This window comes from Oncorhynchus clarkii, chromosome 12 (assembly GCF_045791955.1).
Source record: "Oncorhynchus clarkii lewisi isolate Uvic-CL-2024 chromosome 12, UVic_Ocla_1.0, whole genome shotgun sequence".
Classification (NCBI taxonomy): Eukaryota; Metazoa; Chordata; class Actinopteri; order Salmoniformes; family Salmonidae; genus Oncorhynchus; species Oncorhynchus clarkii.
In genome coordinates, this window is record NC_092158.1 from 56,703,701 (window position 1) to 56,821,031 (window position 117,331).

Sequence of the window (117,331 nt, forward strand, 5' to 3'; positions counted from 1 at the left end):
TGTCCACTGTGTTACGCATTCCTTTGGTTCCCCTACAGTCACCCATTCCGATTCAAGCCCTAGATAATCGTCACATTCTTTTGGAGAGATTGGAAACCCAAATTGGTCTACACGGAAAAGTTCTGGCCTGGTTTAGATCTTATCTGTCGGAAAGATATCAGTTTGTGAATGGTTTGTCCTCTGACAAATCAACTGTAAATTTCGGTGTTCCTCAAGGTTCTGTTTTAGGACCACTATTGTTTTCACTATATATTTTACCACTTGGGGATGTCATTCGAAAACATAATGTTAACTTTCACTGCTATGCAGATGACACAAAGCTGTACATTTCAATGAAACATGGTGAAGCCCCAAAATTGCCCTCGCTAGAAGCCTGTGTTTCAGACATAAGGAAGTGGATAGCTGCAAACTTTCTACTTTGAAACTCGGACAAAACAGAGATGCTTTTTCTAGGTCCCAAGAAACAAAGAGATCTTCTGTTGAATCTGATAATTAATCTTAATGGTTGTACAGTCGTCTCAAATAAAACTGTGAAGGACCTCGGCGTTACTCTGGACCCTGATCTCTCTTTTGACAAACATATCAAGACTGTATCAAGGACAGCTTTTTTCCATCTACGTAACATAGCAAAAATCAGAAACTTTCTGTCCAAAAATGATGCAGAAAAATGAATCCATGCTTTTATTACTTCTAGGTTAGACTACTGCAATGCTCTACTTTCCGGCTACCCGGATAAAGCACTAAATATACTTCAGTTAGTGCTAAATACGGCTGCTAGAATCCTGACTAGAACCAAAAAATTTGATCATATTACTCCAGTGCTAGCCTCCCTACACTGGCTTCCTGTTAAGGCAAGGGCTGATTTCAAGGTTTTACTGCTAAGCTACAAAGCATTACAATGGCTTGCTCCTACCTATCACCCTGATTTGATCCTGCCGTACATACCTACACGTACGCTACGGTCACAAGACGCAGGCCTTCTAATTGTCCCTTGAATTTCTAAGCCAACAGCTGGGGGCAGGGCTTTCTCCAATAGAGCTCCATTTTTTATGGAATGGTCTACCTACCTATGTGAGAGACGCAGACTCGGTCTCAACCTTTAAGTCTTTACAGAAGACTCATCTCTTCAGTGGATCATATGATTGAGTGTAGTCTGGCCCAGGAGTGTGAAGGTGAACGGAAAGGCTCTGGAGCAACAAACCGCCCTTGCTGTCTCTGCCTGGCCGGTTCCTCTCTCTCCACTGGGATTCTCTGCCTCTAACCCTATTACAGGGGCTGAGTCACTGGCTTACTGGTGCCCTTTCATGCCGTCCCTAGGATGGGTGCATCACTTGAGTGGGTTGAGTCACTGATGTGATCTTCCTGTCTGTGTTGCCCCTCCCCCTTGGGTTGTGCCGTGGCGGAGATCTTTGTGGGCTATGCTCGGCCTTGTCTCAGGATGGTAAGTTGGTGGTTGAAGATATCCCTCTAGTGGTGTGGTGGCTGTGCTTTGGCAAAGTGGGTGGGGTTATATCCTTCCTTTTTGGCCCTGTCCAGGGGTATCATCGGATGGGGCCACAGTGTCTCCTGACCCCTCCTGTCTCAGCCTCCAGTATTTATGCTGAAGTAGTTTGTGTGTCGGGGGGCTAGGGTCAGTTTGTTATATCTGGAGTACTTCTCCTGTCTTATCCGGTGTCCTGTGTGAATTTAAGTATGCTCTCTCTAATTCTCTCTTTCTTTCTCTCTCTCTAAGGACCTGAGCCCTAGGACCATGCCTCAGGACTACCTGGCATGAGGACTCCATGCTGTCCCCAGTCCACCTGGCTGTGCTGCTACTCCAGTTTCAACTGTTCTGCATGCGGCTATGGAATCCTGACCTGTTCACCGGACGTGCTACCTGTCCCAGACATGCTCTTTTCAACTCTCTAGAGACAGCAGGAGTGGTAGAGATACTCTTAATGATCGGCTATGAAAAGCCAACTGACATTTACTCCTGAGGTGCTGACTTGCTGCACCCTCGACAACTACTGTGACTATTATTATATCTGACCATGCTGGTCATTTATGAACATTTGAACATCTTGGCCATGTTCTGTTATAATCTCCACCCGGCACAGCCAGAAGAGGACTGGCCACCCCTCATAGCCTGGTTCCTCTCTAGGTTTCTTCCTAGGTTTTGGCCTTTCTAGGGAGTTTTTCCTAGCCACCGTGCTTCTACACCTGCATTGCTTGCTGTTAGGGGTTTTAGGCTGGGTTTCTGTAAAGCAATTTGAGATATCAGCTGATACAACTAAACACGAAACTTGTATTATGCTTTTACCCCATGACATTCTAAAGCACAATATCATAATCACAACCATTTGTGAGAGGTGAGTACTGAACTGCAAAATAGACTGGAATTATATCAAGTATTTTCTAAATTAAAACGAAGGGCTATATAAATACATTTGATTTGATTTGAAATAAGGACAGGGCTAGTACATCACATCACCGTTCCCGTTTCTCTGCTGACCCATGACACTCATTTAGAACAGATCACCTTTTTGGTTATAGGCACCCAGTTGTTTTAGGTCTCGCCTGATTCAGTTGGCATAACCCTGTTATTTCCTGGTCTGAGGAGACTGCTGGGTTGGTCGCAGGAGTGTCAGGGGAGGTGGACCACGCCCCAAAGTGGAGTTACCAGGATCTGCACCGGGTTTTCTAAGACGCAGGCTACACGTCTGCCTGCCTCATCGCCCCTGGGACTGTGCCATTGACCTGTTGTCTGACGCAGCCCTTCTGAGAGGATATGTCTATCCCCTCTCCTATGCGGAGACTGAGGCCATGGAGATGTACATACAGGAGAGCCTCCAGCAGGGTTTAATCACCAGCCTCCTCAAGTTTCTTTTTTGTTAAAAATAAAGATGGGGTCTGCGCCCCTGCATTGATTATCGAACTCTGAATAAAGCCACCGTTAACGTATTCCTCCTACCTCCCTGCTGAGAGGAGGTCCCTAGAGGCTTCGTTGGATGGCGGGGGCGAAGAGAGCGTTCGAGACACTGAAGGCACACTTCACCACTGCTCCCGTGCTAGCACATCCCGACCCCTTACTTCCCGTCATTGTCGAGGTGGATGCCTCCGAAGTAGGAGTTGGGGCAGTGATGTCCACCATGGCTAACTCCATCTGTACCTCCTCCCGCAGTCCGCTGCAGAACATGGTGACCACCAGAACCCCTCCAAAGCTACGGCACTGCGCCTTTTACTCCAAGCAGCTGAGCCCCGCCCAGAGGAACTACGACTTAGGGGACCGAGAACTCTTGGCGGTCAAGAAGGCTGAAGGCACTGGCTGGAGGGGTCCAAACACCCTTTCCTGGTGTGGACAGACAACCGCAACATGGAGTACATCATGGCAGTGAAGAGGCTAAACCCAAGACAGGCCAGGTAGGCTCTATTCTTCTCCAGGTTCCAATTCACGCTTTCTTATAGGCCAGGCTCGAAGAATGTGAAGGTGGACACCCTGTCTCGCCTCTAGGACGCAGAGGAGACAATATCATCCCGCCATCCCGTTCATCGCCCCAGTGGTGTGGGACATGGACTCCGACATTCATCAGGCCCTGTGCATAGAACCTGCACCAGTGCCCAGAGAACCCAGAGAACCTTGTCCACGAGTGGCTATGGTTACATAAGCCAAAAGGTTACGGTTGGCTTATAACACGAACATCTAGCAACCCAAAGGTTGTGAGTTCAAATCTCATCATGGACAACTTTAGCATTTTAGCTAATTATCCAGTTTTCAAATACTTACTACTTTTTAGCTACTTTGCAACTACTTAGCATGGTAGCTAACCCTTCCCATAACCCCAACCGTAACTATTTTAGCTAACCCTGACCTCAACCCTTTAACCTAACTCCTAAACCAAACCCCTAGCCTAGTTAACGATAGTCAGCTAGCTAACATTAGCCATCTAGCTAGAATTAGTAACATATCATGTCACGTCTGCTCCCCCTATTCAGCCCCTGGCACTCGAAGGCACCAGGCTGCCCTGTATCACGCACCCCTGCCATCAATTATGCATACCAGCCTTCCCTCGTCACTCCCATCAGCGATATTGGACTCACCTGGACTCACTCAATCACATGTTTATTACCTCCCCTACATTTGTCAGTTCCCCAGCTCTGTTCCCCGCTGCTGCATTGATTGTTATTTGTCTGTATTACTTGTCTTTGTCTGTATTACACTGTTCCTGTCTCATTCCATGTCCGTTCCATATTAAATGTTTGACTCTTCGTATCTGCTTCGCCTCTCCAGCATCATCCCCTGTGACATATCATACGTTTAGAAAATTCGTAACATATTGCACGTTTTGCAAATTCTTAATATATAATACAAATGGTCATTTGTAACATATCTTACGAAATGGGTGATGGATATCCACAAATTAATACATACCGTACAAAACGTAACATATACTAAGTGGAATGTCTAGGATTTGCCTAGAGAATAATTTGAAATGCTCTGAGACCAGGTTTTCCATAGCAGTCTGGGCTGTAGTTAAACATTGTGCCCCCCTCTCCCTCTCATACTAATTACGAGAATGAGAGAGAGAAAGAATGAATCTGGGGAATAACTTAGCCTCACAGAGTATCTGATTATCACAATACTGTAATTTATGCATGGCGTCATGACATATTCTAATGATGAGATATAGGTAAGTTAACAGTTGTGTGTCTGTCTATGTGTTATATCTTTATAGTGGCAGATACCTGAGCTGATTCCAGACCAGCTGGACAGGACATACTCCTATCAGACTTCCAGGGGAACCCTTTAGCTTTTGTCAGTTTACACACACAAGGTTACAACATGTCTCTGCATCATAAATTACAGTGTCTTCCCCAGCCCGGGTCTAGTGACCCCCATCCTCTGGACTCATCCTTCCTATAAAGACAGGTATTGTGACCAATAAACTTTGCGCATGTGACCAATAAACTTTGATGTGATAGGATCACATCTGATATTCAGTACAAATCCTGATTTCCATCTTTCCAGACACAATACTAATTGTATTGTGTCTGTATCTATGTTGTGTAGCACCAGATTAGTATCCAGTGATCTAATGTGAGATTGACAACATAAGAAGAGGTGTGCTTAAGGAGGATGGAAACCTAGAGTTCAACATGAGGGCCATTTTCCACAGGAGATACCCAGACACACACATCTATATTGAGGTTAGAAAGTTACACACACTTGATGACACTTGATGAGCTGCGGGTCGTATTACCTGGAGGGTAACTATTAATGATGTGTTATTGTTATGTACTTTAAGATATATATATATATATATATATATATATATATATATATATATATATATATATATATGTATACACAGTAACCATGTGCAAAGGGTTCTACCTAGAACCATCTATGACGGGTTCTACCATGAACCATTTTATAATCTTATTCTACCGATAACCATTTTATTTTTGGAGGGTTCTTCCTAGAACTGACTGAACAAATCCACCAGCCTTATTAGCCTTTAAATGTATTTATGACAATAATTAAATATCATAAGGCCTTTCTTTGAGGGCTTAGTTATACCCAAACAAAGGGGTGTTAGTTAACTCCTGGTTTACAGGCCACATCAGGCCTGCAAGTCACATTATTGTGGCTTGCAAAGTGATGTGTAATTCCTATTGGAATCAAGCCAGAGTTAAGATATCCAACAAGTAGTGCTAAGAGATTAGTGCTTTTTGAGGTCGGTTCGGTTTTGGTGAAAATAATCGCTTCTTCGATTTCGGTTGAATACTGTAACACAGAATAAAAAAATTAATGAAAGTCCCATGATGGTAGTGACTGCTCATTACTGCCCATTACTGCTCATCACTTATTAAACATGTATTCACATTACTTTACTTTAATAAAATATTTCAGTTGTTGTGTATATTACATTTGTTTATTTGATGACTATTATTTAATTCCAAGTCAACATCTCACCTCTATAGAGCTGATGCCTATGTTTTGACAAAATCACTATTTTGTAGTTCTTCAAGGTAAATAAGGCATACTTTTTTGACTGCTGATTTCCAACTATCAATCAGTTAGATCATGTATTTTCAGGTAGAGAGAGATACCTTGGGAAGCAAGCTCTTCATATCCCCTCACAATCATGCATTCTTCTGCCTCTGTAGAAACACAGAAGAAACACAGACTGGGCAAGTAGATGCGCAATGGATTATGGTCATTGTAGTTAATTACCTCATTTTAAGTGATAAACAAGGTTGAATATTTTGGTTAAAAGCTCAGCGCGAACAAGTGGAATATTTAATCACCCGCAAACTGCATTCAGAATGGCAGCCAGGGTTGAGAAAACTATCTACTGAGATGACCTGAATCATCTAAACTGGAACAATCATCCCAGTAACGGGTACAATAAATTAAATTATTACCAGATTGGATGAGTTTAGAAAAATGTGTTATTAATCTTTGTGTAGCATAACATTTATTAACCAATCAATACAGATATTAAAACAAACATTTCTGAAAACCATCCTGCAATAGAGCATGCTGGGATATGATATGGCTCAATGTAGAACTTTTTTCGCCTTCCAAAGAATCATTCTTGGCTTCTAAAAAAAAAAAAAGAACCCCTTCTTCCAAAAACGGTTCTTAGGTTGTTAAAAGTTATAGGTAGAACCCTTTCACTTACAAAGAACGCTTTTGGAACCCTTTTTTCAGAGAGTGCATAGACTCAACAATTGGCTAGCCTGATCCCAGATCTGTTTATGCTGTTTTGCAAAGTCCTACTGTCTGATTGTTACTGTAGGAGTTTTTTACCTAGGTAAATGTTTTGGGAAAGCCTGGCTTCTCTTGGCATCCATGAATACACACCACTGGTAGGCAGAGATGAATAGAGAGAGGTGGGAATAGTATGTGCTTCAGTAAAGTGGGTTTCTTAGCATCCAAAGCCACGGTTGTCAACTGTACTGAAGAAATGGAACGAAAGTCACAGAAAATAGAGGTTCTGGTTGCAGCTGCAGAGAAGTTCTAGGGATTGCGAGGTTTTACTGCAGAGGAGTTGCAGGGGGTGTTGAGTGGTAGTGTTCTGTTCTCCAACACCGAATCCTACTCCAAGCCTGGAGTAGGATTAGACAGGGTTAAATCATTTAATGGGTGGTGTTTTTTTGTGTGAGGGCTAATAGTTGGCAAGGTCATTTTCTTTGTTCACAATTTTGTGTTACCAGAATGTAATGTAAGGTCAGTGGAGGCCAGTGGAGGCTGATAGGGGAGGATGGCTCATAATAATGGCTGAAACAGGGCAAATGGAATGGCATCAGACACATGGAAATCATGTATTTGATACCATTCCACTTATTCTGCTCCATTCTGTAGGTAGGCCATGACTAGCCTCACACTCCAGTACAGTAGATAGTGTATGCAACAAAAAGTTGGATGTAATTCGCCAACCAAATCCCAAAGAAGATGAAAGACGGCGAGGGCAGGTGTGTGCCGGAGTGTGCTCGTACTGCTTTCTAGTTAGCACACCGTGTCGCCCCAGCCTCTCGCCTGTTGTGCTAGCAGGAGGCTGGGACTACCCGTTGACAGTGTCCTTCGCCCCCACCTGTCAAGCATGATTTTCTTCAGTACACAGCAGGCGACAAGCTCGTTAGCACACGGTGTCACCCCAGTCTTCCGCCTGCTGTGCTAGTTCATGAGGGAACCAATGGGATGCTCGAGTGGGGGCATTCCTGCAGATGCAAGAATGCTCACATGCAGGAATGCCCCGAATTGCAGGCTGCAGTTCCACGCTATTGGATTGTCACGCCACTCTGCTCCTGTGTCCCTTTGCCCAAGGCTTTTGTACCTTGCCTGTCTAGGTTTTGCGTTTATAACTAGCAAAATAATTTAGCAAATATATCTTTATAATGGCAACACCTCCTGTGAGAATATGTTCATGACAAGTTTTGAAAAAATAACTAAGAAAATATCCAGAGAAAACATCAGTGAGTTTACACAGGCAGAGCTGGCTACACAATTACATTTTTATCTGAGGAGAGTTAGTTAGCTATCGATCTATTTATAAAATTAGATAGGTAGCTAGCTATCTGAGTGTTCAGCTTTTAACGTTACCTGTGTTTGGTCTGATTTTACTCAACCCATCCCACCGAATCATCAGCAGTACATCAGGGGTGTATCGATTATGCCGATTCTGTTGCAAAACATTTTGTCTGTTGCAGAAACCGTTTACTCCAAAAGGTAAACGTAAACGAGAGTTTCTATTAGACAAATTCAGGTAGGTCCCTCCCTGTTTTGTTCTGTTTGCTACTGTTTCAGTTAATGTAGCAGGCTTAAAAGAAAAGCCTGAAACTAGATCCCGTTAACCAGCATTTCCCAAACTCTGTGCATGTTTTGGTTTTTGCCCTTACACTACATAGCTGATTCAAATGATCAAAGCTTGATGATTAGTTTTTAGCAAAAAACAAAACGTGCAGCCTCGGGGTCCCAATGACCGTCTTTGGAAACCCTGCTCTACATATTGGTCTTGATGAGAAGAAAAAAAGCTATCCGTGGAGGTTCTCTTCTGCACTGTTCAACCAATCCAATGATGTATAAACTTTGGAATGCTGATGCTATGTTTTGGCCATGGAGAGGATTTGAAGCCACTGGTTGGCGATATTGGCACTCTTCAGAAAAGCGTTTCTTCAGTTTTTCATTCAATGTTTCAAGGAAAAAGTATTTTTCTGTTTGTCACGTCATGTATGTAGGTGGCAGGGAAGTCAAGCGCAGGAGAATTAAACTTGGTATAATTGGAGTATTTTAATAACTTAAAACAAACTCCAAAACCAAAGTCCATAATAAAATAAATGTGGGTACAATAACCCATCGCACACCAATCCATAAAGCATGCACATAACAATAAACAATCTCTGACAAGGACATGAGGGGAAACAGAAGAAGACCAGACAAAACCAGTGGAAAATAAAACATAGATCAATGATGGCTGGAAGACCGGTGACGTCGACCGCCAGAGGCATCGACTTCAAGGAATATGTTTTTTTTTAGAATTCTAGATTTTGTATTTTTTATGCTTAGCTCACATAATATAATATAAAAGTATGCATTAAGGCACATATGTCAGAGTCAAGGCCCGCGGGCCACATCCGGCCCGCAAGAAGGTTTTTTACGGCCCCTGGGATGATCTTGATTTATTATTAGAACCGGCCCGCAGCAAGCCGGCAGCCCGCAGATCTTTTACACGCACCAATACTACATTTCCCACAATGCAAAGGTGACGCACCGAGCAGTAGGCTGCTTCATTTCAATATTTATTGGCACAGCAGTCGTCAGCATCACAGTAAAATTAACTTTCAGATACCCATCAAAAATGGCAAAACGGAAGGTGGATACTGAGAACCGGGGGTTTCAAACAAGGTGGGAGTCGGAGTATATGTTCACGAAGGTAGCTGGAAAACCTGTGTGTCTTCTGTGTGGAGAAAGTGTGGCGGTACTGAAAGAGTATAATCTGAGACGACATTATGAAACGAAACACGCGGACACACACGCGGACGCAACTGTCAAGGCCAGTTTTATTTTGGCAGAAGAGATCGCTAAATCTGCATGATTAAAGTTTGTGACGAAGTTTGCCCAGAAAAAAGGCAACTCTTTTTAAATGTGAGTCTGAGCAGAAACACCATTGCCGAGAGAGTAGACCAGTTGTCCATCAATCTAAAAGAGCAGCTTGTGAAAAAGGGAAAAGATTTTATTGCATATGCCTTGGCTGTGGATGAGAGCACCGACATTTCTGACATTGCCCAGTTGTCAATTTTCATCCGCGGAGTGGACTCCAACCTAAGCGTGACAGAGGAGTTTTTGGCTTTACGTCCTATGCATGGCACAACTACGGGGCATGATTTGTATGAAGAGGTGTCAAGATGTGTAAATGAGATGGAGCTGCCTTGGGAAAAACTTGTGGGTTTGACAACCGACGGAGCACCTGCGATGTGTGGACACAGGAGCGGACTGGTGGCGAAGATACGGGAAAAGATGCAAGAGGAAAACGCGACAGGTGAGCTGACAGCTTATCATTGTATCATACACCAGGAAGCGTTGTGCGGTAAAGCCTTGAAAATGGAGCATGTAATGAGCATCATCACGCGCACAGTTAACTTTATCAGAGCCAAAGGTTTGAATCACCGCCAGTTCAAGGCATTTCTGACGGAGTTAGAAACGGAGCATGGTGATTTGCCTTATCACACAGAGGTGCGATGGCTAAGCCAGGGAAAGGTGCTTCAAAGATGTTTCGAGCTTCGTGAGGAGATTTGTCTGTTCTTGGACAGCAAAGGGAAAGACACAACACAACTCCGAGACGAAATGTTTCTGTGTGAAATGGCTTTTCTGTGTGACATTACGAGTCATCTGAATGCAATAAACTTGCAGCTGCAGGGTCGGGATCGTGTCATCTCTGATATGTACAGTACAGTGAAGGCATTTAAAACCAAACTGACTCTGTGGGAGACGCAGATGCGGAAAGAAAATTTGAGCCACTTTCCCAGCTGCCAGACCATGAAAGAGAAGCTCTCTACCAGTGCGTTCCCGAGCACACAGTTGGCTGATAAAATAGGTATGCTTGCCGCTGACTTTCGACGCCGATTTGCTGACTTTGAAGCACAAAAAAGCAGGTTGGAACTGCTCGGTAACCCATTTGCTGTTGACGTGGAAAGCTCACCACCAAACCTCCAAATGGAGTTGATTGACCTCCAATGCAATGATGCACTGAGGGCAAAATATGCGGCAGTGGGTGCTGCGGAGTTCGCCCGTTTCCTCCCCGGCACAATGCCCCAGCTGCGCATCCAGGCTGCTCAAACGTTGTCTATGTTTGGCAGCACATACCTGTGTGAACAACTGTTTTCTTTGATGAACCTGAACAAAACATCACACAGAAGTCGACTTACTGCTGAACACCTCCACTCAATTCTGAGGATTTCTTCAGCTCAGAGCCTTACCCCGAACATTGATGAACTTGTGGAAAAGATGGGACACCACCAAGTATCACCCTCAACCTCAAACAAGTGAACATTACTGTGCAATCACATATTTAGAGTTTTTACTCAGTTCAAGTTTAAAAGTTAAAATGTAATATTTGTTTTCACTGCATGTTACTTCTCCTTAAACAAAGTGTTGTTTTTGATTAATAGATTTTTGCACTTTATTTTTTTGTATTTCAATCCAATTATATTTTAAAAATATTTCAGTTGAGTGGATGATAGAAAATTGCTATTATTGTTTTTTCTTTGAAGTAAATTTAGCCCACTTTTGCTAAAATAGAAAATATAGTCTACTGATGGTGCCTTGAATACCGGTTTCTTTCATTTAATGTTCATGTTATGGGGATATTTATATAAAGGAAATTTGTCTTTTGTGTCTGTTGAAAATTAAAGATTACTGACAGAGCCATAAGAAAATATTGCTTTATTTATCTGATCATATTGTAATATATTTGTTAGGTTTTCAGTAGGTTCAATTAGGTTCACTAGACTATATGCGTCATTTAAAAATTTTTCAATGAACATTCGAACAGTCCGGCCCTCGTCTTGTAGCTGATTTTTTTATTTGGCCCTCCGTCCATTTGACTTTGACACCCCTGCATTAAGGTGTCTATATTAGAATAAATGTGGCAAAAAAAAATGTAGACATTAATAAATGCATTTCTATAGCTTCTAAAATATTTTTTTACAATGGTGGGGGAGTGCCAAGATGGAGGAGTGGTGGCTTCTAAACAGCGCCTAAATTCATCTAGTGTATATAAACCATTAAACCAATCCAATAAATGTGGAGGAGTTACGCATTGAATACACCGACAGTCATTGTGTTTTGGTACACCGACAGTCATTGTGTTTTGGTACACCGACAGAGTCATTGCGTTTTGGTACACCGGAAGTACATTAATTTCCAATGGAACGCTGCAAGGCATCATCGTTATAGAGGTAGTTGCAGTGCGTTCTGTGTTGCACATACGGTGTATTTATCGAACATATGAATGAAATTGGATGTGTATGTAGACGGCTTAAAAAAATAAAACAGAAATGTAGATTTTTTAAATTGGCTTGTTTAATTAAGATGCAGTCCACCTTTTTGGTATTTTGCACCAGTTTCTGTCTCTGTACAAAGGCATGGTCTTCAAGCTTTGGAAGATGTCAAAACATGTAATAATAACTGATTGGACTTACATGGATTCCCCTTTTCTAGAAAGACAAATCTCTTTTCAGTGTAACGGGAAACTCACCACCCTAACCCCACTTACACTTACACTTATTTGTATTTATTTTATTGGCCCATCAACCTCACTCTTCGGAGGACAAAAGTAACATAGTTTAACATTTTTTTTGTTAAATTTTTTACATTTTTTTTGTTACTTATAATTATTCGTACACTTTACATACATGGTACTTTTATACACAGTATTACATGATAGGAATACAGTTTGAAATACTGTACACTGAGAGTACAAAACATGCTCTTTCCATGAGACTGACCAGGTGAATCCAGGTGAAAGCTATGATCCCTTGATGTCACTTGTTATAAAACATATCTAGACATTATCTCACTTTTTTTAGGCTAACATTTTGTTTTCAACAGTGGAGATTTATATAAACCTGGATTTCTGTCTCTCTGACATTTGCAACATTGTTTCAATATTCAAATTCGATCTCCAGCTGTCCCATTGTAATGAATGTGTCGGGAGTCGGGATGAGACAGTCAGACAGACATGCAGTTTTTCTCAGCCTCTCTAAATCATGAATCAGCTGGCATCATTTTAATGGATATATACAAGGAATGTACATTTAAAAAAGGTCAAACGAAACAAAGTGCAGCTAGTTTGCAGTCTTTCCAGCTTTAGTTTGAAGTGATTGTGTTAACTGTGTTGTTGGCTAGCTCCTCTCAACAGTGTCCTGATAAGTGAGCACATTTTCTGTGCCAGGCGAAATGGTGCCTCATAGGCTCATGGTTATGGATATATCCATGTAAATGTCAATGGAAAACAGCAAAAACAAATGCAAATGCAGCTACTTTGCTGTTATTCTGGCTTTTTAAGTAACTGTAAGTTAGTCGTAGTTGACTAGCTAGCAAGCGAGGTATAAGAACGTTGCCAGCAATGGAACATTTAGAATGAACGACTGGGTCGCATCCATAGATGCAGAACAAAAAAGACTGAACGACTGGGTCACATCTCTAGCAACCGAACCGATAGAACGAACAACCAGCCGGCTTGGGTAGCAACCCTAGATTTGTGTCTGGACTATATCTTGTGGAAGGATGAAATAGTATGAATAAATTCCTCAATATCAGTGGTGTAAAGTACTTAAAAATACTTTTGGGTGGATTCCGCAAGTGTTAGCTGGCTGTACTACAGACACCTGTCGTCGTCGTGGGAAAGACTCATTGTTATATTTTCGTAAAACAACTGGTTGCAGTAAAGAGCCAACCTGGATACTAAGGAGATCCTGAGGGAAATCGACGAGTACCAACAGCTTTACGCTATGGAGGAACAACATAGTCCATCATGGAAAGATCCGACTACCTCACAAAATAACTTTAACCAAAAAAAATAAAAAATAGATTAATCTACTGACACAGACGATTTACTTACCGTTGAAGTAAAGGCTTGTGCTCTGGCTGTAATCCATACAACAATGTAAAAGTTGTGTGAGGAGGTAGCAGGGCTGAGGGGGATTTTGGAGTTTAGCCAGAGTGAAATTCTCACACGCCAAGGAGAGAACAAGGCACTCACAGCCAAGGTAATAATCCACAATTCCAACATGGATTGTCTACTCAGGGAAAACAAGACGAGGAAGGAGTCGCTACAAGACATACAAAGTTGTAGCATGCGTGAAAATATATATTTTGGGGGGATTCCTGAGGATGAATAATCCAGAGGGTTATCAGAGAATCAGAGAATCAGAGAATTAAATAAAATCAGAGAATTCATGCAATCCGCCTTGAAACTTCCTATAGAGACCGTAAACAAGGTGGCTTTCCACCGAGTACATGGACTTGGAGCTCGGAGCGACAAGACCAAGGGTCTCCGTCTGATCATGGCAAAATGTGAACACTACCAACAAAAGGAGCTGATAAAAAGCATGGGAAGGGAGCAAAGGGACCAAATTCGGTCTCAATGACCAATTTCCAAGGGAGATAAATAAATGGCATAAGTGACTGTATCCGGTACAGAGGCAACAGAGGGAGAAGGGTAAGCGTGCCTTTCTCATTGTGGACAAACTCTTTATAGATGGACAGCTATTCAGAGACAGCTCCATAACACCATGGCTGTAGTAAATTCTACAGGGACTTCAGGTATCTGAAAATATCTGAACACTATGAAGTGGATATGAACACACACATACTCAATTACATGCTCGCTGGCAAACATATGGACTCATATATACACATACACACCTGATCACACTCTTTTCTCTCACTCTCTCTTTCTCTCTTCTCTTCTCGCTCACCTCTATTGTCGAGAACTGTTTTATAATTTAATGTTTCTTGTTTGTCTATCTTTTTTATGTATTTGTCTATATGTTTATATATGTTTACAACAAGCAAGGGGAATATATCAGAATAGAGGCATTGGGGAATAATAACATATTGTACGAATACATTTGTACTGTAAATAAGTGCAATAAGTATCGACAGTTATAATTGTCAAGGTTTATCCGATTATAAAAAACAAGATCAGTCTTTATGTGGCTAAAAGAAAAGGAATATAACATATACTGTTTACAGGAAACTCACTCTACATCCTTAGATGAAGTTGTGTGAAAAAAGGAATGGTGAAATAATTTTTTACATTTTCATGGACAAAGGAACTCAAAAGGTGTGATGATATTAATATAAATGTTGATCTGAATGTGCAAATAGTCAGGAATGATTCGCAAGGAAGGTGGATCTTTTTGAATATGAAAATGGATGAAAAAGAGATTTGGCTCATTAATCTATAGGGTCCAAATCAGGGTGATCCATACTTCTTAAAAATATCTATACCAATTTATTGAACTTACAGGCAACAAATGATCTAATCATTATGGTAGGAGACTATAAAATAGTGTACCTCAGTGGACTGTAAAGGTAATCACTCTACAAACTATCATCACCGTGCCCTTAAGGAAATCACTAATATTATGGACACATTAGAAATAGTGGATATTAGGAGACTAAAAAACCTCGACCTAGTGAGATATGCATGGAGGAGACTTAATCAAGCAAGTCATCTTGACGACTTTCTAAGTTTTAATAGGAGACCGAATGCGATCGGATCATCATTTAATTGGCCTTCACATCACTCTTATAGAATTTCCACGTGGATGGGGATATTGGAAATTTAATCGAAGTTTACTGGAGGACAACTTAAATTTGAACTTAGACAAAATAATTTATAACTGAATTTTTCCAGTATAATATAGGTTCAGCAAATCCCCTTATTGTTTGGGATACCTTTAAATGTACCTTCAGCGGTCATTAAATTCAATATTTATCAATAATAAAAAAGCGGCCCTCCCGGGTGGCGCAGTGGTTGAGGGCGCTGTACTGCAGCGCCAGCTGTGCCACCAGAGACTCTGGGTTCGCGCCCAGGCACTGTCGTAACCGGCCGCGACCGGGAGGTCCGTGGGGCAACGCACAATTGGCCTAGAAACCCGTCGTCCGGGTTAGGGAGGGGTTGGCCGGTAGGGATATCCTTGTCTCATCGCACACCAGAGACCAAGGTTGCCAGGTGCACAGTGTTTCCTCCAACACATTGGTGCGGCTGGCTTCCGGGTTGGATGCGTGCTGTGTTAAGAAGCAGTGGTTGGGTGGTGTATCGGGGGACACATGACTTTCAACCTTTGTCTCTCCCGAGCCCGTATGGGAGTTGTATTGAAGAGACAAGATAGTAGCTACTAAAAAAACAATTGGATACCACGAAATTGAGGATAAAATGGGGTAAAACTCATAAATAAATAATAAAAAAGCAGTTGCTGGCTAAAGACACAAGACTAAAAAGGGAAATAAATGAACTAATAGTACAGGTAATACAAAAAGAACTTGAGGAACTTATTCTAGAATGATCTAATGTAATCTATTACATAAATAAAGCAAACTGGATGGTATATGGAGAAAAATGCAAAAAATTATTCCTGAATCTCCAATACAGGTACACTAACAAAAAGATTTAGCAGAAACTCGTTACTGAAGACGGAGTCATCTATGATTCTCCAAATTATATTTTAAAAGAAAGTACAGAAAGATTGGTGCGAAGGCCAAATTACAGAGGAAGAACATTTTGAAGCTATTAAATCATTTCAGTCTGGAAAACCCCCAGGGCTTGATGGCATACCGGTAGAGGTATATCAAACCTTTTTTGATATACTAAAAGCTCCATTGTTAGATTGTTTTAACTACTCCTGTAGAAATGGTAGTCTGTCAGGTCCTCAGCAGGAAGGTCTGATTTCTCTATTATTAAAACAAGACCCAGATGGCAAATATAAACTTACACTTCAATGTTGAGATACAAAAATACTAGCGAAATGCATAGCACTCAGAATTAAAAGGGTTTTACCAGGTATCAGACAGGTTTTTTACATGGACGATGCATTGGAGATAATATATGACAACTACTAGAAATAATAGAACATCATGAAACATCTAAGAAGCCAGGCCTGGTATTTATAGCGGATTTTGAAAAGGCATTTGATAAAGACTGGATTTTATTTATAAATGCTTGAATGTTTTAAATTTCGGTGATTCTCATAAAAATTATGTAAAGCAACCCCAGTTGTAAAATAGTAATTAAAGGCTACTTCTTAGAGAGTTTTGAATTGTCAAAAGGAGTTAAACAAGGGTGTCCGCTTTCACCATATCTATTCATTATGGCCATTGAAACGCTAGCTATTAAAATAAGATCCAATAACAACATTTGAGGATTAGAAATCCAAGGCTTAAAACAATGGTGTCCATGTATGCCGATGACTCAAATTTTATATTAAGTCCGCAAGCTAGATCCCTGCAATGTCTCATTGAAGATCTAGATAGCTTTTCTGTACTCTCTGGACTTAAACCTAATTAAGTGTACAATATTATGTATTGGATCTTAAAAATGTACAATACCCTGCAGTTTACTTGTAAAATGGGCTGATGGTGAAGTAGACATACTTGGTATTCATATCATAAAATATTTAAATAAGCTCTCCACAATGAATTTCAATAGAAAACTTGTAAAAAATAGACAAGATCCTGCAACCATGGAGAGGTAAATACCTGTCTATTTATGGAGAAATTTTCCCTGATTAACTCCTTAGTCATATCTCAGTTTACTCACTTAGTTATGGCACTGCCTACTCCTGATGATTCGTTGTTCAAATCAAAACCAAAACCAATTCTTTCTTTGGCCGCCTCTCCTTCCAGTTCTCTGCTGCCAATGACTGGAACAAACTACAAAAATCTCTGAAACTGGAAACACTTATTTCCCTCACTAGCTTTAAGCACCAGCTGTCAGAGCAGCTCACAGATTACCGCACCTGAACATAGCCCATCTATAATTTTGCCCAAACAACTACCTCTTTCCCTACTGTATTTATTTTATTTATTTTGCTCCTTTGGACCCCATTATTTTTATTTATACTTTGCACATTCTTCCACTGCAAATCTACCATTCCAGTGTTTTACTTGCTATATTGTATTTACTTTGCCACCATGGCCTTTTTTTGCCTTTACCTCCCTTATCTCACCTCATTTGCTCACATCATATATCGACTTGTTTCTACTGTATTATTGACTGTATGTTTGTTTTACTCTATGTGTAACTCTGTGTTGTTGTATGTGTCGAACTGCTTTGCTTTATCTTGGCCAGGTCGCAATTGTAAATGAGAACTTGTTCTCAATTTGCCTACCTGGTTAAATAAAGGTTAAATAAATAAATAAATATGAGCAAAAAATATTGTACTTTATCTGGGATGCTAAACCAGACAAAATCAACCATTCCCATCTATATAATGAATATGAATTGGGTGGGTTGAGATTATTAAATATAAAAGCACTAAACCTTTCTCTAAAAGCTTCACTTATTCAAAAGTTTTACTTGAACCCTAAATGGTTCTCAAGTAGATTACTAAGAAAACCCCACCCATTGTTTAAAAATTGTATTTTTGCTTTTGTGCAGATTGCCATGTCTCATTTTTGATTAATTGCAAATTAAACCTTTTTCAATGTAGCTCTCTTTTTCAAACTAGCATTGCAGTGCTGGCTACAATTTAAATTTCATCCCCCTGAAAAGAGATTCAAGACTTCATGCTTTTCAGCTAAAATTATTATATAGAATTCTTGCCACCAACAAAATGTTGAATATTTGGGGCATAACATTCTCAAAACTCTGCAGATTTTGTTGTGAGGATACAGAATCAATAGACAATTTATTTTGGTATTGCCTTCAGGGTGCCTGTTTCTGGTCTCATGTTTAGGAATGGCTGAAAATGCATAGCATTGATCTAAAACTGACCCTAGAAACAGTAATGTTAGGAAATATGGAGAGACCGGGTCAGTCGATCACTAATATACTAATACTCTTAGTAAAAGTTTTTATCTTCAACTCGCAATCTGTGGATTCTATTTGATTAGATGGATTGAAATTGTACGTTAAACATCACAGCATAGTTGAAAGATATACACTACTTTCAAAAGTTTGAGGTCACTTAGAAATGTCCTTGTTTTTGAAAGAAAAGCTAATTTTTGGTCTATTAAAATAACATCAAATTGATCAGAAATACAGTGTAGACATTGTTAATGTTGTAAATTACTATTGTAGCTGGAAACGGCTAATTGATCATTAAAAAACCCTTTTGCAATTAGCACAGCTGAAACTGTTGTTCTGATTAAAGAAGCAATAAAACTGGCCTTCTTTAGACTAGTTGAGTATCTTGGCTAAACAACAGTTTCAGCTGTGCTAATTGCAAAAGGGGTTTCTAATGATCAATTAGCCTTTTAAAATGATAAACTTGGATTAGCTAACACAACCTGCCATTGGAACACAGGAGTGATGATTGCTGATAATGGGCCTCTGTATGCCTATACAGATATTCCATTAAAATCAGCCATTTCCACAGCCACAATAGTCATTTACAATATTAACAATGTCTACACTGTATTTCTGATCAATTTGATGTTATTTTAATGGACAAAACATGTGCTTTTCTTTCAAAAACAAGGACATTTCTAAGTGACCCCAAACTTTTGAACGGTAGTGTATGTTGTGTAGAAATCCGAAAAGGGTGGCCAGCAGAGATAGGTGGGATGGGCTGACGGAAGCTGTGGATTGAGATGTGGAATTCGAGACAAGTTGGAGTGGAGTTGCTGTGCGGGAGATAGAATGATAGTCAAAGAAAAAAAGTTTAAAATGAAGTAAAAATAAAACATAATCAAAACTAAGTTTGAATGACATTGAGGGGCATTATCTTTTAAAAAAAAATGTTTTACAGCTAATGCCGGTTTGCCTGAGGCTGATGCCATGCAGGTGTTTGTACACATACATATGCACACACTCTCATTCAAATACACGCATACACGGACACACACATATGTAATAGTGCCAGACATGCACTCAAACATATACAGTTGCCATTGCTGTTATGATTGTAGGTGTCCTTGATGTCCTTTTCTTTTGGCATTGTTGTTTGCTGTTTTTTTCTGTCTTTTTTTTCTTTCTCAATAGTTAATATTCTTGGTTGTTGGTGCATTGGGGGGGTTCTTGGGGGTGGGGTATGGAAATAATTGTATTATTATTTGTATTATTTTTCTTGGGGGGGGGGGGGGGGGGGGGCTGTGGGAGGCGTCTCGGATGGTTGAGGGACATCTATTGGGGAACTGTGGGGGGATCGTGGAGGGTTCGGGTTCACGTTTTTTGGCCTGGTGGGAGATCTGTCAACTTGCCCTTGAGCAGGGCATTGACCCTGGATGCTTCTGTTTGTCTCTCTGATTGGGAGTCTGTTGGATGACTGGTGTGGTGTAGTTCACTGCAAGTATATTGTATGTTTTGGATATTCAATAAAAAAAATATATATATACTTTCAAGTACTTAAGTAGTTTTTTTGGGTATCTGTACTTTACTTTACTATTTATATTTTTGACAACATTTACTTCACTACATTCCTAAAGAAAATAATGTACATTTTACTCCATACATTTTTCCTAACACCCAAAAGTACTTGTTTATTTTGACAGGAAAATTGTCAAATTTACGCACTTATCAAGAGAACATCGCTGGTCATCCCTACTGCCTCTGATATGGCAGACTACCTAAACACAAATGCTTAATTTGTAAATTAATGTCTGAGTGGTTATCCTTAAATAAAAAAAACATATAAAAATTGTACCATCTGGTTTCCATAATATTAGGAATGTGAAATTAATAATACTTTTACTTTTGATATTTAAGTATATTTTAGGAATGTAATTTATTTTTGATACTGACAGCTGAAGTCGGAGGTCTACGTACACCTTAGCCAAATACATTTAAACTCAGTTTTTCACAATTCCTAACATTTAATCAAATAAAAAAATTCCCTGTCTTAGGTCAGTTAGGATCACCACTTCATTTTAAGAATGTGAAATGTCAGAATAATAGTAGAGAGAATGATTTATTTCAGCTTTTATTGATTTCATCAACCTTAAAAATCTAAATGACAATGAATCATATTTAAAAGATAAAATTTAACCAGCGTGCCCTTAGATCATGTGAAAAGGTTGCACAATGACCGTTGCTCTTGAATCATTCCCACTGTGAATGGTAAGGCTCGCTATGCTATAAAACCACACACTATAGCAGACCTTGATATTACCGGCCGCAATTAATATGGTGAAAACAATGTGTGGGAAGGCAGAGGCTCAGAAACTCACGTCAACACATTTGTCAGATAACAATATTAAACAAAGAATGTATGCTATTGCTAGCAATCAAGAGGAAACTCTGACTGAAGGACTCAAACTCCCCAGCTAATGCTCTCCAAATGGACATTCGCTGTGAGGGGCGAGATGCCCATACATTGACTTTTGTTTTCTATACATATCGGGGGATGCTATTCACACGGACATATTGTTCTGTGTCACAATTCCCGCGCATGAAACGGAAAACAGATTCCATGGAATCGAATGGTGGGCTTTGGCACAGATGGGGCTCCATCTATGGTGGAATGGTTGGCAGGCCTCTGCGCTAGTTATGAATGTGTCTCCCTATGCCATATGGACACATTGTATGATACACTGAGAGCAACTGGTGGCAAAAGAGTTGAGCACAGAACTCTGAGATATACCGCTGCAGGTAACTTTGATTGTAAACTACATAAAACCACATCCACTGCGCGCAAGTGGCTTGGTGGTTATCGAGGGGGAGTGTTGGAAAGATTTTTTGCTTCCAGAGAGGAACTGTTGACATTCACAATGAATTAATTAATTTTTTTGTTGACTTTTGGTGTAATAAAAAATGTGTCTCCTTGCCTATGTAACAGACATACAGTTTTTGGGAAACTGAACGATCTGAATGCAAGCATGCAGTGGAAATACAAAAACATTCTACAGATGATTGACCGAATCAGTGGATTCAGACTAAATAATTCTTATTGTAAAGAATTTTTTGAAGCTTCCCTTGGCTGTGTATATTTCTAACAGAAAACCGCATCACTAAGTGTCCCACATGAGTGATGACTGCTCATGTGCATCACTTGGAAGAGCACTTTGGGACCTATTTCTCAATCTGTTTGACTGTGATCCTGGCACAGTTGGCATGCGGGTAAGTGAAACAGAAGAGCTGATCAAGCTGTCATGTGACCGAATGTATTCACGGGTCACTACGGAGGAGTTTTGGTTCCTGACTCAAAGGGAATACCCTTCCATCTCCCTCTGAGCATTCATGTCGCGTTCATAACAACTGGGAACTCGGAACTGGGAACTCGGAAGTCTCCAACGTCAATTAGTTCAAGATAACTGGGAAGTGTGGAGAAACTAGCTTTGACTTGGAAGAATAGTTTAGAACGGTCATCCAACTCGGAATTCCAACTCCGGTACTCAGGCCTCATTCCAGAGCCACGACTTTCCGACCTAAAGATCACTGACGTCATGATTTGACCTCATATTCCTCTGAGTTTCCCAGTTGTCTTTAAAGCACCAGAAAACTAATTTTACCCATCGCCAAATCATATTTCTGTGAAGCTGGACTCAGTGCTCTTGTCTGCATTAAAACCAAATATCGATCCAGGTTGGACGTGACATCAGCGATGAAGTGCGCTCTCGACCACGACTCCTGACTTTGAAAAGCTCTGATGGGACAACAAGGGCAGAGCACGCCCCTATTCACATCAACGGGGCTGTAGTGAAGTGGGTCCACATCACTAAGGATCTATCATGGTCCACACACACCGTTACTGGTACCTCATGTAAATAGCCAAGTTATCATTCATTACTCATTGTGTATTTATTTTTACTTTTATTATTACGTGTTATTACTTTTCTATTTTTTCTCGATATTCTTGCTCTCTGCCTTGTTTGGAAGGGCCCGTAAGTAAACATTTTACCGTTAGTCTACAATTGTTGCTAACGAAGCATGTGACACATACCAGGGGTTGGATCACTAATTTGTTTTGCTTCATTCCACTGTTCCGACCAGTAAAATAAAGTTATGAACCGGTTCTAACCAAAATGAAGTACAGGTTATATTGTTGCTTTCTGTTCCTTTTTTAACCCGTGAAATCAACAGTTGTTTACATTTAGCTCTTTAATTATTTTACCAATCAGTGCAGATAGAGCAAGCAAGCTTGTTGTTTACATGCGTGATATACAGACAAGTGTGACTGACAATTTTTACATATATTTCCCCCCCTTTTTTCTCCCCAATTTTGTGGTATCCAATTGTTAGTTACAGTCTTGTCTCATCGCTGCAACTCCGGTATGGATTCGGGAGAGGCGAAGGTCAAGAGCCGTGCATCTCCTGAAACACAACCCAACCAAGCCGCACTGCTTATTGACACAATGCCCACTTAACTCGGAAGCAGCTGCACCAATGTGTTGGATGAAACATTGTATACCTGGCGACCGTGTCAGCGTGCACTGCGCTCGGCCCGCCACAGGAGTCGCTAGTGTGCGATGGGACAAGGACATCCCTGCCGGCCAAACCCTTCCCTAACCCGGACGACGCTGGGCCAATTGTGCGCCGCCCCATGGGTCTCCCGGTCACGGCCGGCCTTGACAGAGCCTGGACTCGACCCCAGAAACTCCAGTGGCACAGCTAGCACTGCGATTCAGTGCCTTAGACCACTGCACCATTCGGGAGGCATGACTGACATTTTGCGGTTGGGGAGAGAAAGGCTTTAGGAGGAGTCTTAAAGCACTGAGCATCTTGTTACGACATGTATTATCTGAATTAGGCCCACAGAATTAAACCTAGGAGGAGCGGCTCCTATGGATCTTCTTTGAATGTCCTTTGAGCTAGCTAGCTAACAAGCATCTGTGCAGAGCTTCACCAGAAATAAAAACACGTCTTATTTTTTTGTAGTTGATGAATCCAACTTGATAACTAGGCCTATAGAATCCTTATCTAGCATTGAAAAAGTGTATCCATTCTTTTCTAGTTTATAAAAAATGACAGTGAGCATTTCGCATTTTGTCGTGGGACTAGAAAAAAATGCCTGGAACAAAAAATAACGTTATTAACCGGTTCCCATGCTGTTAAAAGAATGTTACTGTTCCAGAACAGTAGGGATCACTTTCATTCCAGGTTCAGTTTCTGTTCCTTGAAAAATTGTATTTTCAGTTTTCGGTTATGTTTCCTGAACCAGTTCCAACCCCTGATTTGAACTATGGTGTATGCGAGCACGGTCCTGCGCTTACACCAAGCCAAGTTATGCTAGGAAAAAACAGAGCCTAGTCTGCAGTCGCTTTGAACGTGTACAGAAGTTAATAATCCTGGCTGGCAATACGTTTTTGGAAGCATTTGGAACTTAAAGGAATAATCCACTCAAACTATCTTTTGGTATTTTTTAAAAATTAGTCCACTGTTGATACAGTCCAAAAAATGTTTTTCATGCCATCAATCAAGTTTTCAAAACAATAAAATTGTATTCAGAGCTTGAAAATGTAATTTTCAGGCATTTATTGTGCCGCTTAATTGGTCTGTATATTTCTGCCTGACAAAGTAACTGACAGAAAACATTTCATGTCTGTTACAGAGATGTATGCAGAGGCTGCACCTCAACAGGACAAGAGGAACAGGAAATTCCGTTTGACTATCTGGAGCAACTGCAGTACAAGCATTATGTCCTGGCTGTACCACCTCAGTACTCAGTAAGTCTTCACCCATATGCAAGAATAGGTTTAGAACCTGAAACTTAACCATGTCTGAAGAACCACAGAATACCTCAGTGAGGCTATATATCAATCATTGTATCTGTCTGTTTATTGATACTGGCATTACTGCACAAGAAAATGTTCCAGGAGTGTAGCATATTGTTTTCTACACTGTGTTATAGACTTGATTTTGAGTACCTGAAAGATATCCCCATCTTGTCCTGGATATTAATGATGACTTCAAGAATGGTCGAATTGAACAAGAAGTTGGGGTGGACAAGGGAAATGTTGGTTTGTACTTGCTTCAAGATATTGCCAATGTCAGACAAATTAAAGTTTGTCTGACATACCCCAAAAGAGTGTTCAGTTCAGGCTTATAACATATTGGACAACTACGCCATCAGGATGTAATGAAAACGCATTACAAAATGTCAGGGGTGCTGTCCTAAAGTCTGAAATGTTTCAACATGCTATAAGTTCTTACCATGTGATACAAAACATGATCCATGTCTCCACATGGTGGATCAGAGAATTCCTCAGCACATTGTGACCTGGAAATGATACCTATGCTACAGACTGCACCAGTTCACTGGCCTTCCATGCCTTAAAGCTTATACCAACTCCGATGCTGTCAAAATTACACCAGCTCACTGGTCCCTACAGCCGTAGACAACACTGGTCCGTTATGCCTTCTTGCTAGGATATACAGTGCCTTGCGAAAGTATTCGGCCCCCTTGAACTTTGCGAACTTTTGCCACATTTCAGGCTTCAAACATAAAGATATAAAACTGTATTTTTTTGTGAAGAATCAACAACAAGTGGGACACAATCATGAAGTGGAACGACATTTATTGGATATTTCAAACTTTTTTAACAAATCAAAAACTGAAAAATTGGGCGTGCAAAATTATTCAGCCCCCTTAAGTTAATACTTTGTAACGCCACCTTTTGCTGCGATTACAGCTGTAAGTCGCTTGGGGTATGTCTCTATCAGTTTTGCACATTGAGAGACTGACATTTTTTCCCATTCCTCCTTGCAAAACAGCTCGAGCTCAGTGAGGTTGGATGGAGAGCATTTGTGAACAGCAGTTTTCAGTTCTTTCCACAGATTCTCGATTGGATTCAGGTCTGGACTTTGACTTGGCCATTCTAACACCTGGATATGTTTATTTTTGAACCATTCCATTGTAGATCTTGCTTTATGTTTTGGATCATTGTCTTGTTGGAAGACAAATCTCCGTCCCAGTCTCAGGTCTTTTGCAGACTCCATCAGGTTTTCTTCCAGAATGGTCCTGTATTTGGCTCCATCCATCTTCCCATCAATTTGAACCATCTTCCCTGTCCCTGCTGAAGAAAAGCAGGCCCAAACCATGATGCTGCCACCACCATGTTTGACAGTGGGGATGGTGTGTTCAGGGTGATGAGCTGTGTTGCTTTTACGCCAAACATAACGTTTTGCATTGTTGCCAAAAAGTTCAATTTTGGTTTCATCTGACCAGAGCACCTTCTTCCACATGTTTGGTGTGTCTCCCAGGTGGCTTGTGGCAAACTTTAAACGACACTTTTTATGGATATCTTTAAGAAATGGCTTTCTTTTTGCCACTCTTCCATAAAGGCCAGATTTGTGCAATATACGACTAATTGTTGTCCTATGGACAGAGTCTCCCACCTCAGCTGTAGATCTCTGCAGTTCATCCAGAGTGATCATGGGCCTCTTGGCTGCATCTCTGATCAGTCTTCTCCTTGTATGAGCTGAAGGTTTAGAGGGACGGCCAGGTCTTGGTAGATTTGCAGTGGTCTGATACTCCTTCCATTTCAATATTATCGCTTGCACAGTGCTCATTGGGATGTTTAAAGCTTGGGAAATCTTTTTGTATCCAAATCTGGCTTTAAACTTCTTCACAACAGTATCTCGGACCTGCCTGGTGTGTTCCTTGTTCTTCATGATGCTCTCTGCGCTTTTAACGGACCTCTGAGACTATCACAGTGCAGGTGCATTTATACGGAGACTTGATTACACACAGGTGGATTGTATTTATCATCATTAGTCATTTAGGTCAACATTGGATCATTCAGAGTTCCTCACTGAACTTCTGGAGAGAGTTTGCTGCCGGTAAAGTAAAGGGGCTGAATAATTTTGCACGCCCAATTTTTCAGTTTTTGATTTGTTAAAAAAGTTTGAAATATCCAATAAATGTCGTTCCACTTCATGATTGTGTCCCACTTGTTGTTGATTCTTCACAAAAAAATACAGTTTTATATCTTTATGTTTGAAGCCTGAAATGTGGCAAAAGGTCGCCAAGTTCAAGGGGGCCGAATACTTTCGCAAGGCACTGTATCTAACTCCTGAATCCTGGAGAGTTATACTGGGTTTGCAGGTTTTTATTCCAGCTCAGCACATTTTTTTTTTTTTTAACCAGGCAAGTCAGTTAAGAACAAATTCTTATTTACAATGATGGCCTACCCCGGCATAACCCTAATCTGGATGACGTTGGGCCAATTGTGCACCGCCCTATTGGAATTCCAGTCACGGCCAGTTGTGATACAGCCTGGAATCGAACCAGGGTATGTAGTGACGCCTCCAGCACTGAAATGCAGTGCCTTAGACCGCTGCACCACTCGGGACCCCTGATTCCAATATTGAGGTTCTAGAAACCGAAGACAATCAGTTCTGGGGTGGAACAAAAGCCTGCATTCCACGGTAGCTCTTCAGGACTGAAGTTGGAGACCTCAGCATTAGTCTACACCAGCTCACTTGTCCTCTTGTGTCATTCAGACTATTGGCACCATAACGTGCATGTCCAGAGATTAACAGGGATTGTAAATGTATTTACCTGCTAATGACAGTCAGTATACTTAAAAAATATATATTTTAGGGTTGCCAGATTTAGGTGGAGGGGGGTAGATCTTCTGAATTCCTAGTGAAATTTGAATATGTGTATATTATGCTCTGTGTTTGTTTTTAATGTAATCAGTTTACAGACTTGTACGTATTTATATTTTGGCACTTACATATTTTTTACACATGCTTATCTTGTGTAAGCACGTGGTTTGCAGGACAGATTAAGGCTAGTCCTTAAATGTTATTTCAAAGGAGATTCTCAATTAAACCATGAGTTACATTCAAAGTTGTTAGATCAAATCTGTTTTCTTTGCATTACGTTTTGTTTGTGTAATGTAGAGAAAAAACATTGCTGTGATGAAATATACCACTTACTTACAATTAATATAAGTTGTTTAATGGCAGTTACATATTTGTTCCTGAAATAAATGGTCAAACATGATTGTGAATGCTATTCATATGGCCCTCTTTGAAAAAAATATCAGCCTCAAGTATGGTTGAAAAGGGGCTTGTGGTAGATGAAAGCCTGAAACCATGGCACTGACTGGTGTTTTTGGGGGGAGTGGCTTGACTGAGAATACTCAATAGTCCCCATCCATTTTTTTAATGTCTTTAAAAAAAAATGTATTGCAGAAACACCAGTATACATACAATAAGTATTATAACAGAGAATGATAACATATGCTAGGGGTACAACAAATTACAGATTATACAAAGACCATAAAAGATACACATGTATTGATTGTTTTAACAGCTTTTTCATGGAAAGAATGTAGAATGGTCTTAATGTACTGCTCAAATTCCTTATAGAAAAATGGAAGAGTGTTTTTTTATTAGTGAATTTTCATTTATGAATATGACATTTTTCCATTAGCACAATTTGATTGATGAGGTGAACATTTTTTCTTGATCATTATTATAGTTAAGGAAACCGAGCAGCACGTTCTCCTTATAATAAACAAAAGTCATCAAGAATATTAACAATTATAAAACTATAAATATCTTGCCATAATTTCTTTACATGTAGACAATGCCAAAATAAATGCAAAACTGTTTCTGGATGCTCAACACAAAAAGTACAGTTAGTGTTAATGTCTTTTTTGAGTTTCTTCAGGTAATGATTGACAGGGTAATACTTATGGCTCATTCTGAAAGAGACCTCTTTGACCTTGTTAAAGCAGGTATTTGTGAAATAGTGCCCATCCAGCACAGATGATAATGCATACCCGTGACACATATTCTGCATATGCTTACAGTCACCAACATTTGTTCCATGAAAGAATGTTGTATGGAATATCCCGTTTGGTCTTTTCCTGCCTCACAAGCCTCAGCCGCGACCCATATGCCAACCTCACCAGAGGCTTTGGAAAAGGGCTTGTTTTTATAGTCTATTAAAAGGGTCATGCTTCAGAGAGTTTGAATTAACAGTGGACAGACAAATGCATTAATTGGTAGCAGTGACTGACATGAAAATGGAACAAAGTAACCACTTATTATTATTGATAGGTGCAATGATTGGCGTATCACGAAATGTGGACTTTTTAATACAGTGCTAGGGTCCAATCATCTCCCAAATATTCAGTTTTAAGGCGTTAAATAGAAAAGCCTTTTCGTAAACCTACCTTGACGTCGCGTGCGTTACTCTGACAAACCGTATCCAACCATATTCTATCCAACCATATGTCGGTAGTATATTTTCCTGACCAATAATATGCATGATTCTGAATAGAGGCGGGGTAAGAAACAACTTGAGCAAAGTAGTTAGGTTGTTAGAAAGTTAATGGCTACTAGGGGGAAAGAGATTCTCTTCTCGATTCAGGAGTTGCTGGATTTTTCTGAAGTATAAACATAATTACTAAAATAGCAACAACCCCAAAGAAAGTTTAAGACAATATTGAGTTAATTAGAATACAAAATACTAAGGGAAGTATGCAGGATGCAGTAGCCGGGGCGGCAATGCTGACGGACGGCTTCGAGGACGAGATTGACTCGGTGACTCCGCGATCCCCTGGAATGGGGCTTGGAACCACACCAGGAGCCAGACTCGGGGGCCTAGGGATTGGTGTTGGTGGAAAGAAAGTCCGCTTATTTGGAGAGGCTGGTGGGCCTGCAGCTGACCGGCTTGATTTCAAACTCGCTGCGGCCGCCGTGCTTTCCTCCGGCCCCGGATCTGGCAGCGACGATGAAGTGTCTGAGGTAAGCCACTCATGCTAGCTAACCCAGCGAAACTGGGCAATAAGATTCATGTTAGTCAACGTTCCCTACGAAAAGCCCGTTCGTTTCGACGATATTTTTAACCCTCCTTCAGTTCTTCTATCAACTAAAATAGTATCAGTCAGATGTATTGTATGTTGGCTGATAGTTTGCAAAGTCTATTGGCTAGCAAGCTTGCGACATGTTTTGTTTTTTGACATGATATGAGCAATATTTTGGCGGAGGCTTCGATCTAGGCCTAACGTAGTACTGTGGCACTACACACACAGCGCCATCAACTGCTAGCTAACTAGCTAGCAAATGATTGAAATGTAGCTAGCTAAGATCAGGTACACGTTTGTTAGTCTTTATGTCAAACTAGCCAATTGTTTTGAACAGGTAGGTGAAGACAAGTCGTTCTAGCTCCTGTTAGATATAATAACTGGCATGCAATCATACATCCGCTTATTCACTGTCACCCCAGTTGTCGATTTAGTTCTAACGTTAGCTGGCTAGGCACATTTTCCCTCCTCTCAGAATAGCACGCTAAGTAGTTACAGTAACAAGTCCTCATGACTTAACACGTAGTTTTATACATTTTTACAGGTACTTCGCTATGGTTGATGGCACACTTGCCAAACTCAACACAGCCTGCCTGATATGTTTGCTACAAGCTTGATGTTGAGCTGTCAGTGAAGATGTTAACGCGAGTGGTGGTGATGCAACATCTCATCCAGTAACTTCAAGGGTTAGAAATGTCCCAGTGATCAAATCAAACGTGACATTTTAGAGTTAGCAAATTATTTTCTCTACCTATTCTGGTCTCTAACCATTTTCATGTTATTGTTTAGGTTTTGTAATTAAAATAACGAATCTCATATGTGTGATCAATTAATGTAAAACATATTTATTTGTATGTTCAAGGCAACACACTCGCACATTGGAATGGGTACCTTTTCATGTGATGAGCAAAAATTAACTACAGAATTGCAAGAATTTTTGATTTGTGTACACTTAATACTACTTTTGTCTGTTCATTTGACCTATTTCACACTTGTACAAGTGTGTGTTATACGCATGTGTTAATTAGATTTTTTGTTTGTTGCATATCCCAACTCTTCATGAGACACCCACGGAGAGTGGGGTCACGGCCAGGGTCAGCCATTATCAACGGTGACCCTGGAGCAATTAGGGTTAAGTTACTTGCTCAAGGGTTGTGACTTGAGGGAGTACAGCTACGACTGGAAGTGGCTTCTCGTAGCATGTTAGGAGAGCATTTTAGCTAACCTAAACTGTTTTCCTAACCTGCCACGTTAATTATCCTAACATGCTGCATAAATTGTCCTAACCTGCTACGAAAAAGTAACTTCTGGTCGTAGCTGTACTCCCTCAAGTCAGAACCTTGCTCAAGGGCACATCAAATGCTAACCTCTCCTGTTATTGGTAATGGTGAGGAGTAAGCATCTTGCGGGTATGGTCTTTTTGCCTCTAACTTTGTTACTCATCCTTATTCTCAATGAATTCAGGATAATCTGTAATCATGGTAGCAGCCACTTGAATGTAGAAGAATTTAGAAACATATTATATTCATATAAAAGTGACTCCAAAATGACAGTACATTATTTACCATTCATTTCTATTGGGTACAAAATAATTTGAAACACAACCAAAACAAACAGCAAATGCATCCAACAAGTTTTGTAGTCACAAGCTTTATTTAATCATTGTGTGGTAGAAATATATGACCAAATGCTAAACATTTGACTACTTTAATACACAGGCCTTCAAGTTCATTTGTCCTAATACTTTTGGTTCCCTATAATGGCGGGGACTATGTACAAAAAGTGCTGTGATTTCTAAAAGGTTTACCCCATATGAATGCTCTCAAATTTAAGTTGACAGTCTGCACTTTAACCTCATAGTAGGGTCCAATGCTAACTTTTTTTCTCACTGGCCCATTCAGGCCAGCTGGCCAAAAATGTTCTGGCCGGATCAGAAATTCTACATGGGGTAATTTGTAAATACATTAGGGTCATGCAGGGCCTAGGTTTACATGCTTTATACACTGCTCAAAAAAATAAAGGGAACACTTAAACAACACAATGTAACTCCAAGTCAATCACACTTAGAAAGCAACACTGATTGACAATACATTTCACTTGCTGTTGTGCAAATGGAATAGACAACAGGTGGAAATTATAGGCAAGTAACAAGACATCCCCAATAAAGGAGTGGTTCTGTAGGTGGGGACCACAGACCACTTCTCCGTTCCTATGCTTCCTGGCTGATGTTTTGGTCACTTTTGAATGCTGGTGGTGCTTTCACTCTAGTGGTAGCATGAGACGGAGTCTACAACCCACACAAGTGGCTCAGGTAGTGCAGCTCATCCAGGATGGCACATCAATGCGAGCTGTGGCAAGAAGGTTTTCTGTGTCTGTCAGCATAGTGTCCAGAGCATGGAGGCGCTACCAGGAGACAGGCCAGTACATCAGGAGACGTGGAGGAGGACGTAGGAGGGCAACAACCCAGCAGCAGGACCGCTACCTCCGCCTTTGTGCAAGGAGGAGCACTGCCAGAGCCCTGCAAAATGCCCTCCAGCAGGCCACAAATGTGCATGTGTCTGCTCAAATGGTCAGAAACAGAATCCGTGAGGGTGGTATGAGATGTCCACAGGTGGGGGTTGTGCTTACAGCCCAACACCGTGCAGGACGTTTGGCATTTGCCAGAGAACACCAAGATTGGCAAATTCGCCACTGGCGCCCTGTGGTCTTCACAGATGAAAGCAGGTTCACACTGAGCACGTGACAGAGTCTGGAGACGCCGTGGAGAACGTTCTGCTGCCTGCAACATCCTCCAGCATGACCGGTTTGGCGGTGGGTCAGTCATGGTGTGGGGTGGCATGTCTTTGGGGGGTGCACAGCCCTCCATGTGCTCGCCAGAGGTAGCCTGACTGCCATTAGGTACCGAGATGAGATCCTCAGACCCCTGGTGAGACCATATGCTGGTGTGGTTGGCCCTGGGTTCCTCCTAATGCCAGACAATGCTAGACCTCATGTGGCTGGAGTGTGTCAGCAGTTCCTGCAAGAGGAAGGCATTGATGCTATGGACTGGCCCGCCCGTTCCCCAGACCTGAATCCAATTGAGCACATCTGGGACATCATGTCTCGCTCCATCCACCACAGACTGTCCAGGAGTTGGCGGATGCTTTAGTCCAGGTCTGGGAGGAGATCCCTCAGGAGACCATCCGCCACCTCATCAGGAGCATGCCCAGGCTTTGAAGGGAGGTCATACAGGCACGTGGAGGCCACACACACTACTGAGCCTCATTTTGACTTGTTTTAAGGACATTACATCAAAGTTGGATCAGCCTGTAGTGTGGTTTTCCACTTTAATTTTGAGTGTGACTCCAAATCCAGACCTCCATGGGTTGTTAAATTTGATTTCCATTGATCATTTTTGTGTGATTTTGTTGTCAGCACATTCAACTATGTAAAGAAAAAAGTATTTAATAATAATATTTCATTCATTCAGATCTAGAATGTGTTATTTTAGTGTTCCCTTTATTTTTTTGAGCAGTGTGTATATATGCTGTTTGGTTATGGTATGTATTAAAATAATATATATTATTATATTATTTATATTATAATATAATTTAGCAATATAAGACCATTATTCTTTCAAATGTAATTATATTAATTGCATTCAATGAACTTTTGTTTCTGAGGTATGTCAAATTTTTTGAACATCCCAAAATAGGTTGTTGAAAAGTTTATTTCAGAAGAGATATAAATCTGGCTAGGGGCAACAGTATCAACAGTATGTTCAGAATTGAAGGTTTATTTTTGTAAGTCACTTTCCCTATTATAAATAAGCTCAGCAAGTGGATTGAGTGCTTCTTTTTGCTCTAGACAGCTCATGTGGGCTGTGTGAAAGCATCAATTCATGTTCTGCTCGAGTGCTAAAGATGTGAGTTGCGACGAGAGTGGTTGAATTAACGGTCAATCATACTGCTCAAGTACAAATAGCATGACTTTTCTGCGTGTAGTCTTCAATGGCAGACTGCAATAGAGCAGGTAAATGTCAAAATGGGCTGAGTGCTGGTCTGGTCGGGACAGTGACAGACGAGATCCACTAGCCCAACACATGGTTTTACTGGCCCCAGGTCAGCGGGGCATCATTAATGTCAGACCCTGCTCAGTCATTGTATCATTTCAAATCCAGTGCTGGAGTACAGAGCCAAAATAACAAAAATGTCATTGTCCAAATATTTTTGGACCTCACTTTATACCCAAAATTACTTTACTCATTTTCCTTTTCTGTATTTTGATATTTCATGCAGGTTCGTTGACTTCTAGTCAGGGAAAACATTTTGAGAAATATTTTTTTTAGTCAGCTGTTAAAGGGTTTCTATCAATAATTGACGTCATGTATGAAAATAAGTGATGTCAGAACAGGTTACACATCAGGGTTTCTGTTAGCTGGCAATTGCTGACTTTTGTAAAAAAAAAAAAAAAAAAAAAAAGGGAAAGGAAAGCCGCTAAATAAAACTGTTGCTGGCCAAAATGACCAGGAGAAAAGAAAATCCTGTTGCAAAATAATGTTTTTTTTAGTCTTTGATGTAAATACCAGTTGATGGAAATACATTTGACTGTCGTGCTTATCGGACTATAGTATAATTTGCATAATTTTTTTTTTGTGTGCAATTTCGTTAGTTATCCAACACAACTGTCGCACGCTCTCAGCATACAGATCCTGTTTTGAGCGGTATGTCTCCTGCTCAAACCTCAGCTGATTGCTGCTGGAGTAAAATGTGATTTTATAAGCCAATTTATTGTGCAACAATTCTAAATGCAATCGGCGTTAAAAACAGTTTTGGTGCACAATTAAAAAGAGCAATTTTATTTTTTTTTTCTCAACTGGTTATTGAAGCGAGCCTCCCATTCAAGTGCAGGCAACCGGCTATCAAGCACATCACTCACCACTTTACAATGTGAGCTGGAGGCAGTATGCAATTTGAAACCATACTTAATTGTTTGAAACCTGAATGTTTTATTTCATATTATGAGTCATGTCTTACCTTGCTTCAAAGTAGCCTATTCGCAGAATCCGATCATGGAAACAGAGGCATTTATTTTATGACTTCATAGTCGGTACGTGAGTTTCAAGTTTGGGGAAGCTTACAATTTATCCTGCCATTTCTACCGTTCTGCGTGCCAGTTATGATTTTTATATGCGCATTTTTGTGGAAAGTTTCATTTGAATAATAACTTTATCAAAATTATAATCAACTAATGTTAGATCACCAGTCTCTGCCATATGGACACATTGATATACTGGGATCCATTGGCGACTAAAGAAAAGAGCGCATGGAACGCATAGCCTATAGGCCAATGCAGCAGTAGGCCTATACAGTGCAAAGTATTCATACCCCTTGACTTATTCCATATGTTGTTACAGCCTGAATTCAAAATGTATTTTTCTCACCCATTTACACACTGTCGTTTCTCTTTGCTTATTTGAGCTGTTCTTGCCAAAATATGGTCTTTTACTAAATCAAATCTTGTCACATACACGTACTTAGATGTTATTGCGGGTGTAGCGAAATGCTTGTGTTTCTAGCTCTAACAGTGCAGTAATATCTAACAATTTCACAACAATACACACACCTAAAGGAATGGAATTAAGAATATATACATTTTGGGCGAGCAATGTCAGTGGCATAGACTTAGATACAGTATATACATATGAGATGAGTAATGCAAAATATGTAAACATTATTAAAGTGGCCAGTGATTCCAAGTCTGTATATAGGATAGCAGCCTCTAATGTGCTGGTTATGGCCTTTTAACGGTCTGATGGCCTTGAGATAGAAGCTGTTTTTCAGCCTCTCAGTCCCAGCTTTGATGAGAGCCCACAGTCCTTGGTGGCACTTTTATTCTAAAAGTGGGCAAAGAAGGTGATTAGCTTTTCCAGAAGCAAGATGTCGGTGTCTGCAACGTGGCTGGTTTTCCCTTTGTAGTCCGTGATTGTCTGTAGACCCTGCCACATACGTCTTGTGTCTGAGACGTTGAATTGCGACTCCATTTTGTCTCTATACGGACGTTTTGCCTGTTTGATTGCCTTTACGGAGGAAATAACGACACTTTGTATTCTGCCATATTCCCAGTCACCTTGCTTGGTTAAATGCAATGGTTCGATCTTTCAGTTTTGAGCGAGTGCTGCCATCTATCCAGGGTTTCTGGTTAGGGTAGGTTTCAAAAGTCACTTCCTGATTAACTTAGTCACCGTATCAGTATATATGTTATTGTTCTCGGTGGCTACCCAGAACATTTCCCAGTCTGCTTGATCAAAACAATTTTGAAAAGTGGATTCCGATTGGTCAGACCAGCATTGAATTGACCTAAGCACGGGTTCTTTTTGTTTGAGTTTCTGCCTAATAGGAAGGGAGGAACCAAATGGAGTTGTGATCAGATTTGCCGAAGGGAGGGCGGGGGAGGGCCTTGTAGGCATCCCAGAAGTTGGAGTAGCAGTGGTTGAATGTTTTAGCAGCGTGAGAACTACAGTCAGTGTTGATATAATTTTGGCATTATTTTCCTCGTTTGCTTTGTTAAAATCCCCAGCTACAATAAATGTGGCCTCAGGATATGTGGGTTCCAGTGTGCATAAAGTCTAGTGAAGTTCTTTGAGGGCCTTCGGAGTATCGGCTTGGGGGGGGATACACACGGCTGTGACTATAACCAAAGAGAATTATCTTGGGAGGTAATACAGTTGGGATTTGATTGAGGTATTCTAGGTCAGGTGAACAAAAGGACTTGAGTTCCTGTGTGTTATCTCAATTACACCATAAGTCGTTAATCATAAAACATACACCCCCCCCCCCCTCTTCCCGGAGGGAGATTTATTCCTGTTTTCGCCATGAACTGAGAACCCAACAGTGTATCCCAAGAGAACCATGTTTCTGTGAAACAGAGTATGTTACAATTAGAGGTTGGCCAATTAGAACGCCGATACCAATACCGATTATTGGAGGACCAAAAAAAAGCTGATACCGATTAATCGGCCAATTTTTATATATATATATATATATATATATATATATATATATATATATATAAATAAATAAACTATTATTCAATTTAATTTATTTATATATATATTTGTAATAATGACAATTACAACAATACTGAATAAACACTTATTTTTACTTAATACATCAATAAAATCAATTTAGTCTCAAAGAAATAATGAAAGATATTTAAATAACGCAAAAACAAAGTGTTGGAGAAGAAAGTAGAAGTGCAGTATGTGCCATGTAAAAAAGCTAACGTTTAAGTTCCTTGCGCAGAACATATGAAAGCTGGTGGTTCCGTTTAACATGATTCTTCAATATTCCCAGGTAAGACGTTTTAGGTCGTAGTTATTATAGGACTATTTCTCTCTATACCATTTGTATTTCATATACCTTTTGACTATTGGATGTTCTAGTAGGTACTTTAGTATTGCCAGCCTAATCTCGGGAGTTGATAGGCTTGAAGTCATAAACAGCGCAATGCTTGAAGCACAGCGAAGAGCTGCTGGCAAATGCAGGAAAGTGCTGTTTGAATGAATGCTTACGAGCCTGCTGCTGCCTACCACCGCTCAGTCAGACTGCTCTATCAAATATTATATTCTAATTAAGTCTATGATTTGATAACACACAGAAATACAAGCCTTAGGTCATTAATATGGTCAAATCCGGAAACTATCATTTCGAAAACAAAATGTTTATTCTTTCAGTGAAATACGGAACCGTTCTGTATTTTATCTAACGGGTGGCATCCCTAAGCCTAAATATTGCTGTTACATTGCACAACCTTCAATGTTATGTCATAATTATGTACAATTCTGGCAAATGAATTACGGTCATTGTTAGGAAGAAATGGTCTTCACACAGTTCGCAACGAGCCAGGCAGCCCAAACTGCTGCATATACCCTGACTCTGCTTGCACAGAGCGCAAGAGAAGTGACACAATTTCCCTAGTTATTAAAAGAAATTAATGTTAGCAGGCAATATTAACTAAATATGCAGGTTTAAAAATATATACTTGTGTATTGATTTTAAGAAAGGCATGGATGTTCATGGTTAGGTACACATTGGTGCAATGACAGTGCTTTTTTCGCGAATGCACTTGTTAAATCTTCACCCGTTTGGCAAAGTAGGCTGTGATTCGATGATAAATTAACAGGCACCGCATCGATTATATGCAACGCAGGACAAGCTAGATAAACTAGTAATATCACCCACAATGTGTAGTTAACTAGTGATTATGTTAAGATTGATTGTTTTTTATAATATAAGTTTAATGCTAGCTAGCAACTTAACTTGGCTCCTTGCTGCACAGGTAGTCAGCCTGCCACGCAGTCTCCTTGTGGAGTGCAATGTAATCGGGGTCCAAAAATGCCGATTACCGATTGTTATGAAAATGTGAAATCGGCCCTAATTAAATCGGCCATTCCGATTAATCGGCCGACCTCTAGTATACGTATCCCGAAACAAAGAAATTCTCATTCCAAATAAACTTTAATAGAAAGTTAGCAGAAAGCTATCATGGAAAGGAAAATACCTGTCTATTTGTGGATTAAGTCACCCTGATTAAATTCCTATGGCTGTTAACGGGATAATTGTCATCAACAACCGCTGAAATGCATAGCGCCACATTCAAATAATATTACAAAAAATATTTATATTCATGAAATCACAAGTGCAATATAGCAAAACACAGCTTAGCCTTTTGTTAATCCACCTGTCATGTCAGATTTTGAAAATATGGTTTACAGCGAAAGCAATCCAAGCATTTGTAAGTTTATCGATCGCTCAACAAAACATTATGTACATCTAGCATCAAGTAGCTTGGTAACGAAAATCAGAAAAGCAATCAAATTAATAATTTACCTTTGAATCTTCAGATGTTTTCACTCACGAGACTCCCAGTTACATAATAAATGTTCCTTTTGTTCCATAAAGATAATTTTTATATCCAAAATACCTCCGTTTGTTTGGCGCGTTATGTTCAGAAATCCACAGGAAAGAGCGGTCACGACAACGCAGAAAAATTCCAAATAGTATCCGTAATGTCCACAGAAACATGTCAAATGTTTTTTATAATCAATCCTCAGGTTGTTTTTAAAATATATAATCGTTAATATCAACCGCAACTGTCTTTTTCAGTCAGAGGGAAAGGCAATGGCTACCCAAAATCTGTTATGCATACAAAACGCTGCTGGCACCCGGCCATACAATGACGCGATGTTATCTTTCTCATTCATTTTTCAAAATAAAAGCCTGAAACTGTGTCTCAAGACTGACACCTTGACGAAGCGATAGGAAAAGGAATCTGGTTGATATCCCTTTAAATGGAGCAAAGAACATGGAATTTAAAAAATTGAAGCCACTTATTGGTTTGATTTCCCTCGGGGTTTCGCCTGCAATATCAGTTCTGTTATACTCACAGACAATATTTTGACAGTTTTGGAAACTTTAGAGTGTTTTCTATCCAATACTAATAATAATATGCATATATTAGCAACTGAGACTGAGGAGCAGGCCGTTTAGTTTGGGCAACTTATTCATCCAAGCTACTCAATACTGCCCCCCAGCCATAAGAAGTTAACTCTTTAGTCATATCCCAGTTTACCTATTTGCTTATGGTCCTGTCTACACCTAGCTACTGTTTTTTATTTTAATTATACGAGCCAAAAATATTCAATTTAATTTGGAACAGCAAGACAAAATTAAGACATGCCTATTTATATAATGAATATGAATTTGGAGGGCAGAAATGATTCAATTTTAAAGCATTAGACCTCTCACTAAAATGTGTCAGTCATACAAAAGTTATACTTAAATCCGAACTGGTTCTCTTCCAGATTAGTAAAATGTCTCACTCCATGTTCACGAATGGCCTTTTCACTTTTCAACTGTTCACTTTCGGTTATTTAAAAATTGAATCTCCAAAATATCGTTATTTGTGAAACAAACCATCGAACGTTGGCTGCAATTTCAGTTTAGTCCACCAGAAAAGACAGAACAAATATTACAACAAATATTGTGGTTAAACTGAAATATACAGTGGAGCAAAAAAGTATTTAGTCAGCCACCAATTGTGCAAGTTCTCCCACTTAAAAAGATGAGAGGCCTGTAATTGTCATCATAGGTACACTTCAACTATGACAGACAAAATGAGAAAAAAAATCCAGAAAATCACATTGTAGGATTTTTTATGAATTTATTTGCAAATTATGGTGGAAAATAAGTATGCACACACATTTAGAACACACTAGAAGCACAAGCATTTCGCTACACTCGCATTATCATCTGCTAACCATGTCTGTGACAAATAAAATTTGATTTGATTTGCGTTGAAGTTTCGAGTACTGGACCATGTTAGTGTCCGCCCTGAGATTTGAAGGTTGGGACTTCGATCCCTGGCCGAGTCTTACCAAAGACTGTAAATATGGCACCCAGTGCGAGCGTCTCTGTGCTTGCAACTTGGCATTAACAAGATAGTCTGTCGCAGGGCTTTAACTCCATTCTTTTGTCCTTTCCAGGGGGTGTACTTGTACATCAAGCTGACTCACGCTACAGAAACTGACAAACTCCTGACTGCAACTACTGCTCTGGTCTGCACCAGTTTTGGTCAGGCTCCTGCTCCTATGAGCTGCTGCGGCTCGCAAAAGCCACCACTCGTGCAAGGCTACTTACTTTGAGTACTGTAGCAGCTCAGCACTGTACTGTATTGTCAGTGTGTGTCTGATGGTCAGGGGTCGACTAGACTATTGGACAGGAAACTTTTAATTACAGAAAGGACCAGTGTTGTGTACAACTGTAGGTTATCACTACAGGCTACAAGTCACTACAAGTTATGTGTACGTTTTTGTGGCCACTGACTTGCAGGCAATATCTGCGCAGTACTTTTTGTTTTTCATTGTCATAAGGTTCACATGGTGGCGAGTCAGATATTAGATGGCATATGTAAGTACTGGTTAATGCTCGAGCTTAACATTATGCATTTGGCAAAATAGTGTGCCCAATAGATTGATTGTGTGGGAATTATGCCAATATTTAGACCTTTTTTTGTTATTCTACCATCTTAGAAATTATTGTAACTAATAACCTTAGCAAACATGAGTTTATTGTTGGAATGTCATTGAATGTGACTGTTGTTTTTCCTCATTGTGCTCTGGCTGAGAGAGGTTCTCAGAAGTGCAGGATAATTTTGCAGAAGAGGGATTTGACCAAGGAAGCTTAGCCAGATTGTTGGGAGCAATGATGTCATGTTTCTTGACAATTATTAATCGTCTTCTATTTAACTCAGCATTCTGTGATTGAGTTTCTCCTTACCAGCGCCCATTACCCGCAATTTCCTTGCAGACTAAGTGCAATGTAAGATCATTTACAGGCTCCATCTCTATGCCGCTCCCTGCATCAGTGTCTCTCTTACACACTTGCGCAGACAGACATGCATGGACGAGGTAATGAGTCACTTTTTTGGACGTGGTCTCTTGTCCTGTGCTCTTGTTCAGACACACCCCCTGAGACAGATGCTTCCCTGAGTTGAAGCACAGAGCACAACAGTTCCAGCTGTACCGCAGCCTCAGCAGTGAGAAATACCCCAGTATGGTTTCAATTATATTCACCAGTTTGATCATTTTTCTCAGAGCGACATTCGTGAAAGAAAAATGTGAACCATCTCTCCTTCCAACTCGGTTCCATTCATTGGGTCAGTTCTTTTGACCTCTGCTTTTCAGGTCCCTTTGCACCAGGGATGCTTGTTGATATCATGCAGTATATCATGGAGTTGTCGGTTGTCCAGTCTGTAAAGAACATTGTAGGGATAGTGTACGATATGGTGTGTTTGTGTGAGTAAACCGATTGTGCTACATGAGCGGCTTTCAGTCTGCTGGTATTCGCGTGATCCAACACACAGCTGTGTCACTGAATGGTGACTGTGATGGCTGGGATGTGTTGGCTCTGCCCTCCCCTGTAGACCATGAAATGACAGATGGACAGAGCCAGCCTGCTGGGTGTCATGTCCAGTGCAGGATGTCCTGCCCTGATGGCCGTTAGGCAGGTGTATGGAGGTCAAGGTCGCAGGGAGGGGAGAGGAAACGCGCTGATCAGTTCATGTAATTCCACCAAGGCTCAGGTCCTAAGCACTGTACTGTTCCGTCTCCAGGCAACATGCTCGAGGGGTGGAGCTTGGGGATTCTTTTTACTGGTGCCCTCGTGCCAATTACTAGACTATACCTGCCTGTATAATCATGAAATGGACCTGCCCATACCTTCCTCAGAATATGCAGAAGCATTTTTTAAATTTTATTTCCAGTGGTCATAAGATCATACAATAATGTATGATAGGAATCACTATTGTAATAACTATTTTTAATTGAGGCGATGGGTTTCTCCCAGCAACTGTATAGGGCAAAATGAGCATCAGCCATCCCTCCTGTCCTGACAAACTCTTGTGTTTCTCCTTGTCTCTAGGTGGAGTCCTTCATATTAGACCAGGAAGACCTGGACAACCCCATGCTAAAGACTGCGTCGGAGCTGCTCCTGTCCAGCGCTGCTGAAGGAGCTGACCTCAGAACAGTGGACCCAGAAACACAAGCCAGACTGGAGGCTCTGTTAGAAGCAGCCGGTACGTATAGTACAGGGCAATTGCTGGCTTTTGACCCCCCCGAACGGAAAAGCAGATTAGATAGAATTGTTGCCGGCCAAATTGACCGGGATAAAAAACGATCCCTTTGCAAAAGAATGCTTTTTATTCATTGATGGAAATATCAGTGGATGTAAATGCATTTGACCGCCATGCTTATCGGTCTATAGATTCATTTTCAAAATTTAGTGGAATTAAATTGGGCTGTGTGTATTCGGTAGAGGTCATGTATCTCAATCATCGCACAGCATACAGAGCCTAATTTGAGTGGAATATCACTTGTCAGATAGCGCTAGAGCTGCTACTGGAGTGAAAATAGCATTTATACATCCCAAGTCATTGCTCAACAGTTATTAAAGCAATCGCTATTTAAGCTGTTTCATATCAGCTGTCTTTTTCTGTCCAGAAACCAAAGGCCCAATCCTAGTCATATTAACAACCCATCCTAGTTGTTGCATCTTTAGATTCCCCCTCGTTTCTAACAGAGATTTTCGTCTGTCACATATGGAACTGCCCGTATCAGGTGTGCCGTTTAGAACCGTATTTCCCGCTAATTGCATGACGTTTTATTTGGCTGCTTCATTACAGGAGTTGCATGTTCTGTTAAGATGAATTACCATGATCTTAATATGATTTCTGTCATTCTGAGCACTGTGGTTGGAAGTCGTAATGGGTTACGCACCCAATGCATATGGGTCCGGTAAATTTCTCAAATGGCCAGTAAATTAAAATCCTTCCATTTTCCTAACGGAAACCCTGGCATAGTAGCACCACGATCTGACTCCTTCATCTAGTTTTATGAATGCCCCTGTTTTCAGACCTGCACACATTTCGCCCTCTGCCATGCCCACTATGCATTTGAAGACATGTTAAATTACAACACTGTTGCATGGTAAGGCTGCCCAGTCGTATTCTCGTTATTGAATAGGACTGCTGGTCTTTTTTGATTGTTTGAATGCCGAAACCCGCTTGAATCTCCGCCCAATAGAGTATAAATTTAAGCCTACAATTTTGCTGCAATTTAGTTAGTAGGCCTGTGTCTGGTGCTCGTTTCTGTTCCTGCCACTGTTGGGACATGACCCTGTAGGTGTGTGGAGTTGGCACGCTGCCAGGGAGAAATACCAACATCACTAACGCTAGTGCTCGACACCAAAACAAGATTCTCTGCTACAACATAAACCCCTGCGTTTTCTTTTTTACTATGCTTTGCATCCGGTTGTGTTGTGGGTTCTGTAGTTCACCTTGGGAAAAAAAAATCAAAATTATGATATTACAGTAAAGTTGGGGCGGCAGGTAGCCTAGTGGTTAGAGCGTTGGGCCAGTAACCGAAAAGTTGCTGGATCGAATCCCAGAGCTGACAAGGTAAAAATCTCTCGTTGTGCTCCTGAACAAGGCAGTTAACCCACTGTTCCTATGCCGTCATTGTGAATAAGAATTTGTTCTTAACTGAAATGCCTAGTTAAATAAAATAAATAAATAAAAGTTGACTGCAGGGTGCTCACAGGCTAAGTGTCACAAGGTAAATTATCAGACTGGTCACAACGGTCTCTCTCTGGCCTCAGTTGAGCTAAGCTGAATCAGACCATCAAAGCACTTAACCTTGGTCTGTCTGTATAGAGCCACAGTCATTTAGAGAAAGAAAAGCTTTCTGGAACAATTAAAGAAGTTAATTGGTCTGATTTGATGTGCATGAAGCTGTGGTGTGCAGACGGTTAGCACGTTAGCTGGTCCCCAGCAAGCCAGCCAGTCAGTCAGTGCATGGCGAGCTGGTACAGGCTAGCCCAGCCCATGAGATGAGAGGTAGCTAGGCTCTCTGGGACACCACGGGGGAGATTAACATGAACAATGGATTTCCATACAGCAGCAACAGCTCCCATCATGACTCAGCACTGGCCTTTAGTAGACTCTGTTGTTTCCGTACGTGTGTCTGCCTCCTGTCTATCTTTGTGTGTCTGTGTGTATGTGTCTTAGTGATTGTTTGTTCCTGTGTTTTTGTCAGTTCCTCTCTGTGTGGTGCAGCAGTTCAGACACGCACACATCTGTGTAACCAACCACGTGGCACGTGCAGTGGTTTTTGCATACCATAGGCAATATTGGGCTCATTCTTCTGTTAAGCCTCAACGTTGGCTGATCACCAGGCTCTGTTCCGTTGATTAGGTGTATGCACACTCTTAGTCATGTGTTCAGTTTCCCCAATTGATATTATCAGAAGCAATTTCTCCAATAGAAATCCCAGATCACACTTGTAGGCAATGTCATGTCGATGTTGGCAAGCTAAGCTCATGCGCAGAAACACGTCATTGGGTCTAACGGTCATCTCACTCCGAACTGCAGATATGCAGGCCATCAAATCAAAGGCACACCTTCGATACAAAGCTGTTTTTGATGAGAATGAAACATAACATGTTCCACTACTTAAGACATTGGCTCAAATCTAGGTTGTGCCTTTTAGATTTCGAGAAAATGATCAACTAAGGAATAATGTTTCACTTCTCATTGACTTCTCAAACCCCAAACCCTGGCCTGATCTGCTTTGTTTGTTTCGCAAGCGTTCCCGGAAGTCTCGCGCCTCTAGGTTTAAAAACTCTGTTTCCTCAGCACTGTTCAGCACTTGATAATACAGACAGAATGTGTTCTTTGCACTGTGTCTTTGAACATGTTGCATGGTTGGAACATGGGCTAACCTATGCCCGTTTTGTGTGTGTTTTTATTTGGCCCGGCACTAACTGTGGATGCGTTTGTGGTCACTGCGGCTGTGCTGTGAATGCTGGTGACCCTCGATGCACGGCCCTGTGCCTATGAAGGCATTGGTAAACTGTCCACTGCCGATGGTAAAGCCTTTGCAGATCCAGAGGTGCTACGCCGCTTGACGTCGTCCGTGAGCTGTGCGCTGGATGAGGCTGCGGCTGCTCTCACACGCATGAGGGCTGAAAACACACTCAACACCAGCCAGGCAGACAAGTATGTATCTCTTCTGCTCTAGTAGTCTCATACCACAAAGGTGCCTCACACCTTATTCTCACACCAGTAGAAAGATGTTCTTTAGGCCATATGTTTCCTTTGTGCTTTCTTCAAGTTAGCGTTTTCCCTCTTCATGAACAGTTGACAATTCCTTAGATGAATACGTAACTGTGCTCGGACTCTGAATAGCCTTGTTGTCACAAATTAAATCAATCTTATACTGTTTTACTGAAACACTTTAAGGCACCATATTGAGCCAAATGCAGTTCATGAAATGCATGTACAGCTCTGAGTGAGGCCTTTTTGTTTTAGGTGTAAATTGTGACAGCGCTCTGTAACCTTGTTTTCTGACCTGCTGTTGATTTGCCCTGTGCAGCCACAGTCCCAGTAATTGTAGCAGTCTGGTTATTTTCAGCCGTAGCTTGGCGGAGGCGTGCTCGGACGGGGATGTCAATGCCGTGAGGAAGCTGCTGGATGAGGGGCGGAGCGTCAACGAACACACGGAGGAGGGAGAGAGTCTGCTCTGCCTCGCCTGCTCCGCCGGATACTATGAACTCGCACAGGTAGAGTACACACACACACACTTTAAATACTTTATTTCAAAGGCCGTTGACACAAGAAGACTCACAGGAACAAAAATAACCTTCTCCACCACACAGCTAGGCTGCCCGTAACCGCCAAAACAGAGCAGTACTGAGGCAACTGCCTTGCTCTGGTCTTAGGAAGGCCTGCAGTCTGGAGACCATGTACAGTAAGCCTATGTACGTGGCTGAGACTGCCAAATATCAGTGCCACCAACCTGCATCTTTATCCCAGGTTGTGTAGGAGTGATATGAGAGGCTGGTATTTTAGGAGCATGTCTGCAAAAGCCTGCTCCTATCTAACAGTCGAATGAGCAGCCCACTTCCAAAATCAGCGCCTCCCCCACAGCAACAATCTCTGGCTCATTCGGCATACAAGAAAACACATTATCATCAACATCAAACCAGGCTCCTCTGACACACAACACACACTCTCATCTTTGTATTTTTAACTACTCTTGCAATACTGCTAGCATTGCCCTTACTAGCTTTTAATCCGTAGTTCCATCTAGTTCTGAAATCCAATACAGTTGTATTCAAATTAGGACTGACCTCAATTATACGACTGTTTGGTTGTTAGGCTGTTGTGATATGTGTGTGTGTGTGTGTGTATATACATGCATGCATGCGTAAGGCAGTAGTGACCAAGAAAAGCGCAAATAAGCAAAGATAAATATTTAGTACCAGTCAAAAGTTTGAACACACCTACTCATTCAGGTTTTTTTTTAAACTATTTTCTTCATTGTAGAATAATAGTGAAGACATCAAAACTATGAAATAACACATATGGAATCAAGTTGTTGTTAGGGTTCGTTCCTTGGTCCTTGTCAATCATTGGCTCATTGGTGAAATTAGCATTATGACTGTCTTTAATTAAATAATTCAAAAACCTGTATTAATGCAATTGCAGACAGAAGTTGACAATCAGGATCACAGCACACATGTTTCCGAGTAAGTTCTGCATCAAAGGAAAGGTCCTGTGTTATTTTATCAAACCCGAAGTCCAGCGCTAGTGATGTCACGGCCTACGTCATTATCTTTTACTCATGAGACCAAAACCATGCCTACACAGCTATATTAACAAGGCTTTTAGTGTGTTATCTTAAAAGCTTAGCAGTAAATGTCCAAGTTGGTTTATAGTGGAATGTCTGACTTGTCTTGTCTCCTACACTCCCCTGCAGAGTTCTGTCTCAGTCACACATTTCTCAGAGGGATCTCTTTATAAGAAGCAGAGAGAGAGAGAACTAGAAAACAACTTTGGAACAAAATTAAACCCTCATAATGTGTATATATACAGTGCCTTGCGAAAGTATTCGGCCCCCTTGAACTTTGCGACCTTTTGCCACATTTCAGGCTTCAAACATAAAGATATAAAACTGTATTTTTTTGTGAAGAATCAACAACAAGTGGGACACAATCATGAAGTGGAACGACATTTATTGGATATTTCAAACTTTTTTAACAAATCAAAAACTGAAAAATTGTGCGTGCAAAATTATTCAGCCCCTTTACTTTCAGTGCAGCAAACTCTCTCCAGAAGTTCAGTGAGGATCTCTGAATGATCCAATGTTGACCTAAATGACTAATGATGATAAATACAATCCACCTGTGTGTAATCAAGTCTCCGTATAAATGCACCTTCACTGTGATAGTCTCAGAGGTCCGTTAAAAGCGCAGAGAGCATCATGAAGAACAAGGAACACACCAGGCAGGTCCGAGATACTGTTGTGAAGAAGTTTAAAGCCGGATTTGGATACAAAAAGATTTCCCAAGCTTTAAACATCCCAAGGAGCACTGTGCAAGCGATAATATTGAAATGGAAGGAGTATCAGACCACTGCAAATCTACCAAGACCTGGCCGTCCCTCTAAACTTTCAGCTCATACAAGGAGAAGACTGATCAGAGATGCAGCCAAGAGGCCCATGATCACTCTGGATGAACTGCAGAGATCTACAGCTGAGGTGGGAGACTCTGTCCATAGGACAACAATCAGTCGTATATTGCACAAATCTGGCCTTTATGGAAGAGTGGCAAGAATAAAGCCATTTCTTAAAGATATCCATAAAAAGTGTTGTTTAAAGTTTGCCACAAGCCACCTGGGAGACACACCAAACATGTGGAAGAAGGTGCTCTGGTCAGATGAAACCAAAATTGAACTTTTTGGCAACAATGCAAAACGTTATGTTTGGCGTAAAAGCAACACAGCTCATCACCCTGAACACACCATACCCACTGTCAAACATGGTGGTGGCAGCATCATGGTTTGGGCCTGCATTTCTTCAGCAGGGACAGGGAAGATGGTTAAAATTGATGGGAAGATGGATGGAGCCAAATACAGGACCATTCTGCAAGAAAACCTGATGGAGTCTGCAAAAGACCTGAGACTGGGATGGAGATTTGTCTTCCAACAAGACAATGATCCAAAACATAAAGCAAAATCTACAATGGAATGGTTCAAAAATAAACATATCCAGGTGTTAGAATGGCCAAGTCAAAGTCCAGACCTGAATCCAATCGAGAATCTGTGGAAAGAACTGAAAACTGCTGTTCACAAATGCTCTCCATCCAACCTCACTGAGCTCGAGCTGTTTTGCAAGGAGGAATGGGAAAACATTTCGGTCTCTCGATGTGCAAAACTGATAGAGACATACCCCAAGCGACTTACAGCTGTAATCGCAGCAAAAGGTGGCGCTACAAAGTATTAACTTAAAACCTCTTACTTCTACCCCCTCCTTTTTCGAACATTCTGTTAAAAATCGCGCAACTTTTCAGCGTCCTGCTACTCATGCCAGGAATATAGTATATGCATATGATTAGTATGTGTGGATAGAAAACACTCTGAAGTTTATAAAACTGGTTAAATCACGGCTGTGACTATAACAGATCGTGTGTTTCATTGAAAAACGCAAGAAAAACTGCTCTCTGAAAGCTAAAAATAATTTCCATAAGTCACTTCCACGAGTTGTTAAAAGAGAACAGAATTTAATATCGACCTGCCTGCAATTCATACAAATTCCACACGATGTCGCCATTGTCGTCATTTTCAATTGAATTAATTGTTGGAAAATCCATCTATCTGGCATCCATTTTCCCAGTCTTCACCCGGATGTTGTTGATGAAGACATTAGCAGCCATTGATTTGCAAGCGAAGACCTATTGAAAATACATCGCCCTGTAATCATTTTGATAGATTATAAACGTTTACTAATACCTAAAGTTGGATTACAAAAGGATTTCGAAGTGTTTTGTGAAAGTTTATCGTCGACTTTTTTAATTTTAAAAAATTACGCAGCGTTTAAAAACTGTTTTTTTCTGAATGACACAGCTTCCATACAAAGCTATTTTGGGTATATATGGACCGATTTAAACGAAAAAAAGACCCAATAGTGATGTTTATGGGGCATATAGGAGTGCCAAGAAAGAAGCTCGTCAAAGGTAATGAATGTTTTATATTTTATTTCTGCGTTTTGGGTAGCGCCGGCTACCGCAAAATCTGTTGTTTACGTGTCGTGCTGGCATTTTGGGGGGTGCATGCTATCAGATAATAGCTTCTCATGCTTTCGCCGAAAAGCATTTTAAAAATCTGACTTGCTGGCTAGGTTCACAACGAGTGTAGCTTTAATTCAATACCCTGCTTGTGAATTTTGATCAAAGATTGAGTTGTAACGAGTACATTTAGCATTTAGCGTAGCGCATTTGCATTTCCAGGGGCATACTTGAGACGTCTGCGTCTCAAGTATGGTCAAGAAGTTAAGGGGGCTGAATAATTTTGCACGCCCAATTTTTCAGTTTTTGATTTGTTAAAAAAGTTTGAAATATCCAATAAATGTCGTTCCACTTCATGATTGTGTCCCACTTGTTGTTGATTCTTCACAAAAAAATACAGTTTTATATCTTTATGTTTGAAGCCTGAAATGTGGCAAAAGGTCGCCAAGTTCAAGGGGGCCGAATACTTTCGCAAGGCACTGTATATATTGTTAATCTGTAGTCTAGGACCCTATAAATGTAACCCCTCCCCTTCTATTAATACAACTTAAGCATAATCAATTAATAATACGTCAGTCATTTGGTACAGCCCCAATCATGACCCCTAGATGAACCTCTAACATTGTAACCAAAAAAGAGAAGTGTTCAACAAATCAAAAAGTTATATTTGAGATTCTTCAAAGCAGCCACCCTTTGCTGTGATGACAGCTTTGCACACTCTTAGCATTATTTCAACCAGCTTCATGAGGAAGTAATCTGGAATGCATTTCAATTAACAGGTGTGCCTTGTTAAAAGTTAATTTGTGGAATTTCTTTCCTTAATGTGTTTAAGCCAATCAGTTCTGGTGTGACAAGGTAGGGGTGGTATACAGAAGATAGCCCTATTTGGTAAAAGACCAAGTCCATATTATGGCAAGAACAGCTCAAATAAGCAAAGAGAAACGACAGTCCATTATTACTTTGAGACATTACGGTCAATCTTTTTGATTACTACATGATTCCATATGTGTTCTAGTTTTGATGTTTTACTCTACAACGTAGAAAATAGTACAGAATTATTAACTAATTAAATTATGCTCTTCCTCAAATGTGCATATGAAAACTAACTGGCACTCAGATCGGTAGAAATGGCGAGATAAATTGGCATTCCACATGAGAGAGTTTGCTGAGTCCTTGTGTAGCCTATTACCGGCCACTTCAGGAGAGTAATATCAGAATCTCTGGAAGCAAGTAGGAGCCAAGGAGGATGGTCGGGACAGGTTTTGTTTTTTCCGGTTATCTTGATCTCTGTCTCCCTCTTGAGTCATTTGTGTCTTATTTCATAAAACAGTGTGCTTAATGCTTCAGACAAGCTCAATGCATATAGTGGATTTTAGTCAAACATATATGGTGTCTGTGTATGGAAAATTACAATCGATTGGTTGAAAGAATAGAATATATCATTCAAATGTTCTACTGCCAACCTGGGGCTTTGTGGTTGTGCCTGGGTATCTGTTGCAAGCACTGATGTTGTCTGTTCTCCTGCAGGTCTTGCTGGCTATGCACGCTAACGTTGAAGATCGGGGCATCAAGGGCGACATCACGCCCCTCATGGCAGCAGCCAGCGGCGGCTACGTAGACATTGTCAAACTGCTCCTGGTACATGGGGCTGATGTCAACGCACAATCCTCCACAGGTAAATACAACAAGTCACATTCGCTCAATCCAGACAGTCTCATACCCTGACTACACCTCTCTCACGTGCGCTGCAAAATAAATGTAGAAATGTATGTTATTCAATTATTGCACCCACACTGCTCATGAGCGTCAACGAGCGTCTGCGTTGCCAATGGCTAAAATAGAAGTCCTTTCTATTTCTAACGCAGATCGCGCTGCAAGTCCTGCCTCTCCCATCTCCTCTTTGGTTTATAGAACCAACTCGTCATTGGTTATACCCACGTGGGTGATTGAAAAACAAACTGTGTTGCCGGTCGTCGTGGTAATACTATGAAAGTTTAGATGCCAATCACCATATAAGTTCAAAGATGAAAAAGCCTGGAAGGAGGAGAGATGACTTGAAATGTTTCGGTTGACCGTTTTATGTGTGGATTAATTGTCAGAGTAGAGGACCTTGTGCATTTCAGGTAAAAATAACAACTTAATGTTTACATCCCAGGACAAATTAGCTAGCAACAGCAAGCTAGCTAAATAGGACAAATTAGCTAGCAAGTTCAAGCTAAATTGCCATACATGTTTAATGCTTTTCGACCTGTCCCCAAATTAATGTAATTGGTTCAGAGTTTGTTTTGGTATTTTAACCTGTGTGTCGTCATCATGTTTGGTGTAGGGGGACAAAATACATTTATGCACGAAGGGGCTCGCACACAGCCGGTTTGGGTTCCATGTCATACTTTCCCACCACATGCAGTTAGTCTGCTGTGAATGTCCACAAACACTAACACTCTGTCCTTGTTCTTGTCAGGTAACACAGCGCTGACGTATGCGTGTGCGGGCGGCTTCCTGGATGTGGTGAAGGTGCTGCTCAAGGAAGGCGCCAACATCGAGGACCACAATGAAAACGGCCACACCCCCCTGATGGAGGCGGCCAGTGCGGGACACGTGGAGGTCGCCCGGGTGCTCCTGGAGTACGGTGCTGGAATCAACACGCACTCCAACGAGTTCAAGGAAAGTGCTCTTACGCTGGCCTGCTATAAAGGTACGTCCTGGACAATGAACCCCTTACCCATGCATCAGAGCGATCGGTCTTTGTCTAGATATCCGTGACTGAAGTGATCTAATGTTGTCACGTATGTTGAAAAAGTATGAATGTTAAACAGGAATTGTAATTGTAGGAAAGAAGCACCCAGATCATTGTTTATCATTGTTCCTCTTGTTCCCACACACAGGGCACCTGGACATGGTGCGCTTCTTGTTAGAGGCTGGGGCCGACCAAGAGCACAAGACAGACGAGATGCACACAGCACTCATGGAGGCTTGTATGGTGAATAAACACAGACACAGGAACACATTTAGGTTGTGCAGCACGATTAAATTGGACAAGGTGCAGTATGGCTGTGCACGTTGGTGAGCCCTGTTGTCTCTGCCTCTCTTCAGGATGGGCATGTGGAGGTGGCGCGGCTGCTGTTGGACAGCGGGGCGCAGGTCAACATGCCTGCTGATTCGTTTGAGTCGCCGCTGACGCTGGCGGCCTGTGGGGGGCATGTAGAGCTAGCTGCCCTGCTGATCGAGAGGGGCGCCAACCTGGAGGAGGTAAATGATGAGGGATACACTCCACTCATGGAGGCTGCACGAGAGGGCCACGAGGAGATGGTAGTGCTGCTTTTGGCACAAGGTATGGACTTCACTCCGTTTGAAATAAACGAGTGCTTCGGTTTAGAGATTTGTTCCTTACTACAGATGTAGGATCTTTATTTGATCATCCTTTTGTTGCTGAGAATTTTCCAACACTGCAGGAAATGCAGATGAGCTTTGATTTACATAAATCCACTGAAAACCCACACTAGCACAATTATGTTAACGCTATTGCAGTTTTAGGTATCCTTCTTTTGGCCAGCTAATAGCCTAAACACAGATGAAGCAACATTATGGACTTAAACGTTTAAATCCTTTTGCTGTAGGATAATTTTTCTGTGACAACCATACTGAGTGTACAGAACATTAGGAACACCTGAGTGTCAAGAACTGCACCGTTGCTGCGTTTTTCACGCAACGTTGCAGTTTCCAATGTTTCCCCTGTGTATCAAGAATGGTCCACCACCCAAGGACATCCAGCCAACTTGACACAACTGGAAAGAATTGGAGGTAACATGGGCCAGGATCCCTGTGGAATGCTTTCGACACCTTGTAGAGTCCATGCCCCAACGATTTGAGGCTGTTCTGAGGGCAAAAGGGAGTGCGACTCAAGATTGGAATGATGTTCCTAATGTTTTGTGGACTCTGTGTAGGTCAAATTAAGATCCTACACCTGTATATTCTTCATCCAAGCTTAGTGTTGAGGCAAAATGCAGAAGTCCTCTTTTGGAAATAAAATGAAGGAATGTAATCCTTCCAAGTGATATGATGTTCAGTTATAGTTTTAAGATTATTTTCTTACTGAATTAATGCAAAAGGAACAAGCTGGCTTTTCTAAAACAAATCGGGGAAAATAATTCTGGGGTCCAACAGTAGGAATAGATTAGTACTCCTTTAAAATTTGTTCCAGGCCAAATCATCTGAATCCTTGTCCCTCTGTCTATGTTGTCTGTGTTGTCTGCAGGTGCCAACATCAACGCTCAGACAGAGGAGACCCAGGAGACGGCCTTGACGCTCGCCTGCTGTGGGGGCTTCCTGGAGGTGGCTGACTTCCTCATCAAGGCCGGGGCCGACATCGAGCTGGGCTGCTCCACGCCTCTCATGGAGGCTGCTCAAGAGGGACACCTGGAGCTGGTCAAATACCTGCTGGCTGCAGGTGAGCACAACCTCTCCTAAGAACAACAGCCTGTCTCTCTCAAACCAAACTCTACCAACCTCATTTATTGAAGTTGACTTGGCTATAAAAACAATCATTTCCTCAAGTTTTTCTTTATCCTGAGCACACACACAACCCTCAGTGTGTAATTTGACACTTGTACTCTTGTCTTCAGGCGCAAATGTCCACGCCACCACGGCGACGGGAGACACGGCGCTGACGTATGCCTGTGAGAACGGACACACAGACGTGGCTGATGTGCTGCTGCAGACGGGGGCTGACCTGGTGAGACCTCTCCCCAACCCTCTGTCCTGCCCTCATCTATGGGGGAACAGTTCATGTCAATACATAGCGTTTTTGCACGAGTTGTTTACACGTTCGCATAAGTGTGGGTGTGCTTCCCGAATGGCATCCTAAAATATTCCCTTCATAGGGAATCGGGTACCATTTGGGATGCAGCCTGGGCGTTTTTTAGATGCTGTATACATTGCTGCTTGAATAGGCTCATGTGTTTCTGTGTGCCCACGTGACTCACTTCTGTCTTTCTGTTTGTCTTGCAGGAACATGAATCGGAGGGGGGCAGGACCCCTCTGATGAAAGCAGCCAGAGCGGGACACCTGTGTACTGTGCAGTTCCTAATCAGCAAAGGTGTGCCTCTACCTCCTCCCTGTATAACAACCACACACCAGACATCTGACACATTTGAACTTGAGCCGCAGACAGACACAACGATACATTAGTCTTAACACGACGTAGTGTTGATACTTTTTGCAGGTGTGCTTAGGTTGACCCTGTCCTTTGTCTCCCTCCCTCCACCAGGTGCTAATGTTAACAGGGCGACGGCCAACAATGATCACACTGTGGTGTCTCTGTCCTGCGCTGGGGGTCACCTGGCCGTGGTGGAGCTGCTGCTGGCCCACGGGGCCGACCCCACACACAGACTGAAGGTGAGTTCGCCTGTCCCAAGCTCCAGGGCGGAAAGGTCTCAGGAGAGAAATCTAATGTTAAGAGTGCAAGCACGGCAAGCATTCTAATGGACTCCTGTAAAGACTAACCTTTCTGTAACTCCTATGAACACAATTGTTTCTTTATCTTTTTCAGTTGTCTTGAGATAAATTGTAACTTCTCCCAAGAACCTGAGACTAATGGTAACATGTGTTTTGTACATGTTTCGCATAGGATGGCTCCACCATGCTGATTGAAGCTGCTAAGGGTGGACACACCATCGTGGTGTCCTACCTCCTCGACTACCCCAACAACATCCTATCGGTCCCCACGTCTGACATGTCTCAGCTCACACCCACCTCTCATGACACCTCTCAGGTAGACTGCTGACTTGCCTATAGACAAACATCTACTTCTACAAACATGTTATTTGTCTGGATGACGTGTTGATACCAAATTATACTTTTATGTTATCTTACACTTTACCTTAACCAAACAGGCTCCACGAGTTCCGTTCCAAGCCCTGGCCATGGTGGTGCCTCCTCAAGAGCCAGACAGGGTCCCTTCCAACATCACAACGCCTCCACCGGTCATCACAAAAGGTCAGTTCATACAACGTGTGTTAACAGCAAATACATGTATAACTTTGTTCATTGCCTGGCCAAGAAGCCCACTAGACACCAGTTGACTGCACAAGGCATCAAAATGTTACAGGTAATGATTACTGTAATACTAAATGGTACAACCTCGTAGCTAACTGGTTGTGTTGTCCTGTGCGATTGTTTCAGGCAGCTCCAAGCAGAGGCTGAGCCCCCACCTGGGTAGCCCCGTCGCTGCAGGCAGTCCAGATGCAGATCTGCTGCCCCCCTTCCACCCATACCAGCCCCTGGAATGCATTGTGGAGGAGACAGAGGGCAAGCTGAACGAGCTGGGCCAGAGGATCTCCGCCATAGAGAAGGCCCAGCTGCAGTCTCTAGAGCTGATCCAGGGAGAGCCGCTCACCAAAGACAAGATTGAGGAGCTGAAGAAGAGCCGCGAGGAGCAGGTGCAGAAGAAGAAGAAGATCCTCAAGGAGCTGCAGAAGGTGGAGCGCCAGCTGCAGCTAAAGACGCAGCAGCAGTTCACCAAAGAGTACCTGGAGGCCAAAGGCCTGAAGGACGACCCGGGGCAGCCGGGTCAGGCGGCAGGGGTGGAGCAGCTCGGCACCCCCCTGCCAATGCAGGCTGCACAGCCGGGCTTCAACACTGAGGGGGACGGGGAGGGCAACCACCACCACGATGGGCAGCTCCATTCCGCCGACGAGGAACAGGAGGATGACGATGATGATGATGAGGACGAGGAGGATGAAGAGGTGGACTATGCCAAGCTGCCCGAGGTGGACACCATCCTGTACAGAGAGGCCCAACAGCACCCGCCAACCTCTCCTCCTCAGACCCAAGGCCTGCAGGCCAGCTTCGTACCTGTCCAGTCCCTGGCCCTCCAGCAATCCACAGACTTCAGCACAGCAGACTACCTCGACAGCCCTGACCTGCAGAGGGCGATGGTGAGCCAGCAGCAGATGCTGGGGCAGCATTTGACAGTCCTGGGACCGGGCCTTCTCACCCAGGCCCCTGATGGACTTATGGTAGCCACACCAGCACAGACGCTCACAGACACGTTGGACGATATCATGGCAGGTGTGTGAGCAGTTACTGTAGCCTCTGGTTCATCTCTTTCCTTAGTTCTTCTAATAACTATAAGTAGTGACAGTGTTCCCTCCCCCATCCATTTCCTTAATACTCAACACAGTTTCAGTACATTTTAAACAGAATTCACAAATGGTCTTGATCCTTAAATTCTAATGTAATACGATTTGGTTATAATTTGAAAGTTTTGTCTTATTAAAACATCTTAAGACTACAGTGCCTGAAATCAGGCACTAGAATGACTGATATTATGTTTATGTTATTGAGAAGTGCTTACGCCTCGATCACACCGATAGCTTTATTACATTTTGGTACACCAGAAGTACATCCATTTCCAATGGAACGCTGCGTTTGCTTTGCAGCGTTTCGTTGCAGAGGCAGTTTGCAGTGCGACCTGTGTGGTGCATACGTTGGATTTACTGTACGCGTAGACGGGCCTGTCAGAAATGGTAGCGAAAGGTGAATGTCGAACTTTTGTTGCACACATTTCCAGATGATGCTGCGTACCATTTTGCGCAACGGCGCTGTAGATGTGATCAAGGCATTGGAAAATTCTGGTCCATGGCAGAGCTATAGGAGCGCGCTCGTTGCATTCGTCTCGAGCGCACACATCTGTATATGTAACTTGTGTAGCTCTACGATAAAGAATGAAACCTACAGACTTCCTTAAACCTAAAATAGTGACAGAAGTCATTTTGTGTGGAAGTCAAAAGTTTCGTTACGGCGGCGGCAAACCCAAAACATATTGCTCAGAACGAAGAAAAATACCTTGTCACTGTGCTTCTCCCGTGGTTGATACGGTGGACGCATGCTGTTTAAATGGCCAACATGTTAAGATGTTCACAAATGTAACACATTTTGAAGATTACTAATGTCTTGATATGTTTGGTGAAGTAATAAAGAAAGTGAAATCTTTTGGGTAGGTGTTTCTAAAACTAATTGTAACCATATATGGACATATAAAGTATAAAAAGGCTTATTCATTCAAATGTCATGGAGGGGGGTGGACACTACAACAGTATTGAAAATATTGCCCTCTTGCTAGATTGATGCATACCATAGCAAAACAGTGCAAAAGGGCTGTCAGCTCAAGAGGTTTTAACAACTCTCTCCCTCAGCAGCAGTGAGCAGCAGAGTGCCTATGTTGAACACTACAACCTCACCCACACCCACAGCACAGACGCCAATCGACGCAGAGTCCCCACCCTCCATGCTCGCCCTCTACCCCTCTGTGGACATCGACGCACACGTATGTCACACAACTTATCTGATAATACACACGGCCTAAGCTAATAGTATTAATACGTCTTGTTTCTGATCAGGAAAATAACGCTGACTGTATCTCTTCTCAGACGGAGAGCAATCATGACACCGCTCTGACGCTGGCCTGTGCAGGCGGCCATGAGGAGCTGGTGTCGGTGCTCATCGCTCGCGGGGCTAACATCGAGCACCGGGATAAGAAGGGTACACACTCCATACTTAGTTTTGTATATGTTAGTTGTTGCTTTAGTTTTGTAAATGTGTCAATTTTAAGAGAACCTGATCATTTGTCTGTAGAAGTGGGAGTCCATATCTGTGTTTGATGTTTGAGAGTAATCTAAATGTCTGTCCCTCTGTCTGTCCCCAGGTTTCACCCCTCTGATCCTGTCTGCTACAGCGGGTCATGTTGGCGTGGTGGAGATCCTGCTGGATAAAGGAGGGGACATCGAAGCCCAGTCGGAGAGAACCAAAGACACACCTCTCTCCCTGGCCTGCTCTGGAGGAAGACAAGAGGTGCTGCTCTGCGTTCAACACCACATCAGTGACTTGTTATAGGATCAGAGACCAAGTAAAATGGCTGAACTATGGGCTCTTAACTGGCCCAAACTGCTGGTTGTTTAACTAATACAAGGGAGCTGCTGGATGAAATCAAGTTCAGTAGTGTGATCAGAGCTGGCATCTTTCAGACCATTGACAGCCCGATTTGAACCACCCCATAGAGAAACAACAGTCCGGACAACCAGACAGACACCAACTTCCTGTCTAGACCAGTTTAACACTCCATACATTTAGAAAAACAATGTGTTCTGTGGATTGAATAACTTGTGATCCATTCCTTTCAGGTGGTAGAGCTGTTGCTGCTGCGCGGGGCCAACAAGGAGCACCGTAACGTTTCAGACTACACTCCTCTCAGCCTAGCCGCCTCAGGAGGCTACGTCAACATAATCAAGATCCTCCTCAACGCTGGTGCTGAAATCAACTCCAGGTATCTACAACCAGCCCTCATTGCCACAGTTTGTTTCCATGTGCAGGCTGCACCTCTGCCTTTATCCCAATATCAAAGTGGAACGGACAGCATTTTAGCAACATGAAATCTTATTAAAATCAGTTGAATCATACCCCCAGAAAGAATATGACACCTTTCCTTTACAGTTTATGACAAGCGAGCACTTAAATGGTAATTTTCCTGTTTTTATAAATTCATAGAATGTTTGGGAATTACGTATAGTAAGGCATTTGTTAGCAGTCGTGCTTTTGGACAATTAATAGACACTGCAGTAAATAAAACCAAATAACTGTCCAGGACTGGATTCTACGCACACCGGTGCGCCATAGCCAATCAGAGCTACAGTAGGCCTATATGCAAATAAGCCATTTCCCACACAGGCCTGCCGTCATTCACTTGGAAATGGACTGTGTTTTTTACAGGCAGTAACAATAGCGTGGCTTTAGATCTTTAGAACGCATTCACTAAAAGCCACAAAGACCTGAATGGATTTCTGCAAATATGAAAATAACATGAGAGTTTAACAGTTTGGAACTGCACAATCCTATTGATCAAACAACCATGAAAAGGTTCTCTTTCCCTCAGTGGCCTTTGCACATCAACAACAAGATCAACAACTAATGCTATCCAGAGCAAGATGAGCTAAAATCTAACAAGCGAACATTTGATAAACCCTCAACTTTTTCACCTAGTTGTCTGTCAAAATTGCACTCATAAATAATGGGTAATAGTAGCCTTCTCGTCTTTCTGCAGCCTGCCCGTCATTGCATGCTTGTCCCAACCCATGCTTTGACATCAATGTGAACTTGCCTGCCTGCATGTTTGATCAATGCCAAATATATATGATTGACAACTAAGAGATATGCTAACTGTGAATACGTCGTTCAAGTTCAGTATAGCTAGCTAGCTACCAAAGTGATTTATGTTTCTTGCTAGCTAACCAAATGACACATGCAGCATATCTAGCTGTAGCCACCGAAAAAGGATGAGGGGGAAAAGTCGGTCACTCACCCACTCCTCCAATGACATGGCCTCCTAGCTAGCTAGCTAACGTTAGGTGCCGTGTTATTAGCTCGCTAAATAAATAGCTAGCTACATAAATAGATACACTAGCCCAGGGGTGTCAAACTCAATCAGCGCACGGACAATATTGAAAAAACACAATTTTGCTGGCCTGACATAGCCTATTTGAATTTGGAGAAAAAAAACATGCAACTGCGACCCAAACTAGCCATTGTTTTATTAGAAAAAACATGGCCCTTTTTATGTCTGCTGATGTATATAGCGTTTTAACATATTAAAACAAAAGATAAATATTTGTCCTGCTATACTTGCAGATGTGCATAATATGCTGCAACCCTAATCAAAAAGTATTGAACTCCAAATAACAAAAATGTAGCTATAGGTTGTTGTAACATTTAAACTTAACATATATACACTTCCTGTTCAAAAGTTTGGAGTTACTTAGAAATGTCCTTGTTTTTGAAAGAAAAGCAATTTTTTGGGTCAATTTTTAAAATAACATAAAATTGATCAGAAATACAGTGTAGACATTAATGTTGTAAATTACTATTGTAGCTGGAAAAGGCAGATTTTTAATGGAATATCTACATAGGCGTACAGAGGCCCATCATCAGCAACCATCACGCCTGTGTTCCAATGGCACGCTGTGTTAGCTAATCCAGGTGTATCATTTTAAAAGGCGAATTGATCATTAGAAAACCCTTTTGCAATTATGTTAGCACAGCCGAAACTACTGTTCTGATTTAAAGAAGCATTAAAACTGTCCTTCTTTAGACTAGTTGAGTATCTGGAGCATCAACATTTGTGGGTTCGATTACAGGCTCAAAATGGCCAGAAACAAGGAACTTAATTCTGAAACTCGTCAGCCTATTCCTGTTCTGAGAAATGAAGGCTATTCCATGTGAGAAATTGGCAAGAAACTGAAGATCTCGTACAACGCTGTGTACTACTCCCTTCACAGAACAGCGCAAACTGTCTCTAACCAGACTAGAAAGAGGAGTGGGAGGCCCCGGTGCACAACTGAGCAAGAGGACAAGTACATTAGATTGTCTAGTTTGACAAGTCCTCAACTGGCAGCTTCATTAAATAGAACCCGCAAAACACCAGTCTCAAAGTAAACAGTGAAGAGGTGACTCCGGGATGCATGGACTGCATCCATCAATGCTGCTCACAAAACCTTAATGTACGTCATGTAATTTTGTCAAAAATAACCTATTTTTAAAACCTCAACGCTGGTTTTGAAGCATATTTTTTGACTGATATTATGATTGTTTGTTTCATATCTGCAAGGTAGTTAAAACAGTTCCACTTGAACTGTTTATGTTATATTTGCTTTCCCTGCTCCCTGTCTGTTTCTCTCTCATTGTGTATCTGTTTCCTTCAGGACTGGGAGTAAGCTCGGTATCTCTCCTCTGATGCTGGCGGCCATGAACGGCCACGTCCCTGCGGTCAAGCTGCTGTTGGACATGGGCTCGGACATCAACGCTCAGATCGAGACCAACCGCAACACGGCACTGACCCTGGCCTGCTTCCAGGGACGGGCGGAGGTAGTTAGTCTGCTGCTGGACCGCAAGGCCTACGTGGAGCACCGCGCCAAGGTGAGAGCAGCTGCTATCGGCTAAACATGACATGTCGTTATGTGAGCTGGAGTCAAGTCAGACATTAAGAATGAGGTTTGGTGTTAGCCAGTGTGGTGTCTGTTTGGTGGAGTATGTCACTGACTCCTACATTCGCTATTAGACTGGTCTGACTCCCCTCATGGAGGCTGCGTCGGGTGGCTATGCTGAGGTGGGACGCGTGCTGCTGGACAAGAGTGCTGACGTCAACGCCCCACCTGTCCCCTCCTCCAGAGACACGGCGCTCACCATTGCTGCAGACAAGGGCCACTACAAGTTCTGTGAGCTCCTCATCAACAGGTAATTACTGATACAGTCCTATGACTGTAATATGAGATTGACCATGGCATTTGTCAGAATATCATTTGTCTACTCACCCTGTCGTCTTCATCCTCAGAGGTGCTCACATCGACGTGCGTAATAAGAAGGGGAACACACCCTTGTGGCTGGCAGCCAACGGTGGGCATTTTGACGTGGTGCAGCTTCTGGTGCAGGCCGGGGCCGATGTCGATGCAGCAGACAACCGCAAGATCACGCCGCTCATGGCTGCTTTTCGCAAGGTACATCACTGACCCCCCCCCACCACTACCCAAATTAAACTATACTGTGATTAAACACTCGTGTGACATGCTCCTTTATGTAAATATGCTCTGATATTGACTTATAGTTGAATATCTCATATCTGACACTTTGGCACTCTAGGACGTGCTCCCATTTCCTGCACCTAGATATTGACCCTGGTGGTGCGCAAATGGAAGAAGAATCCTGGGAGGTTGACCTCTGACCTCTGTCTTACAGGGCCATGTGAAGGTGGTGCAGTACCTGGTGAAGGAGGTCAACCAGTTCCCTTCGGACATCGAGTGCATGAGATACATTGCTACCATCGCAGACAAGGTAAGATAAAACAGACAAGGCAATAAATGAATTGAAAATGAGAAAAATGCCTCCCGGGTGGCGCAGTGGTTAAGGGCGCTGTACTGCAGCGCCAGCTGTGCCATCAGAGTCCCTGGGTTCGCGCCCAGGCTCTGTCGTAACCGGCCGCGACCGGGAGGTCCGTGGGGCGACGCACAATTGGCCTAGCGTCGTCCGGGTTAGGGAGGGCTTGGTCGGTAGGGATGTCCTTGTCTCATCGCGCACCAGCGACTCCTGTGGCGGGCCGGGCACAGTGCGCGCTAGCCAAGGTTGCCAGGTGCACGGTGTAGCCTCCGACACATTGGCTTCCGGGTTGGATGCGCGCTGTGTTAAGAAGCAGTGCGGCTGGTTGGGTTGTGTATCGGAGGACGCATGACATTCAACCTTCGTCTCTCCCGAGCCCGTACGGGAGTTGTAGCGATGAGACTACAACAATTGGATACCACGAAATTGGGGAGAAAATGGGGTAAAAATGTAAAAAAAAAAAAGAAAATGAGAAAAATATCAACATGGGTAAAACACTATGGCGCTCTGAAAGTGTGGGTGAACTCCCAACGGCAAAGCTTGTTTTATACTCCTCCTAGGACCTGCTGAAGAAATGTCACCAGTGCATGGAGACCATTGTCAAAGCCAAAGATCAGCAGGCAGCAGAAGCCAACAAGAACGCCAGCATTCTGCTGAAGGAGCTGGACTTGGAGAAGGTGAGTAACTTTTACCTTTTTATCAAACAAAAGCTATTGCATCCCAAATGCCACCCTATTCCCTATATTTATGATTATACAGAAGTGGTGCTATTTGTAGTCCCACCCCAGAAAATTATATATATACAGTGGGGCAAAAAAGTATTTAGTCAGCCACCAATTGTGCAAGTTCTCCCACTTAAAAAGAGGAGAGGCCTGTAATTTTCATCATAGGTACACTTCAACTATGATAGACATCTGGTCAGATGAAACCAAAATGGAACTTTTTGGCAACAATGCAAAACGTTATGTTTGGCGTAAAAGCAACACAGCTGAACACACCATCCCCACTGTCAAACATGGTGGTGGCAGCATCATGGTTTGGGCCTGCTTTTCTTCAGCAGGGACAGGGAAGATGGTTAAAATTGATGGGAAGATGGATGGAGCCAAATACAGGACCATTCTGGAAGAAAACCTGATGGAGTCTGCAAAAGACCTGAGACTGGGACGGAGATTTGTCTTCCAACAAGACAATGATCCAAAACATAAAGCAAAATCTACAATGGAATGGTTCAAAAATAAACATATCCAGGTGTTAGAATGGCCAAGTCAAAGTCCAGACCTGAATCCAATCGAGAATCTGTGGAAAGAACTGAAAACTGCTGTTCACAAATGCTCTCCATCCAACCTCACTGAGCTCGAGCTGTTTTGCAAGGAGGAATGGGAAAAAAAATTCAGTCTCTCGATGTGCAAAACTGATAGAGACATACCCCAAGCGACTTACAGCTGTAATCGCAGCAAAAGGTGGCGCTACAAAGTATTAACTTAAGGGGGCTGAATAATTTTGCACGCCCAATTTCTCAGTTTTTGATTTGTTAAAAAAGTTTGAAATATCCAATAAATGTCGTTCCACTTCATGATTGTGTCCCACTTGTTGTTGATTCTTCACAAAAAAATACAGTTTTATATCTTTATGTTTGAAGCCTGAAATGTGGCAAAAGGTCGCAAAGTTCAAGGGGGCTGAATACTTTCGCAAGGCACTGTACCTTTAGTGGGGTGGTAAGGAATTCAGGTAAATATGTCAAATATGCAATACAAAGGTGTGTGTATTATATGGGCCTTTCTATAAATAAAGGGGCCAAGGTGTGACAGAGTAAACATTTACTTTAAAAAATATATATATTTCAATATGATTTTGTGTAGTTACATCAACAAAAGTATAGATATCCACAATGAGACCAGAAAGCCACCTTGCAACCACAAAACATCTACATGTCACTCAAAATGTCACGTGAAACATGGACACCGCATGTTTATTTGTAGCCAAGTCTATTTGTGCTTTAGTTAATTTCCCGATCACTTATAGCCATGCTAACCATTCCCGAAGAATGGAAAAAAATAAACATACTTTTTCTTGCCACTGAATATAGAAATTATGTGAACCCTTTGGAAGTACCTGGATTTCTGCATAAATTGGTCATACAATTTGATCTGATCTTCATCTAGGTCACAACAATTGACAAACACAGTCTGCTTAAACTAATAACACACACAATTATACATTTTCATGTCTTTATTGAACACACCATGTAAACATTCACAGTGCAGGGTGGGAAAAAGTATGTTGAACCCTTGGATTTAATAACTGGTTGACCCTCCTTTGGCAGCAATAACCACAACCAAATGTTTTCTGTAGTTGCGGATCAGACCTGCACAATGGTCAGGAGGAAATTTGGACCATTCATCTTTACAAAACTGTTTCAGTTCAACAATATTCTTGGGATGTCTGGGGTGAACTGCTCTCTTTGGGGTCATGCCACAGCATCTCAATCGGGTTGAGGTCAGGATATGCCACTCCAGGAGGCATATTTTCTTCTGTTGAAGCCATTCTGATGATGATTTTACTTCTGTGTTTTGGATCGTTCTCCTGTTGCATCACCCAACTTCTGTTGCGCTTCAATTGGTGGACAGATAGCCTTACATTCTCCTGCAAAAATGTCTTGATAAACTTGGGAATTATTTTTTTCCGGCAATGAAAGCAAGCAGCCCCAAACCATGATGTTTCCTCCACCATACTTTACAGTTGGGATGAGGTTTTGATGTTGGTGTGATGTGCCTTTTTGTTGTGTGTTCCTTCCTAACAACTCAACTGTAGTATCATCTGTAAACATAATATTTTGCCAGTAGTGCAGTGGAACATACAGATGCAATTTTGCAAACTTCAGCAGTGGAATCTTCTGTGGTGTCCTCCCATGAACACCATTCTTGTTTAGTGTTTTACGTATTGTAGAATTGTCAACAGAGATGTTAGCATGTTCCAGAGATTTCTGTAAGGCTTTAGCTGACAATCTAGGATTCTTCTTAACCTCATTGAGCATTCTGTGCTGTCCTCTTGCAGTCATCTTTTCAGGACGGCCACTCCTAGGGAGAGTAGCAACAGTGCTGAGCTTTCTCCATTTATAGACAATTTGGCTTACCGTGGACTCAAGGCTTTTAGAAAAGGCTTTTAGAAATACTTTTGTAACCCTTTCCAGCTTTATGCAAGTCAACAATTCTTAATCTTAGGTCTTCTGAGATCTCTTTTGTTCGAGGCATGGTTCACATCCGGCAATGCTTCTTGTGATTAGCAAACTCAAATGTTGTGAGTTTTTTTTTTATAGGGCAAGGCAGCTCTAACCAACATCTCCAATCTCATCTAATTGATTGGACTCCAATTAGCTATTGGAGAAGCCATTAGCCAAGGTGTTCACATACTTTTCCCAACCTACACAGTGAATGTTTAAATGATGTATTCATTATAGACAAGAAAAATACAATAATTTGTGTGTTATTATTATTATTATTTAAGCACACTGTCTATTGTTGTGACTTAGATGAAAATCAGATCAAATTTGATGACCAATTTATGCAGAAATCCAGTTAATGCCAAAGGGTTCACATACTTTATCTTGCCATTGTAGTTGATATAATAATACAATACAATGGGCTCTGTCAAGCAAATCATTGATAATAATCAATGAAATTCAGTGAATCGGTAAACTATTCAAGCAGTGTCTCTTACACTGTATCTCCTATTACACTGTATACCCTATTTTCACTTGCAGCATGTTCTTTTCACTTGCAGCGTGTTCTCTGGATTTATGACATTAGATCTCTTATTCACCACTACCATCAATACAATACACCTCCAGCACTGTGTATCTTTCAAAGTTCTGGTATGGAAACAAAGAATTACATGAGGTTATTGAAATGAGTCATTTAATATGAAACAAGATTTACGTAATGTAAGCTATGTGTTACTTACCATGCAGACTGAAGTTTCACCTCTCTCCATTGCTCAACATATATTCTCACAAACTGCAATCCCATGGAGACAATCACAGAAGCAGCTGAGGTTTCTGGTTGCCACTACCCTGTTGTTTTTGATGCAATGCTGTAGTTGTAGAGCTCCTTTGCGTTTCTGATCAGGGCTCGGCCATCCTTCACTGCTGTGGTTGCAAGACTCTTGATTACTGCACTTTCCCCATCACTGGCACATTTACTGTGTCTGCAGCCAGAATAGTTACGTTGTTTGGGGAAACCAAAATCAGACACAGCATAGCTAACATCAGATATAGTTCCTTGTGATGTGTAGTGTGCACCACAGCTGTCAGAGTATCTTTACAACTTGTTGAGCTCCAGATTTCTTTGGTTTTTCAGGTGATCAATAGCTGCAGTTTGAAATGCGTTGACCGCATTGTAGTCATGTTTGAGGTCATCTGATATCATTTTACAACTTTCTGTGATGGTCATGGGGCATTTTCCACATTTGTAGTACATTACCAAGGGGTGCAGTGTAGCACTCTATTGGGTACAGTAAGCCCCCTGGGCCTCATGCTGGTACCTGCAAGTGTAGTTTTCTGCAAAGTCCAGGATGCCCAGTGCTGTGTGTTCTGGAAGGTTGGCTTTCACTTTTGCAAGTTGGTTGTTCTGCCAGTCCTTGATGAATATGTGTTCGGAAAAAGCTTGAACCTCTTGTTCATCAGTGAGCATCTCCATAGATTCACGCTTACAGACCAGTGATAAAAAAAAAAATCTGGCATACTCTTGTTTCCCATTTTGTAACTTTTTTTTGTCTGACAATCTCCCATCAGTGTCCTTTTATGTTGTTGTGGGGGGCAATAAATGGATCTTGTCTATGGACACCAATCCTTGCACTGCTGTTTGACACTTAACTACAGGGGATTTCCACCATCCTTTCTCTTGCATAGTGCAACTGCTGAATGCATGCACACCTTTTATGGTTGGTGAATATTTGCTCATCAGTGTGTAATTTCTGTTTTGATATTTTCAAAGTATTCGTAGAGGCAAGCAACCCACATGTTTAGCACTTTTCTGTGGTTTAATGGTTCTTGCTCTTTTTTCTGTAAAACATAGCAGCTCCTATTGAGTTACAAGGGTTGGCTTTGAGAAGTTCTTGGTACAGCTGAGCAATGGAGTGCTCTAGGACGCTGGCTGCGCTCCCAAACTTCTTGCTCACCTTTTCCTTATTTGGCACTTTGCGAGAGAGTGCCTCATATTTTTCCACTGCTGAGACTGTAGATTACCTCAATCTATGTCAGTGGTTACCACCCTTTTGAGTCAATCACTTTCTGAGTCAAAATCCAAGCCAAGATCTACCTTTCGGATATTCTTTTGACTTTAAAAAACGTAAGCTTATGCAACATTAACCTATTAAAAACAGTACTGTAGTAATGAGGTTTATGCATTAGGCTTTAGGCCCAAAACATTATCACCACCTAATGATTTAGCTTGAATTGCCCTGCCAATGCATTGTTATTTTCAGACTGTTTTAAACATTTTATTTCAACATTTGATGTAGACTATATAATCACACCGGTAATAGACCAGTTGTTGTATTACTTGTGAGTAGGGCTGAACCCAATTAGTCGACTGGTCGATTGTTTGGTCTTTAGGCTGCTGGTCGTCCGAGGTTGTTTTAGTCGAGCAGTAACAAATATGTATATGTATGGTTTTTCTTTGTTTTTAATATTTTCTACATTGTAGAATAATAGTAAAGACATCAAAACTATGAATGGACATCAAAACTATGCATGGAATCATGTAGTAATAAAGCAACAATGTGTTAAACAAATCCACATTTATTTTATATTTGAGCTTCTTCAAAGTAGCCACCCTTTGCCTTGATGACAGCTTTTCACACTCTTGGCATTCTCTCAATCAGCTTCACCTGGAATGCCTTTCCAACTGTCTTGAAGGAGTTCCCACAGATGCTGAGCACTTGTTGACTGCTTTTACTTCACTCTGCGGTCCAACTCATCCCAAACCATCTCAATTGGTTTGAGGTCGGGTGATTGTGGAGGCCAGGTCATCTGATGCAGCACTCCATCACTCTCCTTGGTAAAATAGCCCTTACACAACCTGGAGGTGTGTTGGGTCATGGGATGGTGTATTGCTGCAGAGTGCTATGTTAGCCATGCTAGTTAAGTGTGGCTTGAATTCTAAATAAATCGCAGTGTCACCAGCAATGCACCGTCACACCACCTCCAACATGCTTCACGGTGGGAACCACACATGCAGAGATCATCCGTTCACCTATTCTGTGGCAGTTGGAACAAAAAATCTCACATTTGGACTCATCAGACCAAAAAACAGATTCCCACCGGTCTAATGTTCGTTGCTTGTGTTTCTTGGCCCAAGCAAGTCTCTTCTTATTAGTGGTGTTCTTTAGTATCGGTTTATTTGCAGCAATTCAACCATGAAGGCCTGATTTCAAGCAGTCTCCTATGAACAGTTGATGGTGAGATGTGTCTGATACTTGAACTCTGAACCATTTATTTGGGCTGCACTTAACTCTAATGAACTTATCCTCTGCAGCAGAGTTAACTCTGGGTCTTCCATTCCTGTGGCTGGCCTCATGAGAGCAAGTTTCATCATAGAGCTTGATGGTTTTTGCGACTGCAGTTTGAAAGTTATTGAAATTTTCCAGATTGACTGACCTTCATATCTTAAAGTATTGATGTACTGTCGTTTCTCTTCACTTATTTGAGCTGTTCTTGCCATAATATGGACTTGGTATTTTACCAAATAGGGCTATCTTCTGAATACCACCCCTACCTTGTCACAACACAACTGATTGTCTGAAATGCATTAACAGAGAAAGAAATTCCACAAATTAACAAGGCACACCTGTTAATTGAAATGCATTCCAGGTGACTACCTCATGAAGCTGGTTGAGAGAATGCTAAGAGTGTGCAAAGCTGTCATCAAGGAAAAGAGTGGCTACTTTGAAGAATCTCAAGTATATTTTGATTTGTGCATCACTTTTTTGGCTACTACATGTTTTTTCATAGTTTTGATGTCTTCACTGTTATTCTACAATGTAGGAAATAGTCAAAATAAAAAATCCCTGGAATGAGTAGATGTGTCCAAACGTTTGACTGGTACTGTATGTATATTTGCACCCATCCCAGTGAACTAATCCATTTTGGAGGCCTAGACTAAAATCCAATTTATGCTTGATTCGAAAATGTGGTGGGAGGCTCCATATGGAGGCGCAATTGCGGAGCCTCCAGAGGCACGCAGAGGCCAAATCGAGCTCTGTACCGCATCTCCATGCGCCTCCCAAATGTTGTAACAATGCGGAGGGCTCTGTATTGCTCCGCATTGACATCAAACTGTTAGCTTTAAGCATCAGACAAGCTCATTGCGTATAGCTGATTTTATTAAAACACACAGGGTGTCTTAATATGGAAAAATACACCTTTAACATTTTTTAGACCAATCGATTGAAAGAACAGACTACTTTCGGTCTACCAAGAGCATGCATTTTAATAATTTTGCTTTTGCTTTTTATTTTACTGGGCTGATGGAGCTTGCATCTGATGGTCCGTCTCAGTGGAGGGAGAGGGCAGCATACTGAGGGTCCTCCTCTTAACATCTCTCCCTTTCCTGCGCTGACTGACCAAAAAGGGGCACAGTCTTCCAGCTGATGGCAACTCGAGTTGCACAGCATTTTCTGCTTCATGCACAAATTCATTTTACTCCTATGAACAGAGAAGTTTAAAAAAGTTTAATATTAAAAAAGACACAAGCCGCTAATAATAATGCAAGCCTATCGATACTTCCCTACTTATTCATTGCAGCTGCAGTGCTGGTTGTAGAGCAAGTGGAAGAAGGGAGAACCCACATTTAATGGTTTATTAAAGTGTTGACAGTGCTGAGTAAAAATTTCAACATGAACTCACTCATAAAAACAGCAGTTCTTTGCTGTATTCGTTGACAGTCTCTCTCTAGCCATGCTTTAGAAATCTCAGTTTCAAATTTGCTGTAGCTTTCTGTTATGCCTGTTACAATCTGAGCCATACGATTGGCCAGTGGTAGGTCTATAGTGCACTTGATTTGCTCCCCCTGGGAAGGCAGAGTTTGTACCTCCAGACATATAAAATGGTTCACGCATGGCAGCTGAATCGGGTGCACCAACAGCACGAGACAAAGAAAAAAACAAAATAGGAACTCAAGGCTTATCGTTCATTTTTTTTACAGAAATGTTTGCTGATCATCTAGGAATGCCTTGGAGATCAACCAGTGGATCGCGATTGACCGGTTGGTGACCACTGATCTATGTCGACCTTCTGGGTTTTTTGTTGTTGCTTGCCTTAAGTTTTCTGCTGACCCCAAATATTTTTGCAAACTGTTCCTATAGTTTATTTCTTATTCAGTGAACAAGCCAAAGCCTTCCTAGTTGCAGATTGTCTGGACTTTTCATAGGCCTTTGACTAATTCTTCAACAACTGCCACTTCCAAATTTCCGTCTGTGTTTCTGATCTTCAGACGGAAAATGGCTTGGTGAGTCCTTGTCAATGAAGTCCATGGTAGTATTGACATACTGTGCTGCCTGTTTTGGCATACGGGCTTTAGCCTTTTTAAAGTTCCTCCTTCTGGCAGATGGAAGCCCTTCATCTAGCACTGCTGTCAGCAAGGCTCTTTTAGAATGGTCAAGTTGCTTTCTCTGTTATTCTAATTTATCCTCTAGTTCCTTGAGATTAATTCTCTTTGCCTCCAATTTCTGTTGTGCTTTTAAACCTGCTTTGTCTTTTTGTTGTCCTGAGTATTTTCCCACACAGTTTTCTTCATGCTCCTCTTTTGACCTAGCTGCTCTCTGTTCAAGTTTTTTTAAAGACAGCTTTGCCTTCTTTTTCTGTAATTCTGTTCTTGTTACTGTTTTTTCCGTGCATTGGCAGGACAGAGCAGCTACATCGAAGACCGCACTCAACAAGCTATTTAAGGCCATAAGCAAACAAGAAAATGCCCATCCAAAAGTGGTGCTCTTAGTGGCTGTGGACTTTAATGCAGGCAAACAAATCTATATTACCTCATTTCTACCAGCATGTCACATATGCAACCAGAGGGGGGAAAAAACTCTAGACCACCTTTACTCCACACACAGAGAAGCATGCAAAGCTCTCCCTCGCCCTCCATTTGGCAAATCTGACCATAATTATATCCTCCTGATTCACACTTACAAGCAAAAACTAAAGCAGGAAGTACCAGTTACTCGCTCAATACGGAAGTGGTCAGATGACGTGAATGCTACGCTACAGGACTGCTAACACAGACTGGAATATGTTCCGGGATTCATCAAATGGCATTGAGGAGTATTCCACCTGTCACCGGCTTCATCAATGTGCAGCGACGACGTCGTCCCTACAGTGACCGTACATGCATATCCCAACAAGAAGCCATGTATTACAGGCAACATCTGCACCGAGCTAAAGGCTTCAACTGACGCTTTCAAGGAACAAGCTAAAGGTGGTAAGGGTAGGTAACAACACATCTGCCACGGTGATTCTCAGCGGTGCATGCTTAGTCCCCTCCTATACTCCCTGTTCACCCACGACTGCGTGGCCAAGGACAACTCCAACACCATCATTAAGTTTGCAGACGACACAACAGTGGTAGGCCTGATCACAGTCAACGATTAGACAGCCTATAGGGAGGAGGTCAGAGACCTGGCAGTGTGGTGCCAGGACAAGAACCTTTCGCTCAATGTGAGCAAGACAAAGGAGCTGATTGTGGACTATAGGAAAAGGATGGCCAATCAGGCCCCCATTTAACATCGACAGCTGAAGTGGAGATGGTCGAGAGTTTCAAGTTCCTTGGTGTTCACATCACCAACGAACTATCATGGTCCAAACACACTGAGACAGTTGTGAAGAGGGCACGATAACGCCTAATCCCCCTCAGGAGATTGAAAAGATTTGGCATGGGTCCCCAGTTCCTCAAAGTTCTACAACTAAACCATCGAGAGCACCCTGACCAGTTGCATCACAGCCTGGTATGGCAACTGCGCGGCATCCGACCATAAGGCACTACAGAGGGTAGTGCGTACGGCCCAGTACTTTACTGGGTCCAAGTTTCCTGACATTCAGGACCTATATACTATGCGTGTCAGAGGAAGCCAAAATAAAATTGTCCGACTCCAGTCACCCAAGACATAGACTGTTCCCTCTGCTATCGCATGGCAAGCGGTACCGGTCCAAAAGGCTCCTTAACAGCTTCAACCCCGAAGCCGTAAGACTGCTGAACAATTCATCAAATGGCCACCCGGACTATTTTACTTCGTTTTTACACTGCTTTAATTATCTACGGTATGCATAGTCACTTACCTGTAACCCCGCACATTGACTCAGTTACCGGTAACCCCTGTATATAGCTCATTATTATGTTCTTGTTGCTTTTAATTTTTTTCTTAACCAACAATGCAGTTCAAGAAAAGGGCTCATAAGAATTTCACTCTAAGTTTGTACATGTTGTATTCTAACATTTGATTTTCTTGACACTCTCTGCTTTTTCTCTCGGCTTTGCTCTCAACTTCCGCATTCTCTGGGAAGCACTGGCATTATATATATTTTTCCGCTGCTGCCGTCTCCCTCTGCTTGAAATGTTCCTCATTTTTAGGATACTATCAGCAAGGGACATCTCATGTCTGTTTTGTTTCATCCTTTTACACAATTGACACAAAACATCATGATTTCATTCTACCAGGTATGCTTTCATTGCAGTCAACTTTTAATTGGGAATTTTTTGGGGTAAGCTTTTAGAAATGTATGTTTTGTATGAGCATGACACTCATGTTGCGCATGGTGATGGCTCTACGCACATAAGACTGTCTTATGTAGAGCCATCACAAGTCAGCTAGTGTTCCACATTACTTTTTCCACATTTTGTGTTACAGCCTGAATTTTACAAAAAAATAATTGTCTCTGGCCTGAACATAATACCCCATAATGTCAGAGTGGAATTGTTTATTTTTTTAATTTGACAAATTAATAAAAATGAAACTCTGAATTGTCTTGAGTCAATAAGTATTCAACCCCTTTGTTATGGCAAACATAAATAAGTTCAGGAGTAAAAATGTGCTTCACACCCACCCCTGTTGCCTGCTGCACTGCTGCTTGGAATCCACCTGGTGATCTGTTCACCGTCTGTCCTGGCTTGTCGCCCCATGTCTTGTACAGATACCCGCACCACACTCCCACCTCTCTCCCGAGCTTTCGCTCGCCTCCAGCACACAGGCACTGTTGGTGCGATTGCCTCTGAACTTACAATGGCTAGCCCCAAGTTTTTTTTTTTCTTGTGCATTTTGAGATTTGCCTCATGACTCCTGCATGCTTTGTTCACTATGAACTTTTTATTGTTTACCCAACCATGGGACAGACTATGTTCCCACACTCGGGACCCAGACTCTCTATTGGCTACACTGACTTTCGGCCCCCATCCTATTCTAACCTCCAAGTCGGCTTTGTATTCATGTTACCTGAGGAACTTGCTGTACAAGATGATCTTGTTGCCAGTCTAATGCACATTCTAATGTCATAAATCAGCACTGCAGAGCTCTCCCTGTCCTATGCCATGCCTTGATTGTATTACTGTTGATGATATCTGGAAATGTGCATGTACTCCCTGGCCCACCTACTGTTGCTAGCCCCAATTCTGACTTGTGCCCTGATATCTGCTTCACTGACTTCTGTTCCCATAAAAGCCTGGGTTTTCTGCACGTTAACACTAGAAGCTTATTACCTAAAATGGATCAATTGAAAGTGTGGGTTCACAGCTTCAATCCAAATGTTTTGGTCATTACTGAGACGTGGTTAAGGAAGAGTGTTTTGAATCCTGATAACCTTTCAGGTTATAACCTGATACAGTCTTATACTCAGCTGCTCCCTCCCCAGATTTTGTGTTAAACGCTCTACAACAAAGCTTTTTTAATGTCCAACAAGCTTTCCCTGCCCTTAACCTTGTTCTGGTTGATGCTCATTTATAAAACACTCTGAGTCCCCCTTTGCTATTTGCTATTTGCTATTGTCTGTGCCCAATAATGTTTGACCCTGTTTTGGGCTGTTACCATGTTGTGTTGCTATCATGTTGTCATGTTGTGTTCCTACCATGCTGTGTTGTTGTCTTAGGTCTCTTTTGTCGTGTTGTCCTATATTTTCATTTTTAATCCCAGTCCCCGCAGCAGGCCTTTTGCCTTTTGGTTGGCCGTCATAGAATTTGTCATAAGAATTTGTTCTTTACTAACTTGCGTCGTTAAATAAAATAAAGTTAAATGGATTCTCTGTTTGTAGCAACAGTGTTGAATATTATATTTTTAAATGACTACCTCATCTCTGTACCCCACACATACAATTACAGTTGAAGTCGGAAGTTTACATACTCTTATGTTGGAGTAATTAAAACTCATTTTTCAACCACTCCACCAATTTCTTAACAAAAATAGTTTTGGCAAGTCGGTTAGGACATCTACTTTGTGCATGGCACAAATAATTTTTCCAAAAATTGTTTACAGACACAGTGAATTCTAAGTGAAATAATCACAATTCCAGTGGGTCAGAAGTTTACATACACTAAGTTGACTGTGCCTTTAAACAGCTTGGAAAATTCCAGAAAGGGATGTCGTGGCTTTAGAAGCTTATTTGAGTCAATTGGAGGTGTACCTGTGGATGTATTTCGAGGCCTACCTTCAAACTCAGTGCCTCTTTGCTTGACATCATGGGAAGATCAAAAGAAATCAGCCAAGACCTCAGAAAAAATGGTAGACCTCCAAGTCTGGTTCATCCTTGGGAGCAATTTCCAAATTCCTGAAGGTACCACGTTCTTCTGTACAAAACAATAGTACGCAAGTATAAACACCATGGGACCATGCAGCCGTCATACCGCTCAGGAAGGAGACGCATTTTGTCTCCTAGACATGAACTTACTTTGGTGCGAAAAGTGCAAATCAATCCCAGAACAGCAGCAAAGGACCTTGTGAAGGTGCTTGAGGAAACTGGTACAAAAGTATCAATATCCACAGTAAAACGAGTCTTATATCGACATAACCTGAAAGGCCGCTCAGCAAGGAAGAAGCCACTGCTCCAAAACTGCCATAAAAAAGCCAGACTACGGTTTGCAACTGCACATGGGAACAAAGATGGTACTTTTTGGAGAAATGTCCTCTGGTCTGATGAAACAAAAATAGAACTGTTTGGCTATAATGACCATCATTATGTTAGGAGGAAAAAGGGGGAGGCTTGCAAGCCGAAGAACACCATCCCAACCGTGAAGCACGGGGGTGGCAGCATCATGTTGTGGGGTTGCTTTGCTGCAGGAGGGACTGGTGCATTTCACACAAAATAGATGGAATCACGAGGCAGGAAAATTGTGGATATATTGAAGCAACATCTCAAGACATCAGTCAGGAAGCTAAAGCTTGGTCGCAAATGGGTCTTCCAAATGGACAATGACCCCAAGCATACTTCCAAAATTGTGGCAAAATGGCCTAAGGACATCAAAGCCCTGACCTCAATCCCATAGAATATTTGTGGGCAGAACTGAAAAAGCATGTGCGAGCAAGGAGACCAACAAACCTGACTCAGTTACACCAGCTCTGTCAGGAGGAATGGCCCAAAATTCACCCAACTTATTGTGGGAAGCTTGTGGAAGGCTACCCGAAATGTTTGACCCATAATATACAATTTAAAGGCAATGCTACTAAATACTAATTGAGTGTATGTAAACTTCTGACCCACTGGGAATGTGATGAAAGAAATAAAAGCTGAAATAAATAATTCTCTCTACTATTATTCTGACTTTTCACATTCTTAAAACAAAGTGGTGATCCTATCTGATCTAAGACAGGGAATTTTTACTATGATTAAATGTCAGGAGTTGTGAAAAACTGAGTTAAAATGTATTTGGCTAATGTGTATGTAAACTTCCGACTTCAACTGTATCTGTAAGGTCCCTCAGTCGAGCAGTGAATTTAAAACACAGATTTAACCACAAAGACCAGGGATGTTTTCTAATGCCTCACAAAGCTCACCTATTTGGTAGATGGATATATATTTTTAAAAAGCAGACATTGAATATCCCTTAGAGCATGGTGAAGTTATTAATTATACTTGGGATGATGTGTCAATACACCCAGTCACTATAAAGATACAGGCACCCTTCCTAATTTCACCATGAGGCCAATGTTGACTTTAAAACAGAGTTTAATGGCTGTTTTTCGAGAGAACTGAGGATGTATCAACAGTGTAGTTACTCCACAATACCAACCTAATTGACAGAGTGAAAAGGATGCCTGTACAGAATAACAATATTCCATAACTTGCATCCTGTTTACAACCAGGCATGTAAGTAATACTGCAAAAAATGTGGCAAAGCAATTACCTTTTTTTGTCCTGAATACAAGTGTTATGATTGGGGCCAATACAACCCATTACTGAGTACCACTCTCCATATTTTCAAGCATAGTGGTGGCTGCATCATGTTATGGGTATGCTTCTAATGAGTGGTTAAGGATAGGGGAATTTTCAGGATTTGAAAAAGAACATGGAGTGGTGCTATGCACTGGCAACATCCTAGAGGGAAAGCTTGTCTGTCTGCTTTCCAACAGACACTGGAAGATTAATTCGCCATTCAGCAGGACAATCTAAAACAAGGCCACATTTACACTCATTGCTTACCAAGAAGACAATGAATGTTCCTGAATGGCCTAGTTACAGTTTTGACTTAAATCTACTTGAAGATCAACAACCATTTAAGAGGTTTAAGAATTTTTGAAAATAACAATGGGCAAATGTTGCACAATCCAGGTGTGGAAAGCTCTTAGAGACTTACCCAGAAAGACTCAACGCTGTAATCGCTGCCATAGGTGCTTCTAGTAAGTATTAACTCGGGTGGGATTAATTATTATTATTATTTTTTATATTTCTGTATTTAATTTTCAATGTGCAAAAATGTCTAAACATGTTTTCACTTTGTCATTTGGGTATTGTGTGTAGAAGATTTGCGAGGTTAAAAATAATATTTAATCAATTTTGAATTGACTAACACAACAAAGTTTGGAATTAGTCAAGGGGTATGAATACTTTCTGAAGGCACTGGATATCTACCTGACATATGTTGAAGACATGCATGTTGAATGTTTTTGAAAAATGTCCCACCTCAATTTGCAACAGTTATGTAGAATGATCCACTACTTATGGGCCCTGGTCAATAGTGGTGCACTAAATAGGGAATAGGGTGTCATTTGGGACACAAACCTTCTGCTCCTCATTTATCTGTATGGATTTACAGGTCTCTGTAGATATTGTAATCATCTCTTTTTGCTTGGGGTGTACAGTCCAGGGAGGAAAGTAAGAAGCAAGCCCTGGCTGCTAAGCGTGAGAAGCGTAAGGAGAAACGCAAGAAAAAGAAGGAAGAGCAGAAGAGGAAGCTGGAGGAGGAAGAGGCCAAAGTAAAGGAGGAGGACCTGGAGTTACAGGACCAGGATCAAGACTCCTCCGAGGGTGAGCACCAATTTACCAGCTCAACCTTTACAGCCTCTAATAACCTAATCCAGATACTGACATCAGCATTGTATTGCTGTTTAAGATGACCTTTTTTTCTAGATAAACTATGTCTGTCTGCGTGACTGAAGGGATATTGAAGTCACAATTAAACAAGCTACTCACTTATTTACAGCCTGTTTTGTTTCCCTATTATGTAAACTGAAAGAAGAATGTACTGAACATGTATATAAACGCAACATGCAACAATTTGAAAGAGATTTTTTTACTGAGTTACAGTTCATGTGAAGAAACCAGTCAATTTTAACTAATTTCATTGGGCCCTAAACAATGGATTTCACATGCCTGGGAATACCCATATGCATCTTTTGGTCACAGATACCTTTAAAAAATGGGCCTCGCAATGGTTCTCAGGATCCCGTCACAGGGTATTTCTGTGCATTCAAATTGCCATAGATGAAATGCAATTGTGTTCGTTGTCCGTAGCTTGTCCGTAGCCCATACCTTAACCCCACCACCACCATGGGGCACTCTGTTCACAATGTTGACATCAGCGAACTGCTCGCCCACACAACGCCATACACATGGTCTGTGGTAGTGAGGCTGGTTGGACGTACTGCCAAATTCTCTATAACAATGTTGGGGGAGGCTTGTGGTAGAGAAATTAACATTCAGTTCTCTGGCAATAGCTCTGATGGACATTCCTGCAGCCAGCATGACAATATTTTTTTTAGCTCATGAAAAAAAAAAGTGATGGGACCAACACTTTACATGTTGCGTTTATTTTTTTGTTCAGTGTACATCTCAACTGAGAAACAGCCATCCGGCATCTTTTTAAAAATAATTTCTGTTCATTTACAATTGTAAAATAAAGGTGAATAACCTTTTCCTTCCTTGTCTCATGGTCTGTGTAGATGGCGATGTCCCTATTGACCCGCCCAGTGCTACCACAACCACCACCATTGGCATCTCTGCCACCTCCAGCACCTTCACCAACGCCTTCGGCAAGAAACGAGCCAATGTGACGACCACGCCCAGCACCAACCGCAAGAACAAGAAGAACAAGACCAAGGACTCCCCCAGCGAGCCCATCATCCTGCAAGACCCCCAGGTGGCGCTGGCTCAGCAGAAGGCTAACAAAAACAAGATCCACGGGGAGCCCAGGGGTGGCAGGGTGCCAGGTGGAAGCGACTCGGACAACTTGGACAGCACCGACTGCAACAGCGAGAGCAGCAGCGGAGGCAAGAGCCAGGAGCTCAACTACCTACCGGACCTGCCCTCTTCGTCTTCCTCCTGCTCTTCATCGTCTGCTCCCTCGGTGGTGAGCCAGCAGCCCCAGCCGGTCCCTGAGAAGAGACAGTGCACATCACTGCACAGCTCCCGAGACGACAAGATCACTGTGTCCATCTCCAAACCACACCATAAGTAAGTGGCTAGTCTTTTTTGCTCAACTGCTATGTATCCAAACTAAAAATATAACCTTTTGTTAGTCCTTTAACTATTATACTGCTGTAGTGGTTTGTTTTCTCTGGCTTTAGTGAAAAATGTAGAAAGGACACATGCAGGATTCTTCCATCTGAATTGTTTTAGGTACACCGCAGGGTTCTCTTAAGTTTATTATTCCGTATTCTTTCTTCTCAGAATCCATGACCACATAAACGACTTCACGCCCAGTTCCCTTCCCTCCTCGTTCAGAACTATTTCACTGCCAGTCATCTCGCCCGTCAGCAAGATGAACCTCACCAGCCCCAAGAGGGGCCAGAAGAGAGAAGAAGGCTGGAAGGAGGTGGTGCGAAGGTGAGTTGGCTCACAGGAATGTGCCTCAAATCAAACAGTCGCTACTGTTGTTACTGTTATGCATAAAGACAGGAGTACAGTATATCCCTGTTTAGCATCTCCGGTGCTTTAGTTTGTAATGTATAACAATCAACTGCCACTTGTATCTACTACATAGTTGTGGAATGTAAAGACATACAGTGGGGCAAAAAAAGTATTTAGTCAGCCACCAATTGTGCAAGTTCTCCCACTTAAAAAGATGAGGCCTGTAATTTTTATCATAGGTACACTTCAACTATGACAGACAAAATGAGGGGAAAAAATCCAGATTATCTCATTGTAGGATTTTTAATGAATTTATTTGCAAATTATGGTGGAAAATAAGTATTTGGTCAATTACAAAAGTTTATCTCACCACTTTGTTATATACCCTTTGTTGGCAATGACAGAGGTCAAACGTTTTCTGTAAGTCTTCACAAGGTTTTCACACACTGTTGCTGGTATTTTGGCCCATTCCCCCATGCAGATCTCTAGAGCAGTGATGTTTTGGGGCTGTTGCTGGGTAACACGGACTTTCAACTCCCTCCAAAGATTTTCTATGGGGTTGAGATCTGGAGACTGGCTAGGCCACTCCAGGACCTTGAAATGCTTCTTACGAAGCCACTCCTTCGTTGCCCAGGCGGTGTGTTTGGGATCATTGTCATGCTGAAAGATCCAGCCACGTTTCATCTTCATTGCCCTTGCTGATGGAAGGAGGTTTTCACTCAAAATCTCACGATACATGGCCCCATTCATTCTTTCCTTTACACGGATCAGTCGTCCTGGTCCCTTTGCAGAAAAACAGCCCCAAAGCATGATGTTTCCACCCCCATGCTTCACAGTAGGTATGGTGTTCTTTGGATGCAACTCAGCATTCTTTGTCCTCCAAACATGACGAGTTGAGTTTTTACCAAAAAGTTCTATTTTGGTTTCATCTGACCGTATGACATTCTTCCTGATCATCCAAATGCTCTCTAGCAAACTTCAGACGGGCCTGGACATGTACTGGCTTAAGCAGGGGGACACGTCTGGCACTGCAGGATTTGAGTCCCTGGCGGCGTAGTGTGTTACTGATGGTAGGCTTTGTTACTTTGGTCCCAGCTCTCTGCAGGTCATTCACTAGGTCCCCCCATGTGGTTCTGGGATTTTTGCTCACCGTTCTTGTTATCATTTTGACCCCACGGGGTGAGATCTTGCGTGGAGCCCCAGATCGAGGGAGATTGTCAGTGGTCTTGTATGTCTTCCACTTCCTAATAATTGCTCCCACAGTTGATTTCTTCAAACCAAGCTGCTTACCTATTGCAGATTCAGTCTTCCCAGCCTGGTGCAGGTTTACAATTTTGTTTCTGGTGTCCTTTGACAGCTCTTTGGTCTTGGCCATAGTGGCGTTTGGAGGGTGACTGTTTGAGGTTGTGGACAGATGTCTTTTATACTGATAACAAGTTCAAACAGGTGCCATTAATACAGGTAACGAGTGGAGGACAGAGGAACCTCTTAAAGAAGTTGTTACAGGTCTGTGAGAGCCAGAAATCTTGCTTGTTTGTAGGTGACCAAATACTTATTTTCCACCATAATTTGCAAATAAATTCATTAACATTTCTACGATGTGATTTTCTGGATTTTTTCTTCCCCTCATTTTGTCTGTCATAGTTGAAGTGTACCTATGATGAAAATTACAGGCCTCATCTTTTTAAGGAGAACTTGCACAATTGGTGGCTGACTAAATACTTTTTTTGCCCAACTGTAGGACACATATATATTAATTGAATTGCTTTTGTGTGTTTTCTCAGGTCAAAGAAGCTGTCGGTGCCTGCCTCTGTGGTGTCTCGGATCATGGGCAGAGGTGGCTGTAATATCACTGCCATTCAGGACGTGACCGGTGCTCACATCGACGTGGACAAACAGAAGGACAAGAATGGAGAGAGGATGATCACCATCAGGTTAGACCAGCCAATTTGTCTACTGCTTTCACAGAACAGTCTGTCAGTATATCATAGTCATTTTTACTGTCTGACACACACCTGCTTTTCTTCCTTCTGGTCTTTCAGAGGTGGCACAGAGTCGACTCGACACGCCGTGCAGCTGATCAGTGCCCTGATCCAGGACCCAGCCAAGGAGCTGGAGGACCTGATCCCCAGAAACCACATCCGCGCACCTGGCACCAGCACCAAGATTGGCTCCACCTACACCACCTCCACAGGGGCCACCAACACTACGGCGGCCGGCTCCAAGGGCCTGGCATCGGTGTTGCCGTCGTCCGCTGTGTCCTTCCAGTCGTCCTCTGTCTCTCAACAGGGAGGGAAGATGGGGAAGAACCTGTCTCCCGGAGTGAGGCCCCCTTTTGTTTCACTTCCTCTGGCATACTCCAACCCCCACCTGGCCCTGCTGGCCGCCCAGACCATGCACCACATCAGACACCCGCGCCTGCCCATGGCACAGTTCGGTGGCACCTTCTCTCCGTCGCCCAATACCTGGGGCCCGTTCCCGGTGCGTCCCATCAGCCCCGCCAGCACTAACAGCTCTCCCAAGCACAACGGGACCACTGCTCCCCGGCCCTTGCCTGCCTCCACTGTCCATCCAGAGTACACAGCCCCTACCTTTATAGCAGGCCCTGCAGCCACCGCCTCTCCCTCCAGATCTGCACCCTCTGGCACCCCCATGCCCTCCTCCATCAGGAAGCAGATATTTTCTGGCGAATCAAAGACGGCCAGCATGGCAGTGGTCACCTCGACCTTGAGTGGTGCGCCCGCTACGCAGGTGGGCACTGCACCCCCCACCACGCCCTCTACCCCACCCTCCCCTCCTGCGCCTATCGCCCCACCTGCACAGCAGCTACCCATTTCCAAGCTAGAGCCTGCTGGCTGCGCCACGCCTGGTAAAGAGAAGTCCCCTCCAGACTCAGCGGCACCTGTCCAACGTGGAGCATCTGAAGGCTCCAACTCCACCGGCCCCATGCACTTCACAGCTCCCACTGCTCCACCACCACTGCCCTCACAGCAGCCAGATAGCCGACAGCAGCAGCTGTCCCTCCCCTCCTCCTCCAGCACAGAGCCCAGCTTCCGGGCCGCCCAGCCTCCCTGCTCCCTCCTGCCCACGTCTCGCTCTGCACCAGCAGGGGGCAGCACGGTCACACACACCAGCAGCACTTTACCTCACTACGCATCGCCTGCTCCCTCACGCATGCAGCCCTCGGCCCAGTTCTACCCCATGGCAGCTGGGGCATCTCTACAGGAGCACCAGTCTGTATTTGTACCCTCTGGAGCATCTCAGGAGCAACGTCAGAAACCACAGCAGCAGCATGCCAGCCAGGGCATGGCAACCCCCTCCATGCAGCAGCAGATGTCCTCCAACATGGGCATGATGAACGGCTCCCAGATGCACATCCACGGGGGCAAGGCCCAGCAGCTGCCCCCCAACTACGGCCCCACAGCCCTCTTCAACCATTTCAGCAGCATGTTTGACAGCAACCAGGTGGGCAACAACCAGGTGTGGGGAGCATGTCACCTGCCTGCACGGACCCCTCCTGAGCAGCCCTACACCGCTCCGCCGGCCTATATAGGGGGCATGGGACAGATGGAGAACTTGGTGCCCCCTCCTGATGGCTCCAAGGCACCAGGGTACCGCTGTAACACCCAGAGGATTGTCACCAGTCCAATCGGTAAGCAACAAGGACCATAAAGACTCCACCACACACAGTCATAGCCCATAGCTCCATGTAGTCTAACTCCAAGACAATACTTTTGTTCCATAGAAACAAAAATTCAACTGATTCCACAAACCAGTACTCTTCACATACATACATACATACATACATACATACATACATACATACATACATACATACACGCACGCATGCATGCATACAGGAACTGACAAACTAAGGAAACGCCGACATTAAAGTGTCTTAATAGGGCGTTGGACCACCACAAGCCACCAGAACAGCTTCAATGAGCCCTGGCATAAATTCTACTAGTGTCTGGAACTCTATTGGAGGGATGTGACACCATTCTTCCACAATAAATAATAATTAGTTATTTTGTTGATGGTAGTGGTAAATACTGTCTCTGGCGCTACTCCAGAATCTCGACGTAAGGTTTACATCGTTTTCATGCTCATCAAACCATTCAGTGACCACTTGTGCCTTGTGGATGGTTGAATTGTCATTTACCTTGCCCTTTGAGGGGTTGAGTGGACCTAACCCATTCAAAGAAAATACACCATAGGAACCAGAACCCTAATTTATTTACTCAACCGCTTCCTTTATTTTGGCAGTTACCTGTATATAGACAGACTAGTTCAGTTTATCACAGTGGTTTGTGCCTACATAATTTAACCGGGTCAGTTGAACTCTTTGTTTCAGGAATGCACCCAATGGACCCGTCGGGAAACTCCATCTCTTCGTCTGCTGCGCTGACTAGCTTCGCCACCAGTATCTCTTGCAGTCCAGTGTACCTGCAGGGTCCAGCCTCCGTGGGCACGCCCTCCTTCAGCCGCCAGCACTTCTCTCCTCACCCCTGGAGCGCCTCCACCTCCTGTAAGAACACAACACAGCGAGAGGAAACAGGGCCGTTGCTTCATAGATGTTCTGTTCCCCCCCCTGTTTTTTGTTTTTTTGTAAACAAAGTACATTAGCTTCGTTGTCTACTGTCAAGGTGGGGACACCGAGACAGTCACTTGGTAAAATAATGAAAGTAAATGTAGCCAAATCAAATGATTTAATGTGATTTTATCCTAAGTATTTGATTAATCTAACATTTGGAAAGTTAACAAGCCAAGCCTTTGCCCCTCCCTCAGGTGAGTCCCCAGTGCCCACTGTGACGTCCGGGGGCTCGTCCCCCCTCTGTGCGTCCATGGTGACCCCGGCTCTGATTCAGGCGAAGCCCAGCAGCAATAGCCAGCAAGACCGCAAGGTGCCCCCTCCCATCGGCACCGAGCGCCTGGCACGTATCCGCCAGACGGGCTCCGTCAACCATGCCATGCTCACTGCCAGCTACACACCGCCTGTGGGACAGGGGGGCATCTGGTCCTTCGGAGTGGGCAGTGCTTCTGGTGAGTGTTCAGGGGGAAGGTGGATGGGGTTAGTGCACAATGGATAGGTGTAGACCTGATCGTCTTAACTTCAGAGTGTTTTAAGATGTTTCTTGTAAAGGTTTTGGAATGTATTGTGAATGTCTTCTGTGTAAATGTTTTTTTTTTAACATGACAATTAACTCTCACACCATCCCAAATCTCAGTCCTCCCCTCTTACCCTCCACCAGAGGCGATGTCGGGCTGGTCTCAGCCCCTGATGGGCGGTCACGTGATGCACCAGCAGATGCAGGAGCAGAGTGCTTTCTCCCAGCACCAGGCCATGGAGCGGGACGACACGGGCATCGTGAACCCCTCCAACACTTTCCATCAGCCCATGCCCACCAACTTTATGGACTTCCCAAAGGTAACGGACACAGCTAAGTAGTTGGTGCAAAGATCTCCTGGTGCGAATGATCCTATGAGATCTATCACAAAAACAAAATGTTTACCACTTCTCTCTCTTATTGTCCTTTCGAGGGTTTGCCAATATCAATGTATGGCGGGACGATGATTCCTCCCCACCCACCTATGGGAGAGGCCCCCGGGGGCCCCGTGTACAACGGGCTCCATAACGCTGACCCTGCCTGGAACCCCATAATGAAGGTTGTCTCTAACTCTGCAGATAACTCAGACTCCCAGCAGGTAAGCACTCTCATAAACATTCTTCACTTATTTTCACCATTACTCAGTCCTCACTGTTGTGGTTTTGTAGCTAAGTGAGGAAAACTTGTCGTTTTAGGTCTGGCCTGGGACTTGGGCCCCGCACGTTGGGAATGTGCACCTGAATCATGTCAACTAAACACGCGGCCATCAAAGCATAGGACCAGTAACAAGACTCATACACGTTTAAGAGAACCAGATAATTACATAATATTCAACGATATTAACCTAGGGAGTGTCCAGAAAGGAGGAATTGGATGGTTGGACACCATTTTGATGTGCCTAACTAAAAAGACAAATCCAGTGTGGGCTGTAATGTGTTTACCAATGTCTATGAACAAACCGATTTGCCTGTTCAACAGGATCCATTCTCTGCGTAGTATAGCCATTATTTTGACTTTAAAAGCCCCACATGAATTGTTCTTGGTCTGCAGGGCTCTACGGGACTGTACGCTATTTATACTCAGCCCAAGAATTAGGTGATAACATAAAGAGAGAAGTCAGACCTTTTAGAGTGGTAAATACATGTATAATTGTTTACATACTAAAAAGGGTTCAAATGAGAGTACATTTCATGTCGTATAGTGGCTCTACTTTATGTAGCCTGTATTAATGTGAAATATTTACCTTAATATTCAATAAAAAAGACGGAACTGTACCATCTTCGCCTTTCTATTCTTATTGCATTAACGTCATGACATACACCTCATAATTCTCCAGACACTTGTTGATTTGAAGTGCCCTTGGTCTGTCTTTGTTTAAGTAGTAGACTAATAGTGTCATGTTTACTCATGATGATGTCATCACTCACTGACTGCATGTTCTGGCAGGGGGTTCTGTTTATCATCTTGCAACTGTCTTGCATGCATCAAGAAGTTTCCACAAGAGACTGCAATCTGGCAATTATTTTACATTCAATAGAGCCCCACCAGCAATAAATTGTCTACCCCGATAACACCCAAAAACTCAGTATGTTTTGACAGTATCTCGTTATCCTGTTTAAATGGATTATGGCTCAACAGGTAAGGCTGAAGATGTTTGAGTAACTTTTTTTTCCCCCTTCTTCAAAACAACCAAGATTGACTGGGAATGACATTTTAATGAGCGACCACTGTCATGCAATCTGAGAAAATAAAAGCCGTCTTGGTTGATATAACACTTTGAATAACATTGTCACGACGTCACATAGACAAATAAATAGGTGACATTAATCAAACTTTATTTCCTAGTCCTCATTTACACAGTACAATTAAATCATGGGACTTGGTTCATTTCCGTTCATACTGAATCAACAATGTTATTGTGAGCTGTAAAATGTATTTTAGCTCCGTTGTATCATACAGTAGTAGTAGTAAGGTGTGATTGCGACACCGAAACTAAACCATGCCTCTCATCAGTAGCTTTTTCATAAACACCTGCACGTGGCTCTCAGCGCATATTGAGTATATTAATCTTGAAGTGGTGTGTGTCTCCCAGCGGTCCCGTATTTCCAAACATACTTTCGAGTTGGCGCAGCATTAGTTGACTAAAGGCCAGAGTTGACATTGATCTGCAATAATTTGGCCAGGCTGTTTTTGTTTTGGAACTTTTAATTGCTTTTATATAACTTATTTGTTTATTCATCGACTTTCTGCAATGTCTTCTAATTGTAACCGCAGTATAGACCTTACTGCTCTATTCCCAGTAGCTTTGAGCAGTCGAAAGACTGGTCTCAGCTGCCCGACACCTACCATCAGACGCCCGGAGGCACTCTGTTCTCCACGACTCCTGGAGGTAAGTTACGCAAAAATAACGGAATTCTGCCGAATACTTGTCATATAGAACAGGGGCGTCATGCACCACAAAAATCCAAGGGGGGCACAAAGTAGGTAAGGATGGCTGGAGGGGGGGGGGGGGGTGCTTTGGAGGGTTTTTTTCCTAAACATTTTCCCAACACCTGAAACGGACATAATCATATGCTTAATTCTATGTTAATATCTTTCTGCATATCTAATCATACCTCTTGAACTATATATGATTGGTGGCTCTATTTTAAAATAAACAAAATATGTTTTTCTGCTAAAATCTGAGTCGAAGATTGAATGTGTGTTATTTAATTATTACTTGCTTTTCTAAATTTATCTACCATAAGCTGCCTCCAATGTCACATCCAACCAGCCTCACATCCGCAGACCACGTGTAATTTCGCCAGCCCAGGACCTCCACATCTGGCTTCTTCACATGTCTGGGGAGGGTGTAGAGTATTGCTGTCTGTGATAAAGCCCTTTTGTGGGGAAAACTTGGCTGGCCTGGCTTCCCAGTGGGTGGGCCTGGCTGTCATGTGGGCGGACCTATATGCCCTCCAAGGTCCACCCATGGCTGCACCCCTGCCCATTTATGTGAAATCCATAGATTAGGGCCTAGTTTATTTATTTCAATTGACTGATTTCCTTATATGAATTATAACTCAGTAAAATATTTTAAATTGTTGCATGTTGTTTTATGTTTTTGTTCAGTATAGTTATCTGGGCTAGTTCAAGCCATCTTCCTAAAATTGCTATGTGGCAAGTAGTATTACAGAGAAACAACGTTTGTTTAAACGGGACAAATCTGAGGGGGCATGATTTCTCAGATATTGAAAAACACACTGGAATGTACTGTAGCTACTAGTTTGGAGAATAAAGTGCCTTGTGCACCAGTGCCTAAAGATAGACCTCAGGAACACTGTGCTGATTCTGTCATTTTTTTAGGAACTTATGAACAGTACTTAGTCCTATTGCATGAAATGCACTTTTACCTGTTTCCATAATTTTAGCAGCATTCATCCAATTTCGTGGTGGCCAATTCTCGTTCTCATTTACAGCAATGATCTGGGGCCATGCGTGTGAGGAGGATGAATCAGTCGGCAGCCTTTCAGAGAGAACTGAGGGAATTAACTGTATGACAACAGGTATATGTTGTCTACTCCCTACTCCCTTTGTTCAGGACACACTGCAGTCTCAAGAGTTGGGTTGCATGACATGTTTTCCCTGCCTTTTATGACCAGATACAGTCAGTGCCTTGAATCTATTCTATCGCGCCCAAAAAACCTGCTCCTTTTACTCTCTGTTCCGAACGTACTAGACGACCTGTTCTTATAGTCTTATCCTACTCCTCCTGTTCTTCTGGTGATGTAGAGGTTAATTCAGGCCCTGCTGTGCCTAGCTCCATTCCTACTCCCCAGGTGCTCTCATTTGTTGACTTCTGTAACTGTAAAATCCTTGTTTTCATGCATGTTAACATTAGAAGCCTCCTCCCAAAGTTTGTTTTATTCACTGCTTTAGCCCACCCTGCCAACCCGGATGTCCTAGCCGTGTCTGAATCCTGGCTTAGGAAGACCACCAAAACCCCTGAAATTTCCATCCCTAACTATAATATTTTCCGACAAGATAGACCTGCCAAAGGGGGCGGTGTTGCAATCTACTGCAGAGAGAGTCTGCAGAGTTCTGTCTTACTATCCAGGTCTGTACCCAAACAATTTCAGTTTCTACTTTAAAAAATCCACCTCTCCAGAAACAAGTTTCTAACTGTTTCCGCTTGCTATAGACCACCCTCTGCCCCCAGCTGTGCCCTGGACACCATATGTGAATTGATTGCCCCCCATCTATCTTCAGAGTTTGTGCTGCTAGGTGACCTAAACTGGGACATGCTTAACACCCCGGCCATCCTACAATCTAGGCTTGATGCCCTCAATCTCGCACAAATTATCAATCAATCAATTATCACCCTCATAGATATCATCCTAACCAACTTGCCCTCCAAAAACACCTCTGCTGTTAACAACCAAGATTTCAGCGATCACTGCCTTATAGCCTGCATCCGTAATGGGTCTGCGGTCAAACGATCACCCCACATCACTGTCAAACGCTCCCTAAAACACTTCAGCGAGCAGGCCTTTCTAATCGACCTAGCCCGGGTATCCTGGAAGGATATTGACCTCATACCGTCAGTAGAGGATGCCTGGTTATTTCCTCATCATCTTAAATAAGCATGCCCCATTCAAAAATGTAGAACCAGGAACAGATATAGCCCTTGGTTCTCTCCAGACCTGACTGCACTTGACCTTCACAAAAACATCCTGTGGCGTTCTGCATGAGCATAGAATAGCCCCCGTGACATGCAACTTTTCAGGGAAGTTAGGAACCAATATACACAGGCAGTTAGGAAAACTAAGGCTAGCTTTTTCAGGCAGAAACTTGTTTCCTGTAGCACTAACACAAAAAGGTTCTGGGACACTGTAAAGTCCATGGAGAATAAGAGCATCTCCTCCCAGCTGCCCACTGCACTGAGGCTAGGAAACACGGTCACCACCGATAAATCCACCATAATTGAGAATTTCAGTAAGCATTTTTCTACGGCTGACCATGCTTTCCACGTGGCTGCAAAATCTGGACCCCCTACAACTCAGCCGGGCTAGACAATCTGGACCCTCTCTTTCTAAAATGATCTGCTGAAATTGTTGGCAACCCCTATTACTAACCTGTTCAACCTCTTTCATATCGTCTTAAGATTCCCAAAGATTGGGAATCTGCCGTGGTCATCCCCCTCTTCAAAGGGGGAGACACTCTAGACCCAAACTGCTACAGACTTATATCCTACCCTGCCTTTCTTAGGTCTTCGAAAGCCAAGTTAACAAATAGATTACTTACTGACCATTTCGAATCCAACCGTACCTTCTCCGCTATGCAATCTGGTTTCAAAGCTGGTCATGGGTGCACCTCAGCCACACTCAAGGTCCTAAATGATATTATAACCGCCATCGATAAGAGACATTACTGTGCAGCCGTATTTATCGACCTGGCCAAGGCTTTTAACTCTGTCAATCACCACATTCTTATCGGCAGACTCAACAGCCTTGGTTTCTCAAATGATTGCCTCGCCTGGTTCACCAACTACTTCTCTGATAGAGTTCAGTGTGTCAAATCCGAGGGCCTGTTGTCCGGACCTCTGGCAGTCTCTATGGGGGTGCCACAGGGTTAAATTCTCGGGCAGACTCTCTTCTCTGTATACGTCAATGATGTCGCTCTTGCTGCTGGTGATTCTCTGATCCACCTCTACGCAGACGACACCATTCTGTATACCTCTGGCCCTTCTTTGGACACTGTTAACAAACCTCTAGACAAGCTTCAATGCCATTCAACTCTCCTTCCGTGTGGTCTCCAACTACAAGTAAAACTAAATGCATGCTCTTCAACCAATCGCTGCCTGCACGTGCCCACCCGTCTAGCATCACTACTCTGGACGGTTCTGACTTAGAATATGTGGACAACTACAAATACCTAGGTGTCTGGTTAGACCGTAAACTCTCCTTCCAGACTCATATTAAGCATTGCCAATCCAAAATTAAATCTACAATCGGCTTCCTATTTCGCAACAAAGCATCCTTCACTCATGCTGCCAAACATACCCTCGTAAATCTGACCATCCTACCGATCCTCGACTTCGGCGATGTCATTTACAAAATAGCCTCCAACACTCTACTCAACAAATTGGATGCAGTCTATCACAGTGCCATTTGTTTTGTCACCAAAGCCCCATATACTACCCACCACTGTGACCTGTATGCTCTCGTTGGCTGGCCCTCACTTCATTACTCGTCGCCAAACCCACTGGCTCCAGGTCATCAACAAGTCTCTGCTTGGTAAAGCCCCGCCTTATCTCAGCTCACTGGTCACCATAGCAGCACCCACCTGTAGCACGCGCTTTAGCAGGTATATCTCACTGGTCACCCCCAAAGCCAATTCATCCTTTGGTCGCCTTTCCTTCCAGTTCTCTGCTGCCAATGACTGGAATGAACTGCAAAAGTCACTAAAGCTGGAGACTCCTATGTCCCTCACTAGCTTTAAGCACCAGCTGTCAGAGCAGCTCACAGATCACTGCACCTGTAAATAGCCCATCTGTAAATAGCCCATTCAACTACCTCATCCCCATACTGTATTTATGTACTTATCTTGCTCCTTTGCACCCCAGTATCTCTACTTGCACATTCATGTTCTGCACATCTACCATTCCAGTGTTTAATTGCTATATTGTAATTACTTCGCCAGCACGGCCTATTTATTGTCTTACCTCCCTTATCCTACCTCATTTGCACATACTGTATTTAGACTTTTTCTACTGTATGTTTGTTTATTCCTTGTGTAACTCTGTGTTTGTATGTGTCGAACTGCTTTGCTTTATCTTGGCCAGGCCGCAGTTGCAAATTAGAACTTGTTCTCACCTTGCCTACCTGGTTAAATAAAGGTGAAATAAAAATAAAAGTGCCAAATGGGAAAAGTACAGACCTCGCAGACCTTTTCTATGTAGCCTGCACTAACCCACCTTGGACAACTATTGTGCACAAGAATACCTCATGGTCTAGACACACTGCTGCACCTTGTGACTTTTGTAGAGTCTCCTGGTACTACTGTCCGTGTTTTTACTCTGAGACAGACACTTTATGCCCTTGGTTGTTATCGCAGAAACCAGGATCATCTGACAAAGATCCTGCTGGAGTGTCGGAATATACCAATCGCACGCACCCCCCCCCCATGCTGCTTCCCCCATATCACCGGGGTCGCGGTGTTGGCCCTGCACCCTCTGGGCAAGCTGAAGGAGATGGAACAAAGACATCTCAGGTAAGCCCTTATACTAACAGTGACTACTGAATGTCCCATGAGACCCACTAGCCTCTTGCCCTAGCCTGGCCTCTTGGTCACCTGCTCTCCCAAACACCTGACTCCTTGCCCACATGGTTTTGTAGCAGATATAGTATGTGCTTGGAACAGGTTCTCTCTTGTTTTGTTCTTAGAAGTGGTGCAGGGACAGTAAATTAAGTAATTGCACTCATTCGTTTCATGGTGCATTTGTTTATATCCTAATATAAAAATACAGTATCTCCTTGTCATTGTCACTTGTCACTAGATTTACTCTATTGTGCATTCATATGTTCTGATGTCTCGCCTTCCTAACTTGCCTCATTTTACTGTCTCCTTAAATTTCACTAATAAAAAGGAGCGGACTGGTGGCTTGGTTAAGGCCGATGTCAATAAGTACTTTATTTCAGATAAGGATGCAGGCTACTTAGGCCTGTTGTCATCAGTGCAGTGTGTATGAGGTGGCAAATGGCCATACTCTCACCTAGTGTGCAAACCAGTCCGTTTGCGTTTAAAAAAATACAATAAAATTGTACCAGCATTAGACCAAGTTTCAAGGTGAACCGCTCCATGAGAAAAGCAAACATATGTCAAGCTGCTGGCCAAGCCTTGTGCTGCATATCTTGTGACCACTCCATTTAGGTTTCATGCACAGGAAAGGGCTATAGCTTCTTGGAAGTTCAGGAAAGGAAATGGCCCCAAAGCTGACTTGTGTTCTCTCTTCTGTTCCTACAGCTGATGGTGTCCAGTTTGTAATTGACATCTGAACCTACTCATCCAGACCAGCTCTGTTGGAGAAATTGTTTTCCGTTAAGACCACTGGGTGGTCTCTACTGGTCAGTGGACAGAACACTCACTTTATATTTCCTTCTGTTTCATCCTGGTGGATGATTCAAGAACCGTTAAAGGCTCAGTTGACCTGAGGCTAGAGGAAGAATTCTGGGTAAATTTTAAGGGTGGCTGTATTCAGTCTGCTAACTGTGCCAAAGAGGTTAACTCATTGTTCTGCTGATTTTATCTGATGTACTTATCCGATGTACTTTTTTATTCTGTACACTAGGTACTTTATGTTTTTACAGGATTAATTCATGTATAATTAGTTTTGTTCATGGGAACAAATATTTTCAAGTTGCATTTTCATATGTGGTGTGTGGGTAGGCAGCTGAGTATGAGGTGTTCTAGAGATTTCTTCAATTAATCTCTGGGCTCTTTGACAGTGTGTGCTGTTCAGCTGCAGAAAAAAATAAATGAAAGAAATGAAAGAAAGGAAAAAGTTAAGGGTGCTTTGTGTGGTTTTAGTCATCTAATTGTTTGAAAAGACATGGCAATGGCCCGAGAAGGGTGGCGTTTATGTGGTATGTTTTGAAGTAACTCATTGCCAATGTATAAAGAATTAGTTTAGAGTAGGGATCAACTAGATTCGGCTGCAGGACAATTTTGTTCCCACGAACAAACCTATTTTACAAAAACGTAATAATTTCAAACCTTGCTTACATTTGTATACGATCACATATCTCTGGGTGGGAATACTTTGAAACAGATTTTCAAAATTAAAATCACTTGCAGCTGATATGCTGGTGTTTTTAGTCTTATGTCCAACAAAACAAATATATATACAGTACCAATCAAAAGTTTGGACACACCTACTCATTCAAAGGTTTTTCTTTATTTGGACTATTTTCTACATTGTAGAATAATAGTGAAGACATCAAAACTATGAAATAACACATATGGAATCATGTCCTAACCAAAAAGTGTTAAAAAAAAATCTAAATATTTTAGATTCTTCAAAGTAGCCACCCATTGCATTGAGGACAGCTTTGCATACTCTTGGCATTCTGTCAACCAGCTTCATGAGGTAGTCATCTGGAATGCATTTGAATTAACATGTGTGCCTTAAAAGTTAATTTGTGAAATTTCTTCTTAATGGGTTTGAGCCTTTCAGTTGTGTTGTGCCAAGGTAGGGGTGGTATACAGAAGTTAGCCCTATTTGGTAAAAGACCAAGTCCATAGTATGGCAAGAACAGCTCAAATACGCCAAATGACAGTCCATTACTTTAAGACATGAAGGTCAGTTAATACGGTACATTTCAAAGTTTCTTCAAGTGCAGATGCAAAAACCATCAAGCGCTATGATGAAACTGGCTCTCATGAGGACCGTCACAGGAAAAGAAGACTCAAGAGGATAAATTCATTAGCGTTAACTGCATGTCAGATTATCGCCCAAATAAATGCTTCAGAGTTCAAGTAACAGACACATCTCAACATCAACTGTTCAGAGGAGACTGCGTGAATCAGGCCTTCATGGTCGAATTGCTGCAAAGAAACCACTAAACGACACCAATAAGCAGAGGAGATTTGCTTGAGCCAAAAAACATGAGCAATGGACATTAGACCTGTGGAAATCTGTCCTTTGGTATGATGAGTCCAAATTTGAGATTTTTAGTTCCAACTTCCGTATCTTTGAGACCCAGAGTAGGTGAACGGATGGTCTCCACATGTGTGGTGGCATTCTGCAGCGATACGCCATCCCATTTGGTTTGTGCTTAGTGGGACTATCATTTTGTATTTCAGCAGGACAAATGACCCAAAACACACCTCCAGGCTGTGTAAGGGCTATTTGACCAGGAAGGAAAGTGATGGAGTGCTGAATCAGATGACCTGGCCTCACAATCACCTGACATCAACCCAATTGAGATGGTTTGGGATGAGTTGGACCGCAGAGTGAAGGAAAATCATCCAACAAGTGCTCAGCATATGTGGGTACTCCTTCATGAAGCTGGGTGAGAGAATGCCAAGAGTGTGCAACGCTGTTTAGCCAAAGGGTGGCTTGAATGCATCTCCATTAATGGTAGCATCGGTCAAAGAGCATGCATTTAGTTTTACTAGCATTTAAGAGCAGTTGGAGGCCACGGAAGGAGAGTTGTATGGCATTGAAGCTCGTCTGGAGGTTAGTTAACAGTGTCCAAAGAAGTGCCATAGTTATACAAATGCTAGATTTGTAGATTTTTTACATCCACTGTTTCACAAGACGACAGCCTTGTTTACTGGTTGTTTCAGATTTCCCTAAAACATTAAACAACCAGAATTACAATTTCATACTCATGTCACAACACCCATAAAGCTAGCCAGCTGATGTGAGCTAGTCAGCTAGCATGCTAAATCGCGATTTTGGTCAATTAACTTTGATAAAATATGTATAATTGTTTGTGTCTACATTAACATATTCATGTCAACTGTACATTCTTATGCATGATTCGTTATGACGTTATAAATCACTTACATATATTTGTCAGCCATCTTTGCTGAAGAACGTCTCCAGCCTTGGGTCGCATAGCGTCAAATTTGTCAAGCGAACCACTCGATTGGTCATCGCCCAGCGGTCGCAGCTGATGATTTACATAAAGTTGGGAAAAGTTCATTTTTCGCCACCTTCACACTGCCCAAAGGACCACGCCCTCTCCGCTTCTCACCACTTTCCTTCCATTGAAATGAATGGGAAGCGGTGTTTCACCGTACGGCATCTTGTGCTAGTGTACATGGGCCGTAATGTGCGTTTGAAAATAGAGCCCTTAGCGTTTATTAATGGGTGAATTATAAATAATGAGTGATATCCAATACCAGGAGTATCAAATTACAATCTTTGATGCTGTGTCTGCATGTATGTATTACATTTATACACTTCAACAGTGTTTACCAATCCTGGTCCTGGGACATCAATGGTTACACTAACTATGCAATAGACTAGAAACATGATTTAACTAGTTAAAGGCTAATGTATATCTACAGAAATATATATTTGTTTTAAACGGTACACTACAATTCCTATGCATCATGTAAATACTCTAAAACCGGTTAATGTCCTTCGTCTGCATTGATCTAATAAACCAAGGATAGGTGTAGTATTTCATCAAATGAGACTTAATTTCAACCAGAAGAGAATGTGAAATGCTTTATTGAAAGAAGTTAATTATCCAAGTGTAATAAATATTATAATTGTAATATAAATAGAAGTTCAATCTTTACTTCAATGCGTATCTGTTGTGCATTATAAATCAGACAGAGGTGGCGAGAGAGGTGTAAAAGGGAAAGAGATAAGAACATACAGTAGGAGCAGGGAAGGCAGCATGTGATTAATGAATCACAGCGATACCCTAATATTCTCTCAGTTCATCACAATTACTTAAGTGTCTCTTGTGGTGTTTCCTAACCCGCCTTGGGCTCCCAGTCAGCCCGAAGGTTATCTTAAGAGCGGGTGAGGTGGCGATGACGGGACTGGGGGTTGGCATCCTCTCTCACATCAAAACATACCTGCAGACGAGAGACAGATGGAGAGAGAGCATGTTTTTTTAATAAATTCTAACACTGTCCGTCATCAATCATCAGGAGGTGAAATGCGAAACGGACCTTGGATCATTAACTCTGGGATTACTGCAGCTCTCTGCATTTCAATGTAACGCATCTCTTTAATAATACTTCATGTTGACCTGACCAAGTGACCTCTCACCTCTGATCATGCTGTGCCCTCTATGTAGCCAGTTCAGACATGGGAGGGGTTCACCAACACAGCTGGTATAACCTAGAGGATTTAGGGAGAAAGGGATGAAGTGAAGGAGAGAGACTGTTATTAAGAAAATAAGGTAGTTAAAGAGTGTGTTCAACATGAATCTGTGTGTGGCCTCACCTGGTGTCCACACTAAGTGGCTGCAGAGTACTCTATGCTGAAAAACATGAACGGACACAAGGACAAACAATATAGCGTAGTTATAGAAATAATGAAGTCTCTTACTGTTCTCCATGGTTGGCCCTCTTGCCTATTCTTTGAAGGTGGAAGGAGCCAGTTATACACCTGAGCCTGCTTACTGCACAACACAATCCATGAATCAGATTGTTACATAAGTGCGTAGGTGTGGGTTATAGGATGTCTAATTGTTCTACATTTTTTCAATATGGGTGACTTAAAATAGCCTGTTTTTGTTTTTGTACATAGTCGTGGCCAAAAGTTGAGAATGACACATTGATTTCCACAAAGTTTGCTGCTTCAGTGTCTTTAGATATTTATGTAAAATGTTACTATGGAATACTTAAGTATACAGTGGGGCAAAAAAAGTATTTTGTCAGCCACCAATTGCGCAAGTTCTCCCACTTAAAAAGATGAGAGGCCTGTAATTTTCATCATAGGTACACTTCAACTATGACAGACAAAATGAGGGGGGGAAAAATCCAGAAAATCACATTGTAGGATTTTTTTATGAATTTATTTGCAAATTATGGTGGAAATTAAGTATTTGGTCACCTACAAACAAGCAAGATTTCTGGCTCTCACAGACCTGTAACTTCTTCTTTAAGAGACTCCTCTGTCCTCCACTCGTTACCTGTATTAATGGCACCTGTTTGAACTTATCAGTATTAAAGACACCTGTCCACAACCTCAAACATACTTCATATTTAGAGACAATAAACACTAATGTATTTTCCCCATTTCGTTTTATTTGATTAAAAACCAAGCATAGCCTCCCCTCGTCTCCCTCGCCTGTTTTCTTTTTGTCCTGCCCAATTTAGTTACTCGACAGCCACTCCTATCTGTCATACTTTTAATCTGAGCCTAGAGGAAAGTCTTTGTCCTCAGGCCAGGAAAGAAGCCAAAGTAATTCCGCTACCCAAGAGTGGTAAAGCGGCCTTTTACTGGTTCTAACAGCAGACCTATAAGCTTGCTGCCAGCTCTTAGCAAACTGTTGGGAAAAAAATGTGTTTGACCAAATACAATGATACTTCTCTGTAAACAAATGAACAGACTTTCAGCATGCTTATAGAGAAGGGCACTCAACATGTACTGCACTGACACACATGACTGATGATTGGTTGAAAGAAATTGATAATAAGAAGATTGTGGGAGCTGTACTGTTAGTAAACTTAAGTGCTATGGCTTTTCAACCTCTGCCATATCGTGGATTCAGAGCTATTTATCTAATAGAACTCAAAAGAGTTTTCTTTAATGGAAGCACCTCTAATGTCAAACATGTAAAGTGTGGTGAACCACAGGGCAGCTCTCTAGGCCCTCTATCTACTCTTTTCTATTTTTTACCAATGACCTGCCACTGGCATTAAACAAAGCATGTGTCCATGTATGCTGATGATTCAACCATATATGCATCAGCAACCACAGCTAATGAAGTCACTGAAACCGTTAACAAAGAGTTGCAGTCTGTTTTGGAATGGGTGGCCAGAAATAAACTGGTCCTGAACATCTCTAAAACTAAGAGCATTGTATTTGGTACAAATCATTCCTTAAGTGCTAGACCTCAGATGAATCTGGTAATGAATGGTGTGGCAGTTCAACAAGTTGAGACTAAATTACTTGGCATTACCTTAGATTGTAAACTGTCATGGTCAAAACATATAGATTCAATGGTTGCAAAGATGGGGAGAGGTCTAGCCATAATAAAGAGATGCTCTGCTTTTTTGACACTACACTCCAAAAAGCAAGTCCAGCAGGCTCTAGTTTGGTCTCATCTTGATTATTGTCCAGTTGTGTGGTCCACTGCTGCAAGAAAATACATAGTTAAGCTGCAGCTGGCCAAAAACAGAGCGGCACGTTTTGCTCTTCATTGTAATCAGAGGGCTGATATAAATACTATGCATGCCAGTCTCTCTTGGCTAAGAGTTGAGGAGAGACTGACTGCATCACTTCTTCTTTTTATAAGAAACAATGTGTTGAAAATCCCAAATTGTTTGCATAGTCAACTTACACACAGCTCTGAGACACACTTATCTCACCAGACATGCCACCAGGGGTCTTTTCAGAGTCCCCAAATCCAGAACAAATTCAAGAAAACGTACAGCATTATATATAGAGCCCTTATTACATGGAAATAAACAGCAAACTTGGTTTCAAAAAACAGATAAAGCAACACCTCGTGGCACAACGCCTCTCCCCTATTGACCTAGATATTTTGTGTGTATGCATTGATATGTAGGCTACGTGTGCCTTTTAACAAATGTATGTATTTCTGTCCTTGTCTGATGTTCTTTATTATGTCATTCTGTATTATGTTTCATGTTTTGTGTGGACCCTAGGAAGAGTAGCTGTTGCTTTTGCAACAGCTAATGGGGATCCTAATAAAATACCAAAATGTAATCAAGTAGTCTAGTCAAGACCGTTTATAAAGTGTTTAGCTCGTGAGATCGCTTGGAAATACATCTGAATCACCAAAGCTGTATTAAAATATCAAGTTTGAGAGGAGCAAAACAGGGAGCTGACATTCTCTTTTTATCTATGCATTGTAGGCAGGCCTACATTATTTTACACATTCTTTGGATGTCCATAAAACCCCCTCCATGGTGTAAGCTAGATGTGGCCATGCCCATCATAACACAAGAGATTATAACCTTTGTGAATACAGGTGAACCTTATATTTAGAAGTTATACTGTAACAATTGTCTTCCGTTTTCATATTCATAAAACCCAAGCCCTCCGTAGACTACCCTTACCCTAGGCCTAGTATAACGAAGGCTGTTTCAACAGCAAAGCGTTGTCTTTTTTTTTATGCTGCCGATTTTATGATATAATTACATTCCCTTTTCGTTGAGTTTTCTTAAAACCAAACTTACAGTGCCTTGCGAAAGTATTCGGCCCCCTTGAACTTTGCAACCTTTTGCCACATTTCAGGCTTCAAACATAAAGATATAAAACTGTATTTTTTTGTGAAGAATCAACAACAAGTGGGACACAATCATGAAGTGGAACGACATTTATTGGATATTTCAAACTTTTTTAACAATTCAAAAACTGAAAAATTGGGCGTGCAACATTATTCAGCCCCCTTAAGTTAATACTTTGTAGCGCCACCTTTTGCTGCGATTACAGCTGTAAGTCGCTTGGGGTATGTCTATCAGTTTTGCACATCGAGAGACTGAAATTTTTTCCCATTCCTCCTTGCAAAACAGCTTGAGCTCAGTGAGGTTGGATGGAGAGCTTTTGTGAACAGCAGTTTTCAGTTCTTTCCACAGATTCTCGATTGGATTCAGGTCTGGACTTTGACTTGGCCATTCTAACACCTGGATATGTTTATTTTTGAACCATTCCATTGTAGATTTTGCTTTATGTTTTGGATCATTGTCTTGCTGGAAGACAAATCTCTGTCCCAGTCTCAGGTCTTTTGCAGACTCCATCAGGTTTTCTTCCAGAATGGTCCTGTATTTGGCTCCATCCATCTTCCCATCAATTTTAACCATCTTCCCTGTCCCTGCTGAAGAAAAGCAGGCCCAAACCATGATGCTGCCACCACCATGTTTGACAGTGGTGATGGTGTGTTCAGGGTGATGAGCTGTGTTGCTTTTACGCCAAACATAATGTTTTGCATTGTTGCCAAAAAGTTCAATTTTGGTTTCATCTGACCAGAGCACCTTCTTCCACATGTTTGGTGTGTCTCCCAGGTGGCTTGTGGCAAACTTTAAACAACACTTTTTATGGATATCTTTAAGAAATGGCTTTCTTCTTGCCACTCTTCCATAAAGGCCAGATTTGTGCAATATACGACTGATTGTTGTCCTATGGACAGAGTCTCCCAACTCAGCTGTAGATCTCTGCAGTTCATCCAGAGTGATCATGGGCCTCTTGGCTGCATCTCTGATCAGTCTTCTCCTTGTATGAGCTGAAAGTTTAGAGGGACGGCCAGGTCTTGGTAGATTTGCAGTGGTCTGATACTCCTTCCATTTCAATATTATCGCTTGCACAGTGCTCCTTGGGATGTTTAAAGCTTGGGAATTTTTTTTTTATCCAAATCCGGCTTTAAACTTCTTCACAACAGTATCTCGGACCTGCCTGGTGTGTTCCTTGTTCTTCATGATGCTCTCTGCGCTTTTAACGGACCTCTGAGACTATCACAGTGCAGGTGCATTTATACGGAGACTTGATTACACACAGGTGGATTGTATTTATCATCATTAGTCATTTAGGTCAACATTGGATCATTCAGAGATCCTCACTGAACTTCTGGAGAGAGTTTGCTGCACTGAAAGTAAAGGGGCTGAACAATTTTGCACGCCCAATTTTTCAGTTTTTGATTTGTTAAAAAAGTTTGAAATATCCAATAAATGTCGTTCCACTTCATGATTGTGTCCCACTTGTTGTTGATTCTTCACAAAAAAATACAGTTTTATATCTTTATGTTTGAAGCCTGAAATGTGGCAAAAGGTCGCAAAGTTCAAGGGGGCCGAATACTTTCGCAAGGCACTGTATTAGAATGATTCAATGTCCTGGTTTTAGGGGGTGAGCACGTCTGTGGAAAGCATGCAATGCAACTTCTGGAGAAGTGTGAAGGCGATCTGTAAGATGGTTCCAATATGTATATAAAATATTATATTTGGAAGCAGTATAACGGTGAGTGGATATTCTCTATTTGCCTTTATTTTGGATATTTTTCCAGCTACTGTGAAAAGTTTGGATGTTCATAAATAGTCTGCCTGGTTTTAATATGATATGCACACGGGAAGAAGTTATTGTATATAGTGTATTTAGACATTTAAAACAAGTTGTTTGGTTTAGAATTTGATTTGAATTATTCGCTCTCTATTTGAATTGAATCTTTCTTATTGACAACATTTGGTAAATTCATGCTCAGCCATAATGCATTTACAGTTGGCCTAGCCTCTATATCAGTGCAAATGCTATGTATATATTTCCACATTGAAGCCATGCAATTAGGGTGACAACATTTAAAATACCCAAATACGGGACAACATGATTATTTTGCGGGGTAGTGTAGCCTACATGAATACAAACATTTGGCAGCCCCCCCACTAAATGTCCTAAAATCTCATAAGAAATAAGAAATGAGGTGCTGTTTTTGGTGTAACACAGTAACGTTATACGCTATTACATTTGGTTATGTTATGTAGAATACAGTGGGGGCTCCTCATAGGAGGCAGGGGAGGACTAGCCTCAGTGAAAAAAATTCAATTGTGAAACATTTAAAAGGTTATCCTTTTTAGATAAAACTATACTAAATATATTCACGTCACCAAATTATTGCAAAACAGTGTGTTTTAATCAATTAAGGTCTACAGTAACATCAACAGTACTCCTCTAGGATAGCACCATGATCTAGATGCCAAACCTAGGAGGCTCCTGGTTCTCACCAACTTCCATAGACTTGCACAGTGATTATTACAACATCCAGAGGACATCCTACAGCCTATCAGAGCTCTTGCAGCATGAACTGACGTTTTCCACTCAATCAAAGGATCAGAGAATGAATCTAGTACTGAAAGCATAAGCTACAGCTAGCTAGAACTGCAGTGCATAAAATGTGGTGAGTAGTTGACTCAGAGAATGACAATAGCTTAACAGTTTCGAACAAATTAATTTCTTCAAAAATGAAGGAGAAGGGAGAGAGCGCTAGCAAAATAAAAATGTTTCACTTTCACTTACTTAGCTAGCAAAGGCAGCTAGCTAGTTTAGCCTACTCAAACACTCAAACAGAGAGGGGTGCTATGTTAGGTAGCTGGCTATGGCTATCTAATACTGGAACTCTTCAAAGTGAAGGTAAGCTTTTGGTTTTATTAATGTTTTGACACCAAGGCCCGCCAGTGTAACTGCTAAACTCCTTGCTGACTGTACTGAATGATTATTAGCGGGTTTACTAATGCGTTAGTTCTAGTAACTATGTTGACAAAGACCATACACCATACATATAGTATGGTGACAACGATGTAGGTGGTGTAGCGGTTATGATATGAATATTTGTCTTGGAAAGGATTTTTTGCCTGGTCACAGAGAGCTGATTTTGTTGTGCACTGAAGTCCACAAGTGAAGGGAAAAGGTGAGAGGATGAGAGAGCGTAGATGCGAGAAGAAATTATATAACGATCAAAGCAATTGTACTGTATTGTGTATGTATGTGGCTGCTATGAAAGTGAACTGTGTCTGCGTGTATTCATTCCGCAGATTCTGTTAAAATGTTTTTTTAAACAGAAGCAAACGGAACAAAATGGGGATAAACATACATTAATTTGTCCTTGAGAAACTCGTTTGCAACTATTGGACTAATGATTACACCCGAGATCACCCAGATGCAGGCAAGAGTGTGTAAGGCGGTATTGAATGTGTCAATGTCTGTCACCTTGATTATAAATATGTCTCTCAACCTGTGCACCTAGCGTACTTTGCAAACTTTCATTCATAGGCTAGGAGGTAGCAACCTTATGATGGGGTAGGGAAAATTAGAGTATCATGTAGTAGCCTAAACATATCGATTTCACATTGAGCTGGGTGAATTGAATATGAATTACAGTCATCCAATATGCTGTAATAGAAATAAGGCCATACTCGTAAAACAATATGTTGTCCTCTGTTAGGGTTGCGTCACTTGAATCTGGTATCCGGATAAGTATGACACTGAGTCACCGATTGTATGCTATGTATTTTTTATTAGCTAAGCAATAAGTGGTAAATGCAATTTTCGTATATACGGGCTCTCTGTCACACCTCGCAGGGCAAACAGAGAACTGACTTGTTTCTAACAAAGATATTATAATATACTCTGACAGAAGTAGTTCCTGCTTTCGAGCCGGCCTGTCAGAGTAGAGACTGGGCGTGGTTTAAACTCACTCAGCCTATCGTTGATTGTTGGCGCCTGAGCTGGTCCCAGCCCCCTAAGGCGCTTCAGCGGTCAGTCGTTGTAGTTGTGTAGAATATCTATGCGCACATGCTCGATGCAGTTATCACGCACCTGGCTCCTGCTATCTAACAAAATACCCTTTGTTCCCTACACTACGTTCTGTATGTGTCCGTCTTTGTTGTTCTGTATTTTTCCATCACGAGAAAGGCCCATGGCCCTGAAACTGTTGACAATGTCTCAAGTCAGCTATGTTACATAACACATACATCCACACAAGCCAACAGCAGATAATATTCAACCACATATATGGTAACGGGCTATAGTGCATAACACACAATCCTCACACCTCCCTCATCTTAAAAGGCACTCACCACTACTGGTTGAATACTCATTAATCCGCTGTCTGCTGCACGAAAAAGCAATTGAAGCTACCTAGTTTACCCTTTATGCCTTTGTGAGGCAGAAACGAGAGATTTCATTTATGGTTGGACTCGGGGAATGTAAAACAGTTAGGGACTGCAAGATATAGGTTGGAATGTCTGATTAAAATAAGGGACAAATCAACCTTTTTTTTCTAAATTAGTGGTGCTTGAATTTGTTGATAAAATGCTGGACATGATTGTTTCGTTGCGGGACAAAGGGGGAAATATGTAACTGTCCCGCACAATCCAGGACACATGGTCACCCTAAACGCAATTACTTAGAACTGTATGGACTGCAAACAGGTTCAATTTAACCTGCTTAGGAAAGATGGGATAGGTCTAAAAAAATATATGTTTTTCTTCTGTAGGCTGTTTAACAAACGTTAACGAACTAACATTGGAATTGTTGTTGATTCCAGAGCAATACATAAAAGACTGTAAGAGACCGTCTAACCTGAAATGCAGAAGACACATTTCAGTTGAATGCATTCAGTTGTTCAACTGACTAGGTATCCCCCTTTCCCTCTCCCTTATGTATAGCGCTAGCGCTTAGATTGACCATTGCGTTAGGTTTGTTAAAGTATAGCCCTAAGAAACAACATCAAGCACGCTACCAGTAAATTCACTGGGTTTCTGCTGATAATGAGAGGCACAGCCTCTGGATTGGTGTAATAACCCTGTCACTCAGTCCTCCCCCTTGACCTACCCCAGTGGGAAACAGAGAGGACTGCTGCCATACTTAGCTAACCTTTCTGCCAATTAATTGGTCATCTGTTCCTAAATTGAGTAGTTTCTAGCTTGACCTTTTCCCTACCCTTGTTAATTTCTGCCCAATATTCTTTAGTATTTATTGATCTGATATACAATCTTTTTTCAGGTTTCTATGGAAATGTATGTTTTAATGACATACTGTGTAACAGCCAGACATGTGGGAGCTATACCATACAGGGGGGAGGAGGTATTGACATTGTAATTATTGTTTATTTGGATCCCCATTAGCTTTTGCAGAAGCAGCAGACACTCTCCTTGGGGTCCAGTAACAAAACACAGATACACAAGGACATTCCCACAAATTTAAAATACAACGAAATACCAACAATACCAACAAAAAAATAAAAAATACAAACAATACAATTTAAAATAATGTGTATGTTAGTGTGTCCCTGCCGTTCCATTCATTTTTTAAAGGTAATATTGTTGTTTCCTTGAGTAATTGTAGATGGAAGGGAGCTCCATGCGATCCTGGCTGTATACAAAACTGTGCATTGCCAAAAATTTGTTTTGGACTTTGGGACCATGTCCAAAAGGGGTAATGGAAGGATCACCTGTTACTTTATCTGCCACCCTTCTCCACCACCACAAGTGTCAATAACTCATGTGCCTTGTCCACTTTGTCATCAGTTTGACGTTATTCTAGACAACAGAGAGATTGATATTTTAAACAATCAGAATATTTGAAGTACAAGTAAAGAAAATTGCCCATGCATCTCAGTTATTGCGAGAACAGATCAAAGTGCATCTTTGAAGTGACCATTCCAAGTGTACACAACAGACTCAAATGTGTCAGGATGTCACTCTAAGGCAGAGATTATCAACTTGATTCAGCCGCGGGAAGATTTTATTCTTGAGCAAATGGTCAGGCCGGAACAAAATTACAAATAGTTTGTAGACTGCAAATTGATCGCAAGAAGCCCAAACGGATATAATATGACTAAAACATAATAATTATATTATTCCATTCCATTACATGAATTATCGGACAAAGGCGTCTTCTGTACGTTTAAGAGCCTTGGCACTTGGTCTGAACATGAACACACATCGCTTGCATTACCATTTTGGAAGCATAAGGACCTTATCTTCAACAATTTTTAAAAAGCAAAACAAATTGATACAAAACTTTATAGGGTTAGGGTTTCTGTTCCCACACGGCCATATCTCCATGTTACAGCTCATGTTTTTTTATATGTTTTATTTCACCTTTATTTAACCAGGTAGGCTAGTTGAGAACAAGTTCTCATTTACAACTGCGACCTGGCCAAGATAAAGCATAGCAGTGTGAACAGACAACAACACAGAGTTACACATGGAGTAAACAATAAACAAGTCAATAACACAGTAGAAAGAAATAAGGAGTATATATACTATATACATTGTGTGCAAAAGGCATGAGGAGGTAGCCGGATAGTTACAATTTTGCAGATTAACACTGGAGTGATAAATGATCAGATGGTCATGTGCAGGTAGAGATACTGGTGTGCAAAAGAGCAGAAAAGTAAATAAATATAAACAGTATGAGGATGAGGTAGGTCAATTGGGTGGGCTATTTACCGATGGACAATGTACAGCTGCAGCGATCGGTTAGCTGCTCAGATAGCAGATGTTTGAAGTTGGTGAGGGAGATAAGTCTCCAACTTCAGCGATTTTTGCAATTCGTTCCAGTCACAGGCACCAGAGAACTGGAAGGAAAGGCAGCCAAATGAGGTGTTGGCTTTAGGGATGATCAGTGAGATACACCTGCTGGAGCGCGTGCTACGGGTGGGTGTTTCCATCGTGACCAGTGAACTGAGATAAGGCGGAGCTTTACCTAGCATGGACTTGTAGATGACCTGGAGCCAGTGGGTCTGGCGACGAATATGTAGCGAGGGCCAGCCGACTAGAGCATACAGGTCGCAGTGGTGGTTGGTATAAGGTGCTTTAGTGACAAAACGGATGGCACTGTGATAAACTGCATCCAGTTTGCTGAGTAGAGTATTGGAAGCAATTTTGTAGATGACATCGCCGAAGTCGAGGATCGGTAAGATGGTCAGTTTTACTAGGGTAAGTTTGGTGGCGTGAGTGAGGTCGGAACCATCCAGGGTGGTGATGATAGTCGGGCGGGCGGGTGCAGGCAGCGAACGGTTGAAAAGCATGCATTTAGTTTTACTAGCGTTTAAGAGCAGTTGGAGGCCACAGAAGGAGTGTTTACGGAAGACGGACGGAAGACAGAGGAACCACCTGTGCTAATTAGCTATATAGGCTGCACTGAACACCTGTGTGTAATGGAAGAAGGCCGGCAGAAACGTGTTGTTACTGAGAAGAATTGTTGGCAGCAACTGTGATAAAGCTGGTTAAAACAGTATACAGTAAAGTGTTTATTTATTTTTCCGTTATTTTACCAGGTAAGTTGACTGAGAACACGAATAGTTACAGGGGAGAGGAGGGGGATGAATGAGCCAATTGTAAACTGGGGATTATTAGGTGACCGTTATGGTTTGAGGGTCAGATTGGGAATTTAGCCAGGACACCGGGGTTAACACCCCTACTCTTACGATAAGTGCCATGGGATCTTTAATGACCACGGGATCTTTAATGACCACAGAGTCAGGACACCCGTTTAACGTCCCATCCGAAAGACGGCACCCTACTCAGGGCAATGTCCTCAATCACTGCCCTGGGGCATTGGGATATTTATTTTTAGACCAGAGGAAAGAGTGGCTCCTACTGGCCCTCCAACACCACTTCCAGCAGCATCTGGTCTCCCATCCAGGGACTGACCAGGACCAACCCTGCTTAGCTGCAGAAGCAAGCCAGCAGTGGTATGCAGGGTGCAATACTGCTGGCAAAGTGTGCAATTTGTATTTGTGAAATTATTTTGATTTGAAAGTAAAGAACTTTACGTTTCAAGAACCGTAATCGCAATTCAGAATCAATTCAAAATAACATAAGCTCCTTGAGGAGTAACGGTAACGTTAAGCTCCTTAAGAGTACATCTTGGGCTAAATCAAATCACACCTTGCTTACATTTGCATACGATCCAATATCTCTATGCGTAAGAATACTTTGGAACAGATTTCCAAAATTAAAATAACTTGGACCTGATTAGCTGGTGTTTTGACAGTCAAGTCCGAAAAATAATTATTAAAATAATAATAATTTTTGCTCAAACTTGGGGGCCAAAGAAAATCACCCGCGGGCCAAATTCGGCCACAGGCCACCAATTGGGGAAGCCTGCTCGAACGATTGTGACACCCCCACCACTCTGACTCTCCTAAATATGAGACTCATGCTAAAATGGATAGTAAAACCAGAAAGCCCACTTTTAGCCTATACCACATATGCAAATCGTTTGTGTCTTGTATCATAATGCTGAATTAGTACTGTTGGCTATCATGACATCATTATTGACCAGTGAAATCATAATGTGATATAGAACTGCCATTTAGTGGTAGCTATGGGTTGCTAGGCGTAAATAGCCAATAAAAAACTTCCCCTTTATGAGTTTCTGTTTCCAATCCCGATGTTTAAAATGTGTGGTAATTGATCGAGTTGTAGTTTTTGTGGGGGGAGATGCTGGGATATAAATACGGTGATTATGAGGTAAAGGCAAAGGGTTTTACGTGACGATAGACATAGTGAGGTGGGACGATTTAACAAGCTAGCCTATGCGATTGCTTGAGTTAGCTAGCTAATGACAGAAGCTAGCTAACTAGTGCAACAATTTTAGCCAGATTTTAGCTAGGTTAGTTTTGCTACAAATGTGTGAATGCACCTGCTAGCTAGCCCTATAAATGCAGAGCGTACTGTAGGGCTACTGCTAGCTTGCTATCCCAACTACAGTAGTTAAGGTTATAATAGTGGTGATTAGTGTCGAAATTAATGGCATCAATATATTAGATAAGAAATATAACAACAATTGTGTCAGAGAAATTAACAGGAATTTTAACCCTGCTGCAATTTTTCAATCTTCATTTGATGTGAAATGGCAGAGTGCGTGGACTAATCCACATAAATATTTGATAACTAATAAAGTAAAACAAGTTTCTTAGAAGATCCTTCACAGATGTTATCCTTGTAATAGTCGTATTTCTAAATATTAATGTAGAAAATGAATGTAGATTTTGTGAATTGGAAAATGAGACTAGAGAATTTATTTTGTGATTGTTTGCTTAGCTAAATATTTTGGACAGGTATGAAAATATATATTAGTGATAAGATGGGTAAACCTATAAGCATTACTGCATTTAATATTATTTTGATATTTTACATGCACACACATTGACTGACAATACATTGTGAATTTGTTCATTTTATTGGGTAAATGTTTCATCCATAAAATTAAATACATGGGTAAAAAAATAAAGTTCAATATTCTTCTACTTGATTTACAATATTATATAACATCCTTAAAATATATAAATACCAAATTATCAGAAGTGTCTACAGTTTTTGTGAATGTAACTTTGTGTCTCTCTGGATTTATTTATTATATTTTTGGAGATATTTTGTCATGTGTGATATTTGTAAATTGTTTTGTATAATTTTTGTGTAATGCAGTGGTGATTTTAGCATGTAAATCTTGGTGGGGCAAACTAACATTTTTTTTTTTAAGATGCATGCCACAAAGCCACTTCACAACACAACATTAAACAATACATGACTTGCACTATAACGGTGACAAACGGTGCCCATAAACTGTTAGGGCCTATATTAAGCTGTCCCAACAGCAGAGCTTTTTTTCAGCACCATGGAGTGAATCCTTACCACTAATACACCTGGCTATCAGCGGAGCCTTGTCTGGCAACGAAACAGTTCATACTGCCTTTTAAAAAACATAGCTGATATGGCTGACTTGCTTAAACAAAATGTGGTTTCTACTGATAATTGAGATGTACAAACTGACATAAGAGGACGACAAGTGCATAAGAGGCAATCGGTAATTTCGATTAAGACATTAATGAGCGAGCGACGACGGACGTAGTCAATATAACTATTTGTTCAGCACTTTTGAAATGTACAGCGATAGAATTCAGAACACAGGCCGTTCTTACAGTGTACTCCCTGTACAACAATTCAGAACCGTAGGATAAATAAAGGGGGCATATAAACAAACAATGAAAGCTCTTACAGTATTCGATTACATTTCTATAAAACAGGTTATAGGCTACATGTTCACCACCAATTTAAAACAGTAGGTGAAATTAAGAGGTGAAAATAAACCAAATTATTAGGTTGAGGCACATTCAACACCGTTTGGGATTTTACATGTCAAAAAAGATACATGTAAGCTTTTAATTTGACATGTCAAATAACACAATTCTATTATAGAATGTTGTGTGCGCTGAATTTGCAAGTGCAAGCCAAGCACCACCACTGCTATCAGTAGCACTGTCAAAGCTGTACAAATAAAGTTTGCAAACAAGCACACACCGGCCACGAACGATGTGTTTACAATACCACGATGGTGAAAATAGACCAAATTTTAGGGTGAGGCACATGGCTACGAACAGCTTACTACACAACATTTAGTGTTACTTTCTTAGCTATAGCATATCTCCCTTGCATAATACATAATTTATGCAGCAGCATACAATACATCTTTGGACTCACCTTGTGAAGGTGGTCCTTTGTGGGCAAATTTTGTCATCAAACTTTGTCATCAAAGTCTGGCATTCTCTGGATTTATGGTGGGGAACTCGGAAAAAAACACAGCCATTCCATTGAATAGCAAGCTAGAGGATGCTTTGCAACGTTTGCAGTTAGCCACTGATTCCAAACCACTCATTGTTGAATTTGCAATTTCCGACTTGTTGTGTAATCTTTATGTCCAATGGCAGATGAGCACCGATATGTTTTATCTATAATTTCTCTTCATTATTTCTCTTCATATGACACTGATTAAAAATGATTTGCCAGTAGATTGTTGACTTCATTCATGATGATGACTGCTAGCTAGACTTTGAAGATGTTGACATGAACAGACCAATCAAAGCTGTACATATAACATGATTTGACGTCATTTTATCTGTGGCCAATGACCTTGAGCCTTCTTGGAAGGGCACTTGCAATATAACTCTAAGGGCTGAAATATTGGATGTCTAACCTTACTTAGGACCTAAACTTGGCGATGACGTAGTGTCCCCATGAGTGACAGAACACTGAGCCAATCACACCACTCACAGAGACACATACAAAGCTCATTAATAAGCTAAGGACCCTGGGACTAAACACCTCGCTCGGCAACTGGATCCTGGACTTACTGACGGGCCACTCCCAGGTGGTAAGGGTGGTAGTCCCTGTTCAAGGCCAGGCATGACTCCAACACAATCATTAAGTTTGCCGATGACACAACAGTGGTAGGCCTGATCACCGACAATGACGAGACAGCATATAGGGAGGAGGTCAGAGACCTGGCCGCGTGGTGCCAGGACAATAACCTCTCCCTCAATGTGATCAAGACAAAGGAGATGATTGTGGACTACAGGAAAAAGAGGACCGAGCACGCCCCCACAGAGTAAAGATACCTTAATAAAAAATGACTCAAGTAAAGGTGAAAGTCACCCAGCTAAAATATTATTGAGTATCGAAAGTAAAAGTATAAGCATAAATCATTTCAAGTTCCTTAAATTAAGCAAACTAGACAGCTCCGTTTTCTAGTTTTTAAAATGTACAGATAGCCAGGGGCAAACTACCACACTCAGACATAATTTGCAAATTAAGCAAGTGTGTTAAGTGAGTCTGCCAGATCAGAAGCAGTAGGGATGTCATCTTGATAAGTGCATAAATTGGACCATTTATCTGTCCTGATAAGCATTCAAAATGTAGGGAGAAATGTTTCAGAAAATGTATGGAGTAAAAAGTACATTATTTTCTTGAGGAATGTAAAAGTAAAAGTTGTCAAAATATAAATAGTAAAGCATAGATACCCCCAAAAACGACTGAAGTAGTAATTTAAAGTATTTTTACTTAAGTACTTTACAGTTTGTCAGCTGCGCGAGTGGGGGGAGATGCCTGTGTGCTTCGAGGTTTATCTGACATTTTCTTGAAGATCACTCCCAGTGTTGCCAACTATTGAAGATCACTCCCAGTGTTGCCAACTATTTTCAGGGTAAATAGCTAGAGGCAGGTTGATTTGTTGCTAAATGACGTTGTGATGTCATTGCGTGATAACGTAAAACTGCGTCATTATGTATAATACACAATAACGTTACTCACATTGACTGGCCATCTCTGCAAAAAATATGATTTGACATTTGTTCAGGTACAGACTCCCAATCTTTTCTGTACTTCTGGCTGTACACTTTTGATTGAGTCATGTTGATTGATGTTGTAAGTTTCGTTCAAGATCAAACATTCGTGACCAACTATATTCATTGGGTTTGGCTCGTCGAACCCGTACTACTGCTGCTGCAGTCAGCCAACAATGATTTGCAATTTGCTGAAATTGTTGCTGGCCTGCTGCTGCCTGTGCACGAGCTGAGCGCCTACTGCTGACGTTACTCACAATGCACATTTGCAGCCAGGCACGTGTGCTGTGATTGAGTGTGTGACAGAGAAAATCGTTTTTGTGTCATTTAGAGTGAAAATGGGTGCATTTTAACGTTTGAGTCACTTTTCAAAAGTTTCTAAAAGTTCCAAATACATTTTTAAAAGTAGCTAAATTTGTTGCTAGGTGCTGTTTGAAAAAAAAGTTGCCAGGGTATTATGAAAAATTGCTAAATCTAGCAACAAAATTGCAAAATTGGCATCACTGATCACTCCGCGACCCACAAGCAGTGGGTGTTGATGATGCTGCGCGGTGAGCTAATTGCCGCGTTCATGACAACTGGGAACTCGGAAAAATACGAGGTCTAATCATTATTTCAGGGATCAGAAAGTCGGAGCTATAGAAAGAGTCCGAGTCGGAAGAGAGTTCAAATAAATTGTACGCAGTCGGAGCACGTTTTCCTTTAGATTTCCCAGGTATTTTGAACATACTGAATCCGTAAGTGGGAGATTTCCGAGTTCCCAGTTATTTTGAACGCGGCAACTGACGTGTCATTCCCACTCGCCATCACTCACCGCTGTCATCGAATGGACTGAAAGCTAGCAACAAGTTATGTTGTTGAGCTCAATTGTCGAGCCCAGTTGTCATGAAACGCAAAAACAGCGATGAGTTGTTCTGTCTTGGTTTAATGAACACTTAGAGCAATAACGAGGAACGCCCACAATGTGTTTTGTGTGGGTTAGTGCTTAATGAGTCTCTCATGGAACAAATTAGAACGACACGTCCTGACAAAACATCCACATCATGACGGGAAACCCAGTCAGTTATTTCAGAACAGCGTAGAATGCTTCAGGAAACAGTGCTTCGACAGTGGAAGAGTGAGTCTGCTAGCAAGACATTGTTGTCATTTTATAACAGGTGATGGATGATAAGCATAAATAAGGGAGTAACGTTAAATCAATCCCCTTGTACACAGCTAATAGCTAGCTAGCTAACGTTAGCCAAAGCAAGCTAGCTAGCTACGGCATAAGTAACAGTACATACGAAGTTGAAACATGATCAGGCCTACTGTAAATCTTACTGTAGAAATTAGGTTGGAGTCTAGATTGGAACTGTTGCTGTTAAAATACAAGTAATGTTTTTTATTCTGAACTGGAATAAACCGAAGCAATATGCTTTTTGAGGCAAACACAAAGTTATGGGTTTCTTATCTACAGCAGGAAGCAGTCTCCTGTCTGCCTGAGAAAGCACTAGATGTTCTGATCCAGTTTGTCACCACATACACTACCAGTCAAAAGTTTTAGAACACCTACTTATTCAAGGGTTTTTCTTTATTTGTATTATGTTCTATATTGTAGAATAATAGTGGAGACATATGGAATCATGTAGTAACCAAAAAAGTGTTAAACAAATCAAAATATAGTTTATATTTGAGATTCTTCAAATAGCCACCCTTTGCCTTGATGACAGCTTTGCACACTCTTGGCATTCTCTCAACCAGCTTCCAACCGCTGTGTCTTTGTGAGACGCGGTGTAGGTGAACGAATGATTGCCGCATGTGTATTACCCACCGTAAAGCATGGAGGAGGAGGTGTGGGGGTGCTTTGCTGGTGACAATGTCTGATTTATTTAGAATTCAAGGCACATTTAACCAGCATGGCTACCACAACATTCTGCATCGATACGCCATCCCATCTGGATTGGGCTTAGTGGGACTATCATTTGTTTTTCAACAGGACAATGACCCAACACACCTCCAGGTTGTGTAAGGGCTATTTGACCAAGAAGGAGAGTGATGGAGTGCTGCATCAGATGACCTGGCCTCCACAATCCCCTGACCTCAACCAAGTTGAAATGGTTTGGGATGAGTTGGACCGCAGAGTGAAGGAAAAGCAGTCAACAAGTGCTCAGAATATGTGGGAACTCTTTCAAGACTGTTGGAAAAGTATTCTAGGTGAAGCTGGTTAAGAGAAGGCCAAGAGTGTTCAAAGCTGTCATTAAGGCAAAGGGTGGCTATTTAAAGAATCTCAAATATAAAATATATTTAGATTTGTTTAACACTTTTTTGGTTACTACATTATTCTAAATTTCATAGTTTTGATGACTTCTACAATGTAGAAAATAGTAAAAATAAAGAAAAACCCTTGAATGAGTAGGTGTGTCCAAACTTTTGACCGGTAGTGTACCTAAGTGAGTTAGGGTTCTCAACAAGTATAGAAACAGACTCCATGCTGAGCATGACCTCAGGGTTGCACTGTGAAAAACTGGGCCCAGAATAGACCTGCTTGTTGAAAACTTCAACCAGTCAGTTACACACCTCTCATTAGGACTGTGTGTGTGTGTTTTGTGTGATGCCTCAAAAAGCATCTAGCTTAAATCAGTTTATTCCAGTTCCTAATTCAAATGATTTATTGTATTTTAACAGCAACTATTCCAACCTAGACAGATATGTAAGAGGGATTTTAATTGGGAAAAATAAACATGAATAGCTATTTATATGGGTATTTAATTGAATTGTTATTTGTCTATATTGCATTTGTTTTAGGTATAAGGGCAATGCAATGTGCTTATATTTACATATAGTTGCATATTTTCATAAGCTTGGGTCCCAGGAAAACACAGAATTTCTAATTTGGGTCCCAGGGTGAAAAAGTTTAAGAACCCCTGCTTTAATGATTACAACATGCCAAAGATTTCTCACATTCTCCCACATTTAAGGTTGGCAACACAGGAAACCCAAACATGAGCAAAAAGCGGTACTATTAATACAGAAGGTATTACCCTTTTTCACAGCAACGATTTTGTGACAGACAAACTAGGACCAACAATAGTAGCCTGCCTCTGACTATCAGAAACTATAACTATCAATATAATCCCCTCATCAATCTACACACAATACCTCATAATGACAAAGCGAAAACAGGTTTTGTAGAAATAAAAACAGAAATACCTTTTTTACACAAGTATTCAGACCTGAAATTGAGCTCAGGTGCATCCTGTTTCCATTGATCATCCTTGAGATGTGTCTACAACTTGATTGGAGTCCACCTGTGGTAAATGATTTGCAAAGGCACAAACCTGTCTATATAAGGTCCCACAGTTGACAGTGTATGTCAGAGCAAAAACCAAGCCATGAGGTCGAAGGAATTGTCCTTAGAGTTCCGAGACAGGATTGTGTTGAGGCACAGATTTGAAGAAGGGTACAAAAAAAATGTCTGCAGCATTGAAGGTCCCCAAGAACACAGTGGCCTCCATTCTTAAATGGAAGAAGTTTGGAACCACCAAGACTCTTCCTAGAGCTGGCCGTCCGGCCAAACTGAGCAATCGGGGCAGAAGGGCCTTGGTCAGGGAGGTGACCAAGAACCTGTTGGTCACTCTGACAGAGTTCAAAAGTTTCGTGGTGGAGATAGGAGAACCTTCCAGAAGGACAACCATCTCTGCAACACTCCACCAATCAGGCCTTTATGGTAGAGTGGCCAGACGGAAGCCACTCTTCAGTAAAAGGCCCATGATATCCCCACTTGGAGTTTGCCAAATGGCACGTAAAGAACTCTCAGACCATGAAAAACAAGATTCTCTGGTCTGCTGCAATCAAGATTGAACTCTTTGGCCTGAATGCCAAGCATCACGTCTGGAGGAAACCTGGCACTATCCCTACGGTGAAGTATGGTGGTGGCAGCATCATGCTGTGGGGATGTTTTTCAGCGGCAGGGACAGGGAGACTAATCAGGATCGTGGGAAAGATGAACGGAGCAACATACAGAGAGATCCTTGATGAAAACCTGCTCCAGAGCTCTCAGGACCTCAGACTGGGACGAAGGTTCACCTTCCAACAGGACAATGACCATAAGCACCCAGCAAAGACAACGCTTGAGTGGCTTCGGTACAAGTCTCTGAATGTCCTTGAATGGCACAGCCAGAGAGCCCGGACTTGAACCCGATCGAACATCTCTGGAGAGACCTGAAAATAGCTGTTCAGCGACACTGCCCATGCAACCTGACAGAGCTTGAGAGGATCTGCAGAGGAGAATGGGAGAAACTCCCCAAATACAGGTGTGCCAAGCTTGTAGCATCATACCCAAGATGACTCAAGGCTGTAATTGCTGCCAAAGGTGCTTCAACAAAGTACTGAGTAAAGAGGCTGAATACTAATCTAAATTTGATATTTCAGTTTTTTTTAAACATGAAGCAAGAATTTCTAAAAAACTGTTTTTACCTTGTTTTATGGTTTATTGTGTGTAGATTTGATGAGTGGATTTTTTTTATTTTTTATTTTTTAATCAAGTTTAGAATAAGGCTGTAATGTAACAAAATATGGAAAAAGTCAACGGGTCTGAATATTTTCTGAATGTATTGTATATCTAATAACACTAAAAAACATAGGAATATAACATTTAATAACAATAACTTAACTAATTAACTTGATATGGCAGCTCTCTTATGCTCTGCTATTGCACAATTCTAATTTGTACATAGGTCACAAGTAAAGCTATCCCCAGTAAAATTGGAGCACAATTTATGAGCCCACCTCCTGCACTGCTCACACCACACCTGTGACTAAAAACATGAGAGATGCCAATTGAAAAGTTATCTCTTAGAAACGTAGCTATCTATCCAGCAATATAACATAAAATGCTGTGTAAAATAGCTAAAAGGCTATAAAGTGACATTAACTGTAAAAATATCAGTCACTAGTGGAAACAATTTAGTTACCATTTTAATGTGTTTTACCTCAGATGATCTTGTAGTAAGGTTGCTAGCAGCTTATGCTAGCCGGCAAGCATTTACTGCTAGTGAAGTTGCTAGCTAGCAAATTAGCATAAACTAGCGCTAACTGGGCTAGTCATTGTCTAAATGATAGGTAGAAACACATAACAACAAAGGGGTAACTTAGCCCCCAGGGGCCAGCTACCCCTTAGTGTGGGGGCGAGTTGCCCCCAACACACTCATCCAACATATTACTGTTAACTAACTCCATTCCGTACAAATTTGCACAACCGCGACATTCAAACGAGGCTGCAATGAAAACGAATGGGACTGTAGCGACTGTGTTGGCACGTGTGAACTACTTTTCTATTCAAGCGTTGGCACATGCGAATGGCCCAATACTATTGGAGAAAAGTTTTAAAAAACTGACCCCTTTGACACTGTATGTTAAATTGTGATGTGTCATGACGGAACGTACAGCACACATAATGCAACTCATTCTGTGTCAGGTGTATGTAGCACTTCTCTCACAGATTAAAAACAAGGAAGGGACAAGGTAAAGGGGGATACCTAGTCAATTGTAAAACTGAATGCATGACTCTCATGACTCTCAAAATCCGCAACAGCCGCTGTTTACTTCTGAAGATGACTTTAGCG

The 117,331-nt window shown here is 41.9% G+C and overlaps 1 protein-coding gene and 1 pseudogene across 6 annotated transcripts; both read left to right on the forward strand.

Moving 5' to 3' along the window:
• Window positions 1-28,912: 28,912 nt before the first annotated feature.
• LOC139420850 (ankyrin repeat and KH domain-containing protein 1-like) lies at window positions 28,913-85,686 on the forward strand. Of its 6 annotated transcripts, none has more exons than XM_071171204.1 (34): window positions 28,913-29,354; window positions 41,875-42,028; window positions 44,851-45,007; window positions 45,408-45,570; window positions 50,602-50,749; window positions 51,536-51,769; window positions 51,960-52,054; window positions 52,168-52,405; window positions 53,330-53,521; window positions 53,697-53,806; window positions 54,082-54,169; window positions 54,341-54,468; window positions 54,701-54,844; window positions 54,966-55,068; window positions 55,255-56,142; window positions 57,273-57,400; window positions 57,504-57,615; window positions 57,779-57,924; window positions 58,254-58,396; window positions 60,825-61,038; window positions 61,181-61,356; window positions 61,454-61,616; window positions 61,855-61,950; window positions 62,553-62,669; window positions 77,320-77,485; window positions 78,400-78,910; window positions 79,127-79,282; window positions 81,091-81,240; window positions 81,349-82,958; window positions 83,661-83,834; window positions 84,095-84,349; window positions 84,535-84,734; window positions 84,848-85,012; window positions 85,110-85,686. In XM_071171204.1, the coding sequence occupies exons 1-34, from the start codon at window positions 29,088-29,090 to the stop codon at window positions 85,167-85,169; spliced, it is 7,851 nt and encodes a 2,616-aa protein (XP_071027305.1). In that variant the 5' UTR covers window positions 28,913-29,087; the 3' UTR covers window positions 85,170-85,686. The 6 variants fall into 6 exon arrangements, with proteins under 6 accessions (XP_071027305.1, XP_071027307.1, XP_071027306.1 ...); XM_071171206.1 differs by having other exon boundaries at window positions 84,559-84,734; XM_071171205.1 differs by having other exon boundaries at window positions 45,423-45,570.
• Window positions 85,687-86,665: 979 nt separating this feature from the next.
• LOC139422094 (eukaryotic translation initiation factor 4E-binding protein 3-like) lies at window positions 86,666-92,450 on the forward strand (annotated as a pseudogene).
• Window positions 92,451-117,331: the final 24,881 nt, after the last annotated feature.

Excerpts from the sequence above, each read along its gene's own strand:
- LOC139420850 (XM_071171204.1), top strand. The coding sequence starts at position 29,088 with ATGCAGGATGCAGTAGCCGGGGCGGCAATGCTGACGGACGGCTTCGAG. Across the intron at positions 42,029-44,850 it reads GGCTCTGTTAGAAGCAGCCG|GCATTGGTAAACTGTCCACT; the intron begins GTACGTATAGTA and ends GTGCCTATGAAG. Across the intron at positions 85,013-85,109 it reads ATAACTCAGACTCCCAGCAG|GTCTGGCCTGGGACTTGGGC; the intron begins GTAAGCACTCTC and ends TTGTCGTTTTAG.